Here is a 127376-nt window from a genome sequence, read left to right on the forward strand (position 1 = left end):
GTGTTGCCAGCACCAGCCTCCCTATAGGGAAGAACCCATTCCTTGCCTCTCCCAACTTCTGCTAGCTGCCAAGATTCCTTGGTTTGTGGAGGCGTCATTCCAATGTCTGCCTCCCCTGTCACATTGTGTTTCCTTCTGTCTATGTCAAATTTCCCTCTGGACAAACATAACAGATCTAATTGCTGAGCCTGTTGTCCTTATTATTAAGACTAAGCAACCTATGGGGAAATAAGACTTGCATTGATAAATGTTGGGATGCCTTTCCCTGGCCCACCAAGTTGGATTGTGGGCTTTTACTATTTTTAAGGGTAAAATGCATAATATTAAAAACATGTGGTCAAATGGGGACAGAAAACAAAAAAACAGAAGTTAAGTGGTGAGAGGGTAGGGAGAAGGCACAATGCACTTGAAGCATTTTTGAGCTGAGTTGATTATGACTTTTTTCTTAAAGAATCATCCCAGAGTTAGTGTGTGGCCTTGAAAGACTGATTGAGGAGACAGGGTACTTGCTGGACTCAAGCACCAATGTCATGACCTTCTTAGGCTTCAAGGTCTCTCCTACCATATCTCTTGGTTCCTACATGAGGAGGCTGCCCCACAACATCCCAGGATACAAATTAGGTTCAGAGAACCACTGACCAGAGCTTTCCAGCAAGTGTCATATAGGGTTAATAGGTATACCTCAAACATGGATCTTCTCAGTTCTGGAAAAGGCTGGGGGAGGTTCGGGGCTGCTGAGCAGGATTTTTGTTATCCCAATGGTACTGAGTATTGCCACAGTGAGCAACACAAGGGTCAGCAGCACTATACCCAGTCTGCTCAGCCCAGTCAAGAGCTGGCCAGTTGATGCCACTTGAACATCATATTCTGCAGTCTGCATAGAACACTGATGCTCATGTTGGACAAGTCTAACCTTCCAAAAAATCTTAGGGGCTTATAAATTTTCATGTCATATGATTTCTCAGGATTATAACCTTCACAGTTACAAAGGGAGAATTATACCATGCCTGATTTTCCCAGACTCTATAGGCCTTATAAACACATGAAGTCCCAATTGCTACTCACTGGTCAGGCTCACCCCAGATCTCCAATACGATGAAAATACCAGAAATCATAAGAAAATTACAATAATGGCATAACTGGTATTTACTGAATGTTTACCACCTGAATATCAGGTGGTATATTGAGTTCTTAACATTTATTAACATCCAATTACTAGCACACCTATTTCAGCTGGTAGTATAAATATACTGTTTTACAGATCAGAAAACTGAGGCATAGAATTGTTAAGTTCCTTGGCCAAGCTTACTCAATTGTAAGAACTAAGATTTATACCAAAGCAAACTTATACTCTTAACCACATGCTGTACTTTCTTGGGATCCTCCAGTTAAATTAAAAATAGGGCTCAGGGGGAAGGGCTTCTCCATATTTAGGCCTCAGAGCAGGTTTTAAATCCATTGAGGGGACTACCATTATTGCCACATCTAAAATATCCAATTCTGCCCCATGCCTCTCTTTCCCTGTCACATCCACCAGTTGAGCTCCTTCATTGTAGACATCAGTGCATGAAAATCTCTAATTTATCAGACCCCTTTCCCTCTCACAAAGATATAAGTTCTTTGAAGACAAGAATTACATTTGCTTGGTTTAGCTTTGTAACCAACAAGCTTAGAACAGAGGCAAGCACAGATTTTTTTGAAAGGAAGATGGAAGGATGGGTGAACAAAAGGACCTATGGCATTAGAGTACAGCAACTGAATTTGATCTTTTTTCCATTACTTACTAGTTTCACTTTGGAAAGTAGTTTGGGCTCTATGAGTACATCACTTGGTAGATTTGAGAAACAAAAAAGATACATAATTTTTTAAAGCATGTCTCAAACAGTGTTTTTCTCAAGACTAGTGTTTCTTACAACATCAGATGAAGGTAGAATAAATAAGTAAGAAACGCTAGGTTAACTGAAATTCAATATGGATCTTTATTGAACTATTTCCCTGAGACTCTTCTATAGATCAAATGTTTATTTCCTCCCTAAATTCAAAAGTTGAAAACTAACCCAGCAGACAGCCACTGCAGGGCTATCCTGCTGAACTGTGGGGGTGACACTGCCACCCCAGTGGGCCTGGAAGACAGAAGATTCAGCCCAAGTGATTAGTCTTGAGCATTCAGGTTTAACAGAATTTGCCCCATTAGGTTTCAGATTTACTGGAGACCTATCACTCTTTCCTTTTCTTTTCTAGGTCTTCCCTTGGAATGGGAATGCTACCTTATGCCTCTTCTATAATAGTATTTTGGAAACACATAACATATTTGGTTTCCTGGGTTCACAGCTGGAGAGGACTTTGCTTTGGGATGAATCACACTTTGAGTCTCACACATATCTGATTTAGATGATACGTAGATGAGACTGGACTTTAAAGATGATACTAAAAATGAATTAAGACTTCGGAAGCTATTGGGGTGGAATGAATGTATTTTGCATGTGGGAAGGACATGAATTTGGTGGATTATCAGTTGAATATTATAGACTGAGTATTTGTGTCCCCCCCCCCCAGATTCATATGCTTAATCCCCAAAGTGATGGGATTAGCAAGCAGGTCCTTTGGGAGGCAATTAGGTCCTGAAGACAGAGTCCTCATGAGTGGAATTAGCACCATTATAAAAGACATCCCAGAGAGCCCCTTACCCTGTCTGCCGTGTGGGGACACAGCATGAAGACTGCCCTCTCTAAAATAGGAAACAGGTCCTCACCAGACACTGAACCCTCCACTGTCCAGAATTGTGAGAAATAAATTTGTGTTGTTTAAAAGCCACAGGGTCAATGGTATTCTCTTATAGCCTTTCATTTGCTAACTAGGCACAATGTAACTGTAACACTGTAAAAGTCTCTCAAACATTTTTTAGATAAAATCCTTTTTTATTTCCCCTCTGATCACCCTGTGATATATTAGATCCCCACAAGAAATGTTTTGAAACACACTGAATCTTAAAATTGTGAGGCACTTTTATTATTGTTCTACAGTTACATCAATGGGTCATTAAGTTGGCAGTACCTGAAGCAGAACAAATGAAGCCAGGTTAGATCCCCAAATCATACTGAATATCATTGTTGGCTTAGATTAATGTGTAAAGTTTTTTCTCTAACCTGGATAAATTTTAATAAATGTCCTATGTAGAATCCCATGATCACCAAGGAATACACTGCAACCTTTTGATAACCAGACGATTCATCATGATAAAAAATGCTTGCAGAGGAAACTCCCATTTCACTATCACTTACACAGGATGATAAATTAGCATTGCACACTATAATAAGGTGCCCAATAAAATTCTAACTCACAAAAAACTTCAGGGTGTAAAGAAGATGAGCAGCACAACTAGTTTTATATTCGTAAAGTGTTTTGAATGGGATATAAAATTGTCCGTTAAGGTAGTGAATACTTCCTAAACTTTAACTATTTGGTGTCCTATCTGTGTCTCCCATCTAACTTAATAGTGGGTTCCTTGGGGAGTCACATAGTTCAATGGCAGCAACTGTTGCAATGGTGACAGACCCACCACTACGTACATATGTCCAGGATCACAGAGTTCTGTTTGCTTTGACCTGCCTCTGAACAGAGCTCCTCTGTTTAAGGGGCAAAATCAGGCTGCAGAAGAATATCATAAAATACTGTGACATTCACATATTTATAATTTTGTATCAAGAAATATATTTTACTGAGGAAATTAAATATGAGGCCAAGAGTCTTGTGATGTTTGTTCTCATCTACATAAATGTCTGGATCTTTATTTTTTCTTCACCAAATATTGTGCATTATGTGGCCAAAGCCTGTAGAGAAATCCTTAGGAATCTGGACTCTGAAAATTTTGACTTTGATCCAATAGTCAACTAAATGAATGATAACTGTAAGAAATAAGCATGCAATTCTTGGTGTAAAGCAAGCCAGTGTTAATCAACAACTGAGTAAAGATTATATTTCATGAGATCATGTTTTTTAATTCTTTCAGAGGTTAGTGTCTATTCATATTTTATATGTGTGATGACTAACTTTTAATAGGTTTTCTAATTAATATTTATGTTCTCTTCTATGACTCAGTACTAATTCAATTTTTCAGTCAACCTCACTGAGGTATAATGAACATATAAAATCCTAATATTTTACTTTAAAGGTACAGTTCAATGAGTTTTGACAAATGTACATGTCCATTCAGCCATCAACCTAACCAATACATAGGCTTCTATCCCTCCAGAAAATTCCCTTCTGCCCCTTTCTAGTTAGTTTTCCCCTACCTCCTGCCCCAGTCAATCACAGACCTGATTTTAACTCTAGGTTAGTTTTGCTTATTTAAGCAGTTCACATAAAAGGAATTATCTTATAAATTTATCTTGTTTCAAATCCCACCTCTGTGGTTAGAATAAGTATTTTTCATGATATGGAAGTTTTTCAATATAAACATATTTGATAATCCTTACATTTGAGTTTGTTTCCTAAGAGTCTAGTCCATTCACTGCAAATGGTCCACCAAATTTAGCCTGTTGCCAGAAGTCATTTATAGGTTGTAAATCATCTAAAAATTTTATCTCTGCCTTCCTTTCTAAAATTTGATCAAAATTTTTCACTTCTCCACCAGAAGAGTTATTTACAGAAAGCATTTGCAATCTGTCTAAATATGTAATCATGCTGTTTTTTTATTATAATTTTAATAGGTTTTTTTGTCTGACTTATCCTCAGAGCTCATGAAAACAGTCATACCATTCCTCTATCTTCATACTTATAATAATTCCTTACGTAAACCTTGAAAAAATTTTCCCCTTTGACTCATCTTATTTGTCTATTTTTCTCATTTGGTAGTTTTTTTTTTTCAGTTACAGTGGTGGAAACTTATTAATGTGTTTCCCTTATGATAGAAAATTCTGAAACACACTCATCAACATCAAATCTGATAAATACTTCAGGGACTTGCCTACACATATGAATAAGGAGGAAGTTGTGTTTGAAGAGCAAAGAAAAGAGAGAGAGACATACAGGAAAGAAGGAAAGAAGGAAAGAGGGAGAGAAGAAAGGAAGGGAGGAGGCCTTTTGTATTGTAGACAGAATCCCCCAGGCTTCCATTATTTTAGAACTAGGGGGAGAAAAGACACAAACAGCAATGTAAACAGAACTGTCAAAAGTACCATCCCAAATCGGTCCCATATGGCCAATGTGTGTCAACAAAGCAATATCTGTTTAAGCAACACAATGTAAAATTGCAGAGAGATGCTGCCAAAACCTTGCAGAATGCAATCGGCCTCCACACTTCAGGAAACAGGAGACTCCCTGAACATGTGAGAGGAAGGAGGGGAGCTCTGCCCTTGGTGATCTGCCTCGGAGCCAGATCAAACCTGAGGCAGAAACATGAAACTAATGTGTGACAAAGTATGTTTCAGAGTTGCGCCTCAGTCGGGAGGCAGGGACAAAAGTGTCGGAAAAAGCAAGTGACAATAGTTATTACAGTAATAAGGACCATATATGAGAATATATTTATCATATCCTAGGCACTATATAAGCAGCGATTCAAACACATAGGTAGTATTCTAAACTAACGGATCAGCAAACTAAAGCTCATAAAAATTAACAAATTTGCCCATGATCACTTGGCTAGTAGATAGCCAAGTTGGGATTCAAGTCATACCATCCCTTCTTTCAAACCAGTTACCATTTGTGAATGCTTATTATTTACCAACATGGTATGAGGCACTTTATATATATTAAACCACTTGCTGCTCACAGTAGTAGATGTTACTCTCGCTGTTTTCCATAGGAGAAAGTGGAAACTTGAAGAAGTGAAATACCTTTTGGCAAAGGGCAGAACAAGGATTTAAGCCCAGGTCTACCAGGCAACGAAACCCAGGTTCTTTCAGAAAGGTATGTTGAATGCCATATGGCTGACAGTGCTCTTCACCTGAAGAAACTGGGAATTTGTTATCATGTAGAAAGTGTGTCCAGCTTTAAAATGGAGGATGAATGATTATCTTCCAGTCCTCACCTGCATCACACTATAAATCTTGAGATGAATTTACTCTGCAGATTTGTGACTGTGGAATTTATGTTCTACAAAGAAAGCAAAATGATAGGCAGTTGCTGAGAAAGTTCTCTAACCTAGACTACAAACACCTGTTACTATGTACAAAAAAGGGAAGTAAATGTAATAACAATATTTCTCTAAGGAATTGTTCTTACACAGCAGAAGGTGCTCTCCAATTATGAACATATTTAAGAAAATAAAATTTAGCTTTTTCTAAATAAAGGCTTTGAATTCAAAATCTTTAATTGTAACTTTCATAGGAAAAACAGAAGAAGGTGATTCTCATTAGTGAACATGGTAATTATTCTTAAATACATGAATACAGAGCATTTTGCTAATGTACAATTTGTATAAAATAATAACCACATTATGGAAGGCTGAGCTGGATTCAGAAAATATTGTAATTATATGTAGAATTTCAGAAGTCCTTAACTAATAAGAAAGGTAACTCAGGAAGTAGAATTTGAGCCTCATACTATAAATCTAAGTCCCAATTATGACATTGCTTTCACCAAAACACAATGTTCAATATAGTACATACAATTTCCTTAATAATATATGCTCTGAAGTGAACTGTAGAAAGAAAGCAATTGGCTGTGCTGAGAATTTGCAGTTGAGCTGCATTTGTCTGCATATATTCCAAATCACAGTCCTGAGCAGAGTCCATGCTCCCGTGTGATTTTCTGCAAGCCACCTTAGCTCAAGTTATCAGAAACAGATGACAAATAGCTAAAAATATTTCTAAATAATGCTAAACTAGCAACAGCCAAGCAGAAGACCAGCTGACTCATCAGTTTGGTAAATCCTGCCGAGAAATGCTAAAATAATCTAACCCTTGAATCAACCGTCTTCTAGTGCTGCTTCATCAGAAGCAAATTGTCCAAATAAGAGGATAGAAAGATAACTCTTAGTATTGGAGGAGCTCAAGGACACCATGTTTATATGGACAGACCTCAGTTCCTATTCTGTCTTACAGACACTGAAAAAGATGAAATAAGATGGTGAAGTAACCATCTATGCAAAAATAATGCATTTTCACTTCAGAATCTTAGTTTTCTTACATTGTTTCTAGCTAAATTATTCTCACATATTTTCATGAGAACTAAAGAAGAGAAAAGAAAGGTCACAGATTCATGTACAGGTCTTCTGAAATTTTGGCCTTGTGAAAAGGATTATCCCTATAATGAGCTCATTCCATCACTGCAGAGAATAGTGCTCTAGTAGATCAAAGCATGTTTTTGTATCGCTGCTGATCAGGTACACAGGAGATGATAGAGCTGATCACAGGCAGACAACAAAACTGACTGCAAGATGTCAGACCAAAATCATGGCTGAATTAACTTACTAGGTCAAACAAAAAGACTGCGCCCAAATAAGCAAAGCGAGGTGACAACTCCACTGAAAATCGAGGGAAGGGAAAGGGACAGAAGGCACCACCACCCCTTCATAATTTTTTCCAGTTGACAAGCAGGATTCCATGCTATGTGCCAGCATTTTCTACAAAGACCCCCCCGCTTGCCACTACTGATATTGATACCTGGAAGAAAGAAGCACAGAATCTTCCACCTTATCAAACCACAAATCTGAAACTGTCATAAAAAGTGCTGATCTAATAATATTTATTCTGGGTATTTCCAACAGTACTTGCTTGTGAATGTAGTTACAACTTTACAAGAAAAAAAAACCCTGCATGTATTAAAATTTTAAACCATATGCCAATACTTGATTTTTAAAATAACTTTTTAAACTTGTCTAAACAAATCTTTGACTCTCCTGAGATTTACACATTATTAATTTAGTTTGAGTCATGTCTAATATTTCCTGAGAGATTTTCTTTCTGACCTTATGCAAAGTCTTATGCAAAGGACAATATGGCTATTTTATATTCTCCCAATTTTTAATGATTAAATAATTCATTTTTATGTTGATTTCAATGTTGATACTGTTATATCCTTTGTAAAAACTTGTCAGACTTGACTTTGTCCCATACAATTGCTGCCAAATTTAACTATTTCTTTCCATACAGCAACTAAAATATTCCATTTGAATTAAGTTAGGTCTTGTGGATTCTCTTCATGTAGACTAAATCTCCCTTAGAATTAAGTGTTCCTCTATCAAATCTGACCTAAAAGATTCTTCTCATTTCCACATCACTCTTGGGTTCTACTGAGGCTTAAGCAATGAATTCCCTCTTGGGGGTGTCCAAACTTTTGGTGTCTCTGGGCCTCACTGGAAGAAGAGTTATCTTGGGCCACACATTAGATACATTGTGACACATAATCACAAAAAAGTCTCACAATGTTTTAAGTGAATTTACAGTTGTGTGTTGGGCTGTATTCATAGCCATCCTGGGCTGCCTGTGGCCCGTGGGCCACAGGTTGAATACCCCTCTTTTAGATGACAAAACGAAACTCATTTTTCTTTAAAAATAAAGATCCTTAAATTAAGATATGGCAATTAGTCTTGATTCTATCTTGTGTTGTAATATACACTAAAATATAGACTATAGGCTGGAACTTTTGGCATATTTGTCAATAAAAATATCCTCCTGCTTAGAATGAGTTAGTACTTGGGAAGCAAAATCTCATATTTACCCATTACATTTCAGATTCCGTAGATACTTGAAAGTAAATAGAAACTAATTTTTCAAACTATAGTTGCTTGGAGCATCCCCCTGCAAACTGAAAGTTTGAAGGTTCAATTTCACTCAGGGCACGTGCCTAGGTTGTATGCTAGGTTCAGTTGAGGTGTATACGGGAGGCCACCTATCAATGTTTCTCCCACATTGATAGATGTCTCTCTCTGTGTGTCTCTCTCTTCTCTCTCATCAATAAATATAGCCTTGGGTGACTGTGGGGGACAGGGGAGAGCAATGGGGGGGGGCAGGCAATTGGGACAACTGTCATTGAAAAACAATAAAAATAAAAATGATAATAAACTGGAAGTAGTTAAACTTTATGAGTTTATTATGAGGGACACGGTAAGTATCTGGTAAATTTTCTTCCTCCTTCCTTCCACAAGAGCCTAATGTATTCACCATGAGCTGGAATGGAGTGAACAGAACATCATCACCACGGACTGAAAACTTCACCTTCTGCCACTCACACTTCTCCTCCCTCTACTCTAGTCACCTTGCTCCTTCCTGGCTTCAAGCTGGCTCTTCCTCTTCCAGGAATGTTCCCCCCAAACATACCAACATAGCACCTATTACAGGCCTTGGCTTACATGTCATCATCATCTCAGTAATGTAAAATTGTGTAACACTGCACCCCATACTCTAATCTTCCCCATCACACAATGGTTTTTAACCCTCACCTGAGGACATTTTTTGCTGCTTATTTTTTTAGAGAGAGAGAGAGGAAAGGAGAGAGAGAAACATCAATATGATAGAGAAGCATCAATTTTTTGCCTTCCCTTTGTACCCTGACCGGAGATAGTCCACTTCCAGACCAGAACCGAACCCTGCAACCTAGGCATGTGCCCTGACCAGGAATCGAATTTGCAACCTGCAACCATTGATACACACTGGCCAGGGCCCACTATACACTCCTTTTCATTCTGTTTTGTTTTGTTTTGTTTTTGCATATCACTTACCATGTTCTAACTTCTTATTCTTACTCTTTATTGTCTGAAGACAACGTGGATGTTAATATAAGTGCTACAAGGGTAGGGATACTTGTCTGTTTTATTTATTGATGTATCCTAAGTGCCTAAGACAGCACATTGTAGGTGTTCAATAAATACTTTTTCTTATTTTGCACTTTATAAGGTTACATAAAGCTATTATAAAAAAAAGTTAAAACTAGATATCTCACTTTAACTGCTCTATCTGTGGGTAATTTTAATATTTTCTTCAACTTTTTAAAGTTTCTGAAATAATTTTAGATTCACAAAAAGTTACAAAAAATAATACAGAGAGTTCCCGTATACCCTTTACCTGGCTTCCCCTAATAATAGTATCTTAAATAACCATGGTATATGTGCCAAAACCAAGAAATAATGTTTCTATCAATAATTTTTTAAACAAATGATTTGTTACGAAGTACCAACAATCTATGAAGTTCATGATCTTGTGTTCACATTATTAACCCAGAATAGACAGTGATGAGAACAGAATGTCCTAAAATTATTTCACTTCCTCTCTGTTTTCTTTCATATTTTGTCATCTTGGAAATGTTTTCTGTGTGAATAACATGTATATTTAAGGGCTTGGGTTAGTAGATTTGCAAAATACTTTACCACCAGAGATACCTAAAAGACCCCTGAAAATTTCTGGCAGGAAAGCCTTTAAAACTCTAGTAAAAAATATCCCATTACTGTCTACTAAACCAACAGCTGGAAAGAAAAGCTCCCTCATTTCTAAATAACAGGATAAAGCATGCAAAGAACATATAGCATTATTCTTAATGAGAAGCTTGTTTGTCTCTAACATGTAAATGTTTACTCAGTGCCCTGGGAAATGGTTCTAGAATGCCAAGGTGTTGACAAATTGCTAAGGGCTATACTAAACATCCTCATTAGCTTAAGCTTATACAAAATAACTCCCAAAGCACAACCCCCCTACCCCATGTTTCACAGTTTGTCAGCAGGGGATCTGTGTACAGAAGCCATTGCTTTTCCCAGTCCCTTAAAAAGCAGCTGAGAAGAAGCAAATGCATGATGGCACTTGATCTGTGACTAAATTAAGGTTGATGGTACAGCTGGGGCTTTTGCAATTTCAAGACATTCAGCATTTGTGGTGGCTGAGACTTCTCCTCAGTGAAGCCCTAAGAGTGGTTCTAATCATGCTTGGTTCTGGTCTACCTTACTGCTGTCTCTCTTCTTGATCTCCATCTTATCTTGCACAGCTTCTAATCTTGTTTCAGGCTAACTCATTTTATTCACTAATTCAACAAATATTTAGACATCATTTACCAAAGACACTTACACATTATTTCACTTAATTCTCACCACTACCCTACGACACTTTACTACTTACTGAATAAATAAGAAAACTGAAATTCAAACACTGTAAGATAGTTGCCCACATAAATAACTGTCAACAAGTGGCACAGTCAATAATTAAACTCATGTAATTCCGAAATAGTCACCCTTTCTTTCTATCATGCTTCCCTGCATTTCAAGAAAAGTAAAGGTTATAAAGGAGTTTATTTCTTTTGAAATGATTTCATGAAATAAAACAAATTTAATAAATTGATGTTTAGTGGGCAAGAGTATCTTATGACTGAGGTTATGCCAAATTAATGGATTCTTGAATTCATTGTCATTATGCCATAGAGGATGAGGAGGCGAGAAGAGGAAGAGCAAAAAAGAGACATTGGTATGTTCTCCAGTGGGAGATGGATAAAATGGCATGAGTAAATGCTTCCCGAATATTAATTTCTATCTCACAAAGATGCTCTCTGAACCCCAGCTGAATAGGAAATCTCCTGCTCCAAACCCACTCTGGGCTCTCCCATCTCCAAAGTCTTTGTTCCTGCCTTCGCATCCTCCCCACGTCTCAGGCGTCAATCTGTGCTTCTCTGCTCTATCAGACTGTGTTCTTCCATGATGACATCTGCCATTAGACCTGCATTCACAACAAATTTTTAATTAAAAGAACAAGCTTCCCAAATGAATGTCCTAGGAACACTTTACAAACACAGTGGTTCCCATTTGTGAGCTATGTAAATGGCTAACCACTAATACTTGACACTAACATAAATATCAACCATAATTGAAAAATAAAAATCAAAAAAGAAAATAGCAGTTCCCATTAGATAAAGCAGTGATAGTCAAAATGGGGTTGGAGAGGACAGGTTGAGAGAGAAGGCAATGCTGTTTGAAAACAAAGAAACATCTTCCTGCTTTCTTGAATTAATTATGGCAAGTATTTACTCTGAATTTCAAATATTATGAGAAGAAGTAAGAAATTTATATTTTCTTTATCAAACTGAGTAAGATCATCTGTTAACACAAGTAGGACATTATCTGGCCCATACTAATCACTCAAAAGGAGTAGTTCTCATTATTAATATTGTTATTATTGCTACTTCATAAATTTTTACTATCTTGAGCATATTTCCAGGTAAGTAATAAACATAACCTTTAATATGCCTTCCAGATATTACATTTTAATTTTTTAAGCCTTTGAAATATTTATATATTTCAAATTAACCCAGCATTATATAGGCCCCTAATCTCAGGCCCATAATATTTTCTTCCAATACAGATTGTATATTTACATGAGAATTTTGTGTATATTTCTATGTGTGCATGGTGCATAATAAAAAAAGTTTGAGTTAACTAAAACTTACTTTTACAAATACTAAGCAACAATCCAATCCTTTGGAGTATTTAAAATTATTTTTGTATGGTTTTAAACTGACAGTGCATTAAGTTTGAGAGAAATTAAAGTTGTTTCAGAAAAATTGAAGATGTTTTTTCACCAATATTTATTACCTTCCTGAGATATTTTGAAGTCCTAACTTGTTATGATTCTTTAAAGCAAACACTAAATTTAACCTGAAATTCAATATGTTGATATGAAAAAGTAATTTTTATATACCATCACTTTTCTCTTATTCTTAAAATAAGATATTTTCAGCTTATCTATTTTCAAATAGTTCCAAAATAATAGTTTGTTTTGGATGATTGACTATAGAAATTTTACTCATACAATACCTCCAAAGCATGACATTTTAAATCACATACTTCTTTCACTTGTAATGTTTAAAGTGAATTTCACATCGTTACACAATTTATCATTTGAAGATGGAACAAGATATTTACAGAAATTCCATCTATACCTCCACAACTGAAAAAGTATGGCCATGTCTTATTAAAACCATGCATATTGGGTTATTGCAGCTGAGTAACAATAGGGAGAAATGGACTTAAATGTACATATTCAAGGGCAAATGCATGGAAATCAGGACCCAGGAACACAGGGCAACATACAGAGCACTGATCTTCCTTCCATAGAGCTCTTCAGAGATCTCAGTGAGAATGCACACTATAGACTCCACTGCAATACGGCACCACTCTCTCCTGCTTCTGCCCCTTGTCCACCTGCCCTCTCAGTCACCTTTACTGGACCCAGCTTCCCTAGAAATCTTTCAGTGATCCCCAAGATCCAGTCCTTGTCCCCTTTGTAATTCTAAATATTCTCTGGGCCCTCTCAACTGTGCTCCTGGCTTCTACTGCCAATACTATAGTACTGGACTGCAAAATAGTACCTGTTGTCTACACATCTCTCATGAGCTTCAGATCTGTACAGCCATTGGCCTACAAGATGTCTCAATTTAGGTGGCCCACAAGCAAGCCAAGCTCCACCTGTCCAGAGCAAGCTCTAAGTCTTTCCCTCAAAGTCTCATATATGCTTCCTGCCCTACCTAGTCCACACCACAGCCACACTGGCCTTCTAGCAGTTTCTCAGCACACCATACTCTTCTCTATCAGAGATTTTTGCACATGCTTTAGTATCTTCCAGAAGCACTACTTCCATTCCTTTCTTCATCATTGTAACCACACCTCCTTTGCTAGATAGAAGCTCAATCATTACTTCCTTAAGTGATCTTTTGCTGATCTCCTAGACAAAGTCAAATATACTAATATTCATTTACCATAGCTTTGATTTTACATATGTATTATGATTATTAATATCTAGGGCCCTTATTACAGGCTACAGGGTGTTTGTTGTAGATATATCCTGGGTACCTGAAATTCAAAAATTTAATAAATAGAAATAAATATTAATAATGCCCCCAAATAACTGTATAAATATTAAAGAAAAATCTCCCTCCAAGAGGGTTACCATGCCAGGGTGATTTTAAAATGTACTATACCTAAGAGTAACCCAAAATTATTAACCACAAAATATTTCAGAGAATAAAAGGATGGAAAAGAAGTAAAAAGAATTTTGTGAATCCCATCCAGCAATGTATCAAAATATAAGATACTGCAACAAAGTAGCATGTATCCCAGGAATTCAAAAATAGTTTAACATCTGGTAACTTCTATTAATTGCCACTTTACCAGATTAAAAATGAAAAAAATACCCAAAAATCTCACTCAATAAAACTTAATATCCATTCATGATAAAAAAAAAAAACTTTTAGGAAACAAGCTTTAGAAGGGAACCTCAAAAGCCTAGGATTAACCTTACACCTAGCATCACTAGCTTAATAGTAAAATTATAGAAGCCAAAACATCAAAGTCAGACATAAGACCAGGATACCCCTAGTATTTCTAATATTCAACATTATTCCACAGGTACCAGCCATTTTGATAGGAAAAGTTAAAATAAAGAGGTAGAGAAATTGAAAGAAAAAAAAAGCCAAACTGCCATTATTTGCATACAATATTTTTGCACAAAACCCCAAAAGAATCAACAGGGAACTCTTCAGACTAGTTTAGGAGTCCAGTAAAATTGCTAAACACAAGTTAATGCACAAAATTAATAATATTTTATATGCCAACAATATTTAAATAAAAATATGACAAAATATCTTATTTGAAATAGCAATAAAATCTATAGAGTGCCAAGGAAGCCAGAGATTGCCTTGCATAGTGATTAAAATTGATGGTGTCAGATCAATTCGGTTTCAATTCAGCTCTTTCAATTAGCATCCTCGTGTCATTGGTCAAATTACTCAGTGGGTCTAGATTTTTATTTTCTTATTTGAAAATTTGGATAACAACTTCTACTTTTATCCAAGGGTTAGTGAGAAGATTAAATGAAATAATACATGCAAATTACCTATAATTAGAGCCAGCTCAACTTGTATAACAGTAGTAAAATTTGTAATACACATACAGGCAAAACCTACATGGGGAAAATTGTAAAATTTTATTCATGGACAAAAAAGAATTGACTAAACAGAGAAATATTTGGTTAGATGTGGCCATTATTTTGAGAATGTTGAATTTTCCCATTTTAGTCTATCAATTCAATTCATGCCCAATCAAAATGCCAATAAGATTTTATGAAACTTGAAATACTAAATCTAAAATTTGTAAGAAAGAAAAAAAGACATAAAAATAATACATTAATAATTTTAAAATATAGCAAGAAAATATTAGGAATTAAAATATAGTATATAACTATATTATTAACACACAAAGAACTAGTTAAGAGAATGAACTATAAAGATCAAATGTATATGTAAACTTGGAATGTGATAGCGTTAAATAAGTGGGGATTTATTTCTTCAGTAAATGGTACAACTGATTTTCTTATGAAACATTACAAAGATAGATTTTTATTTCACACCAATCACATTTAAAACCTCAAGAACAACTTAAAGATGAAAACATTCAAATTACAATGAAATTATTTCTATTATCATATAAAGATTAAAATATTTTTTATGAATTGTCTATTGAAAAATATTTATGAAATTTATGGAGATTTTTGAAACAGACAAAAATCAATAACTACTTTCTTTTTTATGTATTTGTATATAAATATATTATATTTATATTAATGTAAAAAACCATCTAAACTAGAAAAATTTTTTATGAGTTTATTTGAGCCCAACTAAAAATAATTGCCAGGAAACAGAACTTCAATGGATTGAGAAAATGCCCCAGAGAATGGCAATTTTGCACCTTATTTTATACATTACATTCAAAGGAGGAGGAGTAAGGAAGTTACAGGAAATTCACTGGTGACAGGTTACAGAGGTGGAAGAAAGCAGTGTGGGAAATCTCTGGGACTGGATAGAAAGTAAGATGGACACATAACTTCTTTTACATAGGTGGGTAGGATAGTTAACAGTTAATGATCACCATGATAACAGGAACAATGAAGAGATTTGTGGTCTTTGTTCTGGTGCAGTGGTTGAGGTTTGAGGGGTGAGACAAAAGAAAATTATTCTGACACTCCAAAGGTATGTTATCATAGGCACAAAAAATATTAGAGGGCTCAGTTAAGGTAAGATTGACTCTTGTCAGGGAAGATTCGAGCCTGGGGCATGACTGCCCCCCATAACCTGCTTTTAGTCAGAAAATTTTAATTTCAGACAATCCTATGCAGTTACTTTGGTCTCTTTGAGTTTGTGAGGCTGCCAGGTAGGCCTCCCTGAGCTTGTCAGTTTTAGTATGTGGCCCTTTTTACCCACAGTATCAAACTCATAATCATGGTTTCCAAAGAAAAGATAGAGAGATACCAGTTAAAGGAAAATTTAGTTTTACCTTTAATGTCATTTTAAGTAATACCATCAGGAAAAAAAATGATAATCAAAATGTTTTTAAATGTTCACCAAATTCAACAACAGAATTTCCAGTAGTTACAATTTGCCAGCCAAACCTCAGATGGAAAAGGGCAGATGGATCACTCAGCCCAGCTCTGTATTTTTCTTCTGAAGTTCACTTCAACTGTTGCAGCAGGGATCTGGCCAAATGGCTGGGCAGAAGAAAAACGGGATCCCTGCCTTCCCGGGAGAAGAGGGGAGGAGCCGTAGGAGGACGCTGCTGGAGACAGCAGTACACGAGCTAGAGTAGCCCAGCATACATGGCCCCAGCAACCAGGCGGCAGCTAGTGACACAACAGAAGGAACGCTGCACTTCCTGAAGTGAGGGAGTGGTTGCAGAAAACCCTAAGGCAGTAGACTGAAGCCACCACCAGAGTGTGACAGATCTCCTTACCCCCAGGTGATGGTAAACAGCTAGTGCAGCATGACACAGCAGGAGGAAACATGCACAGAGTACACACCAGGCTAGTGAAGTGTTTGGACAGAGGAAAAAATGCTTCTACTTGCTTTTGCAGCACGTAGGGTTTGGGGGAAGAATACTTAAATGGAGGGCCACGGACTTGCACTCTTTCCTCCCCTTCAGTAGCCCTGTTTGGGGCCCAGGGCCTGAGTACTCTGGGACCGGCATGCCCTAGAGACAGAGTGGCCAGATGACAGGCCCTGTGACCCTCCCCACCCAAGAAGCAGTGGTAGTGCTGGCAACGGTGCTGCACTACATGGCCCTGCTATGTCAGTTACACAGATGCACCAACGAGCCACGGCCGAGGAATGGGATGCAGGCACTAGGCCAGTGGGCAGCAGTGAGAGTAGGAGGCCAGCGTGCACAGGCTCCAGAAGATGCATGGAGCTGAACTGTGACCAAGAGCCAGCTAAGTCACCTCTGTTTCTCAAAGGATGGCATTTTTAAATGGGAGAAGGAATTCCAGGCACAGCCTCGAACTGACCTGGCAAAAGGTGGAGGAATTATTTGCCTTTGGGTGTCTTAAAGGGAATGGGCTTTGAGGTAGAAACCTGTTATTCTCCCAAAATTATTTAGCCTTTAAATTGAAAAAAAAAATATTCCTTTCCTTTTTCACCAAACCTCTGCCTCTGGAATGTGTGAGTGGCAGACAGCCGAATCCCATGTAGCTGTACGATAACACAACCACCACCCTCTAGACCCAGCGGAGAAGGGTCCTTTACACCAGTGTCAAACAAGTAAAAATGGTGTTATTTTCTTGGATCTGCAGCATGACTAATTATTTTTAAATATCAGAGAAAACTTCATCCTGGGAGATAACAAAGACAAAATAAGCCCAGTACTAGGACTCAGCAATTTCCCTCAGGTCTCAGATGCTCTCACATTCTTATCAACCAATCTGCCTGCTCACTCTTCCTGCCTTCCCTCTGGTACACTAGGACAGTGTCACTGCCACCAAACAACCCATCCACCTATGTTTAAATCCTCACTCCTCCCTCACTCCCAAGGACCTTCACTACAGAAGAGTTAACTTTACTATATGGTTTGCTGTGGGGAGGTGAGGGAGTGGACTGTTCTGTCCTTGGTAAGAAGACGACACATTAACTCCTTCAACATGCCCCACATATACACAAGTAAATCTGGGGACGAAGACCAGGACCAGATTTTCACTAAAAAAAATGGAGTGAAATCATGTTTGTTTGTTTTTTAACTGACATGATGAAAATTATTTTTCAAATCACCCCCTTTAGCAGGGTCATTGTAGAAAGTATAGTTATTCCAAACTGATCTGTGAATGCTGCGAACATAAACAAAACCACTTGTCAGTATTAACTGCAGCCCCTTCACTTGTGGGCCAGATGCTACAAATAAAACAGTATGGACAAGCTGTACGCCCATCCTGTCTTAATAAAGCTCATGGCCTTCTTCAATCAACAATTTACTTTAGCTCAAAAACCTTTAAAGAAAGCTCCTTCTCTTTTCTCCTGAAAGAATAAACTAGTAGCATTTCTTCCAGTTAATTATCCTCTCTTTAATTGCAAAGAGGATTTCAAATGACTCATAACAAAAATTTGACCTCAGTAAAAACAGAAAGCTTGGGCAATTGTTAAATAGTACAGTTTTTTTCAACAGTTAATACTATTTTCATCCTCACAAAATTTCAATTCTGTCAAACAAGGAAGGTGGCATAGGCCAAGAAATACATATCTTACCACTTTTACTTTTATGATTTTAGAAACCATTAAGTAACTAAAAAAAAATTGAAATGCAGCCAAGTAAGAGAGAAAATGGAACTCTGTGTCTTTAAGCTAGGGAGAAAAATAAAACCCAATCATTCCAAATGCATTGCTTTAGTCATCTGGTTTCATTCTATTAATGACCTTTAACATCTGCAAAAATATTGTGAAAAGCTAATTTTGTTTGTACTGAGGTGGTGCAGAACAGTTTCTGGCTGTCACTCTAGGATGTGCTATAAAATAAAATTGTCTTTCTGGGAGTCTGACAAAAACCTACTGTACAGATCCAGTTTATTTACAACATCTAGGAATGAAAAGAAAACAGAATTTTATAACATGCCAACATGCGAGAAATGAATAGTATTTAAACATTTGTGTGTTTTAGCAATACTACATACAGATATCTCCCAAGATTAAAGATTTTTTAATAATATTTTATGGCATTCAACAAAAACTCTCACCAGCAAAACTATTTCTCAATAAATGTTATGCTGCTAAAATATGAGAAAGTGTTATTCAAAGTAGTATGTTTTGATTTACTGCAGGAGCTTTTTAGAAAGGTGAAATGGCCTTATTTCCTCATTTTGACAAGCCTTATGTTACTATTAATTAAACAGGAATCTTTGGAAAACAGGGAGTGTCATCAGAGTTAATTGTATTGACTTTTCATCCTTAGAGGCCAAGGTTAAAAATATACCAAATAGCCATCAAAAAAGAATAACTCTAGTCATACTGCCCTTGTCCTTATATTCACTCATTCTCAACTGCAATGTCCGATTTTGTAAATGATTGGTGGACCCTGCCATAGAAGCATCCAAGCCCAAAGAATGCAGGTGTTTCATGGTTAAGGAGTTTGCTGAGCACTGTAGGCCCAGCTCAGAGATTATTTATGGAATAAATAGTAGGTATCAAAGCTGAAAGAGGCATTGCAGCCATATAGCCAAGGATCCCTTCTGATATCTATGTCCTCCTGACAACATACTTGCCATGAGGCCAAACACTGATGCTTGATAACTTTTAATGAAAGAGAATTCACTATCATCTAAGGCAGCATGTGATTTTTGAGAAAGCTTGGCTTCCGGAGAGTTTTCAGAATATTGAGCTGAGATGTTTCTTCTGAAAGATTCCCCTTTGGGCCTCAGAGAACTCCCTTCTGTGTCATCATCCTTCATATATTTGAAAACAGGGAAACTGGTCTAGTGCCATTAACACATGTCTTGTGGAATGACTTAAGATCTACTTATTATCAGGGGTTTTCAGTTATTTATATATGGACAACAAAGATGAGGATGGACACATAGATAGATGATGTCTAGATAGATAGGTATGATTCTGCAAACGTCATGAGATATGACCACTGAAACACAAAAGGTAGTGTTTCTCTGGATTGCATAGCAAGATTTTGGTAATAGTATAATTCGGCAGATACATGACAATGCTTACCCACACTGAGCTCATCAGCTCAGCCAAAATTGCTAAGGCTCTCACAATAGTTCCTCCTAAACTTATTTCCTGAATCTTAAGTGAAGGTTTTAAGGACCTAACTCAGCACTTTACATCATGGGCTTGAAGTATGATATTCAATTTGAAAAATAACTCCAATATGTTATACCTTGGTTAGATCTACAAGGAAAAATACCCAGCCTTTCTAGTCATTCAGTCATCTACATCATCCAGCACATTGTCAAAACCACCCAAAAGAGGGTAAGAGAACCAAAACTTCCCATTTGTACTTACATAAGAGTTTTACCCTCCTGTCTTTAGCTAGTTTTATTTTGGTCTCCTAGCTGTAATGGTAATGGAAGAAATTTCAAACTTGCACTAAATGGTGCCAAATAAATGCTTAACAGGATACAATCCTCTATATGGGTAAGGAAAGACAAAAATCTATAAGCAGTCTTCAAGTCAGCTGACGTGGTTTCAAGATGGATAAAGTTTTATTTTAACCTTTCCTTTCTGGTTGCCTATTCTCACCCTACTCAGTTATCATATTCCAACTCTTTTACAAGAGCACAATGGATGGACTGGAGAATGATGAATTTTCTTTTCATCTCCTAATATGTACAGTTTCATAATGGGCCATCTGTCATTTTGCGATTCCATGTAGACAACAATGCCCTAAAATTTTGTTGTCATAGCAACCACACCAAAGTCTCCAAAGCAAATTCTGTAGTCATTCCTACTCTAAGATTCAATCCAACATGAGCTGGGGTGGAGGCTACAATTTCAGAAAATTCCAGTTCCCAATAGTTGTTACCTGTTCACAATTAATTCCTAGCCTAGTACACCTCAAGTTCCAATGGACTAGATTATAATTATGATATTATTTTTTTAAAAGAGCAAAAAGTGTCTTCTGCAAGCTGTGTTTTACTTTAGGTGAGTTTGTTATAAGGAAGTTAAGTCTTGGTTTGAATTCTGGAGAGATACTCTAATGTAGCAATCAAATCTTCCTTTTCACTCTGCTGCAGACCAATTTCAGAAAAGGCAAGAAAAAAAAAATCAGCTCATTGTTCATAGTCTTACCTCCTATCTCAAAGTATTCCAGAGCATCATGCCACATTATAGCAGAATAAAGGAACCAAAAGTGTGTTCTGTGGAAGGAGGGCAGGGGGTGGGTGGGGGGAATATAGTTTTATATCTTGATTGACTTTATTTCTTTTCTTCAGAAACTGTTTTTTTTTTACTTATCTTTAACTTCTCTCCTGTTCTATAGGCATAGAAATGATTCATTTTCTCTCCCTTTTATCTGCAGCATTTAACAGCTTTCACAGAAAGTATGTACACATGGTCTCAGAAATATTGCTTCCCAAGAAGCAAGTCAAATCTCTTTGCTGTTCCTTCTAATGCCTACTGTCTTTCAAGCACTTTACAACAGTTTCATATTTTTATTTTCTAAGTTTGAGAAAATTAGATTCAGTTAGTTTCAGTTATTCAGGAAACAATGATGGCTGTCTGAGTAGCACAAGGCACCACTGCAAAAAATCCTGGCAAGGAGCAGAAAGTAGGGGCAGTAGGAATGAAGAGAGATATTGTTTGCAGAAAATATCTTAGGATATTCATTCATTCATTCAATGATATGGTGGGCATGGTCCAGTTGGCAGAGAAGGAGAAATGCAAAAATGAGTAAAATATAATCCCCAACCCTGAGGGTGTGGGAAATGGGCTCTCTTACATGTGGTTGTCAAGAAGAAAATAGATACAACTAGCAGTATATATTTCTGAAGTATCAATAACTTCATTTAGTGTTATTGTATTTTATAATTTGTGCTTATTATTTTCAATATTAAAAAAATAAATAAATGGTATCTACCAGCTTTTCTACTTTTGAGTTATTTTCTTAAAATATAACCAAATAAGATTAATGTTTCTAGAATATAAAAACTGTATCAAAATCAGAGGTACCAACTGGCTTTTCAAACAAGCTCTCTATGAGACTTGAGCATTCTTTGTTTTTGTTGTCCTGTGGCTAATGTGTGATTTACTGAGTATTAGAACCATGTGCCCAACTAAATTCTTCTGGGATCTTCTGGGGTCTGCACTTTCTTACACCATTTGTCACTAGTCATATACCCCTTAATTTGTTTCTTTCCTAAAAATTTTCTCAATCAGCTCACTGAAAGAATAAAATACTTCTAGTATTTCATCTCCTAGAGACTTTATACATTCTGTGAAAGTTCCTTCAAGCTTTAGCTGAATGGGGTGACTTTTCTGGTGAACTGATGGAGATCTAGTATGGTAGGTACTGCATTAGTTTAGGCCATTTTAATCCTCATAATTTCAACCTTCATCCCCAGTCCATTTGCCATGATGGTGAACTATAACAATTAGGTCTTTTAATAAACATGTATCCTCTGCAGTGAACCTGTACTTAATAAAATAAAAATGATGTTATGGACTGAATATATCCTCCCCACCTCCATATGTTGAAGTGCTAACTCCAGCATAACTGTATTTGGCTATAGGGTCTTTAAAATGGTAATTCAGGTTACATGAGGTCTCAGAGGGGCCCTAATCCAATAGGACTGGTGTTCTTACAAGAAGAGGAAGACACAGCAGGTGTGCACAGGTATGGAGAGAAGGCCTCATTAAGACACATGAGAAGGCAAACCAGGAATCCTATCTGAACACCAGGTCCCCCTTTAGTGCTTATAGCAAAATGCAAGAAGAAAAAGAGGTATTAAAGAAATTGTTAAACAAAAGGGAACCAAAACTTGAAGATTTGGTAACTTTTCAGCCTATCTAGATTGCAAAAAATGAGAAAGTGCATTCCAGAGAAAACACCAAGGGTGTGGCTGTACAATCACTCCATAAAGTGATTACCCATTACCCATGGGTTTAATCAGCCATCACAGCACAAACTAGGAATAGAGATGGAATTTTACCAGCAGAGAGACTGTCAGTTTGGACTAAATGTAACGGGAAGGCTTTTAGATTTTGGGGGATTCCATAGGATGTAACAATAGAGCTATACAGCTACGAATGTGACTTATCCTTCAAAAGAGGGACTAATGACACAGAGGGTAATTTGCTGATCCACAGGGCTAGCCACTGCCACCATAAGCCCAGAGTATATAGGTCTAAAGGGACAACACCATCTCCTCCTCAGTTTCAGAGGGTGAGGCCACCTCCTCAGTTTCTGTGAACAAGGTTACTCCTACTCAAAGCCTCATGAGAACAGATGCCATCCATAGCCCAAGGGACAAAGCCACCACCCCAGTGCATCTGAAACACAGACCACCACCTTGGTTGGTCTGCCTTAAGATCTAATGAAATTTGCCTTGCTCAATTTTGGGCTTCCTTGAGACCCTTCATCTCTTTCTTCTTTCCAGTTTCTGCCTTTTGGAATGGAAATGTCTATTCTACACCAGTCATACCATTGCATATTAGAAGTACATAACTGGTTTGGTTTCATAGGTTCACAGCTGAAGAGAAATTTTGTCTCAGGATGACTGTGACTCAAGTCTCACTCATACTTAATTTAGAGAACTTTGAATGTTAAAGTTAATGTTGGAATGTGTTAAGACTTTGGGGGTTGTTGGGATGGGGTGAGTGCATTATTCATGTAAGTGAGACCTGAATTTTGGGAAATCAGAGGACAGAATGGATGGACTAAATTGTTATCTGCCAAATGTGTGTGTGTGTCTGTGTGTGTGTGTGTGTGTGTGTGTAAGACCTAACCCCAATGTAACTGTATTTGGAGATATGGCCTTTAAGGAGGTAATTAAGGTTAAACAGTTAAACAAGGTTGCAAGGGTGTAGGTCTAATCCACTAGGACTGGTGTCCTTACAAGAAGAGAAAACAGTAGGAGTGCACATGCACAGAGCAAAGGCAATGTGAGGACACAGTGAGAAGGTGGTCAACAGCAGACCAAGAAGAAAGGCCTCACCAGAAACCCAACTCTGCTAGCGCCATGATCTTGGACTTCCAGCCTCCAGAACTATGAGAAAACAAATTTGTTTTATAGTCATCTAGCCTATAGTATTCTCTTATGGCAGGCTGGAGCAGACTAACACAGGTGGGTAAGGCTTGGCCCTTGAGGAGTTTACACCTAGTGGTAAGGAAAATATTTAATCTACTTTACATCAACCCTCATAAACTCAGACCATACAATAGCATCACAGTAACAGTCCTTTTCCAGATGAGCATTCTCCTGCAGAATCTGGCAATCCTACCCTACCTTAAACTCATCCACCTAATTAAGGAAATCCTCGGGTTCTTCTATGGTTTCAAAAATGTACTGGAAAATCTAGTTCTTCTGGATACCACATGGTATGCTTCTCATTAGTGCCCTATTGTGGCCATGTGAGTTTCGTTCAATTCTCTAAGGCACAGGAGGCAAACATAAGGCCCACGGGCCGAACCCGGCCCTCCACCTTGTTTTATCCAGCCTGGCACCTTGTTTCTACTCTGCAGCAGTGCCAAGCTCCTTGCCCCTAGTTAAGGAGTAGTTACATTTATACAGTCCTAAAGTTACATTCAGCCCTTTGAAGGAACTGTGAAGCTGATGTGGCCCCCAGTGAAAATGAGTTTGACTCCCCTGCTCTAATGCTTGCTGCTTGCACAGCAAAGGAAGTGAGGTTCAGCAGTCCCAGAGATGACTGTGGCCTTCCCCTCTTCTTGCAGCTGACTACATGTCTTGGAACTATGTGTCACTCTCTGCTCTACTTATGCCATGAATGCTTCAATAGTCACTTCACTAATATGGATGGAAAAAATATTCTCAGTACAGCAGCATCACAGTCTGCAGCTTCAGATTAAAAAAATCATGTTGACATTTGTTTCAATATATTTCAGAGATTTTCTTGACACACCCCTATTATTTTTATAACCTATTTATGAAATCCTTCAGTCTTAGGACTTAGACAAAAACCTTGGGGATATGGACTGAAGAGAGGATCATTTGAAAAAAGGCATAGATAAAAATGCCTCTTTGGCCAAGTTTGCCTCCTTGACTTTCACTTCTAGGTACATTCCTTCCTTTGAATCTCCTAAAATCCTCATGAAAATAGGTGCTGAGAACGTTAGGTTTTGTAAACAAGAACTTGAAAAAATAATATTATAATGATCTTTCATGAAGGGATCTTTCTCCAAAAGTTAGAAACGACAAAGCTTTTAAACTAACACCTTACAGATTTCAAGTTTTCATGATGATGAAATACAATGATGAAGTAATAGAATGTTTCACCATTGAAGACTACTATGTTCTCTTCAAAGGTCTAAGGCGAACAGGCATTTTCTAATCCCCATGGGACCTGGGAGAGTTCCTCAGGGTGGGGTTATTCAAGCCCATTTTTGTGAATGAAGTGTAAGTCTCCTTCTGTCCATATAGATCATGCTTTCTCTTTAGAGGTGGACACATAAAGCAGGAGAGTCTATTCTAAAAGAGTCTGCTTGAAGTTTCATGCACCTGAAGCCTTGAGTAATATAAATGGTGTCTGTCAGTGTGTACATAAGTGTGCCTATGTTTCATACTTGCATATATGTGTTTATGCCTATGGGTGTACAATTGAAAAATCACAAATTACACTAGCATGGTTTCAAGATGATAAAAACTTGGTAAGAATTAGTCATTGGAAAGAGTATCTCTTTCCTTGGAAATCTATGACTGAGGTAAAGAATAATGAGCAGTATAAGATACTAGTTAACCTTTATACCTAACTCCACATTCTAAAAGAGAAAAATAAAGGCTACACACATTCATCTACTGCCTCAATTACTTGAAGTGGATAATCAGCCCAATATTCTAAGAATGATGGTGAATACATGCTGATTTTTCTTTAGTACAGATTGCTGTGCTTTGACGCACTGTTCTCGTTATTCTGCACCAAGGGACCACCTGGCATCATTGTCTACCCTAATTACTCACACATCAGGTGATCCTCCTTTTTGCGGTTTGTCTTCATTGCATATAGTTGCCAATGCATGAGCCTAGAACTTAAGACATGGATTTTTAGTTTAAGTAACATAGTTTGTATTTTAAAATACTGTTTGATGAAAACTACCAGTTTTAGACAAAAATCTTCCCTGAAATTCAATGGCAGATTTTTCTAGGGCACATTTTCCTCAAGCTTCTCTCAAGAAAGGTGTTTCTTCTCATTTTAGGTAACCCGTCAGTTCCTTAATAGGTAAAGGTCCAAATGTAAGTTGTAGGCACACCGAGGCAGGCACACGTTCTTTGCATAAATGCCCTTGTGTAAACAACAAATATATGTGCTTATGTTTATCGAATAACAATTATAGTAACAATTATTATTGTCAGCTTTCACAGAGAAGCATATGCTTAAACAGAGCACTACTTCGGCCTCTCTACCTGTCTACCTGGCAGCAGGCGGGCAGCACCCGGTCCCCACGGCCTCTATGAAACCAGCAAAGCTCCTTCCTTGCATTTAGGGCACCTGAAGTCGAGGCATGCTTTTTGTTGCTCTACCACCTAAATTGCCTATGAGGACAGCTCTCTACAAACTTTCTAGTTGTTCTGGTGAGCAGCACCCATCAAGTGAAAATCCTGTCACAAATATGTCCAAACCAATCCCCTCCCTTTACGATGTAAGTTTAGGAGCACACCAGCCTCCTTTGTTTCCACAGTTCACATTTCATAAAAGGATCGATTGTGTTGACTGTCCATAACCTATTAGTCTAAAAAAGTCCATCACTCCAACCCCGCCCATGGTCCTGAAGCTTATAAGGTATTTTTCAGACCTCAAATCATTAAGAACCAAGTCCCTCAGTGTCTTGAAAGCCCTCACTAAGTGTGAGGGTCTGGAGTTAGTCTGTGCCCTTCCCGTGCTATCCAAGTGACACTCTGCTTCAAAACTGAGCTTCTGAAGACCACCATGAGCACACAGACCTTCTGTCTCCCTCCCAGCCTATCTACATACAAGTTCAAGACTCCCCTCATTGTTCATAATTTTCCTTGTTGCCCCATCCTAGCTTAATGCTGAGACCCTGCCATGCCTGCTGTGACAAATCACTCATCCAATTAGCTAATGAAGGGTCCCCAACTCATCCAAGAGCATCAGTTCTTCAGCTTATGGCAGATGCTCTTACATGGACATGAGTCTTTAGAAATTCCTCAACCAGTGAATGTGGCAATTTGCCTCTTCATTGAGAAATGAGAGCCTGCCCTCTGTAGAGATATGAACTTTACTTCAGGGCTGAAGGAATACCCAATTTAAAAATAGACTCTGCAGAGATGAGTTGCAGCTTGGGAATAATGCTATGCCTTAGGAAAAATATACTAGTTGCTGATATATTTGATCTAAAATGGAGATATTTAAGAAAGAAATCTCACTGATGGGTATAAAGTAAGTGTAATAATGCTTACTATATTATGGTCTCTTCCACCAGGAGGGGTCCTGATGGCTACTCTAAAAGGATAAGTTTCCATGCTAAGTGAAAAGGTAATTTTAAAGAAAAAAATCACACTATTTATCCCCTACTCCAAAACATGCAAGCACAATTATTTCAGTGCTCTCGGGAATTGGCCGGGACAAATTTTAAGTAAACTAATCCTTACTGCATTGTTTTATGTTTAAGACCAGTACAGTCAATGAGTTGACTAATTTTTACATCTATATACAATAATTGTTGGTACCTTGAGTGTTTGTAGACATTTATCATTTATCTTCTCTTAGAGAACACAGAAATTGATTTTTTAGTATTCAGATCTCTTATTTTCTCCTACATAACTCATAGACTTCCAAGAAATTCAGAACTACTAGGCAAGCAATGAGGAGGGTGAATTTTCATAGAAGGCCCCATCTTGAGCAACAGAACCAAGAGGCACTCTGAATTGTTGATGTCCACATGGTATTGCAGTGAACCAAGAGCTAGAAACTTGGGTTGCAAGCTGCATTGCAAGAAAAAGTACAGAATAGAAGGCAATGAAGTGCATGTTGCAGTGCACTTTCTCTCCTTTGCCTTTTAACCTCAGAGTGTATCATCTTTTTCTCTTTTACAGAAGTAGGTCTTTGGGTTTCCCTGTAGCTCTGACCTAGATTCTGTCTGGCCCTTTTCCATCAAATTACCAAGGTGCCAAAGCAGAGATGCCCTGTGGTCAGCACTTGGCTTTTGCCCACAGTGGGCAGTGTGTTATCATATCAGTGCCATTAGCTGCAGAGTAGGTGCCAGGGATACAGGAAGCCAGACCTTGGTATTTCTTTCTCCTAGAACCTACCATCAGATATCAAGTCACTTATTAGCTAGCTAGTTTGTATTGTTCATATTGCTATAAACAAAAGCATCTTCAGGTCTTATCATTGTGATCTTTTCCACCAGCCCTGCTTCCAACCTCTAATCAGTGTCAACGTACAGTTAAAACCCACCCAGGCCCAAAGAAAAGCCTTCTTACACTTGGCCTTGTAGCATTGATTTCGTTCCCCTTTTTCTCCCCACCTCCACATTTTTCTCAAATAGATTCATAGGCAAGTTAGTATTCTGGTTATGTCTCATATTAGATGTGTGAACTTGTACAAATCACTTATTCTCTCTGAGTTACAGTTTTCACTTGAGAAAAATGAAGGAAATGGTGTTTGCTTCACAGAGGTGTTATGGGAATCAAATAAGAGATTTCTATGTTAAGGTACTTCAATGAAGAATATAAGAATATAGCATGTGTACACACCTCCCACAATTGGGGCTCCTTCCTCACATGTGTAAGCATTCTCTTTTCTGTCTCATATCAAAATACTCCTAATAAATCACTTCTTTAATAGAATCCATAGCACATATATTTGTTCCCCAACAAATGAGCTGCCTATTAGTATGCATAATGGGGGCCAAGTAGCAATTTTCCTATGTTTATATTTTGAAAAACTACCTACTTATTTTTATAAAGCAAGCCTCTCTCCCAGAGTCAAAATGAACATATTCAAAAGCAGCCATTATGCTTTACACTCCGCTCCTGCAGCAGTTGAAGATCTGGGCTCCATCCTCACCATCATCAGCCTTCACTTGGATCAGGAACAGTTCAGTCAGAAGAGGCAAAAAATCAGAACCCAGGAACTTAAAGAGGAATACTGTTCTTGTGTTTTTGAAGATGAAAAAATGCATTTTGGAGAGTAAAAAGTCAAACACTTCCCCTGCCTGAGCTATCACGCCAGTCCATCGCTCCCCCTTGCTGCTATTAGAGTGTCATAATGTAAAACATTTCTTCATTTCCAGCAGATAATACTTTCACTGAAAAGGTAATTTTTGAAGTCTATTACTTGCATTCTTAGTGAGGAGCACAATGTAGCATTTTGTTCTAATATGCCATTGAAATTGTTTGAGTAGGTACACCATGGAATCAAATGCAAAATGTCAAAATGGTTTCCATTAACTATGCACATTTGCACTGCTTCCGTTAATGGCCATGTTTTTGTTCTCTTCCTTCATCTTTGCATCTATAAGATGAAATGGTTCAGCTGATGTAACTGGAGAGTACATTGAAAAGGTAGGAGAACAAATCACAAAAGCATCAAGCCACAATTCCACCCACATGCTTTATTTTATAATGAAGTTTAATAATGATAGAAACTGTCGCTAGATTTAAACATCCTTCATTTCAGCAATTGTAGTTAATGTGAATATCTCATACCGAGTAATGTTTTATAAAAACATGGCAGGGACTGTGTATTATATCGAACTGAAATGTCATATTGAAATCTTAACTAGATGCTATTATTGTAATATATATTATATTAAGAGAAATTTGCTTCAACTTCAAAAGCTAAAATAAGGACTGTGGTTTTTCTCACATGATAAGTTCAGATAAAATCATTTTACTTGGAAGAAAGTTTTTTTCTTTCTTCTAGACATAGCACAGGCAGAAATTAACACCCACCTCCTATTATAATAGGTGTTGTATTATTGATGTATCTTGGTAAATACACAACAAAAATATAAGTATTTTTCTTTGATAAAAATTAATTCTAGAAAGAAATTTATGGTTCCACACAGTAAACATTTACTAGTCCCAAAAGCATTTGTGTTACCACTACAATTGATCATGGAAAGCACAAGATATTTCCAATGGCAAAACCCTAGACCCAAACCTAAACAAACTCAGTTACAAGAGGCAGAGCCCCTGGCTGCATGAGAAAGCCGGGCCAGGTGGCCATGCTTGCTGAGTCATTCAGCAGCCTCTTTGCTTGGCTTCCTGATAGTATGGTTCCTGCTGACAGCAGCAGAGAGGCATGGTGATATCAAATGCAATCAGCACCTGACAAATCCCTCATTTTCCACTGCCTACCCACTTTCCACCCCACTCACAGCAGTCTCTGCCCACATCAAAAGGGGTTAGCAAACTTCTCTTGATTGTGCTGAGGAACATTTCACAACTTCACATTCACATGATGCAGGAAGAAATGTGAAGTCAATTTTCATATCTCAGTATCATTTCCTTTCTTCAACATTGTAGTAGAAAGGTAGTAGAAAGGATGAGAAGAAAGGCAGTTGGCTTTCCATAGCACCATATTTCCCTAAAGTCCACAGACATTCGCAATGATCAGAAGGTCTAGAGCAACTAGCCACAGAAGTCTTGTTCTGTGCATGCATTCATCACTGTCACCTCACAAAATATTTTTCCTTGTTAGTTTTGAATCCTTGGAGTTCTCTGCACTTACATGTGCTTTTCATATTTTCACACTTTCCCAAATACTACTGCAGAAACTCACCAGATTCCATGAGATGCCCAGAACAGTTATTCTTTGCCACCAGATGGCAGCGTAATACCATTCATGTGTGCAACAAGAAAAAAAAATGGGCTTATGTGACTTTGGATAAGTACTACTCACTAAGCTAGCCCCCAAAATTAGATGTAATTTCCTTTAAATATTCAATACTGATACTTGAAGATAAGCAACCTATAACTATGGAACAGAACCCTGTTTCATTTTTGTACTGCTGTGCAACAAACCCCCCAACAAAACTTACTGGTGTAAAGGGATAATGATTTATTATTTATCACAATCCTGTGAGTTGAATACACTCAGCTGGGCCATTCTTCTGGGTTTACCTTCTGTTTCACAGGATGGAGCTGAGGACTCTCATACAGTCACTTTCAGCTGGGACCTCGGCTGGGGCTGGAAATTCCAAGATGGCCTCACATCTCCCGGGCCTCTCCCTCACTGATTTATCACTGTTTAAATCTAGCCAAAACTTCCCTAGAGCATGTCAATCAGCTTCCAAACAATAGCTTTCCAAGAGGACACAACCCTTCACTTCAGGGTCTATAAAGCCTCTGCTCATATCACACTTGCTAATATTCTATCAGTCAAAACAAGACAAGTGGCCAAGCTCATGGTCAGCGTGACAGGGATGACACAGAAGCATAAATACAAGAAGATAGTCTACCACAGATCCCTAAAAGGGTCCAGAACGCAGCAAGCACAGAGAATCAGAAAACTCAAGTTCTGATTTACATTAGAAATGTCATAAATTGCTACCTTCTTTTTCAGTAAATCTTAGGTAAGACAAAGGGTGCTGATAAACTTTTAAAATGTCAGAAAGATAGACCATCTGGCTGCTCCCACCAGCACTTCACTCTGCAGAAGAACAAAATTCCAGGCTATGGCCTTAAGATGGCAGATCCAAAAACTCAGCTTTTTTAAAAACACCTATTGTTCATCAAGCTAAAAGAAAAAACTCGGCTTAGAAACAATTTCAGCAACCAGATGTGAATTGGATAATTTACAAAGACAGACCTACCTGGCTTATCAATGGAGTCTATTTACAAACCCAATCCTGGCAGACAAATCCCTCCAGGAAAACAAATTATAAAAATGAAGGTTGCTTTATGAACACAAATTTGGAACAAGGGAGATGGTTATTCTCAAGGGTTATTTTCATCAAAGCTAATACACTGTCCTTTTCCATTCTATAAACATCTCTGTTTTAAAAACTGACTCAGTTCCATTGAATTACAGCAACATTGCCTCTTAACAAGATTAGAAAAATACTGATAAAACATTTTTTAACTAGGAAAGATTATTTATAGGATAAGGAATGAAAGTCAAAATTCTTTCTCAATGTTACATATTGCATTAAGCCAGTATTTTTTTAATCCAAGATAATATTCATACTTATTATACATGACCTAGAAAACATTGTTGATACATAATGTTGATTCAGTAATGAGTGCACTTCCATTTTTAATCTGATAATCCCCATGGTTAACAGGTTGCCATAGCTAAATGATATTTTTGTAGTTCATTTAACATCTGCCAGTGATTGAACCTGAGGACACTATCCATCAACAGTTCCAAGCTTGCTTTCCAGCATCAAGATTAACTGAACAGCAAGGACTTGCGTCCTTTAAGACAGTCATTAAATTCACTCACATCTAAAAGGCATGCACTCTGAAATTGTAATTGTAACTGATATGTGTTTTTGTTGTTCCTGTCCTTTCAGTGAATCAGAAGCAAAGTGGGGGATGGTGCATTTACTGAGACTCTTCAGTAAGAGTTTGTATTTTTTTTGTTTGGGTATTAAGATAACAAATACATAGTCTGATAAGTGGAATATCTGAATTATACAGACAGCATTTCTTCATATGAATCCTGTAGGCCAAACTCTCAAAATGCAATTTTCCTATGATGATTGCTCTTCCTCCCAGGGCAAAATATTCTTCACTATATCACAGCCTGGGATTAAGTTATTCATTAGTGAGGGCAGAAAAATATTCAATTTATTAACCATATCATTTGTGAAAAGGCTTTGTCTCTTTAAGTATTACATATCCCATGTGTGAATACCAAAATGTCGATTTTAAAAAACATTGCTTCAGAAGGGTCTCTTAAGAAATGTATGTATTTGACCACTTACTGAACGTTACATTCAATACACAGAGAACCAGTAAGTGGCTCTCCATTTGGAATCACATTAACTATTTTAGGAACACAGTTCTTGAATTTACAACTCATGATAAAACAGTTCAAATTTGAATAGCCTGCCATCACCTAAAACTCATCACATTGATCCGTGCTCTTCATGATGAGTTCCAAGGAATGCCAGGGGGCGGGGTGGCTTCACAGTGAACCATGGAGCCGCAGAGTCAGAGGGAACCATGTAGAAGTTGAAACTCTGTCAGCTCCATTCTGGATGAGAAATTCTTCCTTCACTTGTTTATATAATTATCCACCCCCCCCCTTAAGACATTATCAATTTTGATAAAATATAGTAAATTTTGAGCACATGGTAAGTGCTTGGTAAACATTTATTCTTCATTCCTTTTTCTCCTCACCCCACCCCAGAATCTGGCACAACTTGCCAAACTCTCCTATTTCCATCAATATTAATATATTTTTCCTTAGTTTACAGTCTGGAGACCCAGAATTCCTCCTAAGGTCTTCTCTTTCTCACACTCCCAACTGTCCATTTTTACTACGTCCCATAAATGACTTTTCATATCTCTCAAATTCATCTCTATCTTCCCATTCCCTCTCATACCACATGTTAATATTATTGTGCTTGAAGTCCAGTGACAGCTTTAGATCTGAATTGCCTGCCCTGATGTCTTATTTTCATCGGGACAATGCTGCTACTTTCTGCAGCTCTCCAGCCCTGAAGCACTTCCAGCGTTGTCTAGAGTCTGTGCTTATTAAGCTGCTTAGATGCACTCTTATGTAAAAATTTTTAAGTAAAGTCATGCCTACTTCAATGCTGTTGCAAAACTAACCTTTACAGGGGACCTACTGGGGGTGAAATAGGTGAGGTGGCAGACCAGAGTTCTGGTTGATACTACATTTTCAAATAGTCCATTCATACCTTAATAGAGCAGCTCCTAAAGAATTTTCTAAGCTACTTCTCTTTAAGAAGAAGAGAGATGTAGAGAGAGAAACCTTCACTTGTCAAGTCTGAGAACCCACATGTCACGTTATGCTCTTGAGTATAAAAATGAATTATATGCTCTAACAAGGACTGTGGTTAAGAAACCTGCTTCACATATTTAACCTACTATCCTAAAAAGTCATTAAAGATTAAATCTCTTCCCTTTTGTTTTCATTTGTACTTTCAGCAAAATTATTAAAATCCTGCAGAATTTGTTGTAAGAAAAGTTTGGTAAATATTGTGATGAACAAATACTCAGTATAGTAAAGAATAATTTTTACTATATTAGTACTATTCGTAAGTGTCTGGTAGAATGAATCCAAGGTACTTACCCTATAATTCCTGATCTTTTACTATTTACTGCTATCATATCCACCCTCTCCCCATTTTATATGGGTGGCAGTGAAAGCTACTGGTTAAGCTCTGAAGTTCAAATGGTAGGTCTGCCACTTACTAGTAATGGAGCCCTAAGCAAACTGCTTACTCTCTCTATCTCAGTTTCCTCACTTATAAAACATGAGTAATAACAGTGCCTATATTTCTTGGGTGGATAGATTTCTGGACTCTACACACCCACTGAATCGAATACTCTGGGAAAACTACCTGCATTTTAATCTCCTCTGATGAATTTCACTTAAGTAAAGTTAGAGAGAAGCACTGATCTAGAGGAATTCAGGGAAATTTAGTGCATAAAAGATGAACATCACTGCTAGCACTGGTAGGGTCAGTATGCAAAATAAGCAGATACCTATTTTGTCTGCACCCAAAAGACAGAACTAGGATCACAGTGAAAGTGAGAAGTGGCAAGTTTTAGCTCAGTAGAAACAAGTAGGGGAGGGCTGGGTGGGCAGGTTGGGATGGGAGTAAAAGATAGAAAACTGTACTGCAACAACAATTAAAATAAAAAATATTAAAAGAAAAGAAAGAAAGGACTTTGCAAAAGTGGCTATGCAGAGCAAAGATTGTGTAAGCTTCTGTGCGAAACAGATGTCTGCCTCCTTGTGCCTAGATTATTTATTTACTTAAAGACACTTCCAGAATATTTTAGAGGGCATTTGGGCATCTTGAGGTTCTTAGACTCCAAGAATCCTAAGTTTACCTTCCAACTTCAGGCGTTACAATTGTGGACATAATATCATACATGGGAGCAGACATTGACTAAGCAACATTCATGCCCAAATATACTTGGTTCTTCCTCACCTTCCCTCTTAATACTTTGTTCAACCAAGAGTCTTTTTCAAAGATGTTGGTATTTGGAGTGTTCTTTGGATATTCTTTAAATATTCTCAGCTCAAAACACTAAATCAGGTGTACTAAAAAGTCTCTAAGAGCATTGGTACATGTCTTGGAAAATCACAGGGGACAGAACCTACTAGGATTCCACGGAATAAAACTCAGGAGCTCCCACTGGGGGTCCAGGTCCACTAGCAACCAATCATTGAACAGCTAGACCAAGCTCACAGAGCTCTCTTGTAATTAATCTTTGAATCCTGAAGGAACCATTAAGCTCCTTCTCACAGCTGCTGCTATGAGTCACATAAAACATCACCTTGGTTATGAGACCAGAACTTTAATCATATATTAGGACTGAAAACACAGCCTAAAAAGGCATAAAATCCAAATTGTTTCCATGTCACTGTAGCAAGTATTAAAAAAAATACCTACACACTTTTATAATATAGATTTGTGAAATGATGAAAATGCTGCTATCATTTATAGTTTCCTTTCAGAATGGACACTTACTTATAAATGAATGGTTTTGTAATAACCCAATGGCACCTTCATAAATCTCTCCAATGTATGGTACTCTGTAACACATCTGATGAGAAATGTGTTTACTCTTTCAGGATTAAAAATAGAAAAACACAATAGAACAAGTTCATTGGCAGGTTCAGGTGGCCACTTAGTTTATAATAGAATCAGGAAATGAAAGTGCCCTGTGGTGCAGTAAAAAAACCTCCACTAGAACCCATTTTTAGCTAAAACAAGCAAAGCATTTTGTGAGTTTACTCAGTTGTCAGCATTAAAAAAAATTAACTGTATACCTCCTTTCATTCAGCTAAATATTTATTCAAATCTTCAGCCTGTTATTTCTTCATTAACAAGGTTTCCCTGGCTGCTTAGCAGCATATGGGAGAGACTTTACAAATGTCAGAAGCCCTCGAGATGAATCAACCAAGGGAAGTGAGGAAAAAGCTTGTAATCGAGTGGAACTATGATAGTGGCACATTTCAAGCTGGGAAATAATAGATGAGAACACAAGCCCCTTTCCCATGGGATAATACTGCTATTTGTTCTTATTTTCTGATTTGTTTTTACTCATCAAATCACAAGCACAATGCATTTCTGTGCTAACCTTCAATTTGTAAATGATCACTTGTATTCTAATCCTCAGAGCACTGCAACCGAAAAAGAAGATGCAATTTCGAAAGAAAAGCTGAGTCTTGTGAACAAAGGAGAGCAAAGTAAAATAAGCAAAGCATTTTGGGGGAAGAATTAGTGCTTTAGGAGCTCCTGGCTAGTGTGTAAATATCTCTTTCTAATAGGTAAATCAAGCCTAACGATGCAGAGTTTATGAAGTACAGACGACCGTAACAAAGGTCCTCATTAAAAAAAAAAAAAGTTTAAAGCTTCACTTAATCCAGTATTAGGAAATTCTACCATGTTAATTTTCTTGTTTTGAAAATTTTTTATTATTATGAAGTTGCTCATGTTTTACATTTAATTTTGTGGCTTGGTAAGGATCTCGGTGTGTGGATGTTCTCCTGCTGTAATTGGTTTAATATGAAAACTCATCAGGTAATTTTTTATATAATTCCATGTTATTTTCAGCACTGTTGTCAAATTACAAAACACCTCCTAGACAACTTATCTTTAAACCAGTTTCCTTCTGTCATTTTAGACGTATATTATAATTTAAGCACTCCCAATTATAAAACACTTGGTTCATAAACTTAAACGATAGATTTAAACCATAGATATATTTATGAAGATTGCTGTTTCTTCATAAAAGATAGTGATATGATATCAAAACAGACCTTCAAAATGTTTCCAAAATCACAATGAAGAAGAAATTTCAATGCCTAGGTAAATAAATGAACCCACAAAATTTCACAGTGATAGTGCACATCTTCCTTAGTTATGAAAACTCTATACATATATTTTTCTCTTTCCAAGTATAAACAAACTTTTCAACACTAGAAGGATATCATTTTAAAAATAAGTATGTGGCCTAGCATAAAAAGGAACAAATGGCTGGCCACCCGAGCGCTCTCCCATTGCAAACCAATGGCAGTGATTATTACATGAGAACTTTTAACAACCTACTAATGGATCCCCAGGCTAATGTGAGAGCTGAAGCATGGAAACGCTCAGCAGTGAAGTGTCTGGAAAACCCAAAACTCGCCACATCAGTGTTTCAGCGGGTTTGTCAAGTCTGTAAGTATGGGAAGGAGGAAGAGGGCACAGGTGCAGGTTATTTTTCAATTCCCAGTGCTCATGTCCATTCACAGCTACCACAGAAGTTACCACACTGGTATACTTACCTTGCTTCTCTGGGAGGGGTTAGCATTCCCCAGAAGGACAAACTTTGTAAAACTGGATGCAAAATGAAAGCAAGATTTATTCCTCCTACTGTGCTGCCATCTGAAGAACCTGCCTGCAGGGCTGGACACCATCTTCCCATGGTAAAGTGAGAATTGATGAGATCGTAATACAGATTGGGGGCTCAGTGAAGAAGGGAGGAAGGGCTTATTTAATGAAAGTGAAAAGGGTAGTTCAAGGAGCAGAGTTTGGTTACTCCTCCAGAGTATAGGGATTGATTTTAAGTAATAAATAAATGAAATGTTAACACCACTTATGAACAAAATGACTGCAAAGTCATCTTAGGACAAGGTCTGTACATGAGCAACTCAAGGGCCATAGGGAAAAGCAGGTAATGCTTAGTTTACCCTCATTCTTTCCTTTGTATTCAAGCTTTGCTCAGGACATTCCATAGGAAGGATTGTGGGGTGCACAGTCATTGCCCAATGTTTCCTAAGGAAAGCAAAGGTGCTCTACTGGACTCCGACACCCAGGGACATGAGCCTTCACTGGAGGCCCTGACTGGCTTTGTAGTGGTTTCTTTTGTCAAATGAGTTCTCTTTCAAGCTGGCTGAGGGTTTATTTTTTCCTTTGTATGAAAATTCTACAGAGAGCGTAATAGCACAGAATGAAATCCAGAAATCATTTGTAATACACTACTGCAACATGGATTTTATTTTATGCCTCCTTCTAAATCAGTCTTTTCTAAATATATTTTTGAGGACTGACGGCACATAAAAGGGAGCTATTAAGGAGAACCACAGGGTGTCCGTGATGGGAAGGGCTGATTGTCCCTGACAGCCTCCAACTTTTGGATTCATGGAAAGGCAAACCACAGATATTTCAAAGAGACTAGCGTGCAGATAAATTTTATGCCACATTGCCCTTTTCTCCTCTTTTTTATTCTTCCTTGCCTTCCCGGTTTCTTCTAAAATGGTATGTCTGTTACAAAGTATTCTGGGAAGCTTTCTTATGCCATATGAATCAACACACTCTCAGACACATCAGCATCTTTTTACAAGGAAGCTCACTTGGTCCTACGGCAGCTTCCTAATTAGGACACACTGGATTCACGCACTCCTTTGCATTACATTATGAAGTACTACTCTGCAGGAGGATACTCTGGGAAAAGCTCTGTGCTTTCTAAGCACTGAATCTCAGGGAGGTCCTCAGCAAAACCTTGAAACAAATTTGAATTTTATCCTTCGTTCAGGTTTCAGTCTGTGACCTTGCACCTAGATTCCATGAATAGAACATTGTCCTCTCAGGGCAGAGGCTCAATAACTGGACATTTTCTGGGTCCCTGAATTTGTACAATAAGATATCAACTCCAATCTGCGAGCACAATGCTCCAGTGACTGTCGGGAATGGCTGCAATATTGATGCCTTTCAATGTAGATCACATCATTCACCCAACAGAGCTCAATAAAATGATACTGTAGTTAACAAGTTTTATAACACAAAGTTACTTTAAAACATGGAACTAATCAGAGGGAAGCCTGTTTATGCATGTCACCACCACATTTAATTGTCAATAAATAAACAAAGAATTGCTTCACCTATTGTTATGTATATCAAGTCATTAATCTAAACTAATGAAGCTTAAGATATATGACAGACAGTTTTTATGGAGCTCCTTCATAATGATATGTTTGCTTTTCATTTCAATGCCAAGAACTCATTATCAAGAAAGCAGCACATTATGGTCCAAATGCATTGAAATCTACAGCACTACTCTTTGTTCCGAGTTCACAATAAGCAGCGCTTGCACTTACATATTCATGTACTCTCCGAGATGAAAAGCACTAGTTAGACATGAATAAAGGGAGAAGGACAATGCATCTAATGCTCCTGTTCTGTTGGGGGTTCCCCTCTTCAGACTGTTAAGCTCACCTGGAAAGAAAAAGGAAACTAAATCCAACCCAATTCATACACATGTCCATTTTGAAAAATGCGAGTGAATCTATGTCTCACAAGCACAATGAGCCTAATCACCAAAGAACACCCTGAATTTCCCAAGAACACAAACCCAGGATGCCAAGCTGCAAACAAATAGCTAGTGGATAATAAAAGCAAGCATTCTACAATTATTTCAATGTTCACATTAGTTCTAAAGCTTTGATGGTTTTCAAAGATGAAGTAATTATTTATCATTCTGCTTCTATTTTAGAGGAGAACAATGTGGACAAATTAACATCCGTCAAGCCATAATGATTCCTATACCTGGTGACATCACAAATTCAAAATCATTGACCTTTGGGTCAATACTACCCAAGAGACTGTCACAGGCTCCAAAAACCAAATGAAAGATTCAGGCATGTCACTGTTTACTTTACTAAAATCTAGAGAAATGCATTATAAATGGGAGGAGATAATACAAGGACACAGTAGGCCTGTGTTAGGGGAAGGACAAAGGACTGTTACTATGTGTGACCCCGGAGCTTGACTACCTCACTACTCACTGCACACTCCACAGTCCCCGGCTAATGGCATATACTTGTTTGATTTTTGCTACGTCCATGAAAGTAACTGTGATTGAATGAACAGAAGGATTTTTTTAACACTTTCCTGGAAATACCTTCTTCTCTCCCAACCCATGCTACTACTTGCTATAGTACAAACGGGAGGGCTTCCATTGCCAGGTGCTGCTTTTTCTTCTCTGTCTTCAGGGTCATGCAAAAGGCCCTTTATGAAGTCATAAGTCTATCTCTTCCTGAACTTTTTACTCGCTGAAACTAAAGCAAAATTCAATTCATTCCTTCAAGAAATATTCATGGAGCGTACCACAAACCAGACTGGTAAGTGGACCCTCATGGAACCCAGAGACAAACACCTACAGAGTTCTAAAAGCTTGGAAAACAGCATTTTGAACATGTAAACAAAGTCCTAAGTGTCACAGAAGCAAGGAGGAAGTGGACTGTGAGGGGTTACGAGATGGCTTCCCAGGACACATGTCACATGAACAAGGCCCTGGAGGGCAACTTAGTTTGTCAGGGGCACACGAGTGGATGCTCCATGAGGAAAGGTAGAGTGAGCAAATGAAGGGAGTGTGATAAAGCACTCAGTGTTTGGGGATTAGTGAGTGCCCAGTGTCCTAAACACAGGGGATCAAGAAATGAGATGAAAAAAGGTTATTTGGGACAGATTCTGATTAATGATCATGATCATAACCATTGTTAATATTTCTTTAGCATTTATTATTCCAGATAGACAAGCATTTACTTTTCACTGTAAACCCCATGTTCTGAGTGAAGGAACCGAGGCTTCCAGGGATAACTGACTGGCCCAAGGTAACATGGTTGTATGTACACACCGGGACTCAAACCCACATCTGAGTTGAAAGCCCACGTGTCTTTTTTTCTTTCTTTTATGGTGATGTTTATTTTTTTCTCTCTTTTTTTTCCACATTTTTTATTATTGTTCAAGTACAATTGTCTCTGAGGAACATGTATAAAGGACCCATGGACAAAACCAGGTGTCTTAATCATAATTTTTCCTCCACAGATGCCTGGAGAGAGTCACCTGAGTGATTGCAAGCTCTACAGTCTTTTAATAAAACTTTTATATGATTCTAAAGAACTTCTGAGGCCTGTGTGCAGAAAAAGAAGGGAATACTGAGAAGGAAGATAAGAACTGAGGAAGAGTTCATTTCTACACTCATTCTCAGTTTAAAATAGAAGGTGACCAAGTTGTCTATTTATGGACAAGCTTGGTTTTAGGAACTACTATTTTCACATTGTTTCCAGGACAAGCGTGTCTCCAAGGGTGTACAATGCCACATCAGGTGCTCTGCGAGAAACTGGAGTCCTGAGGCTGGAAGTAATAACACAAAGCAAAGATTAAAAAGCCTGACAACCCTTTGCCCCTCTAGCTGGGACTATGTCATAGTTATCCTGGACAGAAAGAAGCTTCCTCATTCTGTAGAGTTCTAGAAAAAGTGTCCTATTTGCTCTCTTAATCATTTTTTCAAGGACTTCTCAAACTTTGTGATCAAGAAGATATTCCTAATGTATAAACCTCAATGACTTATCTTAAATTTATTTTCCAACAAGTTGAAGAAAGGGGTTTCTGGTTGATAAAGCATTGTGTTTGGTAAACCGTCTAAGTTTAAAGAAAAGTTTTTGTAATTACCCCCAAAATTATAATATATTTAAATACTCTAAACCAGGCTTCTTCAACCTACATTTCCTCAGTGAGCCATCTGATGACAGCCTCCATTCATGTTTCTATTTCTAAAATAGGTATTAGTAAATCTTTGGATTATCTATTATTGTTGAAATGGTCCAGAGTTTGTAACATTCATAGCTCAAACATTAACTGTGATTCAAGAAAATATGTTAATTTACAGGACATAAGTTGAGCCCAATATCAGGAGTGCTTATAGGCAGGTAGGTACTGTGTCCCCTGGGAACCCTTCCCCATGATTTTTTTCCCCTCAAAGAGAAGCCACTCAACCACTTAGATGTTCTAAACACCCTGCTGTTCCCATGCCTCGAAACCTATTCTGGGTAATTAACTTCTTCGATTAAGTTTCTCCCAAGAGAGCATGGTCCTGTAACTAAACGCTTCTCCTTGTACCTTGCAGAACTGGAAGCAAAAGAGAATGTCCCTCCCATAGAACCAATCAGAGCAGGGATGTGCCAGGGTCTTTCCCTCCCCAGGAGGACCAAGGTCACCAACACTGAAAAGATCTCTCTTGGTTTTGAAATCTGAGCTACCTTTCACAGTCATCTAAACATTTCTTCTGGAGGTCTCTACCTCCCCTCACTCACTTTGGGCACTGCCCTCTACCAAGACCTCCAAGCTTACAGCTGATGGGATATAGGAGGCTGGAGAAAAATCCCAGCTACCAGGTCCTCTCTGCACCTACCCTTTCAGGACTTCTCCCATCACAGCTACACTCAGGGGCTCATCCTGTGAGCACCTTCTAGTTCTTTATCTTTCGTGATCAAAAAGAAAGTTAAACCCTTAGCTGCTTTTATTATTTTACACTAATATTTTATATGTATTACTCCATGCCAGACACACTAAGTACTTTCTGCACTTTAGCTCATTAAATACAACAATATTACATATGTTTTATTCTTTTTGTCAGTTTAAAGAGAATGAAACCAGGTCTACAATTTTTAACTACTTGATTACACAGCTAGTAAGTGTCAGAGCTGGAAATCAGACCCAGACCAACTGGGCCCAGAGTCCAAAATCATGACCAGTTACCCTTCTTTATGTTCTAGATTTCTCAGGAGGGATATCAATACAAAAGGCTTTCCATCCCCCTCACAAGGAAGTGCATTATAAACTCTCTCCACAAGCCTGAAGGAGACAGAACATCATTACCATAGGCTCACATCTGAGTCCCACAGAGTTGGAGAGGGGCACACCTCAAAGGCTTCATGCTTCCTACCCCTGTCTGCTTCATAGTGGTCAGAGCTGGGGTCTTGAACCTTACTCAGGTTGCCTCCATGCGTTCGACCAGTGTGCATTAACCCTAAGGCATGAAATTACAAACTTTTTCCCTGAAAAGGTAATACAGTTATACTTTGGGGGCCTACATTATTAAATATATCTTTGCCTCTTTATTTTTCAGGGGGGGAAAAAAGCACAGCCTCTCTGCACTGCAGGTCATGCTAATTTCAGCCCTGAAAGGATTATGATATGTACCTGCTGAGCTCCAGCCCTGCAGCTCAAGTGTCTCAGTTACTACCTTCTCCACTGAGTATGCCTTATTCCCCAGGGATGATCTGTCTCTCCAGAGAATTCTGCATCACACGTGTTTTTTCCTAAGTCCCAGCCCCAAGTTAGCCTTTGTCTGGCTGTTGGACATATTTGGCTGATTTTTAAATATGGGTTTCCACAGGACAGGCTGTACATCTTGCTCAGCTCTGGAACGGAAATAGTAGCTGACATTTATAAAGTGGCTCCAGCGTGATGGACCTTCTCCTACTCAGTGCTTTAGACAGCTTATCTTACTTGATCTTCATCATAAACCTATGAAGTTGCTTTCATCATTTTCTTAATTTTCTAAATGGATAACAGAAGTTTAGAAGAGCTTAGAACTTCACCCCAAGGACCCTTTGCTGGTGGCAGTGAATTCTGAGCACAGAGCTGCCCTCCTGCCCGCTGTGCAATCCCACCTCTTTCTGGTGCCTGATGCATGTAAACAAGGCTGACTTCACAGCAGTGTCTGAGGTCCTCGAAGGCAGAAAGGGCATGACAATGACTCTATCACTTAGCAGAGTGACACTAAAGCAACCCCTAGATTTGAATCAGCCTCTACTTTTTACTGTGTAACCCTAGGTGGGTCACAGAATGTCTCCATGCCTCAAGGGTTTCAGTTTGTGTAAAACTGGTATTATTATTACATATTAGTATTACATAATGGCCTCTAACAGCATTAGAGTGAGAATTAAATGAGTTAGAGCATGCAAAGTGCCCACAGCATGAACCAATATGGAGTAGTAAAGATGAACTATTTTTCTTTTTTTTTTTAGGTTCACTTTTTTTTTAAATATATATGGTTAATTTATTGTTATATATGATTCTATTAGCTATACATTTCTATTAATCAATGTTTCTTTCTTTGTACTACTTGATTCTTTCTTTCTTTCTTTCTTTATTTATTTTTCATTTTTTTTATTTTAATCATTGTTCAAATACGGTTTTCTCCTTTTTACTCCCAATCCAGTCCCCCCTCCCACCCTCTCCACTTCCCTCCCATTACCACCCTCCCCTTAGTTTATGACCATGTGTCCTTTAAGTTTGCTCCTGTGAACCCTTCCCACTGTCCCCTTAAATTCCCTCTTCTCTCCCCTCCGGTCACTGTCAGCCTGTCCTCTATTTCAGTGTCTTTGGTTATATTTTGCTTGTTTCTTTGTTTTGTTATTTAGGTTCCTGTTAAAGGTGAGATCATATGGTATTTGTCTTTCACTGACTGGCTTGTTTCACTAAGCACAATGTTTTCCAGCTCCATCCACGCTGTTGCAAAGGGTAGGAGCTCCTTCTTTCTTTCTGCTGCATAGAATTCCATTGTGTAAATGTACCATAGTTTTTTGATCCATTCATTTACTGATGGGCATCTTGGTTGCTTCCAGCATCTAGCTATTGTAAATTGTGCTGCTATGAACATTGGCATGCATAGGTTCTTTTGAATTGGTGTTTTAGTGTTCTTAGGATAGAGTCCCAGCAGTGCAATTGCAGGGTCAAAAGACAGATGCATTTTTAGTTTTCTGAGGAAGTTCCATACTGCTTTCCATAGTGGTTGTACCATTCTGCAGTCCCACCAACAATGCACTAGGGTCCCCTTTTCTCCACAACCTCTCCAACACTTGTTGCTTGTTGCTTTGTTTATGATGGCCATTCTGTCTGGTGTGAAGTGGTATCTCATTGTGGTTTTAATTTGCATCTCTCTGATAGCTAGCGATATTGAACATCATTTCATGTGTCTTTGGATCCTCTGTGTGTCCTCCTTAGAGAATTGTCTGTTCAAATCGTTTGCCCACTTTTTAATTGGATTCCTTGTCTTCTTAGAGTGCCGTCTTGTAAGTTCTTTATATATTTTGGAGATTAAACCCTTGTCTGAGGTATCATTGGCAAACATGTTTTCCCATACAGTTGGTTCTCTTTTAATTTTGATACTGTTTTCTTTAACTGTGCAGAAGCTTTTAATTTTGATGAGGTCCCATTTGTTTATTCTTTCCTTTATGTCCCTTGCTCTAGGGGACACGTCAGTAAAAAAGTTTCTTCATGAAATATCTGAGATTTTCCTACCTACGTTCTCTTCTAGGACTTTAATGGTGTCACGTTTTATATTTTAGTATTTTATCCACCTTGAATTTATTTTTGTATGTGGTGTAAGTTGGTGCTCAAGTTTCATTTTTTTGCACGTGGCTGTCCAGTTCTCCCAACACCATTTGTTGAAGAGGCTATTTTTATTCCATTTTATGTTGCTGCCTCCTTTGTCAAATATTAATTGACCATAGAGACTTGGGTTTATTTCTGGGCTCTCTGTTCTGTTCCATTGGTCTATGTGCCTGTTTTTATGCCAGTACCAGGCTGTTTTGATTACAGTGGCCTTGTAGTATAGTTTAGTGTCGGGTATTGTGATCCCTCCTACTTTACTCTTCTTTCTCAAAAATTGCAGCAGCTATTCGGGGTCGTTTATAATTCCATATAAATTTTTGAAGTGCTTGTTCTATGTCTGTGAAATATGCCATTGGTACTTTAATAGGAATTGCATTGAATGTGTAAATTGCTTTGGGTAGTATGGACATTTTGATGATATTAATTCTTCCAATCCATGAACACGGTATATGTTTCCATTTGTTTGTGTCTTCCTTGATTTCTTTCTTCAGTGTTGTGTAGTTTTCTGAATACAGGTCTTTTACCTCTTTGGTTAGGTTTATTCCTAGATATTTTATGTTTCTTTTTGCTATTTCAATGGGATTTTTTTTCTTGATCTCTGTTTCTGCTGTTTCATTGTTGGTGTACAGAAATGCCTTTGATTTCTGGATATTGACTTTGTATCCCGCTGTTTTGCCAAATTCATTTATTAGGTCAAGCAGTTTTTTGGTAGAGTTTATAGGATTTTCTATGTATACTATCATGTCATCTGCAAACATTAACAGTTTTGTTTCCTCCTTTCTGATTTGAATGCCTTTTATTTCTTTTTCTTGTCTGATTACTGTGGCTAAAACTTCCAGTACTATATTGAATAGAAGTGGTGAAAGTGGACAGCCTTGTCTTGTTCCTGATCTTAGTGGAAAAGATTTTAATTTTTGGCCATTGAGTATGATGTTGGCTGAAGGTCTCTCATATATGGCCTTTATTATGTTGAGGAATGCTCCCTCTATTCCCACTTTGCCGAGTGTTTTTATCATGAATGGGTGCTGTACCTTATCAAATGCTTTTTCTGCATCTATTGATATGATCATGTGGTTTTTGTCTTTGCTTTTGTTTATGTGATGTATTACATTTACTAACTATTTTTCTTTAACTCTTATTCAATTCCCCAATTATTACTCAAGTTGTCTAAATTTCTATGCATCAGATATGTATTTGTCTGTGTGTATGAAATTAGATAATTAAAGTGCTTTTGGTGGCATAGAAGAACATACAAAATCATCCACAAATGATTCAATGAGAATTATTACACCAAGTTTTTATAGTTAATTTTATGGTTTCAAATTAAATTCTAGTTAAGATAATATGCATTTTCAGAAGTCAGGTTAGACCAAGCTGCTTGCACTTCCTGAAGGGCAAGAGCTCCCGTGACTTCCGTTTGTCCTCAGGATTATAAGAAAGTGGGTGGATTGAAAAAATGGCGACATCCTCTTTTAGTCCCTTTCTACTCTTCAGTTTTGCCTCCTTTTACTCTTTCCACTTATTGGTGACTTCCCCTCCCCACTGCATGAAATCAATGTTTTCTCTCTGGTGTTTTTTCCCTTATTCACTGTCCAACTTCTGGCCCCAAGAATGCCTCCCTCAATCAAATTAGAAAGCTTTGGGAGGCTGTCAGTTACACTTCATTGATTTAATCATTCACTTCCAATGTGTAAGCTCATACAAACTTTCAATATCAACTAGTAAAATAAAGGCTCTTTTTCTTGTGAAGAGAAATTCAAAAACAAAAAAATCACACCAGTGATAGAGAAAGCACAATTAGAATTTTTTCCCAGAAAAAATAAGGTCATCAAAGGACTCCTCCCTCCCTCTCCAAGAAGTGCCAGGCCACAATGGTTGAATGGAATTCTACCAATTCTTCAAAGACCACATGACTCCAATGCTTATTAAATTGTCCAAGGCTTAGACAATAAAGGAAATTTTCTAAATCCTGTCTATGAAACAAGTATAACATATGCACCTATACCTGATAAAGATAGTATGTATACACACACAAATCTACAGAACAACTTCCCTTATAAATATCACTGAAAAACTGTTCAATAATACATTAGCAAACAGAAACCAGAAAAACATTTTGAAAATTATGATAAATCAATCATGACCAAATAAAATGTTTCCAGAAATATAGGAAATCATATTGATGTAATTCATGTTGTAACTTCCAGTAAAAATGAATCATATAATTATCTCCACAAATGCTAAAAGATCTTTAACAAAATGCAATACTCATTTTAAAAATGTGTGTGTGTGTGTGTGTGTGTGTGTGTGTGTGTATAGTGAGAACACTGCAGATTTGCTGGACGTCCCCCCACTGAGTCCTGAAGAAGGCGAGCGTGCCCTGCTCTACTACAGATCTGCAGCTGCAGGGTAGCTGTGAGCCATGGCTGTCTGAAAAGCAAAAACAATGAAAAGCATAAAAATAGCAGGGGAGTAAAACTGTCTCTATTTTGTAGATGTCATGGTAGTGACCCTAAAAACCTAGGCAATCAATGATAAAAACTAACACAAACATTAAAGGAATTTAAATAATCTTAGCAGGATATCAAATTAGCACACAAATGGGCCTTGTTGTGCTGGCCAGGCTGGCTCACTTGGTTGGAGCATTGCTTGGTAACCAAAGGGATGTGGGTTTGATTACTAGTCAGGGTGCATACCTAGGTTGCAGGTTCAATCCCCGATCTAGGTGCATACAATCCCCAATGCTTCCCTCACACACCAATGCTTCTCTCTCTCCCTTCCTCTCTCTGAGAGCAATGAAAAAAATATGCTTAGGTGAGAAAAAGAAAGAGCCTTCATAAATGTAAAATAATACGAGTTAGAAAATATACTGAAAAATAAAAACCTGCAAGTAGTAGAAAAACACTTAAAAATAAACTTTAAAGAACAAACTTTAAAGAAGACTTTAAAAATCTTCTCAAGCTGAGAGAGACAGATGAGAGACAGACAGACAGAGAGCAAATAGAAAGGCATGACCTCTCCGTGGACACAGCAATATAGCATGGTAAACATACGTCAGTTCTCCCCAGTTCAGTACTCTAATTTGGTGCAATCCTAAGAAAGTTACCAAGTTTTTTTGGGGGGAGCTACATAAGTGAATCCCAAAGTGCATAGGAAAAAATCCAAAAGGGTCTAGAAATTTTTGAAGTACAATAATAATAATAGAGGATTACAATGACCAGATTTTAAAATTCTAAAGATCAAGTGATTCAAAATGGTGGCAGAGTAGTTGGAAGCTATACTCATCTCCCAGAACTGTCTTGGAATTACAACTCAATTATAGAACAATCAGCCTGAATAGCCGAATAGCCAACTGAAGACTAGCTGAAGAGAAGCCTTATAACCAAGGACTGGTTTACAGAAGAAGCCATATAGAAAATGGTAGGAAGGGCAGAGACGTGAAAAGGGTCAGCCCACTCCCACAGGCTGCGGCTAAGTTTCCCAAGGGATTTCTCAGCTATGGCAGGTTCTGCCTGAGAAGAATGGGATCTACACCCCAAGCAGCACTCCCCAGCCCAGAGCACCAGAGCCAGAAAGAGGAACCCACATAACAGCTGGCTGTGAAAAGCACCCTGGTCTCTATAAGCCAGACAGAGATGGTAAGAGACAGAGGCACCCTTTTCAAGGGCCATATGATTTCACTCATGTGTGGAATCCAATGAACAAAATAAACTAACAAGCAAAATAGAGACAGACTCATACATAGGGAGCAAGCTGAAAGCTGTGGGAGGTGTTAGTGTGGGGGGGAGGGGGAATATTGAGCAAAAAATTTAAAAAGATGGAATTCATGAACATGGACAACAGTATGATAATTGAGGGGTGTAGCAGGGGAAGGTATAAGAATATAAATGGTGAGGGACATAGACTTGACTTGGGGTGTTGAATAGAATACAGTGTACAGATGATGTAGTGTAGAATTGTGCACCTGAAACATAAAATTTTGTTAACCACTGTCACCCCAATAAATTCAATAAAAAAGAAAAAAGAAAAAATAATAAATTTAAAATAAAATAATAAAATATAGAAATAAAAATAAAACTATAAAGATTAATAACTAAAACAGCATGGTTCAGCTACCTACATAGATAAACCAACGAAAAAGGAAATTTACAAATTTAAACTGGAACATCTTCAACATAAAACAAGAAATAACTAAAAAAAATAAATAGTAGATCTGAACAACACAGAAGTCAGATTGCAAGGGCTCCCATGGGCTGTTTTTACTAATGATTTGAGCATAATAAAGAATAATGATTTTACTGTATGACTCTATAAGGATGCTAAAAGGACAAAGAGGAGCTTAAGAAGAGGTCTTTACATCAGAATTCCAACTGATGAACTCAGAAGAAATGACAGAAAAAGAAAGCTTTTTTTTTCTACTCAAATATAGTAATTTATTTAAGCAAGACTCCTGAGTGGGTGCTAAAGCCGTTATGTAAAATACAATGAAGGAACATAATATCCACATGTTCTCAATGTATTATCTCACATTCTAACCATTACATAGGAAAAAAGTACTTTCACATTGCAGATCTCTGATAAATGCCACTTGAGCCAAATGATCAAACTTAGAGTCACCAGCAACTAGGTGACCATTTCCCAGTTTACCTGAGACATGCTCAGCGTTCACTTGATATCTTAGAATACTTAGTAGTGATACCACTTTTCCCTCTCAAAAGTGTTCTCATTTAAATTATAAATTACATGGTCACCCTTCTGTTAATATGCCTCCTCATATGATGCAATCAGGATTATACAAGATCACTCACACAGTATTCATGCCAAAAAATTTTAACCCTTATTTAAGAGAAAACAACCAGAAAAACACAAATATGGGAAATTTTACAAGACAACTGTTTGAATTCTTTTAAAAAGTCAGTGTTATCAAAACATATCTTTGTGTGTGGTTATTATGGGTAGACAGGAGAATATTCTTATTTCTTAGAAGATAAATGCTGATATACTTAGACAGCATATCATTGGTCTTGCTTTTATCCAGTCTACCAATCTCTATCTCTAAATTGGAGTATTTGGATAATTTATATTTAATGTAACTATCAACATTCATCATCTCGCTGTGTGCTTTCTATTTGCTGTCACTATTCTTTGTTCTGTTATTCTTCTTTCCCTCCTGGGGTTTTGAATAACTGAGTTTTTTTCGTGTTCCATTTTATCCTCTATCTTTAAAATTTCTATGACTTTGTTTACTTGTTTTACTGGCTGCTTTAGGGCTTATAATATGTGTATGTAACTTATCTCGAGCTACCTTCAAATATTACATCTCTTAGCATACAGTGTAAACTTCCATCTCTCCTCTTCCATGGTTTGTCTTATTGTAATTTATCTCACAATGCATTATTATTGTTGCTTCAAACAGTAAAGGACATTTTAAAGAGACTGACCAAAAAAGGATGAAAAGTCTTTTATATTACTACATTATACTATTTTCGGTGTTCTTCCTTCTTTTTTAAAAATGTTACCACTTGGTATCATTTTCTTCAGTCTAGAAAACTTTAACGCTCCCTGTTATGCAATCTGTTAACAATGAATTCTCTCAGATTTAGTTTTATTGAAATAAAAATGTTTTTTGAAGGATATTTTTGAGGAATACAGAATTCCACTTTGTTTTTTTTCCTTTTACCATTTTAATAATGTTGTACCACTGTCTTCTGGTTTGAAATTTTCTGATAAGTATGCAGTTAATTCTATTTTTGTTTTTATACACTGTGGCTCTTGGGCAACTGTCCCTTCAAGGGACCTTTGTCAATGTCAACAAGCAAAATTTTGATTGTCGCTTGGAGGTGTTGTGACTGCCATCTAGTGGGTAGAGGTGAAGGATGCTGCTACACATCCTTCAGTGAACAGGGCAGTTCCCACAGCAAAGGATTTTCCAGCCCAGGTGTTCAGTTGTGCTGGGGTTGAGAAACCATGCTCTGTGTAAAGTGTGTCTATATTAATCAGGCTTATTTTAATATTATTCTTTACTATTGATTATCAGCTATTCCATCATAATGGGTTTTGGTGTGTTTCTGTGAATGCGTGGGTACATGAGTATATGTGTATATGTTCTGCTGGGATTTTTTTGAGCTTTTTGAATTTGAGTTTAGGATTTTCATAAAATTTTGAAAAAAATTGGCCATTAAACCTTCAAATATTTTTTCTGCCCCTCTTCTTTTTTCTGTTCTGGGACTCCATTTGCACATATGTTAGACCACAACATTATTCCACAGGCACCTGAAAATCCACTTATTTTTTCCAGTCACTTTTTTATATGCTTCCTTTTAGATTCAGTTCTTTTTTTTAACTTTATTTATTTTTAGAGAGAAGGGAAGGGAGGAAGAAAGAGATGGAGAGAAATATCAATGTGTGGTTGCCTCTCATGTGGCCCCCACTGGTGACCTGGCCTGCAACCCAGGCATGTGCCCTGACTGGGAATCGAACCAGCAACCCTTTGGTTTGCAGCCCTCACTCAATCCACTGAGCTACACCAGCTGGGGCTAGATTATGTTCTTACATCTTCAAATTCACTCATCTCCTCTTCTTTGGCACAAAATCTGTTTTGATATCATTCACTGAAATATTTATTTTAAAAATTATAATTTTAGTATCTGGAAGTTCCATGTCACTCTGTTTTATATCTCCTATTTCATATTTTGTTATACATGTCTTTTCCCTTAAATAGTTATAGGTTGTTATAATAGCCATTTTCAGGTTCCTTTTTTCTTTTTAGTTTTATTTTATGTGCATTTATTTTTTAAAATATATTTTATTGATTATACTTTTACAGTTGTCCCATTACCCCCTTCATTCCCCTCCACCCTGCACACCCTCTCCCACCCACATGCCCCCCCTTTAGTTCATGTCCATGTGTCATAAGTTCTTTAGCTTCTACATTTCCCATACTATTCGTGCCCTCCCCCTGTCTATTTTCTACCTACCATCTATGCTCCTTATTCTCTGTAATTTTTTCCCCTCTCTCCTCCTCCCACTCCCCTGTTGCTAACCCTCCATGTGATCTCCATTTCTATGGTTCTGTTCCTGTTCTAATTGTTTGCTTAGTTTGTTTTTCTATTTGTTTTAGGTGTGGTTGTTTAGAATTATGAGTTTGCTGTCATTTTACTTTACATGTTTTTTATCTTCTTTTTCTTAGATAAGTCCCTTTAACATTTCATAAAATAAGGGCTTGGTGGTGATGAACTCCTTTAACTTGACCTTATCTGAGAAGCACTTTATCTGCCCTTCCATTCTAAATGAAAGCTTTGCTGGATAGAGCAACCTTGGGTGTAGGTCTTGCCTTTCAGGACTTGGAACACTTCTTTCCAACCCCTTCTTGCCTGTAAGGTCTCTTTTAAGAAATCAGCTGACAGTCTAATGAGAACTCCTTTGTAGGTAACTGTTTCCTTATCTCTTGCTGCTTCCAGGATTCTCTCCTTCATTTTTACCTTGGCTAATGTAATTATGATGTGCCTTGGTGTGTTCCTCCTTGGATCCAACTTCTTTGGGACTCTTTGAGCTTTCTGGACTTCCTCGAAGTCTATTTCCTTTGCCAGAATGGGGAAGTTCTCCTTTATTATTTGTTCAAATAAGTTTTCCACTTGTTGCTCTTCCTCTTCCCCTTCTGGCACCCCTATAATTCAGATATTGGAATGTTTAAAGATGTCCTGGAGGTTCCTAAGCCTCTCCTCATTTTTTTGAATTCTTGTCGCTTCGTTCTTTTCTGTTTGGCTGTTTCTTTCTTCCTTCTAGTCTGCCCCATTGACATGAGTCCCAGTTTTCTTCCCATTGCTATTGCTTGCCTATACATTTTCCTTCATTTCATTTATCATAGCCTGAATTTTTTCATCTAATTTGTGACCAAATTCAACCAATTCTGTGAGCATCCTGATCACCAGTGTTTTGAACTATATCTGATAGGTTGGCTATGTCTTGGTCACTTAGTTGTATTTGCTGTTGAGTTTTGATCTGTTCTTCAGTTTTGGCCATTTTCTTTTTTTTTGTCTTGTTGCACCTGTTATGTGTGAGAGGCAGAGCCTTAGGTGTTCACCAGGGCAGGGCAACCCAGTTGCTGGGTAGTGACATTGTAGATGGGGGCGGGGTCTGAGAGGGAACAATGGCACTTGCTCCCCTCTCTGTCAGATTTCAGTCCCTTCCGCCACTTCCCCCAAGCAAACTGGGCCTTTCTGGTGCTAAGTCCCAAGTGGGTGGGCTTGTGTACGTTCTAGGATCCCATGGGTCTCTCCAACTCACTCTCCTGTGAGGCTGGGAGTCTCTCCGGCACCTCAATTCCCACAGGTGTTCTCAATCAGTGTCCCGAGGCTCTATTTCCTGGTGCTGGGACCCTGGGTGGTGCAGTCTGTCTCACTGCCCAATTTCGCTTCATGTATCTGCACTCGAATGTGACCTGGACAGCCAGGCACCTTGTGTGCAGTGCCTTGCTTCACAATTGCCGCCTGCCTGGGTCTGCCAGTTGCCACCCCACACCCAGGGTCTGCCAGCCACCACCTGTGCACCCAGGGTCTGCCGGCTACAGTTTTGTGCACCCGGGATGCCTTACACACCTGGTCCCAGCGCTCCTTATGCCACAACCCCTCTCCGTCCAGCTGCCCGACTCTGCCCCTCCTACTGGTCTGGATGAACGTGTCTATTTTAACTCTTTGGTTGTCCAACTTCCATACAGTTCAATTTTCTGTCAGATCTGGTTGTTATTCTATTTCTAAATTGTTGTTATCCCTATTTTGGTTGTGTGAGGAGACACAGTGTCTACCTACGCCTCCATCTTGTCTGGAAGTCCATTTTCAGGTTCTTATTTGTTAGTTCAATCATTATACTCACTTCTGGATCTGTTTCTACTGACTGATTTTTCTCCTGGTTACAGGCCATGTTTTTCTATTTCTTGACATCCCTAGTAATTTTATTGGATTCTGGACATTGTCAATGTTATGTTGTAGAGTCTCTGAATTTTGTTGTATCCCTTAATTTTAGTCGCTCTGTATATAGAAAGCATCTGAGACTTAACTGTTATTTCCCTTGTGAAATAACACCACCAGCCTGCCATGAACAATATGAGAAGATATCCTACACCTACTTTGTACATAGGAAGGGAGAATGGAGGGGTGTGTAAGATAGAGTACTCATTATGCTCCTTCTCACCATTTGTCTTCGATGATATCTATGGACTTGTCTGAAATGGAGAAACAGAAAAGTGAGATGTTAGCTAGCAGTGGAGAAAAGTGGGGTGAATGGGTTATTTTTAACAGTGAAAGTGGTCCAGGAGAACAGAAAAATTGATGATGCAAGGGAAAGAGGGAAGAATTACTGGAGCAACGTCCCTGAATAGGAAAAAGGGCTAGAATCATGTCTCCAATTGGGAGGACTAGGATTAGATAAAACATGGATATTTCACCTCTAGCACCAGCGCATCAGTCTGGAAGGAATTCACTAGGTAGCTGTGCTGCTGGGATTATCATAAACAATGTATAGTATACTCATGGTTAATTTTTCTTAAAATATTTTATTTATTTATTTTTAGAGAGGGCAGGGAGGGAGACAGAGAGAGAGAGAGAAACATCAATATGCGGTTGCTGGGGGTTATGGCCTGCAACCCAGGAATGTACCCTGGCTGGGAATCGAACCTGGGACTTTGGTTCCCAGCCCGCGCTCAATCCACTGAGCTACACCAGCCAGGGCTCATGGTTAATTTTTTTATAAATCATATACCAGGAATCCTTTTATCATTTTTTACCCTAATCCTAAATTTTGGAGACTCATCTGCATTGACTCAATATAGAACAGGTTTGTGCAAATTCTACTCACTGTACTGTACTGCTGTGTGCTATACTTAATATGCAAGTCCATGCATTCTCCATGGTGTAAATAGGCTTAATGTATAATATAATATCCAAGTGACAGAACAATTTGCTATATTGTAAATAATGCAGCAATGTGCACTTTTGTTCCACAACACTTTGGCAAGAGTTTCTCTCAGGTCTGTAACTAAAATCACACTGCAAGGCTATAAGATATGCACAGCTCCTACTCTATTAAATATTACCAAACTGCTACTAAAATGTAAAACAGAGCCAGTTTATACAGAAAATAATTGTGCACTGTGCAAGTTTCCTACAATAAAAAATTAAAATTTTATACATTAATAGGAAATGATATCATGTAACAATTATAAATCCTTCTAGATAATACTTAATTAGGAGAGATGTTTATTATATAACTTGATATTTAAAAAGAAGGGAAATATCACTATAATATATGTTGTTAAAAGATTACTTTTTAAATGTGCTTTTTCATAGAAAAATGACTGAATAATAGTAGCCAATTTTTTTTAAGATTTTATTTATTTATTTTTAGAGAGGGAAGGGGGAGAGAGAGAGAGAGAGAGAGAGAGAGAGAGAGAGAGAGAGAGAGAGAAACATCAATGTGCGGTTGCTGGGGGTTATGGCCTGCAACCCAGGAATGTACCCTAGCTGGGAATCAAACCTGGGACACTTTGGTTTCCAGCCGGCACTCAATCCACTGAGCTACGCCAGCCAGGGCAGTAGCCAATTTTTTAATAGTATTATCCTGGATGATGAGATAATGTGTCACAATTCTTTTTCTCATTTTTACTTTTCTATGCAATCTACATTTTCTTCACAAATGTATATTCCTGTAACTAAAATATTTGTATTATTAAAAGAATTTCACAAGAGATATTAAAACCTTTAAAAATAGAAAATATATAAACTAAGGCTAATGGTCACAAAAATTTCAAAGAAAGTTCTTTTGGAAGAGTGTCCTCGGTAGTCACCCATTTGCTTCCACTGCCGTAGCGCCCCCTACTGTGCTGTGTGAGTGCAGCACTGCCTGTCAACCTCAAGCTTTCGCAATATGAGAGAGTATCATCCACATTATACCTAAGATTAAAAATGTAGTTTTCTATATCATTACTTAAGAATTTTAAGCTACACCTTCTAGTGTCTGCTGGAGCTTTCATTATCATGTGCATAGCCTAGAAGCTGTTTTCAACTTGTGCTCCATGGGCCACAGACCATACAGGTAGGTGTCTTCGGGGTTTCTGACGTGGGTGTGAGGGAGGCCAGATGGCTAGTGTTCCAAGTCTTCATCTAAACTCTATAAACACCTGCCTGTGTTTTATTCCAAATACTATTTTTAAAAAATGAGGAATAATTAATGTATAATAAACTCACCAATTTTTGTAAAAAAAAATGAAGTTTTTCTCTTTCAGGATATAAATACCATCTACCTCAACACAGTTCTACTATATTCAGCTACTAATTCTTTCTTCAGTAAGTATCTCCCCACCATGAAAAAATTCAGGTAATAAAAATTAAGTTACCCTGTTTAACACTTCAGCAGTTCATTAGAAAATGGAAACTGTCCAAATATAGCTGGTTCAAGTGGACTTTGTGAAAATCCTGGGTGTTAGTGCCGCCCCATTCAACATTATAGTTGGCTTTTCTTCAAAATCAAAGCTAGGGCTTTCATTCTCTGCTTAACAACAGAATAACAACTAAATAAGAAATGAGACCAGGAATATTTCAGGTATATTTTAGTTGTTTGAATATCTTTCTTCAGAAATATTCTATCTTTTAGTCCCCTATGGAAATGTCATAAAACTTACCATCCACACACACAGACATACAACAAGTGCAAACTACTTGCATCTCAATTCTGTTTTCGATTCATAGAATTTAAACTATTTTTTAAATCATCTTTGGTTTCTTTGGCAATTTTCTCCTTTCACCTTTATTTCCCAACTTCCATAAGATAATAAAAAAAAACCTTTTTATAGAAACATTTACATACAATTTTGAAGTGCACAAGAAAGCCACAAAGTCCATTTCCATTAGTGCAAGAAACGAAGAAGGGCTTTCAACCCAGAAATGTCAGGCACCATTACTTTCTGTATGGTATGAAAATGCTACATCTGTTGATGTCAAAGATAGCAATACGTCTGTCTGCATATGAACCTTGATGATAGTGGTATGCTTCAACAGACTTCTGGCAGGCCACAGACAGGAACTGTTTTCATGAATGGCCGGCATAAAAACCAATGCAAGATGGACTTTTAGCAACAAAAATCATCTAAACTGACTTAAAATTTACAGCTGAGCTTGCATTTATCACTGGAACATTTTTCAAAGAACCAGTGATAAATACAGATTATCTTAATTTTAGTAATGGCAAATTGCATCATTATGGGTTTCATTGCAGGTGTGTGTGATAAAATATACATTTTATGTAGCACGATAAAAATGCCCAGATAGAAGTATAAATCCTTATTGGTTATCATAACAGGAATTCTCTTTATAAAGATAAAACTACATAAATGTGAACCAAAAAAAATACACACTAAAAAATTTAAACGTCATATTTTAAGTTCCCTTTCAAACAGCCTGTTTGTAATTTTAGCTCCTGCCTAAAATGTCTGCTACATATGCAGCATGTTAGTTACATCTCAGTGAAGGACAAACATAAATAAGGTTTTCTTTAAATCCCCACCCAAGGATATGTTTATTGATTTCAGAGAGAGAGAGAGAAATATAGATGTGAGAGAGAAACATCGATTGGTTGCCTCCTGTACTTGACCAGACTGGGGATCAAACCCACAACCTAGATATGTGCCCTAACTGGAAATTGAACCTGCAACCTTTTGGTGTATGGGATGATGCTCCAACCAACTGAGCCACACAGCCAGGGCCATAAATAAGTTTTTTAAAGCACCTTAGTAAACACAAATAAACAATTTAAGTACTGAAAACCTAAGAAGAGAAACTTACTTTTGGGTTTTCCATATTTCTAAATGAGTTGAAAAATATTGCCCAGTCTCTGATGAGAAATAAAATGAAATCTTATCTCAAGGTCCCAGATCTTAGGCCTTGAGCATTCCTAATCTCAGGCAACAAGACAGTGCCAGCTCTGACTACCTGAGAGAATATGGATAGGATTGTGTCTAAAGCACAGCTGGAACCAGGAGGTAGTTCAAGTTCAAGTTCAGGACTTGGACTCTGCTTTTTTTTCTTCTGATAATTCATTATCTCTTATGCGGTCCTACCTGACCCATGGGTACATTGGTTTCATAAGTACTGTTCTATTATTAGATTCAATTTAAAAATGGGGGAATATTCTGATTTGGGCCAGTTTGGGTCATATATGACTATTTTGAAACTGATGCCTGCAGCTGTGAGATTAGGTATCATGGCTGTCCTAGCTTGGAACAGTTGCCCACTCTTCACCCAGTCACTGGTTGGGAAGAAAACATTCTGTGAAAAAGAGGGTGGCATCCACTAAATCCTATAGTAAGGAATTGAGAAGAAGACACTTTCCTGAGAGAGTCAGGGGGTGCTGACAAACCAAACATTTCAATTGACAAACACCTTCCTCCTGCCAACTTCAATTCATCAAAATAAATGTCCATACAATATGCTGAATTATAGCTCCTAATTAATCAAGTTTTTACAAAAGTAATGAAATTTGAAAATATCTAAAATTCATTGAACACAAATTCACCTTGCCTAGGCAACTCACAAGACCGGTTTTCACAGAGCCCAATTTAAACTGAGTCAGATCATAATTATCCAGTCTAGAAAAATATAAATCTCCCATCTTCCCTGCTCCTTCATCTTATTTACTTCAATTTTCTTCTTTATCAATCTATTTCAACAAATCTCATTCCCACAGTTACCTTGAAAATGTAAAAATCGTAGATGCATTAGATACTCTATATGATATTTCATAGACATTACTAACAAATGTGTTTATTTTGAAAAGACTAAAATGCCTATGATTTCAGGGATGTTTACTCCAATTAGTTGCAAACACATTTAGTGAATGTAATTGCCACCATGACCATAAGTCATATCATAAAAAGATTGTTTATATCCATGAAATTCATTCTCTTCACCTGAATTATAGATTCTTCATTTTAAATATACTATACACTGAAAATTCTTGCAAAATACTTGTGACCAAAAAGTCAATAGGTCCTATTATTTTGCAAGAGAGGAAGATGGTGAGAGAAAAATAAGTGTGCTTAGAAAAAAAAAATATGGTATCGATGAACACTGCTAAATGAAAGGGCTAGATTTGGTTTTTGTTTGGGAGCTTGAACTGTGCTCAACCAGCAGGGCTCAGAACCAGCAAGTGTTGTTTAAATACTTTCCTAAAACAAATAAGAGAAAAAACAAGAAAGCCACATTTTACTTCGCAGCTGGTTTTTTGTTTGCTTACTGTAACAAGGGAGTTTTTTAAATTATTGTTTTGAATAGCAAGTGCTCATTTGCTCACATCTCTAATCTTAATTTTCTGATTTTCTCAGAGATGAGTAGAGCTAGTTTGGAACATCTGTGAACACAGAGGGAGTAGTAACCTCACTTGCAACATCATGGACCAACTTTCCTCCCGTTACAATTCTATCTCAGAATCAAGGTCATACAGGAAACCCAGCAGGTGTGACTCTTCCTCAGTGATCACCTCACTTTGTGTTTATATTTTTATGCTCTCCTGAACACTGTATAATTAGCTTCCCTAATGGTTCTAAAACTGCTATGTAAATATATTTAATTAGGTTCTATCCATGGTGATAGAAAGGAAATATGATTACTATCAGATTTTGCTCCTAAGAAATGCACCAATTGGTACATTTACAGGTCATTGGTAAAAATATCAGCCTACTACATTGCAGATTCTAAGCCAGCTTTGACCATTCCCTCCAGTAATGAAGTGGCAGCCAGCTGCAGCAGGCATTCCTGAGAAGTTCAGAGGCATTTTTTTACACTGTGTAAAGACCATGATACAATGTGACCATGGCTCTAACATTTTACGCTACTGATGAAAGTAGAACCAGGTGGGTGAGGTCAAACCAAACCTGTGCTTCACCCAGCAATTATTTATTAACTTCTGTATGATTCAAAGTGAAGGCCAAAGTCCTTGCAGGGACTTAGATGGTACCCCAGGATCTTTTCCTCCACCTAACTGTGCTCTAGCTATAATGATGTCCTTCCTATTTTTCGGACACACCTTGCTTGCTTCCTTGTTAGAATCCTGGCATACAGGGTTCCTTCCACTTGAAAGTATCTCCAGCTAGCCAAATGGCTTCTCATTTTCTTCCTTCCTTTTGATCTTTTCTCAAGTAGAACTTTAGAGAAGTCTTCCCTGGCCACATTTTCAAAGTTGCAGCACTCAAATGCATTTCTTAATTCTTTTCTACACTTTATTTTCTTCTCAACACTCCTCAGTCATTCTCTTACATAGTGTATATTTACCCATTATGGTCTGTCTCTATCATCAGACAATAAGCTTTAGGCCACTGGAGATTTTGGTTTGCTTTGTTCACTGCCAGCTTCAAAGAGAGTGTCTTGCGGATAATAGTCACTCAATAAATATTTTTAGTTAATCAATTAATTAATTACTTTTTTGCAAAACAACTCTATAAGATATTATTTCTTCATACCAATAAATAAAAGAGGCCCAGAGATTAATCTAATGTTCCAGAATATACAAATGTCAAAGTTTCCCACCTCCACCCAGGCTGCTAGTCTGGGAATCCATTCCTCTGTGCCATGGATACCTGAGAAGTATAGTCCACAATCAAGAAGCAGTAGAGTTAAGACAGATATTGGAAATAGATATTGGGAGCAGCACCCATGTCCCAAGGAATAGGTGGCCCCAGGGAGGGGGCAGGTACACATCGTGTGATAAAGTGATAAAATGAACGAGTGAGACTCCTGCACTTAGATTCAGGTCCTGTGCTTATTAGGAAGTAGCTAAAAAATGTTGCAGGTTGCTATCTTACAAATTACAAATATTTTTAAAATTATAAATATGCCATCCTCTAATTTATTAGATATTATCTACATACAGTCTAGGATTACTCTCATGGAAAAGAAAGTGCTTTGCCTTCCATCTATCTTGTGGAGTATGAACTTCACTGTGGTATGAAATGAATGCTCTTTGAGTGACATACTGGTTGGATTAGCATTCTTATGACTGCTGGCACATAACTCCTCTTGGAATTTTATGCCAATTGAATAGTTCCATGTGGAAGGATGAGGGAGAGAGAAATCTGAAGTGAATAAAATATTAATCTCACACATATGGCAAGTTTTGAAATTTAATCTTGTTTTCTACACAACAGATTCATGTAGACACAAATCAGGTTTTAATAACATTCTTGTTGTGTATCTAATGCACTCCACTCAAACAGGTAGACTGAAGTTTTTAGTAATGCAAGCTTACTTGGTTTAACAAAACCAGCTTGCTTTTTCTAGTGCCTAAGTTCTTCCCCCTGGTTTATACTTTACCAGCTTTATGTGTCAAGACTCTTTTACTTGAAAATTGCAAGAAATCCAATCAAAGCAGCTTGAGCAAAAAAGGGACTTATTAGCAGACAAGCAGTAATAAAAAAGACCGAAATATGGCTAGGCCTTAGGGGGCAACTGAAAAGAGAAATGTGCGCTTTCCAAAGCTATCTCCTGTCTGTGCTTCTTTACACCTGAAGACATTCTTCTCTCTGACAAGCTTCTTCCATATATTGAAAATACAGCCACCAGCTGCTTCTATGCCTGATATCTCCCAGCTTTGCCACCATCTGGGGACTCTATCTCTTCCTCACTTTACGTCTGCAAAACTTCCAGGGAAGAATTCTGATTGGGCTGGTTTGGAAGCCCACTCCTGGAACTCAGTCATCTGTGGACAGGCTGGAGCCCATAAGAAAATGGCCCCGTTGTTCAGCCTCCACAACTGAGGGACTGAGGACCGTAAAGGAGCCTTTCCTCGAGGAAGTGGTGGTGCCATTTCCACTGGGAGAAGGAGGGGAGGCACAGGAGCTCACCGGTTGCCAAAACAATTGATGTTGGCCACACAGGCCTGTCTTTCCAACTGTCATCATGTACTGTGTGCTCTCTCCTGTTAAACTATCCCTCCAAATTCCCTACAGTCCACCAGTACGTTTCCATGAAGGTAATAGAAAAATGGTTGTTCAGTGCCCAACACATAGCCCATTGCCATCAATAAACTGAGTTACTGTGAAGATTTTCAAAAACTGGTGTTTAAATATGTCACTTTTACTCAAGCCCATTTAGTCCATTTTGCTGACCCTTAGCACAAGTTAACTATGTAGTACACATATCGGAGCCTACGCTTTTTAATGAAACAAGTCTGTTTCATAGTTATTTCTCTGAAATCTTCATATATGTATACTCATTTGTGCTCTGCACTCCTCTGTATACATTAAAACTGACTCAACAAGTCTCTTAATGTCTCACAGTGCAGGATGCCAGTACCTTTGGGTCGTGCATTCATTCCTCTGGTGGACTTGCCATCGGCTGCCAGTCGCCAGCACTGAGTTTAATAATGATTACACCTCTGGCACATCCTAAACCTGTAAAGACTGGCCCTTGCCTTAGCATCATCTTCCTTTATGACTTATATGGACAGTATTTAACACCAGAAAATGAAAAAGTATGCAAAGTTGTATTTATTTCTTACCCTAAATAAATACTAAAGGAAACTACATGTACACACACACACACACACACACACACACACACACACCTCCTTCTCTGTGCTTCACAATAGCTACATTAAGAAATTTCAGATTATCTTGGAAGAAAATCGCTATTTCTTAACAGAAGCTTTAAGAACTTTTCTCGGATTTAAAAAAAAGTCTGTGAACATTGTCAGCTTCTGATAAAGCTGGTGTTGATTCTATTCAGTAATGTGATTCACTTTATCCCAGTACATATGAGAAAAATCAGAGTCCAACAATAGCCACAGATTTATAGAGGATGGTGTAACGGACCAGCTGAAAAATTGCACTTTCTGTGGTACAAATGACTACTCTTCAAAATACAGTAACTTTCCAAATAATAGCTACAGAACAAAGCAAAGCAAATTCCATCTGTTAATCAATACCCAAAGAATGCATTCCATTTCCATCTCAACCAGAGAAACCCCTCCATTAAAAAAACAGACATGGCCAGAGTCATTGGCGAACCCATCCTTTTTCACCAGCATTCATTATTTGTCATTCATTAACCTCCAGATGTGACACATTCACTACAAATCGTACAAAAGAAAGTCTGACACAATTCCCACACCATAGGCTTATAATCAAAAAGAAATGGTGAGGAGATATTCAGTAAGACAAAAAAAAAAGGTACACATAGGGCACAGGGAGAATAGAAATTCAATAGGGAAATCTAAGCCATAGAGGGAAGGGACATTAAAATTTGAATTCCTTTTTGGGGTTAAATTCACCATCAAATATTAGAAAACATCTCAAATGCCTTGGGACACATAATATTCTAGTGGATCAGAAGGAAAGTGGAAAAAATAAAAGGAACTACATATAAATACATTTAGGTCAAAGGCAATAGTTTATTCCTCTTTTTGTTCTTCACCATCCCTAACAAAAGAGTAGGGATACAAAACACATAGTAGGCTCACAGTAATATTAAATAAAAGAATTAATGAAATCATTTCTTAATGCAGTGTGGCTTAAAGACTTATGAAGCACACTGTGCTAGCTTCATGGTCTACACACAAGGGTTTGGGGTCAAGTTCACCAGTGCTGGGTAATATTACTCTCAAGAGGCAAATAACCTATGGGTAAAACTAAAAGAAAACATAGGAAACAGATTCTTGACATTGGTCTTGTCAATGGTTTCTTGGATAAAACACCAAAATCACAGGCAACAAAAGCTGAAATAAGCAAGTAAGACTACCTCAAACTAAAGAGCTTCTGCACAGCAAAGGAAGGAATCACTAAATTGAAGAAGTAACCTATATAGAATGGGAAAAAATATTTTCAAACCATATGTCAAATGAGTTAATATTCAAAATATATTTTTTAAATTCATACAAATCAATTATTTGCAAAAAATCAAATAATTCCATTTAAATATGAACAAAGGAACTGAATAAACATTTATCAAAGAGAACATAAAAATGGCCAAGAGGTACCTGGAAAGATGCTTAGGATCACTAATCATCAGCAAATAAAAACCACAGTGAGATATTACCTCACATTTGTTAGGATGGCTATTATCAAAAATATAAAATATAATTGCTGGAGAGAATGTGGAGAAAATGGAACCTTTATACAGTATACATGGAAATGTTAATTGGTACAGCCATTATAGTGATTCCTAAATATATTAAAAATTAGGACTGCTGGCCAACATGGAGGCATAGATAGATACACATTGCCTCCTCACACAACTAGAAGAAAGACAATAACATATTTAAAAACAAAAAAACAACCAGAACTGACAGAAAATTGAACTGTATGGAAGTCCAACAACCAAAGAGTTAAAGAAGAAACATTCTTCCAGACCAGCAGGAGGGGTGGAGATGGACAGTCAGGGTGGAGACAACTCCTGGCAAGGTGGTGGCTGGCAGTCCCATATTTGCATGTGGATAAACTGGGAGGAACATCTGGGGAGTAAGACAGGCCCCACAACCCAGAGGTCCAGTGTGAGGAAATAAAGCCTCAAAACCTCTAACTACAAAAAAACCCGTGGGGCTTACATCAGTGGGAGAAACTCCCAGACTCACTCTCCAAAGTCTGTTGTAGAGAACCACATGGTCCTAGAATGTACACAAAACCACCTACCAGGGAACGAGCACCAGGAGGGCCCAATCTGCTTGTTGGTAGTGGAGGAAGTGCCTGAAAATCAGTTGAAAGCTGAGCAAGCAGCATTGTTCCCTCTCAGACCCCTCTGCCACATACAGCACCACAACAAGCAATTTGGGTTGCCAGGCCCTGGTAAATACCTAAGGCTCTGCCCTTTACTATGTAACAGGTGTGCCAAGACAGGAAAACATAGCCCAAATGAAAGAACAGATCAAAGCTCAGAAAAAAAAAATGCAACTAAGTGATGAAGAGATAGCCAACCTATCAGATGCAGAGTTTAAAACACTGATACTTAGGATGCTCACAGAAATAGTTGAGTATAGTGGCAAAATACAGGAAAAAGTGAAGGCTATGAAAAGTTAAATAAAGGAAAATGCACAGGGAACGAACAGTGATGGGAAGGAAACTGGGACTCAAATCAATGGTTTGGAGCAGAAGGAAGAAATAAACATTCTACCAAAACACAATGAAGAAACAAGAATTAAAAAAAAAATTAGAAGAGGCTTAGGAACCTCTGGGACAACTTTAAACATTCTAACATCTGAATCACAGGGGTGTCAAAAGGAGAAGAGGAAGATCAAGAAATGGAAAACTTATTTGAAAAAAACAATAAGGGAGAAATTCTCCAATCTGGCAAAGGAAACAGACTTCCAGAAAGCCCAGGAAGCCCAGAGAGTCCCAAAGAATTTGGACCCAAGGAAGTACACACCAAGGCACATCATAATTACATTACCTGAGATTAAAGATAAGGAGAGAATCTTAAAAGCAGCAAGAGAAAAGGAGACAGTTACCTACAAAGGAGTTTCCATAAGACTGTCAGCTGATTTCTCAAAAGAAACCTTACAGACAAGAAGGTGCTAGAAAGAAGTATTCAAAGTCATAAAAAGCAAGGACCTACATCTAAGATTAGTCTACCCAGCAAAGTTATCATTTAGAACGGAAGGGCAGATACAGTGTTTCCCAGATAAGGTAAAGTTAAAGGAGTTCATCATCATCAAGCCCTTATTATATGAAATGTTAAAGGGACTTACATAAGAAAAAGAAGATCAAAACTATGAACAGTAAAATAATAACAAACTCACAACTATCAATAAAAACAAAAACTGAAGCAAACAACTAGAACAGGAACAGAATCACAGAAATGGAGATCACATGGAGGGCTATCAGTGGGGAAGAGGAAGGGAAAATGGGGGAAAAGGAATGAGGAATAAGAAGCATAATTGGTAGGCACAAAATAGACAATGTGAAGGGGTTAAAACTAGTATAGGAAATTGAGAAGCCAAAGAACTTATATGTACAACCCATGGACACGATCTGCCGGTGGGGGGGCGCGGATAGTGGAATGTGAGAGGGAGGGGGTGCCGGGCAGAGGGGATAAAGGGGAGGAATAAACAAGACAACTATAATAGCAGAGTCAATAAAACATACTTAAAAAAGAAATAAAGAAAATAAAGCTCTAGAACCTTTAGAAAACTAAAAGTTAAGAGAAACTTAGACACAGAGACTCATTGGGTTAACTTTGGTAAAACCCACACATTTTTTCATAGAAATAAAGCTATTAAAGTGGAAGCAAATTTGAATTGAAATAGTGCACCAAGAACCAAATAAACATTGCAGAACTAAGAAGGCAAACATTTCCCTAAAGGAAATGGAGTTGCAAATCACTGCTTTAATGAAACATGAAGAGATGACGTTTGGAAATATGTCAAAGGAGCTTTTTTATTTAAAAAAAAATTAAGACTGTTTAGTAAAATAAAAATATCAATCTACTGGAAAGACATTCCCTGAATAACTAAAATATGTTTTATATAGCAATCAAGTGTTGATTAGACTTAAGGAGGAAGAAATGAACATGTGAAATACCAATCTGAATTAAGTGTTTTAAAAATTAAGTTTCAAGGGATCTGATAGTGTTCACTCACCTCATGCACTGGGCTGTTTAAAAGAAAATATAATCAGTTTCTCCCAGTCTCCAGTTTTTCTGTGCTGGGGTACCACTGCCTCTGCAGTCTATATGAGGAGGAAGAAGAGAAGGAAAAGGAGTAAGACAGGGAGGAGGAGGAGGGAGAGGGGGAGGAGGGAGAGGGGGAATAGGAAGAGCTGCAGGTGCTGCTGGAGGAGGGAATCTGGGTGAGCGGGTGGGCACTGGGCCCTCTTGGACAATTACATGAATCTGGAATAGGTGGCCAATTACTATAAAAACAGCTAGATCCAGTCAGCAAATAAGCAGTGAGCCCTGGAAGGAACCTAAAGCCTATGCCACCCAGTCCTTAGCGAGTGTTACCTATCTGATTTTGGCCTTGGCCAAAAATGTGCTACAGACGCTAGGTATCCAGGCATCCTAGCTACAAAGGATGGAATCATCACCATATGTCACAAACTGTTGATATTCATAAATAGAAAGTTACAGAAGAGAAATTGATATTTTGACTACCAATAAAAACAATTCAAGGACAAATACAATTATTGCTCCTGCTGGCCTTGAATGATGGGTTCGTTATATTAGAAAACCTATTGACTACACAATTCTAGATGATTTTGGACATGGAGTAAACATGAGCACCCAGAATATGAAGATTGGTGGGCTGCTGCACACAACACCTCCAACTCAGAAACCCTCCCATTCCCCCAGGTCAGGGAAAGGGACACTTGGGTGGCACACTCCCTATCACATGCTGAAGCCAGTTCATCCTCCACGGCTACCAAATGGTTAGTACCTAACCCAACAAGTAATATGGCTCCCTCAAAGAGGCCTGTGAGGGCAGCTTCTGTCAATCAGATAAATCCAACTTATGTTACTGTAGACAGAGCACTAGGAAGTCTCCCCCACTGCCCACTTGGTAGCAGGGGGAGGTTCTTACACTGAGCACTGCCAACATTTAGAAATATAAATGGGTAGGGGCCAAATGGGCATAAAAGCTAGAAAAATTAATGGATAGTGCCCCCAGGGTGGCAAAATCTAGAAATATAATTGGATTAGGGAAAAAGCCCTCCCCTCCCTAACCCTATAAATGCAGGCTTGAGCAGTAAGATGAGATGGTGTTTGAGACAGGAGTGCACCATTCTCCCAGGTTGTGAGGCACCTGAACTTTCCTTGTGCATAAGCACCTTCCTCAGGAGATGGCTTTTGAGGCAGCAGGCAGCCGAACCTCTCTTTTTTCACTCAGTTACCCTTACAGCAGTGGAAGTAGTGGAGGAAGCCACCCAAGTAGTCAGAGCAATAGTCAGAAAACAGCGAAGTAGGAGTGTAGGAGTTTCCATTGCTATCCCTCTCCTCCCAGTATCCTTCCAGGTCATCCTTCAGTTCTACCACATGAATAGACCTACCTCTGGCCATACTCACCCAACAGTAGGGGGCACATTGCCCTATAGATGTCCTCCTTCCATAACTTCACAAACAAGCCTTCATAATCAGATGAATGGAGAACATTTTTACGGGCAGAATCCAGTACCTCTTGCTCTTCCTCCTCCCTCCATTCTACAGGTAACTTCTCAGTTACCATGAATAGGATTTGTGGCCAGAGTCCAAGAAAAGATTTCAGATACACCACAACCACCACCACCACCTGTGAAAGACCCAGTCTTTGATGAATCCTCCCTGCCGCATTCTCTCCCCCAGAAGATTTCAAAGAGGAGGAGGCAGCCATGGTTGAGTATAGTGGTCCTTATGCTAAGAGGACCTGCCGTGGTGAAAGTGAAACCCTGTGAGTTGCTTTCTAAGTTATAACATAGAAAAATGAAGTGGACAAGCATAGGATTACTTCCTAGCAAGTTAAATGTACAAATGTCAGGAATAAATGAGGATGGGAATGGAAATATAGTACATAAGTACATGCAATAAAGCCATACCAACAAAAAATACCTTTAGGAAAATCAAATCATCCAGTTATAAAATAGCATTCTACTGTTGAGAAAAAGTTCTCTTCTAAATTGGCAGCAATAAATTCCAAAAGAAGCAAAAGAAAGTCCAACTGGAAGTACCTAAAGCCAGATCTCTGAGAAATGTAGGTAATTTTATTTTCAATTAAAAATATTTAATATTTATTGACTTGTCCTGACTTTAGGCACTCTGGGAGAGATTAACAGGGATACCATTGTGAAGTGCAGGCTGCCAACCTTCACGGGCTCTATCCACATGGAAATACTTAAAATTCTGCATCAGGAGATGGACTTAGCTTTGCTTATATTTCACCTTTATGTTCAATTTATTCTCAGGTTGTTCTTTTCTCCCGTATTGAGAAATGTCTAGGGATAAAAAATGAATGACAATGTTAGCAGGTCAGTATTCCAAAATCTTTGATGGTTTTTATAACACAATAAGGATGTCCTGGCCAACAATACCCAAACCAATATTTTTTATAACAAACTGTAGTGTCGGCCTCCGGGAGCCGCCTTGGTATCGCAGTCATCAGTGTGTGTGTGTGTGTGTGTGTGTGTGTGTGTGTGTGTGTGTGTGTGTTATGACAACAGAGTCAGAACCAAAGCTAATGTGTCTCTCAGTCCACAAAGCCAACCATGCACCTTTGCTGGGGAAATGTCAGCAACTAACACACACGAAGTGGCTTATGTGGCCTGAAATTAAGGTAAATAATGACAATCTTTGTGATTTTACTTATGCTTTGGTACTCATTGGGTTGCAAAACAGAGAAAACTATAAAACTTAAAGGCAAGAACAGCCAAGTCCACACTGTAAAATCATTGGCCAATCACTTGGGTACTTGATGGAAACAGGGTATCAACATAGAGCTCTCTGTATGGCTGCTGTGAAAGCAACAAATTTGAATGAAAAATAAATAAACAGAGAATACTTTCCATTGCTGTTCTTATTCGCCCCCACTAGGGTAAAGGTCAGCTAGGTAAATGGAACACTGTTTCTCTCTGCCTTTGGAAAGAGCCTTCTGGGACCCAAAAGACAAGGAGAGTCCCAGAGAGCAGCTGATAATTTGTACAACTCATAGCAAGTGCCAGCATCTCAGCCCAGACAGTAGTTTCTCCAACTTTATGGATAAATTTCACTGAGCAGGAACCCAATAACAACCAATGAGGGCAACTTCAGGAAATGAGAGGGACCTAGAGCCTGAAACCTTAGCTGTTCACTAAAGGGATGCTGGAGCAACAGCCAATTCAGGTGGGAAGCAATACACCCAACCAAGATGAAAACAAATGAGTAAGCAACACTTGTTAAGATCATTTTTGTCATAGACTGATAAGCACCCATGAGAGAGTTCACTGTTGTGAGAAGCAACAAAGAAATACTTTCCATAAGTGAGTAAGGAATTTTAAGAGATACTACTCACAGCATTAGCAAAAGAAAAATAACATGTGACCAGATCAGGTGCAATAATATTAATATCACCCGAGACTTAGTAGACAATTAGTATATGTTGTTCACTCTCTCCACACCAAGACAAAATGTACACAGCAGTCCTCCCCAGACCTTATCCATGGTGGACACTTTCCAAGACCTCAGTGGATGCCTGAAACCACGGGTAGTACCGAATCCCATACATACTGTTTCTTTGTATACATACATGTGATAACATTTACATAAAAATTAGACATTAAGAGATTAAGAATACTAGTAATAAAATAGAAAAATTATAACAATATACTATAATAAAAGTTACATGAATGTTCTATTTCTCTCCCCACTCAGTGATTTTCATATTTTTCTGTCTGAATTATTCCTATCTATTCCTGAATCTGTGTAACTATCTCTTACTTGCCGTGAACAGCTTGGTGTCTTTCATTTTAGGATGTCCCTTGCTGATGTCCTCTGTAGGCTCAGTGCTTTCTGGTGCAACACGTGCCACCAACTGAAACATGATTTCTGTCCATGTCTTCCCCCACAGATTTAGTGCCTTCTCCACCTTCACTGAGCCCTTATGCCTTACGCTGTGCTGTGGCCTAACTGGCAGTTGGAGGTGCAACAGCAAAACTAGCATGGATTTCATTTTCCTCCTTCACAATGTCATGGATAGATACATTCTTACTGAAGATCTTAGCAACCTCAGCATACAATTTTTTTCTTTCCTTATTAAGTTAAGAAATTTCACTTTTTCACTTAAAGGAAGCACTGTACAGGCTCTCTTGGACATATCTGAGTTGCGGCATCACTGCTCTTAACCTCGGGGGCCATGATTATGTAAAATAAAGGTGACTTGAACACAAGCATTGTGATACCTCCACAGTCCATCTGATCACCAAGAGGGCTCCTACATGACCAACTTGAGGGGTGTTCTATAAGGTGGGGACACAGGGAAAGGCATGATTCATGCCCCGGGCAGCAGGGAGCAAGACACCACGAGATTTCATCATGCTGACATAAGGGCGCACAACTTAAAATTTATGAATTGTTTATTACTGAAATTGTCTCTGTATTATTTTGGACTGTGGTGGACCCCAGGTAACTGAAACTGAGATAAGTAAAACCACAAATAAAGCAAGACTACTATAATTAAAAGTTGGCAGGAACTGAAGGACAGTTTTTCAACCTTTACTCATTTGTTATTACTGTTCATCTGTCTAAAATTTGCTTTTTAAACACAATCCTGGAAGAAATGTATTCTTCCCTCATAACTCCTTCAAATTTTAATTAACATCAGATAAAAAAAATCCATTGTCAAGTATGATGAAGTTCCAGAGAATAAGCCAGTCCTAGGCAGATACTACTGGAGATGACACAAGCCAGTTGAGACTCTGGATTAATGTCGATGTGACGTGACAATGATCGCTCATTTGCTCACTTGCTCATTTACTCAACAGCATACACTTATTGCACTCTCATGGCTGGCTGGTGGAAACAGAGAAGTAGGGACATGAAGATAACATATGTAAAAATCCTTTGTAAAGTATAAAGTGCCATAGACATAAAAAAGATGATGATGATGATAATGATGATGCAGCAATCCCAGCCTATGGGGGAAAAAGGCAACATAGTCTCTTTAAATAAAGGAAAATCGTATCTTCCTATTAAGTATAGAAGAAGGATCATTTATTCTCATTACTTACATAGATTTTCAAATAGCTAATGAAAATGTTCTGTAAAAAGTCAACTTTTCTGGTTCAAATCAGGGAACATGAGATTATAGGGAATGCTTTGCTTGAGTGAAAAGCAGGTAAAAAAAATTAAAAAGACATTTCCTGGTAAAGAGAAGCATTAATTGAAATCATTGTATGTAAGAGTTTTATAGATCACTCAGAAGATTTCAGAGTGAACTTCTCCTGTCTTCAGAGAGCTCTCAACTTCTAGGCAGCTAAATAACAAGCTAGCTGATATCCATTAGATCTGTGAGACTGTGGCATGGAAATTAACAAATCAGTTTAATTAGCAGGAATAAAAAGGGAATGTGTGAGGTGAAAATCATGGAGCAATAGTGTGGAGAGGGGAGCTCAGTGAAAAAAGACAGAAAAGCCCCTGTTGTGACATTGTTGTCACTGCCCCTTTGTACTTGAACTTGGTCAGGGCTGTTCAGATGGTCCTTTCTCCAACTGAATAATGTACATTGTTGTTTTGATGGGTGTTGTCAAGATGCTTTAAAATGTTTTTCTTTTGTCATCAAAGGAAAGGTTATGGTGACTCAAAAAGATAAGGAAAAAAGGAGGGGGGCTGGGTTTGATATTAGTGGAAGAAATATTTCTTGTTGGAGGAGTAACTACAATGTTTTCTTTGAAAAGTAACAGCTAAGTTCATTGTGCAACATAAGATGCTCGCAAGTGGTGGAAGCTGAGATATGTTTTGTTACTGAGCAACATGCAAAAAGCTGACTTATTGTACACCAGGGAATGGTAGTGAGGACAGCAAATATTACACAATCCCTTCAAACGCAAGGAAGAAATTTGAATGCAAAAATAGGCTTAGGAGGCCTAATTTCGCATTCTCCAGGCTTATTAATAAGACATTGATTCCTCCTTTAATTGCCAGCTCTTTTGCTTTCTTGGGAAACTAATGGTATGTCTTATAATCACAGTGTATTAGATTTAATAAATACAGATGGTGAGTGTTTTTGAAGATAGCATGTGAAAACTGTTGCAAATGTGCAGAGAAAAGGCCAAAGAAGGTGGGGTGGAGGCTGCAGGGGATGAACCAGCAAAGGTGGGGTCATATATCTAGCCACGCAGGGCCACATGGAAGTTTTGTTCCAAGAGCAATGAGAAGCCGTGGGATGCTTCTGGTGGGGGTGGGCACTAGGGTAAACAGAGAGGAAATAGACTGACATTTTTGAAGCTCACTCTGGCTGCAGTGTTGGGAATGGTCTTAAGTGGGTCCACAGAGCATGCCTCACACACTGGACACAAGTGAGTTATGGAGCTCCAAGCAAGTGACAGGATAACTACAACATAGGAGGTGACAGTGAGCAGAAAGCAGATGTCATCAGTAGATATTTAAAAGTATTTTAAGAATATTAGCCCATTAAATTCTAAAGGTAAATTTGAATTTAGACAAGTCTCAATCAATCAGAAGAGTAGATAAGGAAAGGAAGGCTAGGAGAAATCTACATGTTGCTCAAATGTTTAGAGACTCAGAATCCAAAATTACTAAAAACTCATTAAGGGGAAAACGCTCTCAGAAAAAGCAATGTCTTTTCCTACCAAATTTTCATATAAGTAGCAGAATTACTTGATCTGATTTCTATTTTATTTTGCCTGTCCATTATGTGGAAGAGATGATAAAGAATTATGAATAATTACATATTAAAAAGTGAGCAGAGAGACAAGGAGGAGGAATAAAAAGCCTGTGTAATATAAAAAGTAGATAATATTTAAATAATTATATTTCACTAGAATAATAGCTTAGCTCCTGTGCATAACAGAACATTGATAAGTGTTTGCTTGAAAAGAACTGAAGAGATTTAGTTGTACAAAGTTATTAAATTGATATTAATTATAGAATAGAAACTTAATATGAAATATATAACTCAAAAACATATTACATTGAAGAAAGTAAGACCTGCTACTTGGACATGTTCTCCTTTGTTAAGAATCCTAGAGTTATATTCACAGTTTAATCCAACTACACATATACATATTCATACATATGCATAATTTTTCACAGATTCATTTGGGTTGTATTTATTCAGCCTGATCATGATGCAAAGTCTGAGTTATTTGATGATTATAAGCCCAAAAAGAACATGTGGAGGGCAAAGCCCATATTTCTAAATCTGTTTGCAATTCTAAGAAATTCTGGTTAGTTTAAGAGAGTTACTCCTGTTGACAGGTTTCCAACTGGGGATTCAGATATTATGACATATACACTCTTAACAGATAAAAGCAGGAAGAAAGACACCAGAGCTAAACAAGAACGTCAGGATGAATCACACACCATTCTTTAGAATAGAATTTGGTCTTGTCTATGGGGAATCATCTCTAATATACAAGGCAAGCAAGAGATAATTTATGATTTCAAAGTTTTTGCACATAGAGAAAATAAAGTTAAACATGAAGTTTCCTCTGCTTTAAAAGGAATTCAAAAAATGGCACAATTAGCCAGATTTCCTTTTATAAATTTTGGTTCCAGTTGGTACCTAGAGCACTTGCACAGGAGGCACTCATGACCTTAGCCACATCTGATCTTAGAGTCCGCTTTTCACTTCAGTATGAAAGTTAAGATTATGCACACTTGTTGGCTGGCATTCTAGGGGTCCATGCACACTCAGCTCGGCCAAGCAGAACATGTATGCCATTAATGATGGCCACCTGGCAAGATCTATTCTCCTAAAGCCATTTAGCTTTGCTTTGTCCTTGCCTCAGACCACAACCACCTATAAAGCCATGCCTTTGGTCACAAGCTAGACTGGCTAAATAATATGCATAACAACCTGACCAAAAACAGCTCAGAGTTTATCCCTAATGATAATAATGGCATCATCTAACAAGAAAAGTCAACATCAGCACTGACTCTTGCCCTCTATCCCCCCACCCCCGGGAAACTGTTCCAAGGTAAATCTGATTAACCTCTGCTTGAACCCACTCACAGATTTCCCTTTGCTCTTTGGATGAGGAACATGAGAAAAAGCACAGTTCTTCTCCCCACACATGCATCCCTGCATCATTCCCCTCACCCTCATTTTCTGCCATTTCTTCCTGATTCCATTTGACCCCACTCTCCTTCCCTTCCTGTTCCTGGTAGTCCCATCTCAGCCATACTGGTCTGTCTATGCTCCTTAAATACACAAAGCCACACTCTGTCTTCAATGGCCCTTCTCTTTCACCCACTTACAAGTTAAAGCTCTGTATGGTTTGGATTTAATATTAGTTTCCCAGGGTAGCTGTAACTCCACGAGAGTAGGGACAATGTCCATATCTGCCTCTGCTAATGTAATACTATAATAATACTCAAAAGAATTATTCATAAAGATAGAATTGTAGTTATCTTGGGAGGTATTAGAGAAAGCTTTCATCTTGAGGGCCTACTGGATTATTTAAGTTAAAGTCTTTATCTCAAGAGCATTCCACACTGACAAGAAAAGGAAGTATGATATAAGGAGTGCAAATGACAGCTTAGGCCCCAGTAATGGGAAAATGAGACTACTTCCCTTGTTTAAAATTGTTCCTATCTTAGATGTTCCCATTATTTCTGTCCCTCCTGCCATTTACTAAACTGGAAAGTAGAAACTTCATAACAAGTCAAAAAAATAAGAAGCAATAATGATGTCTAAATAAATCTAAATAAACAACTAAACTTATTGAGATAATCATTTTACAAGACATACATATATCAAATCTATGTTATAGACCTTAAACCTATACAATGTTATATGTCAATTCTATCTTAATAAAACTGGGGAAAAAATAAACTACTGTTAACAGCAACAAAATGGTTAAAATAGTAAAATAAAAAGTAGACTATAATAAAAAATAGTTCTTAAGAGAATAAAATATTAAATAGTAAAACAAATTTTAAAGTGCCGATAAGTTGAAAATAAAGATTAATTTAAAAATAAGTGATACAAAATAAGCAAATAAGGGGCAGATAATATTAGCTGACTCGGCCAGCATTCTTCTGCCTTTTTTACTCAGTCACAGAGCCCTGATTCTCACTGGGTCCCTTGCCCCCTAGAATACAGACTATACCTACCAGCCAACATTGCAGCCAGATGCAACCTATAAACTGTGTTCTGACCAGTGAGGGTAAGTGCAAGAGCTCTGTGGGACTTCTGGAAGGCTGTTTCAAAGAGTTAATCTGGTTAATCAAAAGGAAGGGGCCATTTTGACCTTCTAATTTTATTCTTTTCCCAGGCTGGTGCTGCAGCAACCAGCTTGGACTAGCTGACCAAGAGCTTGGAAAGTGTACGTTCGGATGCGTGTCAGAAAAACTGGACCCTGGTCCTCAATGCAGTTGGTTACCCAATGAGCCCTAAAATGCTACTTGCACACATCTTTTATGCAAGGGAGTAGAATTCTTTCTGTCATTGTCACTAGAGATTTCCTGTGTGGTGTCCTTGAACATAATCCTAAATCAGATAGAAAGTTCACAGAAACTGTACATAATCAGTAAATTAAAGCTGAAAATGAGTAAAAGTCTAGGCTATTAAATATATGTGTTAATACGATAAAGATTAAGAACCATTAATTTGAAGAAATTAATACAAAGACAAACAAATTACAGTGTATGAATACTGTTGAATGTAAAATAAAATGTTAAAATAAGATAAGACAAAAAATTTTAACAAAAGGCATAGTGTAAGTCAAATGGGCTGAATAAACAGGATTGAAATCAACCCAGCTATCTAACAGATATTGCATTCCTACCTTCAAGTTTCTTTTGTTATTATTGTAGAGAACATACAATATTATATTAGTTTCAAGTGAACCACATAGTGATTCTATATTTATATACCTTACAAAGTGACCACCACAATATGTCTAATAACCATGTGTCGCCATGCAAAGTTATTAAAAATTATTGACTCTATTCCCTGTGCTGTATATTGCATTCCTGTGACTTATTTTATAACTAGAAGTTTGTACCTCTTATCCTACCTCACCTTTTTCACCCAAGATTCTCCTAAGAGGATCTCTGTTAATCAAGGTTGCCACAGATAAGCTCAAAGCAAAAGCTTATTATGTAACTTCCTGCAACTGGTGAGTAAGCATATTTTCATTACCTCCTTGGAGCAAAGTCATTACCTATGAGGTAAGGGGCTGTGATCCTAAACGCAATAGCTCCAACCAATAATACACGTGTATAAGAAACTCACATCTCATTGTGTATATATGCATATAAACATATATACATATACACACATATAAGTATACATATATAAGTATATATGTATATAGATACATATACATGTATACTTTTAATTAAATGGGAAAATAAAAATTTTTAATTGAGAAATGAAAGAAGCATCTCTAACCCACAGCCATGGGGCAAGGACAAGGGAGGACTTTCAGGCACATATTGAAAGTTACTCTCTCATTTTTTGCATGGAGGCTAATGTTAATAACTGTAATGTTTTAATATAATAAATGATGCTTGTTAGCCTAAGAAACTCAAAATTCCATCTATTCTTTAATTGGAAGCAAAATAATACATTTGTTAAGGGTCCCAGTTAGGACAGTTTTTTTTTTCTAGCCTTTGTTTTTCTTCTGCTGCTTCTTCCCCTTCTCCTCCTCCTCCTCCTCTTCCTCCTTCCCCTCCCCCTCCCCCTCACCCTCCTTCTTCTTCTTCTTCTTCTTCTCTTCTTCGCTGTTGTTCAAGTACAGTTGTCTTCATTTGTTTTAAAACTTGGGGTTTAAGAAAGTGTGTAAGTAAGAGGCCGCCTTTTCTATCATGTTTTTTTTTAAATTTTGAAGTCCATAGACTCAGAGATTTTAGACAAAATTGCCTCTTCATGTAATAAATAAACTGATAGACTTGAAACTGAACTCAAGCTGGTAGTGCTCAGAGAGGATGGGTCAGTGTATTCGGTGTACAGGGCTCCCAGTAAAGCAGGTCCAGCCTCCTCCTCCATCCCCATGGCATATGATGGGCAACACTTTCAAAAAAATTCAGCCTTTATTAAATTAAGCAATTTTTCTTTTCTAAGTGTCTCAGAGATATAATATGAAGAACAAATATATCTCTAAATTTGGAAGATTTGCTTACTTCAAATCAAGATGATCATCTATAGAAAAATACATAATAATATATGTACAATGATGCTCTTATTTAATATTATCATAACAATTTTCCCAATAATATATTATTAAATGTGCATATTCATAACATTGGTTGAAAAGAAAATATTTCTTATCCATTCTCCAACCTCTCAATTCAACCTTTAAGTTATACAATATGAATGATGCTGAAGACTTATTATTTCTGAAGAAGGAAAAAAAGTCATAAAATTAAAATACTAGCATTTGTTTAAACTATTCAGAGACAACCCAGTATCTTTGTTCTGGCTCTTACCTGCTTTCTCCACTGCACCTTCTCCCATGCTGGTTCCTCCCACTCTGTCTCACCTGGGCCAGCTCTCCGGTGACTTGCAGGTGTTAGCAGACATCTCATCCCATTGAATCAAGACATTGTGACACAGCATAACAGCCCCTTCCACTAACACATTGGAGAAGACTGCAACTGAGGACCCAGCCAGTTGTCCTTAATATAAGCCTGGGATAGGAAGGGCAAGGTAAAGGGAATGCCATAGCACAAACAGGCAGCAGCAAGAAGTACAGAAAATCACTAGGAACAGTGTGAATTGTAAGTTGAACTAATATAATCCCCAAGATAAACAGAAACATAAATGGGGCTGATTTTGGTGGAACACTCAAGACCCAGCAATTCAATTTCCTTGTGTGATCAGAGGCTGACGAGTGTGTTGTGTATGCACAGGCGTATGCACATGTCTTTTAGAGCGTGATCTCTCCTAAATAAGTACCTTTTCCAAATAACTCAAGTTCCACCTATTTTAGCAGCAAATGTTTTTAACTATTAGCCACTCATGAGTAAACAATTTTATCAATGTATTTCACTTCTTTACCATTTTAAACAAAACACAACCCATCTCTTTTGAGAATGTGGGTCAATCATTATTAATAAAACTATCCTATGATATATACTCTCTCTACAAGACTAATAGAAGTGTGCAGTCACTGAAGTCTGTAACCTGACATGACCCATATGCAAGGGAGCCCAGCCTACCGGCCTCCTCTGTCTACCTGGTCTCCCCTCCACTTGGCTCTGCTCTGATTTGAGCTGCCTCTCAGCTCTCTAATTCCATACTTGTACCTACATCCCCAGTTCTGAAGGTGAATCCTCACCTGATATGGAAGAAAATACAAGGTGATGCTGACCGAGTTTTCTCACTGTTGCTCACCTTTCTCCCTTACTTCTGGGATCTCTGTTGTGCCCCAGAGACTCAGAGCTAATGAAATTCCCAGTGCTCCAGATAAGTCCCTCTGTAAGCTATGGTAGTTCTACTTTACAAAACCACTCATAAATTGGTTTTCATTTAGGTAATAAAAGTAGCTTTTTGTCTAAAAATATGTTTCTGGTAACCTAAAAACCCCATCCTTAGGGACACTCATTTGGGTTAACACCTCATTTCAGATTAGTTCAAAGAACTTCCCACTACCAAGGAACAGAGTTCTGAAAGAGAGAAAACAGAATAGCTGAATTTTTGTGGAAGGGCCAACAATATTGTGGAATAAAGAGAACAGACTGAGAGGGAGAATCTGAATAGGAGTCTTTAGGGGGTCAAAGGTGAAGGGGGCAAGCACTGAGAATCTTGGAGAAAGCACAACAAGGTGACAGGCAAGAAGCCCTGGGGTCACCACTGCCGGTCTCCGCACCTCCACATGGGGCTAGTCCTAGTTAAGGGCAAACACACGAGGGGATGTTAACAGGGAAGCCAGACCACACCTCACACAGAGGCTCCAACATACACAGAGATATTCTGTTGCAAAAAAAGAAATAAACATATCAAGAATGGGTTAAAAATGATCAAGTTGCTTAAGCCTATGCCTGTGTTACCCTTGATGGACCAGCGGCAGGTGCAATAAGAACCTAATAGCTGAAAACATCACTATCTAATAGTTCTCTTTAGGAGGAATTATTATTTAATTTTAACCACAGTCTATCACAAAAAAACCAATTCACTTACAATATATAAAGTCATATTTCTGGCTTTGTAAACAGCTAGACTGGTGAATGCTGGGGGTGCTGACAGCAAGAACCTACCTTCAGCGTTTTGATTAGTTCCACTTGGCTTGTGCAAAATTGCTCACATTAAATAGAGCAATGCCTTCACAGTGACTTAGCAATTATTCTGCCATTATCCTGGGCCCCCAAACCTGCAGATTTTACCAAATAAATGTTTTAAAGAGATTATCATTAGATGTTAACAATTTTATTCCCAATAAAGGTTGTGAATGCACTGCTGTGAATATACCTCCAAAAAGATCACATGGCTAGAATCCATAAGCAACATTATAGATCTCAGGCTCTCTGAGTAGAAATTTTCCCCTAAAGATCACACAGGGGAATACAAGCAGGCATGAAACAAAATCATTCTAGACTCAAAATTGGGGATTTATACATTTGAAAATAAGCACAGATGTGAAAATAAGCCAGTTAGAAGCAGAATAAAATTAAAATCTGGTAGATAGACAGGGAAAATAAAAATAACATTAAGGAGTATGAGAGAAAGCCTGTCGTCATAAAATTCTACACATAGATTCTTATCATTTCATGGTCTCTCAAAGAAGAGTGTGCAAACTCACAATGTTTCAGTTATCAATTGCTATGTAAAAACTACATCAAAATGTAGCAACTTAAAACAATGAATGATGATCGAGCTTGATTCTGTGGGTGGCTTGTGTTTCTTCTGCTCCATGTTATATAGGCTGGCATCAGTCTTGGGCTAGAAGGTCCAAGAAGATGGAGATTGCCTCCACATCGCCTCTCTCCCTTCATCGCCTCTTCAAGTGGCCTCTCCCTCCCGCAGAATAGTCTGAGCTTCCTTTACAGTGTGGCCTCTGGGTTCCTGACAAACAGGAGCAGACACTTTCAGACCTTTAAAGGGCAAGGTCTGGAACCATACATCATTTCTGCCACAACGTGGAACTTCCAGATTAAAATGAAGACTACTTGGAAATTTTTCTTAAAAAAACAAATTTTAAAAAATCTCTTCTTTTTAGTATCTCAGAAAGCATAAAATAGGAAGTAAGAATCACCAATAACACCAAAACCAAGGGCAAACAATGCGCTTCCCTCAGAGCAAAGGAATGGTTCCAGAACATCAATGAAACAAGACAAAACAATGCCACTAGTGGCTGATGAACATTCTACTTCTGAGACAAAAGAATAATAAAAGGAAACGAGAGATACCAAATTTTAATGCCAACCCTAAAATGGGGACAGGAAATCTTCACTAACCTAGAAATAGTAATTACAATAGAAAAGAGTGAGTGAAAGAGAGAAAAAGAGAGAGATCTAGTAAAGTGGCACATTTTTTAAAAATTAAAGACTGCATTTTTGTTTTCTATTGTCTTTCTCTGTGACAAAATTTTATGATTCACTTCTCCCTGAAAATGTATTTTCAAACTCTCTAGTAACAGCTCCCATAAAATGTAAACTGTTCTTGTAGGTTTTTCTTAAAAAGCAAAAAGTTGGGGCAGATGTCTTCCTTTTTTAAAATTTTATTTTAATCATTGTTCAAGTACAGTTTTCTGCCTTTTACTCTCATTCCAGCCCACCCACCCATCCCTCCCCACTACCCTCCCACTACCATCCTCCCCATAGTTTTTGTCCTTGTGTCCTTTAGATTTGTTCCTGTAAACCCTTCCCATTCTCCCCTGAAATTCCCTCTTCTCTCCCCTCTGGTCACTGTCAGCCTGTCCTCTATTTCAGTGCTTTTTACTAAATTTTGCTTGTTTCTTTGTTTTGTTGTTTAGGTTCCTGTTAAAGGTAAAATCATATGGTACTTGTCTTTCACTGCCTGGCTTATTTCGCTTAGCATACTGCTTTCCAGATCCATCCATGCTGTTGCCAAGGGTAGGAGCTCCTTCTTTCTTTCTGCTGCATAGAATTCCATTGTGTAAATGTACCATAGTTTTTTGATCCATTCATTTACTGATGGGCACCTAGGTTGCTCCCAGCACTTAACTATTGTAATTGTGCTACTATGAACATTGGGATGCATAGGTTCTTTTGTATTGGTGTTTCCGGGTTCTTAGGATATAGTCCCAGCAATAGAATTGCTGGGTCAAAAGGCAGATCCATTTTTAGTTTTCTGAGGAAGTTCCATATTGCTTTCCATAGTGGTTGTACCAGTCTGCAGTCCCACCAACAGTGCACTAGGGTCCCCTTTTCTCCACAACCTCTCCAACACTTGTTGTTTGTTGCTTTGTTTATGATGGCCATTCTGTCTGGTGTGAAGTGGTATCTCATTGTGGTTTTAATTTGCACCTCTCTGATAGCTAGCGATATTGAACATCATTTCATGTGTCTTTGAATCCTCTGTGTGTCCTCCTTAGAGAAGTGTCCGTTCAAGTCCTTCGTCCATTTTTTAATTGGGTTGCTTGTCTCCTTAGAGTGGAGTCATGTAAGTTCTTTATATATTTTGGAGATTAAGCCCTTGTCTGAGGTATCATTGGCAAATATGTTTTCCCATACAGTTGGTTCTCTTTTAATTTTGATACTGTTTTCTTTAACTGTGCAGAAGCTTTTTATTTTGATGAAGTCCCATTTGTTTATTCTTTCCTTTATGTCCCTTGCTCTAGGGGACATGTCAGTAAAAAAGTTTCTGTGTGAAATATCTGAGATTTTCCTACCTACGTTCTCCTCTAGGACTTTTATTGTGTCATGGTTTATATTTAAGTCTTTTATCCATCTTGAATTGCACGTAGCTGTCCAGTTCTCCCAACACCATTTGTTGAAGAGGCTATTTTTATTCCATTTTATGTTGCTGCCTCCTTTGTCAAATATTAATTGACCATAGAGACTTGGGTTTATTTCTGGGCTCTCTGTTTTGTTTCACTGGTCCATGTGCCTGTTTTCATGCCAGTAACAGACTGTTGTGATTACAGTGGCCTTATAGTATAGTTTAGTGTCGGGTATTGTGATCCCTCCTACTTTACTCTTCTTTCTCAAAATTGCAGCAGCTATTCAGGGTCATTTATGGTTCCATATAAATTTTTGAAGTGTTTGTTCTATGTCTGTGAAATAAGCCATTGGTACTTTAAAAGGTATTGCATTGAATGTGTAAATTGCTTTGGGTAGTATGGACATTTTGATGATATTAATTCTTCCAATCCATGAACATGGTATATGTTTCCATTTGTTACTGTCTTCCTTGATTTCTTTCATTAATGTTATGTAGTTGTCTGAATACAGGTCTTTTACCTCTTTGGTTAGGTTTATTCCTAGATATTTTATTTTTCTTTTTGCTATTTCAAATGGGATTTCTTTTCTTGATTTCTGCTTCTGCTGTTTCATTGTTGGTGTACAGAAATGCCTTTGATTTCTGGATGTTGACTTTGTATCCCACTGTTTTGCCAAATTCATTTATTAGGTCAATCAGCTTTTTGCCTGAGTCTATAGGATTTTCTGTGTACATTATCATGTCATATGCAAACAGTGACAGTTTTGTTTCCTCCTTTCTGATTTGGATGCCTTTTATTCCTTTTTCTTGTCTAATCACTGTCGCTAATCTTCCAGTACTATATTGAATAGAAGTGGTGAAAGTGGACAGCCTTGTCTTGTTCCTGATCTTAGTGGAAAAGATTTTAATTTTTGCCTATTGAGTATGATGTTGGCTGTAGGTCTCTCATATATGGCCTTTATTACGTTGAGGAATGCTCCCTCTCTTTCCACTTTGCTGAGTGTTTTTATCGTAAATGGGTGCTGTACCTTATCAAATGCTTTTTCTGCATCCATTGATATGATCATGTGGTTTTTGTCTTTGCTTTTGTTTATATGATGTATTACATTTACTGATTTGTGAATATTGAACCATCTTTGCATCCCTGGGATGAATCCCACTTAGTCATAGTGTATGATCTTTTTAATGTATTGTTGGATGCAGTTTGCCAGTATTTTGTTGAGGATTTTAGCATCGATGTTCATCAGTGATATTTGCCTGAAGTTTTCTTTTGTTGTTGTGTCTTTACCTGGTTTTGAGATTAAGGTGTGTTGGCCTCATAAAAAGGGTTTGGGAGTCTTCCATCTTTTTGCATTTTTTGGAATAGTCTGTGAAAGATAGGGGTTAGCTCTTCCTTAAATGTTTTGTAGAATTCTCCTGTGAAACCATGTGGACCAGGGCTTTTGTGTGTTGGGAGTTTTTTGATTACTGCTTCAATTTCATCTGCTGTTATTGGTCTCTTCAGGCTTTCTGCTTCTCCTTCATTGAGTTTTGGAAGATTATATTTTTCTAGAAATTTGTCCATTTCACCTAGGTTTTCAAATTTCTTGGCATATAGTTCTTCATAGTAATTTCTTACAATCCTTTGTATTTCTGTGGTATCAGCTGTAATCTCGCCTCTCTCATTTCTGATTGTGTTTATTTGGGTCTTCTCTCTTTTTTTATTGATGAGTCTGCTTAAAGGCTTGTCGATTTTGTTTGTCTTTTCAAAGAACCAGCTCTTGGATTCATTGATCCTTAAAATTGTGCTTTTAGTCTCTATGTCATTTGATTCTGCTCTGATCTTGGTTATTTCCTTCCTTCTGCTTGCTCTAGGCTGTCTTTGTTGTTGTTCCTCGAGTTCTTGTAGACATAGAGTTAGGTTGTTTGTTTGGAATATTTCTATCTTTTTTAGGTATGCCTGTATCACTATGAACTTCCTTCTCAGGACTGCTTTCACTGTATCCCATAAGTTTTGGGTTGTTGTGAGTTCATTTTCATTTGTTTCCAGAAACTTTTTGATTTCTTCCCTAATTTCATTCTTGACCCATTCATTGTTTAATAGCATGCTATTTAATCTCCATGATTTTGGGTGTTTTGGGTTTTTTTCCTTGGGGTTGGCTTCTAGTTTCAGTCCCTTGTGATCCAAGAAAATGCTTGGTATGATTTCAATTTTCTTGAAATTGTTGAGGCTTGTTTTGTGTCCTATCATGTGGTCAATCTTTGAAAATATTCTGTGTACATTTGAAAAGAATGTGTATTTAGCTTCTTTTGGATGGAGGGCTCTGTATGTATCAGTAAAGTCCATTTCATATAGGGCATTGTTCAATGCCACGATATCTTTGTTGATATTTTGTTTGGAAGATCTGTCCATTTTTGACAGTGGGGTGTTAAAATCCCCCACTATAATTGTGTTGCTGTCCATATCTTTCTTGAAGTCCTCTAAGATTTTCTTTGTGTATTTGGGTGCTCCTGTGTTGGGTACATATATATTTACAATATTTATGTCTTCTTGGTGGATTCTTCCCTTGAGTATTATGAAGTGACCTTCTGGGTCTCTCTTTATGGCCCTTTTTCGGAAGTCTATTTTGTCTGATATGAGTATTGCTACCCCGGCTTTTTTTTCCTGTCCATTTGCTTGCAAAATTTGTTTCCAGCCTTTCACTCTCAGCCTGTGTAGGTCTTTTATCTTGAAGTGGGTCTCTTGTAGGCAGCATATGTGTGGGTCATGTTTTCTAATCCATTCAGCTATTCTATGTCTTTTGATTGGAGCATTTAATCCATTTATGTTTAAGGTTACTATTGATAGGTACGTATTCATTGTCATTTATATACGTGTGTTCCTCTCCCCCCACCCCCCGCTCTCTCTTTTCCTTCCTGTCCTTAAAGCAGTCTCTTTAGCATCTCTTGCAGAGCTGGTTTGGTGGAGGTGTATTCTTTTAGAATTCTTTTGTCTGGGAATCTTCTTATTTGACCTTCTATCTTGATTGAAAGACTTGCTGGGTAAAGTAGCCTTGGTTGCAGACCTCTGGTTCTCATTACTTGGAATATTTCTTGCCATTCTCTTCTGGCTTAGAGTGTTTCCATTGAGAAGTCAACTGTTAGCCTTATTGGGGCTCCCTTGTATGTTACTTCCTGTTTCTCCCTTGCTGCTTTTAAGATTCTCTCTTTGTCTTGGCATTTTGCCATCTTAATTATGAAATGTCCTGAAGTGGGCCTCTTTGGGTTCCTCTTGATTGGGACTCTCTGTGTTTCCTGGATTTGTGTGACTTTTTCTCTCACCAAATTAGGGAAGTTTTCCATCATTACTTTTTCAAATAGGTTTTCTATCCCTTGCTCTTCTTCTTCTCCTTCTGGTATCCCTATTATGCAGATATTATTATGTTTCATATTGTCTTTCATTTTTCTTAATCCCTCTTCATTCTTTCTGAGCCTCTTTTCCTTTTCTTGCTCTTTCTGGGTGTTTTTTTCTACTTTGTCCTCCAATTCACTGATCTGATCTTCTGCTTCACTGAGCCTGCTTTTCATTCCTTCTACTGTGTTCTTCAGTTCAGAAATTGTATTCTTCATTTCCTCTTGGCCCTTGTTGATAGTTTCTATTTCCTTTTTCATGTTGATATAGTTTGCAGTGAGTTCATTGTAGCTTCCCTGTAGTTTCTGGTAGCTCATTGTGAGTTCATTGAGCTTCCTGATAATCATTGTTTTGAACTCAATATCTGATAGTTGAGTTGCTTCTATTTCATTTAGCATTCTTTCTGAGGCTTCCTCCTTTCCCTTCATTTGGGGATTGTTTCTTTGTCTTCTCATTGTTCATGAGACTCTTCTTGTTAGCTTCTGTTTCTTAAATTGATCTGTTCCGGTTCCCTGTGTTTATGGTGTGAACTTCTGTGGTAGAATACCTGTGAGATTCAGTGGTGCAGTCTCCTTTGGGTATCCTGGTGTTCACAGCTTCCCCCTACTCTTTTTTGTGATCAGTTGGAGGACTAAGGCAAAATGGTTTAATACAGCAAGAGAGTATTCTATGATATTTACAGTAGCAGCCAGTAGAGAAGAGATGGGAGATCCTTTGGCTACATATAGTGTTAATCGTGATGTTCCATCCCACTAGCCATGTTTTAGAAAGGATGGAAAGAAGATAAGACTCTTATTGGGGAGGAAAGTATTGTTAGTTGGATCTAGAAAGCTGTGAGGCTGTGGGAGGTCAGATTCTGAGGTAGGGTGGGAATAAAGAATAGTAAATAGGAGTAGTGTGTAAAAGAATAGAGATACCCCTACAATAATAGAGTTCAGGAAATTATGAAGTGGGCTGAGATCTGGGAGGGGTGTTGTGTAGTATTTACAATTGTATGAAATACGTCTTATTTACAGTAATATTAAAACAACAGTCATGAGGTAGAATCTATGAGATCTAGATAACAAGAATAAGGAGTATAGAACCTTGAGAGGTTTACTAATGGAACACAAATGAAGGACAGTAAGTTAGCAACACACTGTGAATGAGATAACAGGGGGAACCTATCATATGACAATATAACCAGCCAAGCAAAGAAGATTATACAGAAAGAAAAAGAATACCAAAATACTATTAAAATTAAAAATGTCAGGAAAATGAGAAAAAGATAATACAAATTTGCAGTAACTTGCAGGCTCAAAAAAAGAAGGAAAAAGAAGGCAGAAGATAGAATGCAGGAAAGATAAATTTGGACTGGAAGGAATAGCACTAGGATGAAAGGAAGAGAATCATAAGGAATTGAGAGATATTAAAATAATAAGAATAATAATAATAAGAGAATTAAAAAATAAAAAGTTCCTTTAAAAAAAAAAACAAGAAAAAATCAAACAAACAACAGCCAAAAAAAAAAAACCCCACAAAAAAACCTTCTTGTTGGTTTCTAACTGGCCAGACCAGTTTTTCTGGTCTTGCTGGCTTCAGCAGGCTGAGGGGCGATTGGAATGCTTTTCACCCTTCCCAATCAGAACTCAGTCAATCTCTCACATACTGTCCCCAGGACTAGCTGCACGCTCTCCCCAAAACCCATCTGATGCTTTGGGTTCATGGTGTAAGCTCCGGGGATCAAGAGGAGTTGCTCCCTTCCCCCAATTTCCGTGCTGCAGGCTCCAGGAACCCGCGAGGCACCCGCATCTTTTCCGGTTTCACAGTGTGAGAGTCAGGAATCCCAAAGGGGCACGTGCTTCCCTGAGTTGACTGCCACAGGTTCCAGAAACCCATGAATTCCCATGCCTTTTCCTTGTTCAGGGCTGTGGAGTCTGGGTCTTCCACAGAACCACACTCTCACCAGATTGGGGGCATGGGTGCACAGCCAGGCCATGCTTGGTCGCACAGGCTGGAGAACTTACTCTTCCCAGGGCTATGTGTGGGTGTTCGCAGCCCCTGTGTGATTGTCTCTCAGTCTCACTCCCCTGTCTGTGCCTTCAAGCAACAAGACTTCCCCCGGTACTGCTCAGTCCTTGTTGTCCGGGGAGGGAGCCATGACTCCACACTCCTGGGTGCCCTGAGGCAGACCCGGGAGCATTGGACCTGGGGGCTGCAACCTCCCTGGGCCCTGCTCTGATCCTTGGGCCCTTATTATTCTGAAGCTGTCTCCTTACCATCTGGTTTTTCAATGTCCACTATAATTTTTGATGTCCTGTTTTCATAAATGTTGCGATATCGTTGACCCCTTGCTCTGTTCCTCCGAAGATTGGCCAGTTTCTCTCCTGTGTATAGGGGAAGGGAATACGCTCCCTCCTACAGTGCCGCCATCTTCCCATCCCCCCACCCATGTCTTCTTTAAAAAAATAATGGCTGAAATTTTTTCTAACTTGGGGAAGGAAACAAACATCCATATCCAGGAAGTCCAGAAATTTTCAAATAACATGAACTCAAAGAGACCCATATCAAGGCACATTATAATTAAAATGTCAAAAGTTAAAGACAAGAAGAGAATATTAAAAGCACCAAGAGAAAAACAGCATATTATTTACAAGGACCCCTATAAGGATATCAGCAGATTTTTCAGCACAAACTTTAGAGGGCTCCAGGAGAGAATGGCATAATATATTCAAAATAATTTTTTTAATTTCCAACTAAGCTATAACTCAGAATTGAAGGAGATAGTTTTCCAGATAAGCAAAACCTAAAGGAGTTCAACCCTTACAAGAAATGTTTGAGGGACTCTGTAAGCTGAAAAGAAAGGATGCTAACCAGTAATAGGAACACATATGAAAAAATAAATTTCACTGGAAAGGTAAATATACAGAAAGGTAGTGGATTAATTATAAAGCTAGTATAACGGTTAAAAAGCAAAAGCAGTCAAAATAACTATGATTACAATAATTAGTTAAGGGATACACATAATAAAAAGGTGTAAAATGTGACATCGAAAACATAAAACATTGAAGGGGGCAGTAAAAATGTTGAGCTTCAGAACAGTATCAAACTAAAGTTATCAAAATAGACTGTTATAAGTAGTTATATGTAAGCTGATTATAAGTGCAAAGCAAAACCTATAGTAAATACACAAAAGATAAAGAAAAAGGAATATAAACATACCACTAAAGAAAGTTCCAACCACAAGAAAGAGAAAAAGAAAGCAACAGAGAGAAACTATAAAAATAGCCAGCAAACAATTAACAAGCATCAATAAGCACTTACCTATCAATAATCACTTTAAGTGTAAATGGACTAAATTCTATAATACGAAAATATAGAATGATTGAATGGATTAAATAAATGGGGCCCATTTATGTGCTGCTTGTAAGAGACACACTTAAGATGTATTGGCACACAGACTGAAAGTGAAAAGGTAGAAAAAGATATCATATGCAAATGGAAACAAAAAAAAAGCTGTGATAGCTATACTTATATGAGACAAAATAAAATTTTAAACAAAAGCTGTAATAATAGACAAGAAAGAGCATTACATAATGATAAAGGGGCCAATCTAAGAGTGGATTTAACATTTGTAAAGATTTGTTCACCCAATGTAGGAGCACCTACATATGTAAAGCAAATATTAAAAAAATTTAAAATGAGAAATAGACAGCAATACAATAATAGTAGGGACTTAACCCACTTTCATCAATGGATATGTCATCCAGACAGAAAATCAGTGAGGAAACATCATCTTTAAGTGCACGATAGACTAGATGGGCTTAACAGATATTTGCAGAACATTTCATCTAAAGCCACAGAACACACATTCCTCTGGAGTGCACATGGAACATTTTCCAAAGTAGGTCATGGATTAGGTGACAACAAAAGTCAATAGATTTGAGAGGACTGAAATTATATCAAGCGTGTTTCAAGGTGTTATATTAAAAATACCTTGAAACAAATAAAAATGGAAATATGTCAAAATTTATAGTATACAGCAAAAGTACTTCTAAGAAGGAAGTTCACATTAATAAATGCCTACCTCCAAGAACAAGAAAAGTCTCAAATAAGCGATCTAAATTTATGCCTTAAAGAAGTATGAAAAGGGAAAGCAATCCCATGCATGAGGGTTTCACCTTCATGACCTAAGCACCATCCAAATACCCCACCTCTTCTTACCATCATATTGGGCTTCTAACACATGAATTGGGGGTGGACACAAACATTCAGACCATAGCACCCACTTAACGTTACTATTAAAAAATAAAAAAATGATGAACCATATCTCTTAGAAGTTAGATTGCAATATGATTAAATTTAAGTGAGGTTTAAAAAGAGAAAATCCTGAGATTTTTTTATTATTGAAGTTCTATTAAGAAAAATTAATAGGATGCATATTGTTGATCAGTTGAATAGATACCAATGTCAATGCATGGAAAATATTTGTATTATTTTTATCCATGTCTTTATCACATTTGGTGCAATTAACTTTTTGAGTTTATACTAAATATTTTAAAACAGCAGAAGGTAATGTTTTTGGCATGTCAAATATAGTTAAAAATAAAAAGGGCAACAAGTTATTTAAGCAAATTACTTTCAGCAAATATCACAGACTCAGAAAAAATATACACATTATATAAATAATTCATACAAAGGCTTGAAGTCTTAGTATGGCTAGAATAGAACAAGTAAATACTTATACCTAACAATCACACCAAAGGAACAATATCAAATATAAGGGAAAATTGTATATAAAAATTAATAAAAATATTATTTATAATACCAAAACTTTTATAAAGACTAAATATTCAACAACCAAGTAATAGTTAAGGAAACAGTTATGTTCATTTAATGGACTATTATCATGATATAGCAAAGGATAAATTAAAAAATAAATGAACACTGGAAAATTCCTATTGAGTCAAAAAAGAGTAGCATAAAAATCCAAAGAATGTTTATAATCTGCAACATAGTGTAGGTGTGGAAAAATACTAAAAAGATGAATATCCAAGTAACAATAACAGTTTTGGAGTTTACTAAAAGAATATAAATAATATTTTATAAAAATTTCCCTATTCTTCAAAGTCATTAAATGAAACTTTCACTTTTAAAGAGTGTTTTATAAATATACATTTAGATTCATATATTTATAGCTTGTTTTCAATGGCTTCAATTTGTATTAAATTTAAGATAGGTCGCAATATGTCAGAAGACTCCTTTCTATCCATAGTATCAGTGATTTGCCAACAAGAATTTTTTGCTACAGATACTCAAGTCTTTCTGATTTTTCCTAAATCCAGCTCTGATTTTTCCTCTTTTCCCCTCACTCACATTGTTTTCCACCCCAAGAATTTCACTTGGCCTCATTTACCTTTGCTTATAAAAGCCAACATGTTGTTGAAGGTTTAACTTGAAAGTCCTCATCATTATAAAGCCTTTCTTGATTCCCTCTTGAGGTTTTAATGGCCTGAGTTTTACCTACTTTTACCTTAGCAGAATTATTTTTGCTGTAATGGTGGTGAGACCCTGGGTAAAGCTGGCCTTGAAGCAAATGGCATTCTTCAATGTCACTGAGTTTCTTGCTGGTTGGTTAAAGATTTATTTTGCAACTTCAATAAGGTTTCTGCCTCAGTCTTAACCTTTCCCAGCTAACAATTTCTTTGTATTAGAAAACATGTTTTCCATAATTTCATCACTTCTTTCACCATTTACTTTTTTAAATCGATCTCCTTTGCTTATAGGTGGACATACACACTATTACTACATTCCATTTCAGAGGTCATCAGAGGTCTGCACCCGCAATTCCCCACATCGGTGCCAGATGTCCCTCCTCAACTCTCCCTGAAATGCTTTCACGATGGAGCAATGATCATAGTGTCCTGTGAGGGCCTATCACTTGTCTGCATCCCTCTAAATATGGGTTATGGAATTTTCTCATTCACTAAAGTATCCCCAGCAGGTACACACAAGATAAATATTTGTTAATTTGAAAAAGGAGTGTATGACCACAATGAAAGCAAAGCTGAGTTCAGATTATTTGAAGCAACTGGTCCTCTGCTTGGTCTCACTCTCAATAACCCAGAGCTGTAAAACCTGTGGGATGCAGGAGGCGCTGCTCTTGCTGTGAAGTGATGCTGTGGGCATGTTACTTACTTCAGAATTGTTTTTAGTTTTTAAAATGACACAGTCCATTTCAATACATTGTTTTAACAAAATATCCCCCAAATATAATTACTGACCCTAAAATTCATGTTTACATATGCTGTATGGTTGTTATAAACTGTACCTGTTTAAATTTAACACAAAGTAACAACATGTTCATGTAGAAAAACTAACTGCTCTGCATTCTCCAGTTACTCTGGGAGGGCATTGGTTCAAATCGGAGGCCAATGGTCTTTTGCAACGCTCACACATGCATGAAAAGCCCTGAGGCACAGTAGAGCTATCTGTATGGTGGGCAAAGCTGCCACTCTGTCTGTCTAACTTAACTCCTTCACCTACTACTCCCCCTCCATGCTCCCTTTTTATGTCTTTCTCATCTCTTCTTATCCAGCACAAGGGCTGTGTATGAGTGTCTAGCATATGGTGCCTACACATAAGAGGTACTCAAATATGTCAAATTGATACCTGGGTATAGGTCACTAGTAAATTCCAACTCTTAGCAAAGCAGAGCTCTTAAAACTAGGGATATACTAAGATAGTGACTAAAATGCCTATGTTGAAATCTTTAGAAAAATAATTTAAAACATGTTATTATTATATATTTGAGACATCAAACAGATCTTTCTGAAGGTGCACAATTCTAAATAAATGTTTTGGTCCAAGAGCTTTGATCAACTTTCTTTTTTGGCATATTCAGTAAAGTGAACAGAATTCTACAGATCATCAAGAAACCCAGGAAAACTGCCCTCTACAAGTTGATCAGATTAAAAGCCCCCAATTTTCTACAGACCCACAGTGCACGATGGTAGATGCTGTGACAAAGTGTCACTTTGAACCCAACTCTCCCAACACACTCAGTCCATCAGCCTAATCCACATGCAGGATTTTCAAAATTGACAGTTTTCAGTTTCTCAGGTATCTAAGTGTCTGTCGTGCACTTGGGCAATGAAATAAAACATATTTTTAATATTTGGCTGAGATTTAAATCCTCAAGAGCCAAGATTCAAAGCAAATATTTCCACATTAATTGAAAAATTTATTGTCAAATATATTTCATGGTTTATTCATGCAGAGTAGTGCTTCTTGTCTTCCACCATTCATTCCAATAATTTCACAGAGAAGCCAAAGGCTATTTTCAAAATTGGGGTGACATTTTAAATCAGGGTGACATTGTTTTCCTCACATGCAAAAATAGTGATTTCTTCCTTTATGCTAAATATCTTCTCCACTGGGTGATTTTGCTGATAATAATCTTTCCTGCCTAATACACAAGTTAGTTACCAGGATCCAAAAAGAGATAAAACATTTGCATTTGCTATATAAACTGTAGAGGATTTTAAATATTGTAGACTACTATTATTATTTATCCAAACTAAGCCTCGGGCATCAAGGACTCAAGAGGATTAGAACCCAGTTGGGGGAATTGATTTTGAAGTGTACACAGAAAGGAGAAAAAGAGAGACAGCCTTCTGATTAGGTTGTTGTTCTGGAGTAATATTGCCCGCGTTCCGTTCTGCCTCCACCCATAACTAGCTATGCAACTTACTTAAATGATCTTAATCTGTGCAAGTTAGTTAACTGATCTAAGACACCTTTTTAATTTGCAAAGTGGGGATAAATAAGTGTATTTCATCAGATTTCTATATTAGTAATTTGACTTATGTGAAGTATCTACTATATATTAAATTCTCATTTGATAACTGCTATTATTTTACTAAAATACAAGCACCATAAAAGCAGGACTACATCTTTCTCACGTGTTCATTTATTAATCCTTTAAACAAATATTTATTACCAGGTTCTGTTCTTGGCACTGAGTACACAGCAGTGAAGACAGACAAGGTCCTTGCCTACAGAAAATAAACAAATAGTTAAAATCATTTCAGGGAGTGATAAATGCTGTAAGGGAGCAAATACAGATTAATCATGTAGAGCTACAACAGCATGAAGCTGGAAGCAGTGCTTTCGATGGCTGTCAAGAAAGCCATCCAAAAGGATCATGCTCAACCTCACCTCTTCTCATCATTCAGCATGTGCCAGTTGTGTGAAGATCTAAGGCAAGAGAATTTGAGCCTGAGGAAACAACATGTGCAACATATCTGGGGCAAAGAGCTAGCTTGCTGTATTCAGAAGTCATAAGGTCACTCAGTCAGTTGAGATGACATGAATGGAAGGAGTTGATGAGCAGAAGGTGGAGAAGCAGAGGAGCCGCATCTCGTGGGACACAGGAGGCCACATTTGAAAGCTGAATTGTGTTTCACTTGGAATCCCATAGCCCTTGCAAGTATTTTTCTTAATAATGTAACTTCTACACAAAATATTTTCTAAATAATTATTCTGAGAAAGCATTTAGGACACTTAGAGACCTTAAGATTCTCAAGATTTGCCTTCTCTTAGGAAAAATCAGAAACAAATATTCTTTCTGTATTTAAAACAGTGGTATCTATATGATTGGCAGTGACTCTTAATGTGACGTCTCTCCTTTGTTTATCACATTCAATAAAAATGGTTCTTTTTACCATACCTCACTAGGCAAAGGTAAGACTTTGCTTTTAACCTGGAGCAAAGATCAACATATTTGATATAATTCAGATGGTTTATATCTGTGATGATATAAATGACCTATGTTTGCACTGTCAAAAAGGTGACTAATGAACCCTGAATAAGTGGCTACTGTGATCAAGGAACTAAATCTTCAGTTTTAACTAATTTTAACTAATTCTAATTTTGAAAGCTTTATGTGGCTTGTGGATACTGTATTGCATATTGCGGTGTATTTTTCTCTGCCTTTGCCATTTACCTTCTTGAAGCAGCTCATCAGCTTCTATATCCCATCCTTCCTGTCACTCCCCACATGTGCTGTAGCCCGTTGGCTAAGCTGTTTTAAACCCTATTCATAACTATGGCTCCTGTGTGAGCTGGTTACATCATTCTGCTCCTTGGACTTGACTCCATCTGAACCCACAGCTATCTCTTGCATCTGTGGTGCAATTATGAGAAGAACCTCATCCAAACACATAGATGCAGAAAGCATTCCCACCTCTGCTGTTCAGCAAGTAACCCTAAGCTAGTGAGTAAGAAGCATTCGCCTTGTTTGCCAAGGGCAGTTTCATACAATTAAGTGAATTGTTCATGCAATAGTTTCTCCAGGTGTAGAAGGCACATCAATTTCAGGTCAAAACAAGATGAGAAATGTTCCAGAATTAGTCTAGACTTAGTTACTCCAAAATTTAAGAAATTCTTATATTCTTTTCAGTTTTTTAAAGCATCCAAATCTGTCATTATCTGTACTAGTGATAATCATTGATAAACTACTAGATAATCATTTTTAAAGAAATAAAACAGCTGTTTGAATTTAATTGGAAATACATTTCATTTTTAAATGTAGCACTCCACTGTATCTGCAGTGGGGAGGCACAACGAAAATGAAGGTTTTTGGTTTCTACTCCAGTTTGCCCCTATGCAAGGAGGGAGTCAGTCACAGAGATGATTTCGGGGAACCTCACGGTGGATGGTCAGAGCAACATTTTTGGCCATTCAGACTGGCTCACTCATGATTTCTTTTGTGTTGAAAACATGATTTCCAAACTTGAATATTTTTTACAAATGTTATTAAGGTTTCTTAGACATCAAAGAACACTTTAAAACATATTTGATGAGTCAGGTGTAAGTAAATCAGAAGCATGCAGGTTCAAGGTCTATGAGGGAAAACTCTGGGAGAAAAGTACTTGAGGAAAAATTCAGCTGAGATCATTTTGAAACCGGACCATTTTTTTTTTAAGTTTAGTTTTCAAACTTCAACTAATATAGGACTTAAAACTGAGAGCTTCTTTAGGTAACTCAGATAACAGATTCTTTTGTCCCCCTGAATCATACATAGTAATCTCAAAGGATTCTCTTGTGGCAAAGTTCTTTCTGATACACAGAAAATCCCCAGTGACTGAGTCAGCAGTAACAGTCTTCGAGGATTTCTGTGGCAGATGAGATTACTTCATTCGACAACACCAACACCATTCTCATCCAGCTAATATCAGTAACAGCATCTCACAGCATCTGTGGTATTGACAGTTCAAGTTTCTTTTAACAAAGTCTTTCTGTAACAGAGTCACAGGTAGGTTAGTGGTTCTCTGACCTAAGAGGATCAGGGAGTTCTTTGCAAGTGTTTTCTTCTAGAGTGATATTTTTTAAATTCAGATAGCTAAGGTCCAGGAATGTGCATCTTTGGATCTCAAAAAGGGCAGGGATATCAGTATAAAAATCTTGGTGTTGTCTCAAGAGTAAATATAGTCACAGACTCTAAAACTACATGACAATGCTCAATTATGTTATCTAAAAGATCCAAAGTCTCTTTACTTTTTTCTTTATATTATGTTTTAAGTATCTTCATAATACAAACACAAAATAAGAAAGGTTTTTAGAGGAACACTGGATCACAGAAAAGAGAACAAGAACACTAGTTTAAGAAACACTACTCCAAAAACTACACATTAGTCAATTACAATGTAGTGAAACTCTGCCTACTATAGGTATACATCTAGAATATAAACTCATCACTGTTGTGTTGTCCTTGGTTACCATAAAGACTGTTAAATAAACAGCAGTTTTGTCTATATAAATTAATAGATTGAGGAGGGAATCAATTCCCAACTACAATTATGAATAAATCCATGGAAGTTCTGTCTACCATTCACCACCTTGCAATGCTACAGTAACCTAATCATCACTTGGCTCTTAGCACTGAACAGGATGCATTCACTGAGTTATCTAATTTATTAATGTGTCCATGATGTCCTTCTGTTGGCTGATAAACAGAAGACAATGTTAATATGTTAGAAGATGTTTTGACCAAGACTAGATATTGTCAGAAATTCCAGGTCTCTGTGCTCCAATCTTATTTCACAATTTTCATCACTGACATTAATACATTGACCCTCAGCTCACCTGGAAAGATGCTGACAGAATGAATAGGCTTGGATATTTGTGTAAACTTGTTTTTCAGCCAATGTTTTAAAGTAAGACAATGAATGCATTCAATAAATATTTGTTGAATGTCTATTATGTGCCAAACACTATAAATAGATACTTGAGGGATATAAATATGTATGCCAAAGCACATATCCACAAGAAACTTATGAAGTAATCATGGATGAATACAATTTTAGGCTAAGAGATGGACAAAATACCTTCAGAACATCTTCTATATGCCCCTTGGCATATTTATGACCTTTGGAATAGGTAACTATGTAATTATAAAGTTAACACTTGATTTGAAGATCTTTCCAGAGAAAAAATAAACAGCATCAAACACAATCTCCAGAAATATTTCTTTCAACAGCATAATTTTCTTTTCTGTTCAGTCCTGCAGTATAAACCCCATATTAAGACAGTTCAAAAGCAACAAGCACCATACTTCATTCTGGGTAATTACTGTCAGTTTTATGCTGTTGAATAATGCTGTTCCATAACTACACACATACTGTGGAACTATTAATATGCTATAGCCTTGTAGAAGCTATTTTATCCAGAAATAACTATTAGCCAACACTTGCACCAATGTACAGTACAATAAAAATGTGTTTATAATTATGTCTGAAGGACCTGGAGATCTCAAAATGCTTTTTTTAATGTCATCTAAAGTACAAAGCAATTAATACAATCTATCATCAAACATGTATTAGTCCTATTATTATAAATAAAGATAACACAAAATGTGTTAAAATGAGGCTTCTGCCTTCAAACAGCTTACAACGAATAAGAAGCTTATCACACACCAAAAAACCTTTAATAAAGATCATGTGAAATGGCAGAAAGGGAAACTTTTGCCGCCATCTCAGTGTCCTCTCCTAACCCTCCCGACCTCAAATGAAGAGATGTTACTATTGACCAAAACACAGGACCATTACTGGGCTTTGTTTTCCCAATAGGAATAGGCAGCACCCTGGTTCAGAGCCAGCCTTCCCCTCCTGCCTCCATGTAGTACACACGTTTCTCAGATCCAGCCATCCTGGATTCAGAAGAGGTTTCAAGCCTGAGCCTGTGTTCTCCTGTGCAGATGTTACCAAAGAGGGCCGAGTTGAAAGATGTTGGGATGATTGTCAGCTACTAATATGTTGGTATTTTGTTAAGAATTGCTATAGATAAATCTCTTTGCATGAAGCCATGAAGGAAAGAAAAGTGAGTAATAAATTCACCAAAAGTCCCATTTTGACACGGTATTTCACCAGAAAGTAAATACTAAGTTTATATTTACTTGTGTTTTCACAGAGTTACTGTTAAAACATAAACTGAAGCTGAAACATACAACATAAATTGAAAACATAGCAAAATTTAAGAATTTATCTCAGCAATAATTGAATAGAATCAGGCAACAGATTGGAAATGGTTAAATGCCCTTCACCAGTAAGAGCTGGGGAAAGTCTTTTGTAGAAAAAGGGAGAAGCAAAGTAAAGAAATTATTGATTGGCTATAGCTCAAAGCCTAGCTAGCTGTGAGTGGCTGCCCTTAGATTTGGATTTTGTAACCTTTGGGAATTTACAGGCATAGATTTTGGTCTGCTTACTTAGGCCAGCACAGGATTAAAGCCACCTCAGTCCACTGGCTTCCTTGTTTAATTAATTTATCATTGCTATATGCATTCAATTTTCTTCAAGCATTATTAAAGTCTAACTGACCTATAACCCTGTGTAAGTTTAAAGTGTACAACATGCTGACTGATATACCTACACATTGCACTACAATTAGCACCATAGCCTTGGTTAACACCTCCATCACATCACATAATTACCATTTTATTGTGGTGAAAACACTTAAGATTTACTCTCCTACCAACTTTCAAATAATAATATGGTATTGTCAACTGTACTCACAATGCTGTATACTTGTCACCCAAAGCTCCTTTATCTTGTAACGGGGTGTGTGCACCCTCTGGCCAACACCTCCCCTGTACGCATTTAACCTCAGTGGAAAATGGGTGTGATTTCCATAAGTTCTTTTTATAAACAATGTTATATGTTCCTTTATATGTGCCTTTCCTTAACTTATCTACATTAAGGGAAAATACTAGAGAAGGAAAAAAGGATTGCATGACACAAGTGTGAATGAATTTTTACGTGACTCAGTTCTCAACTAACCTTGTCTCCCTCATTCAAACTTTTGACTATAGGCACTTGGGAGGCCAATTGTGACACTTTAGAAGTTACTGGTAACTCAGTGGTGACACTTAATAGGGCTTAAAAATTCTTGCTGAATGAATGAATGAATGAATGAATGAATGAATGAATGAAATTCTAACCCATATTTGAAGAAAATTAGTTAATATGCTATCCAATATCCATTCTCTAAGTAATCTGTCTTTCAGGACTTACTGATGAACTAAGAAGGAATCCCTAAGAAGCAATGTCTGGTATACAACGCATCTGTTGTTTCTTTTCATCAATAAGTGGAAGATGATGTCACTGGAATGCAAGCTGTTTCCGACTTAGAGCAGCCCTTGTGTTACAAAGCCCATGCAGTGCATATCTTCCAAACCACCCCTCTCTCCTTCCCACCGCTCCCGCCCTGTGTGTGTATCGAAGTTATCACAATCAAGAAATAGCCCTGGCTGGCATAGCTCAGTGGATTGAGCTTGGGCTGCGAACCAAAGTGTCGCAGGTTCAATTCCCAGCTAGGGTACATGCCTGGGTTGTAGGCCATAATCCCCAGCAACCACACATTGATGTTTCTCTCTCTCTATCTCCCTTCCCTCCCTCTCTAAAAAAAATAAATAAATAAAAAATAAGTAAAATAAATGAAATCTAAAAAAAAAGGAAAAAAAGAAATTCAGAGTTAATATCTCATTTTCAGTCCATGTTCAAATTTTACCAATTTTTCTAATGATATCCTTTCAAAGCTCTTTCTTGTTGACAACAGCACATTGCATTTAGTTGTCCCACCTCTTTTGTCTCCCTTAATTGGAACTAGTTCTCCAGTCTTGCTTTGTGTTTCTTGTATTTGATATTTTTGAAGTGGAAGTATACAGGCAGTTATTTTGTAGCACATCCCTTAATTTGGTATTTTTACAGATCACCAAAATCACACTAACTGAATTGTAGTTCATTATCAAAACTTAGCCTCTAAATCTACCTGATATGCATATCTAAAGTCCATGTCTGCTCTTAAATGAAAGATGGACAGTGGTTCTCCTTTGCCAGCTTCTGAAATGTGTTTATTTCACAACTATTGTGACAAATTTGCTTCAGGGAAAATTTGGAGCATTGGAAATGGGCCCCCAAGGAAGGGTCACTTGCAAGCACACCCAGCCAAATGCGTTGCCAATAGCAATGATTTCATTGACAGGCCATATTCAAATACAAGTATATGGCTATTGATGATATTGCTGATGATTGATGAAGAGAACATTATACTCCTTTTTTATTTTATTTTGACATAATTTTAAACTTACAGAAGGTTTGCTAGTATATATACTACTGTTACCACCAACTCATGTATTGTTTACATTTCACCTCATTTGCTTTATTATTCTCTCTTTCTATTTCTCAGGGGGGGTGGTTTGTAGAGTATGTGTGTAGGCGTGTGTTTTGCGTTTTCTCAGAACCAGTTTAAAGTAAGTTGCAGACATTACAAAGCTTTAAACTCAAATCCTTCAGTGTATATCTTCTAAGAACAAAGATTTTGTCTCTATGACACAGTTATCAAAGTGAAGATTTGTAGAACTGATATAACAAATAGATAGTCCATGTTTAAATTTTATCAATGTTTCCAATAATGTCAATTGCAGCTTTTTTTCCTTATCTGTAGCCACTGTTAAGGAATATTCCTGTTAAGTCCATTATTGATTCAGTGCTTTAAAACCCATTATACCACTCTGCAATTATGTTGGCTACAGAACAGTCTACCCAGCTCCAACAGAGACCCAAACATGGCTTAAACTGAACTTCATTTCTCTTTCACATAACTGTTCAAGATCTGGTTGGGAGCCTCCACCATGTTCAGGCTTCTATCTCTGGTCCAGAACAGTTGTTCTAGGTCTTGCTGTCTCCTAACCAGTGGAAAGAGCCAGACATGTGCACACACATCCTGTTCTAGAGACATGAACTGGAGATATGGTAACATCACTTCTACTTATTCCCTTTTGGGCAGAACTTAGTCATACAGAACACACCAACCTGTGAGAGAGGCTGGGGGATGGGGTCTCTCACAGATAGGCCTGCAGTACCTTCACTGGAGGCAGCAAGAAAAGTGCTGGTGGCCATCTGACAGTCTCTGAGATGGAAGATATCCATACATTAACTCTTCCTGGTTAACAAGCAGAATGTTGCATAAAGACTACGGCATTAAAAGCACAACATATTGGGAAAGGTGGATTTAGTGAAAAGCCCAATTTCTAGAAAGACTGCCTAGGCAATACATCCTCAAATGGAAAAGGGCAAAGGGGATTGTTGAGATGGGAGACCTCTTGAAGATTCATTAGATGCCTGGAAAAGAAGAGTTCATTTGGTCATGCCTCTCAACTTTATTTCTTACCAGTCACTGTCCCTTGTACATAATACTCCAGTGACACAGAATCATTTGTGGTTTTCCTACACATCTTTTGCTTCATGCTTTTTCCAACTTAGGACTTACTGGTTCCTCTATATAGAATGCCCTTCTTGCTGTCACTTCTATCCAAGTGGAAAAACCAACTCATCTTTTAGCGGGCATTCAAATCTCAACTCCTCTGAGGAAACTATCTCAACTCCTGGAATATTATAATGAGTATTCCCAGACAGCTTGAACTTCCAACTCTGAGTGTTCCACTACTGGACTCTGAGCTTCTTGGGGCGCAGACTGTCATTACTAGTTTTGGACCCTGGAGTTCTGTGGTTCTGAAATGTAGACTCATGTTGCACACTTTTCAAGTATGCTAGAGAGTGACCACATGGAGAAAACTAGGAGACATAAGATCAATAGAAGGTATCCTGGGACATTAGGATGACAACCTTGAAAATAATTGGTGACTAAGGGAAGAAACCAATGAAGAGAGACCATAGACATAAAAGTGAGAAGAGAAGCAATAAAAATAAGAACATGGGACTTGTCAAAGCAGAAAATCTAGACTTGGAAATGAGAATGAAGGCAATGGCAATAAAGGAAGTTGCAGAGAAATGCTGAAGTAGGGGCAAATGAAGTTACTTGTATATATACACATAAATCAAGAAGTCTTGCACTAAATTCCTTTCAAATGTATGTTTATGTTAAAAATTAGGTTTAAGTTTGACTCCCTATGAAAATACACTTAAACAAGGTAATGTCTGTCCTTAATTTAAAGCCCAAATTCTTTTTACTGTAGCATTTTTATTGGAAACTTGAACTTCATGTAGAATTCTGGTAAAATCTTTAGTTGCAGTCACTTTTAAGTAACCAACATAATTTTAGGCAATAAATTAAAAAGGGATGCAAAGTTAAAGATTTGATAAATACATTTGTTTCTACGTAGTAACAGGATCAGATATTTTCCTCAGAAGGCTTTAAAAAATGTTTTTAAGAAAACTGAGCTGGTCAGTAATAGTCTAATTGAAGTACCAGACTTCCTCTGGGCAATGGGAAGTGTTTTTCTATTCTTCCTCCCTTCCATTTAACCCTCCCTTCACTCCACTAAGGGCTCTGTAATTTGGCACTTGTTTTCCTGACACCTGCACTGCTTGAAACCAGTACCTCCTAGGTGATCCCAGCACAGGCCTATTTTATCTTGGGCTGCCCTCACTCATTCTAATAACCCATAATTACTGCTGTCAGTGTCATCACTGATAAAAGGATAAGGGATGGTAACATCCCCTTGATAAAAGTCAGCCTAACCCAAATTATCAGAGGGTTAATAATTAAATGACATAGTCTGTGATTTCTGGTGAGGTGTACTCCAGGAAAGGGACCAGAGGGCATCTCATGGAACTTTTCAAATAATTCATATGATTCTTCAAACTTTCTGAAGATGAAAATTTTTGTTTTCCTTCCAAATCCAATGGAGTTTGGCCCTAACTATGGTCTCTTTCGGAAACAATAATGGCTGACAAGAAGTAAAAATAATGAACTAATAATAGTTGATATTTATTTGATGCCTACTATAGGCCAGTCACTGTCTACTCACATTACATTTGTTATACCTTTCATTCTTATAATCATCCTAAGAGCTATTACAGATCTCTGTTGTCTAGACAGCCCATGTTCACATAATAAACAGAATGGATAGGAGGGAACTACTGTGGGGGTGGATCTCTAAAGACTATATTGTTACACTGCCACTCAATATCTCTAGGAAAAAGGTATTTGTACATCCCTTCAAGTACTAGAGAATGCAACTATAATCTTGACTTGTACATGCAGTCTACCTGTCTGCTTCTATCCATGCCTTTAGGAGTCCAGTTCCTAATTCTTACAGCTGTTATTATAAATAGATGCAAATTATTTCCCTGTAAGAATATTATAAAATATAAATCAAAATCATATAGTAATAAATATATTGCAGCTCTATTCACAATAGCCAAAATGTAGAAGTGCCCTTCATTGATGGATGATAAAGAAAACATGGTGTGTGTGTGTGCATGTGTGTATACTATATATATGTGTATATATACACACACACAATGAAATACTATCCCGCCTTAAAAATGGAGGAAATAGATGATGGATCCAAGATGGCAGACAGAGGAGGGAGAAGCTACTCTCTCCTCCTCCCAGGACCAAACAGGAATTAAAACTGAATTACAGAGCTCAACCTGAATAACCAACTGAAGCTGAAAAGAAGTCTTATAACCAAGAGTTTACAGAAGTAGTTACATCGAGGCCAGTAGGAAGGGTTGAGATGCAGGAAGTACTGGCCTTGCTCAGGGCAGCAGTGAAGATCCCATAGGGATATCCTAGATGCAAAGGTTCCCCCTGACAAGGTGGGGTCTCAACCCCAAACAATGTTCCCCAGACCAGAGTACCAGAGCTAAGAAGAGGCACCTACATCGTATCTGCAGAAAATAAGTGGGGGTTCTATCTACCAGGATGAAACGGGGTTGCTAGAGATGCAGGTGCCTGTGTATAGGGCCAATGCACAAAATCTCATTTGCAGCCACTCAGCCAGGGCTTCAGTGAAGGGAGGGTGGAGCAGACTAGAATCCTGTGAGGAAAGACTTGGATTTATAGCTCTGGACAGAGAGCTAAAGGGACAGTCATCAGAATACCTGAGCTGAATTCTTTGCATACACTGCAGACACCATCTTCCTTGAGTAGATCACACCCCTTCATTTGGCATCAGCTTTGGGGAAAGCCATAGCCCCACACTCTGAACTCCCTATTGTCTCACTCTGTGGAACCTGTGCCCTGCTGAGGAATCAGCTGCCTGGGTTGGGATGTAGAAGTCTGGGCAGATTCGGAGGGTGTCAGTGACTGAGTTTTGTGTCTTTGGAATGGGGACCATTCCCCCACTTTCCTATGAATCTGACAGGTATCTACCTCTCACAAAAGATCTGCTATCCCCACTTTCCAGGCAGCTAGTGGCCCCACCCTCCTGATTCCCAGTGGTTCAGCCCTGACAAGGGCTGGGCAGAATCTGTGACAGACTGAGTTGTGAGGCTTGGAGGTGGGAGGCAATTTCCCACCTTCCCCCATGCCTGACGAGTACCTCTCTTTTGTAGAAAAGCCCCAGCTTCCTGACTCCCAGCAGCCTTGTTCAGCTGAGATTGGGCTCTGAGAAGAATCTGGGACAGATGGAGTTGTATGGCTCCAGGAGAGGTGACTTTTTTCCTCTTATGCCAACCAATGCAAAGCCCTACTTTCACATGGGAAATCAATGATTTGGAAGACATGTTAAAATAAAACACCCAATCAGAGCAGAAAAAAAAAGAAGAAGAATCATTTAAAAAATGAGGACAATGTAGGGGACTTTTGAGATAACATGAAGTGTAACAACATCTGCATCATTGGGGCACCAGAAGGAGAAGAGAGAAAGCAAGTGATTGAGAACCAATTTGCAAAAATAATGACCAAAACTTCCCTAACCTGGTGAAGGAAAAAGACACAAGTCCAGGAAGCACAGAGAGTCCCAAACAAGATGGACCCAAGGAGGCCCACCCCAAGACACTTTATAATTAAAATGACAAAGATTAAAGATGAAGAGAGAATCTTAAAAGCCACAAGAGGAAGGCAGTTAGTTACCTACAAGGGATCTCCCATAAAAATGTCAGCTGATTTCTCAACAGAAACATTTCAGGCCAGAAGTGATTGGCATGAAATATTCAAAGTGAACAAAAGCAAGGCTACTTTCCCCAGCAAGGCTACCATTTAAAATTGAAAGAAAAATAAAGAACTTCCCAGACAAGAAAAAGCTAAAGAACTTTGATACCAGCAAACCAGTATTAGATATGTTAAAGGGCCCACAAGAAGAATGAAGAGGAGGAGGAAACAGAGAAGAAAATTAAAAGAATAAAATGTCAATAAATATGTACCTATTAATAATCACTTTAAATATAAAATGCTTAAATATATCAATCAAAAGACGTAGGGTAGCTTAATGGATAAAAAAATAAGACCCACCTCAGCACAAAAGCTAGACAGTGACTAAAAGTAAAGAGATGGAAAGAGATACTTCATGCAAATGGAAATGAAAGAAACTAAGATAGCAACACTTATATTTGACAAAATAGACTTTAAAACAAAGGCTACAGTAAGAGACAAAATAGGACACTACATAATGATCAAAGGAGCAATAAATAAAAGGATATAACCCTTGTAAACATTTATACACCTAACATAGGAGCACCTAAATATGTAAAGCAAGTCTTGATGGACATAAAGGGAGAGATCAACAGTATACAGTTTAGGGGATTTTAACATCCCATTGCCATCACTGGATACATCTTCCAGATAAAAAATCAACAAGGAAACAACAACCTTAAGTGACAATCTAGATTAGATGGTTTACTTGATATCTGTTGGGGGCAGGGATAAGCCTAAAGCAGGCTGATGCAGCCAGAGATGGAAATTGCGCGTACATTACAGGACATCTGTGGTCAGAAGTTTCCTGCACAACAGGATATCTGCGATTAGAAACATTGTAGGTGCCTAGCCTGAGCACACGGGCGGCACACCAATCAGTGCCTTGATCATGCACCTATCATGCGCCCCCTAGCCTATCCCAGTTAAGAGCACGCCCCAAAGCTACCAACCAGAGCTACTTCCCCTATCTGCCTTCCTCTACCCTCCTCTATATAACTCCCTCCATTTTGAAATAAAATTTGCAGCTTGATCAGAATCCTTTGTCTTGCTGTCGTTCTTTCGCGCCTCCTGTCCCATCCCTTTTCATCCGTTGCAGGTATATCGGCGGACCCTGTTGACTGCCTCGCGGGCCGAGGCAAGTGGCGCCCAACGTGGGGCCCCGCTGACTGCTTGTGCGGACCGCTGTCCCCTTCGATCGCAGCGTTTCAACTGCCTTGCAGCGTCTCGCCCGGCTCACCGCGACTACCCGACCGCCCGCCGGCATTCCCAGACGACCCCCGTTCCCCGACAGCGGCATCTCAAAGGTAAGCCTCAACCATGGGACAGGCATGTTCACAACGTGATTTATTCGTTAGTCAGTTAAAAGAGTCTCTCAAGGTGCGCAAGATAAGGGTTCGTAAAAAAGATTTAAATTCCTTTTTCACTTTCATTTTTAAAATCTGCCCATGGTTTCCTCAGGAGGGTAGCATTGACTCCCGCGTCTGGCACCGTGTAGGCGACTGTCTAAATGACTATTATAAAGTTTTTGGTCCCGAGACTGTCCCCGTAACTGCCTTTAATTATTATAACCTCATAACAGACATCCTTAAAAACCATAACAACTCCCCCGATATACAGCGCCTTTGTAAAGAAGGGCAAGAAATTCTCCGCAGTCACTCCCCGGCCCCCTCAAAGGCCCCCTCAGTTCACGGCCTCCCCGGCGCTCATGCTGACTCGCTTTCGCGACCCCCCTCACGAGCGCCTTCAAATTGCCCTTCTGTCTCCATCCAGATAGATACAGACCCTCAAGTCCCTTCTCTGTACCCTCCCCTTCAGGAGTTCTATTCCTCTGCTCCACCCCCCAATTCCCAGGACCCCGGCGACCAGTTAGACCCCTCTGAACAGGCAGAATTAGAGGGACGAGGCCGCTCGCTACAAGAATCCTGACTGGCCACCACTCGTGGTGGCAGTCCTTCCGCCATTCAAACCGCCTCCTTATAGTACCTCTCACGCACCCGCCGCCGCCATTTTGCCTTCAGCGCATGGCGCGTCCGCCATTTCACCGGGGATGGGCGGTGGAAGCGGAGTGAATGTGGTGTCTGCAACATCTCCCCCCGCGTTTATGCCGTTTCCAAGACCTCTCCTTCAGGAAACCCTCACTTTCATCCAAGATGTTAAAACCATTGCCAATGAGCTCTCCGTTCTTACGATCAGTCGCCCTCCCCACGAGATTTTAGCATTCCCTGTTACTAGATCCCAGACTCGCCCAGATAGGACCGAGAACGTAGATAGTTCAGCTGCGGCTGCAGCTACCCCCCTTCCTGATAGCGACAACCCCGAGGACTCTGACAGCTCCCCTTCTGATATAGACGAAACAGAGCCCAGTACAAGAGATACTGCGGCCACCCAAACTTATTCCCACACATACAAGAAACTTAGCCTTAAAATATTAGAAAAGGTCAAATCTGCTGTAACTCACTACAGGCCCACAGCTCCCTTTTCCCTCGCCCTAATTGAAAATCTTAGCGAGCGCTGGCTCACGCCCAATGATTGGTTCTTTCTAGCGAAGGCAGCGCTAAGTGGAGGTGACTTTATTCTTTGGAAAAGGGAATATGAAGACACCGCTAAACAGTTTGTTCAGCGCAATATGCGAAAATCCTCCTCTAAAAATTGGACCATTCTCAAGTTTCTTGGCTCTGCCCCCTATCATAGCAATGAAAAGCAAGCTCAATTTCCCCCTGGACTTCTAACCCAGATCCAGTCCGCGGGTCTTAAAGCATGGAGGCGCCTTCCACAAAAGGGCACCGCAACCACCTCTCTTGCAAAAAATAAGACAGGGCCCAGACAGAGCCATACAGTGATTTCATAAGTCATTTACAAGAATTAGCTGAGAGGCTCTTTGGCGCGGGCGAAAGTGAAAACGCTTTCGTCAAACACCTAGCTTATGAAAATGCCAACCCCGCCTGCCAAAATGCCATCCGCCCCTATCGCCAAGGAGAGCTCTGTGACTATGTTCGCCTCTGCTCCGGCATCGGCTCTGCCCATGTTTTCGGACTTGCCATTGGTGCCGCCTTACAAAATTTTATGCCCCCACAGCCGGCGCGCCCCCCTAATCGCCTTTGTTACAACTGTAACCAACCTGGACATTTTTCCCGAGCCTGCCCCCCAGAAGAGCCAAAATCAGACTCAAATTCAGATCCAAAACCCAACAAGGGCCTAGTACTAATAGTCCAGGAGCCCCTGCCACGAAATGCCCTCGCTGTAAGAAGGGTTTTCACTGGTCCTCCGAATGCAGATCTAAGACAGACATTTATGGACAGCCCATTCCCCCGCAGCAGGGAAACTCCAACAGGGCCCGGCCCCAGGGCCCCCATACCGGGTGTGAACTCCGGGGCTACACAGTTCACTCTCCGATCACTCCACCCACAGATCCCTGCCCTCCCGGTAATTAATCACGCCGCTACGTCACAGACCTGTGGAGGGCCACAACAGGCAGCGCAGGATTGGACCTCTGTGCCGCCACCGACACAGTACTAACTTCAGACAATAGTCCCCTAATAGTCCCTACCGGCATTTTCGGGCCCCTACCGCCTAATACTTTTGGGCTTATCTTCGGCCGAGTCAGTTCCACCCTACAAGGGATACAAGTCCTCCCTGGCATTATAGATAATGATTTTGAAGGACAAATCCAAATTATCCTTTCCACCACTTCAGATTTAATTACCATCCCCAAAGAAACAAGATTAGCCCAAATAATCATTCTCCCCCTTCAACATCTTAATTCCAATTTTCAAAAACCCTTTCGAGGGTCAAGCCCCCCCGGTTCTTCAGACGCATATTGGATACAACAAGTTGCCGAGAGCCGTCCCTTACTCAAACTCCGAATTAATGGCAAAGCCTTTTCAGGTATTGTTGACACTGGTGCCGATGCCACTATTATTTCTGAGTCTCAATGGCCTCGAAATTGGCCCCTAACCATAGCTGCCACACATTTGCGTGGCATAGGACAGTCTACCAATCCACAACAAAGCTCTAAAACCCTTAAATGGGAAGACAATGAAGGAAACCAGGGCTTCGTGACCCCATATGTACTACCTAACTTGCCCGTTAATCTATGGGGGAGAGATATTCTCGCCCAAATGAAAGTAGTCTTATATAGCCCCAATATCGTTGCTATAACTCAAATGCTAAATCAAGGATTCGTACCCGGCCAAGGACTAGGGAAAAACCATCAAGGTATTACTCAACCCATCTCCATCAATCCAAAGTCTGATAAAACAGGTCTGGGATATACCCAAAATTTACCCTAGCGGCCATCGACAGTCCTGCACCCCATGCAGATAAAATAGTATGGAAATCCACTGAACCTGTAGGGGTTGATCAATGGCCCCTTACTCTAGAAAAGACCCTCGCTGCTATTACGTTAGTGCAGGAACAACTTGCAGCGGGGCACATTGAGCCTTCTAATTCCCCTTGGAATACCCCTATTTTTATCATCAAAAAGAAATCTGGAAAATGGCGTCTTCTACAAGATCTTAGAGCCATCAATAAAATAATGGTCCCCATGGGAGCCCTACAGCCTGGTCTCCCGTCACCTGTTGCCATTCCTGCCAATTATTACAAAATTGTCATAGATTTAAAAGACTGCTTTTTTACCATTCCCCTCCACCCTGAAGACAGACCTTACTTCGCCTTCAGTGTCCCTCAAACCAATTTCCAAAGCCCTATGCCTCGTTACCATTGGAAGGTACTACCACAGGGCATGGCCAACAGCCCCACCTTGTGTCAAAAAGTTCGTTGCAGCTGCCATCGCCCCAGTCAGAAAGCAATGGCCCCAGGCCTATATCCTCCATTATATGGACGATATCCTTCTAGCCTGCCCTGACGGAGATACTGCTAAAGCCTGTCACGTCCATATGATCACATGCCTTGCTGACCGGGGACTACAAGTCGCCCCTGACAAGGTACAAACATCTGATCCGTATTCCTATCTAGGGTTTGAATTATGTCATCAACAAGTACTTACCCCCCACATATCCCTCAGAACTGATAATTTAAAAACACTCAATGATTTTCAAAAACTTCTTGGAGACATTCAATGGCTCCGGCCATACTTAAAGCTGCCCACAGAAGCACTCCTCCCACTCAATAACATTCTGAAAGGAGACTCAGATCCTTTGTCTCCGCGAGCCTTAACCCCCGAGGCAGAACATTCCTTAACCATTATCAACAAAGCCATACAACGACAAAGCTCTCGACAGATTTCCTATAATCTGCCTCTAGTATTCATATTACTCCCTACAGCCCATACACCAACTGGAGTTTTCTGGCAGTCAAAGACCACAAATCTTACAAAAAATGGCCATCCCCTTCTTTGGGTCCACCTACCAGCCTCTCCCTCACGAGTATTACTTACTTATCCCTCCCTTCTTGCCACTCTAATTATTAAGGGGCGATCCACCAGCCGCCAACTATTTGGTAAAGACCCTGATTCAATAATTACTCCCTACTCACATGACCAAACAAACTGGCTTCTACAAACTTCTGATGAGTGGGCTATAGCATTATCCTCCTTTACAGGGAATCTTGATAATCACTACCCTAGTGATCCCCTCGTTCAATTTGCTAAAACTCATCAGTTCATCTTTTCTAAACTCACCAAAGCAGCTCCAATTCCTACAGCCACCCATCGGGCACTAAATATTTCCAACCCTACACTAGCCCAAGATTGCTGGCTATGCTTAAGCCAAGGCGCCCCCATGCCTCTAGCTGTCCCCACCAACATATCAGCCCTGAATATCACCGAACAAAATTGCACCCTCAGCATACCCTTTAGAGTTCAGCCTATGCTTTTTTACTCCTCCCCCTGCATCTATAAGAAATTACAAAATAATTCTTTTGATATTTCTGTTGGTTTCGCTAGCTTTACCAATTGTAGCCACACGCTTAATTACAGCACATCCCTCTGCCCTGGTCCAGGATGAGCATTCGTTTGTGGCAATAATCTAGCTTTCACCGCCCTGCCCGCCAATTGGACAGGGCTATGTGCCCTAGCTGCCTTACTACCTGACATAGACATTATCCCAGGGGATGAACCCGTCCCGTTCCTGCTTTTGACCACTTCGCAGGGACGACACAAAAGAGCCTTAGCTATTATTCCCCTGCTTGTTGGTCTAGGAGTTTCTGGAGCGGTAGCTACCGGAACTGCAGGATTAGGAGTTGCAGTTCACTCCTATACAAAACTTTCCAAACAACTTGTCGATGATGTCCAAGCCTTATCCAGTACTATTACTGACATTCAAGACCAACTAGACTCCCCTAGCGGAGGTAGTCCTCCAGAATAGACGAGGCCTAGACTTACTCACAGCAGAGCAGGGAGGCATTTGTTTAGCTTTACAGGAGCGATGCTGCTTTTATGCCAACAAGTCAGGCATCGTCCGGGACAAGATCAAAACCCTTCAAGAAGATCTGGAAAAGACGACGAAAAGCTCTAACTGAAAGCCCTTTCCTTACAGCCTTCAACGGACTACTCCCCTTTCTTCTCCCTCTCCTCGGGCCTTTAATAGCTATCATTCTCTTCCTGACCTTTGCTCCCTGGGTTCTCAGGCGCACCACAAACCTCATCCGAGACCAACTTAACTCCCTTCTTGGCAAATCTATCCAGATACATTATCATCAGCTAGAAATGAATGAACCTGGCACTGACTCGCAGCGTTTTCTCCAAGAATGTCCTCGCGCATAAGCCTTGCACCCCCCCCACCTCTTATGAGAACAGTATAACCCTTGGCATTATACTTTACATGCAAATTGTAATGGACACCGCTAGGTGCAGAGCAAAGCATCGCAAGGAGAAGCTGCCCGAAGGTGGCCCTGCCAAGTCTCCTGAGAGGCACGTCGGCTTGCATAGAGGTCAGTACCCAAATCCTCTCCTCCGCAAAAGGTACCTCGGAGCTCAGGGCGAGCTCAGGAGGAGCCAGACCACTGCCTCCCCTAGCTGGTTAATGTCCACTCCTCGCCTTAAAAATACAAAAAGGGAGGAGATGTTGGGGGCAGGGATAAGCCTAAAGCAGGCTGATGCAGCCAGAGATGGAAATTGCGCGTACATTACAGGACATCTGTGGTCAGAAGTTTCCTGCACAACAGGATATCTGCGATTAGAAACATTGTAGGTGCCTAGCCTGAGCACACGGGCGGCACACCAATCAGTGCCTTGATCATGCACCTATCATGCGCCCCCTAGCCTATCCCAGTTAAGAGCACGCCCCAAAGCTACCAACCAGAGCTACTTCCCCTATCTGCCTTCCTCTACCCTCCTCTATATAACTCCCTCCATTTTGAAATAAAATTTGCAGCTTGATCAGAATCCTTTGTCTTGCTGTCGTTCTTTCGCGCCTCCTGTCCCATCCCTTTTCATCCGTTGCAGGTATATCGGCGGACCCCGTTGACTGCCTCGCGGGCCGAGGCAGATATCTTCAGAGTATTTCACCCCAAAGCAGCAGAATATACATTCTTTTCAAGTGCATAGAGGACATTTTCTAGGATAGACCATATCTTAGTACACAAAACAGCTTTAAATAAATTTAAGAAGATTGAAATCATATCAAGCATCTTCTCTGACTATAATGCTATGAAACTAGAAGTCAATCACAAGAAAAAAACCTGAAAAACACACAAAGACATGGAAGCTAAATAACATGTTACTAAACAATAAATGGATTGATGATAAGATCAAGGAAGAAATCAATAATATATTGAAACAAGTGAAAATGAGAATATAAAACCAAAAATATGTGGGATACAGTGAATGCAGCCCTAAGAGGGAAATTCATAGCATACAGGCCTATCTCAAGAAACAAGAAACATCTCAAATAAACAATCTAACTTTACATTAAAGGAACTTGCAATACAAACAAACAAAACCAAAAGTAAGTAGAAGAAAATAATAAAGATCAGAGCATCAAAAAAAAAAACAGTCTAAAAAAGCAATTTAAAAAACCAGTGAAACCAGGAGCTTCTTCCTTGAAAAAGTAAACAAGATTGATAAACCTTTAATCAGACTCATCAAGAAGAAAAAGAGAGGAACCTCCCCCAAAAAAAGTCAGAAATGAAAGAGGAGAAATGACAACGGACAGCAAGGAAATACAAGGCATTGTAAGAAAATATTGCAAACAACTATATGCCAACAAATTGGACAGTATGGATGAAATGGGTAAATTCCAAGAAACATACAATCTTCCAAAACTGAATCAGGAAGAATCAGAGAATCTGAAAAGACAAATTACAACTAGTGAAATTGAAGCAGTAATCCAAAAATTCCCAAAAAACAAAAGTGTGGGACCGGATGTCTTCACAGGTGACTTTTACCAGACATTCAAGGAGTAATCAACACCTCTCCTTCTTAAACTATTCCAGAAAATTTATGAAGCCAGCATTGTCCTAATTTCAAAACCAGATAAAGAAACTAAAAAGGAAGAAAATTATAGGTCAATATTCCTGATGATTATAGATGCTGAAATCCCCCAACAAGATAGAAGCAAACCTGGTCCAGCACTACATTAAAAAGACCATACACCATGAACAAGTGGGAATTATCCAGGGATTCAAGGTTGGTATAATATCCACTTAGCAATAAATATGATATACCACATATTCAAAATGAAGGATGAAAATCACAAGACCATATCAATAGATGCAGAAGAAGCATTTGATAAAATCCAGCACCCATTTGAGATAAAAACTCTGAGCCAAGTGGAAATTGAGGGAACATACCTCAACCTAATAAAAACCATATTTGAGAAACCCACAGCCAACATCATAATCAATGGGCAAAAACTAAAGTACTTTCCTTAAGATCAGGAACAAGACAGGGATGTCTGTTTTTTTCCACTCCTACTCAACATTGTGCTGCAATCAGACAAGAAGAAGAAAAAAAGCATCCAAACTGGAAAGGAAGAAGTAAAACTATCATTATTTGCAGATGGCATTATAGTGTAATAGAGAACTCTAAAGATTCCACCATAATAGATTCCACCATACTAGAACTGTTAAATGAGTTCAGTAAAGTAGCAGGATAAAAAATAAATTACCAAGAATCAGTTGCATTTTTATACATCAATAAGAAACTATCAAAAAGGGAAACTAAGAAATCAATCTCATTTAAAATGGCATAAAAAATAAAATAAAATAAAATATCTAAGAATAAATTTAACCAAGGAAGTAAAGACCTGTACCCAGAAAATTATAAGATACTAAAGAAAGAAACTGAAGAAGATACAAATAAGTGGAAACACTCACAGTGTTCACAGATTAAATGAATTAACATCATTAAAATATCCATACTACCTAAAGCAATCTATAGACTGAATGCAATTCCTACCAAGGTACCAACAGCATATTTCACAGAACTAGACCAAATATTCCAAAAATTTATATGGAACCACAGAAGACCTCGAATAGCAACCACAATCTTGAGAAAGATCAAATTTGGAGTAATCATGCTACCTGACATCAAACTATACTAGAAGGCCAGAGTAATCAAAACAACATGGTACTGATGTAAAAACAGACACATAGATCAATGGAACAGGACATAGAGTCCAGAAATGAACCCATGCTTTTATGCTCAATTAATATTTGACAAAGGAGGCAAGAACATACAATGGAGTAAAGATAGTCTATTCAATAAATGGTGTTGGGAAAATTGGACAGATACACACAAAAACACACACAAACAACTAGACCTCCTCTTTATACCATGCACAAGAATAAACTCAAGATGGATTAAAGACTTAAATGTTAGACTCAAAATCATAAAAACCCTAGAAGAAAACATAGGCTGCAAAATCCAGACATTTCTCATAGCAATATTTTTTCTAATATATCACCTTGGGCAGGGGAAACAAAAGAAAAAATAAACAAATGAGACCACACCAAACTAAAAAGGTTTTGCACGGTGAAGGAAAGCATCAACCACATAAAAAGACAACCCATTGAATGGAAGTACGTGTTTGCCAATGATACATCTGATAAGGAGTTAGTATCCAAAATTTATAAAGAACTTATGCAACTCTGTGCCAAAGAAACAAATGATCCAATTTAAAAATGGTCAAAGGACTTGAAGAGACACTTCTCCAAAGAGGACATAACAGATGACCAATAAACAAATGAAAAGATGATTAGGTATCACATCACACCTGTCAGAATGGCTATCATCAGTAAATCAACAAACAATAAATGTTGGTGAAGATGTGCAGGAAGGGGAACATACATGCACTGTTTGTGGAAAAGTAAACGGATCCACCACTGTGGAAAACAGTACAGAGTTACCTCAAAAAATAAAAAATGTAACTTATGACCCAGTGATTCCACCTCTGGAAATATATCTGAAGGAACTCAAACACTGATTTGACCCAGTGATAACTTATGACCCAGTGATTCCACCTCTGGAAATATATCTGAAGGAACTCAAAACACTGATTTGAAAGAATATATGCACCCCTATGTTCATTGCAGCATTATCTGCAATAGCCAAGATTTGAAAGCAGCCCTGTGCCTATCAGGAGATGAGTAGATAAAAAAGTCGTGGTACATTTACATAATGGAATATTACTTGGATGTAAGCCAAGTAATCCAAGTAATGCAAGTAATAAAAGGAAGGAAACCTTACCCTTTGAGATAGCATGGATGAACCTAGAGAGTATTATGCTAAGTAAACCAGTCAGAGAAAGACAAGCACCATAAAATTTCACTTGTATGTGGAATCTAACAAACAAAATAAACTAATAAACACAATAGAAACAGACCCATAGAGACAGAGAACAGACTGATTGCTATCAGAGTGGGAGTGGAGTTGGTGAGCTGAGTGAAAAAGACAAACGGGTTAAACAAACAAACAAACAAAAACCCTCATAGACAGAAAAGAAAATGGTATGCCGATTACCAGAGGGAAAGGGGGTTGAGGATTGTAGAAGAAACTAAAGGGGAAATAAATGGTGATAGAAAGAGAAAAAACATTGTTTATAAGGTTAAAAAAAATGGAGGGAATACTGCCTTATGTGAGACAGGTGAACTTTGAGGACATTATGTTAAGTGAATAAGCACAGGACAAATACTGTATGATTCCACTTATTTTTTTTTATTTTTACTCTTGTTCAAGTACAGTTACATTAGATATGTAAAATAGTCAAACTCGCAGAAACAGAGACTAGAAAGGTGGTTGCCAGGATATGAGGAGAGGAGGATATTGAGCTACTAATCAATGGGCATAAATTTTAGTTAGATAAACTTTAAAGATTGTACAATATTGTGCCTATACATAACAATCCTGTACTGTGCACTTAAAAATCTATTAAAAGGATAGCTCTCCCATTAACTTATCACAAAAATAAATAAATAAATTTAAATTACATTTTTATTAAATCAGAGAATACCCTTTTAAATACATATTACAAAAATATATCTAACATGTGAATAAAAGATTCCACTTGAAACTCTAAAAGCAATATATGTATTATATTGAAGCACATGCCCTTATATGTAACCAAAGAAAATGAAAACAGGATATCAAAGAGATATATGCACCCCCATGTTTATTGTGGCATTATTCACAATAGCCAAGATATAGAAACAATCTAAATGTCATCAGCAGATGACTGGATAAGAAGATGACTCTATATATACACAATGAAATAGTCAGCCCTGAGAAAGATGGAAATCTTGCCATTTGCCACAACATGGATGGACATTAAGGGCATAATGTTAACTAAGATAAGTCAGACAGAGAAAGACAAATGCTGTATGATATCACTTATATGTGGAACCTAAAAACATCAAACACATAAAAACAGAGTAGCATGGAAGGAACCAGGGGCTGGAAAGTGGGGGAATTGGAGAGGTGTTGTTTGCAAGGGTACAAATTTGCAAAGAGTAGAAAAATGAGTCCCAGAGATCTAGTGCACAATACAGTGACATAGACAATAATTCTACATCACATACTTGAATGTTCCTAAAATACTAGGGCTTACATGTTCCCACCACAAGAAAGAAATGATAGTTACATGACACCAGAGCAGTGCTGGCTAATACTAATATGGCAATCATACTGCCACACTTAAATGTATCAAATCTACATCTTAATTTACACAATATTGTATGTCAATTATACTTCAATTTGAAAATCCATAAATCTAAAAAAAAATTGTGCTTTTCATTGTACGTATGTACACATGCACACAAATTATATACCTTTAACAACATATTACATTTACTCATTTTAATAAGTGTTACATTTTTCAAGTGCTCTTGCACCATGCAGAAAGGATATAATCTATGTAATGAGGTAAACTGATGGAAACTGGTTGCTTTTTAGTTTAACTAAACACCCTTGTGTGCTGACACAAGATTCGACCTCTAAGTAGTGTCTGACATTTGACAGCATACCTTGATATAAGATAACAGTTTTTAAAGTCTTATCTACAACAGGCACTTTTAGTATTCTTTTGATAGTATTTTATAGCTTTTTTCAAGTGACTGAAAGGCACATTTTCCTATCCTTCCCCTTCTCTATATAAAGAACACTACACTAAAATTCACTGAAAACATTTCCTTTTTTCTCTTTCCTGTGTCTCTTCCTACTCTAGTCTTGCTACAAGAATTGCAGTCATTTTTAAAAATCTAATAACCAAAATGGCTGCTTTCCCAAAACTCAAAAAAGAATTATAATATGGGTAGCCTAGCTATTTTCTCTGTTTACCATGCAGTCCAGGACTAACTCTGACAGATTTTTCAGAAATAACTTTGCTTGTCATTATCACAGTAATGATTCAAGAACAGTTAGGTTAAATGCCTCAGACTTTCCTAAACACATAGCTAATATCATGTTCTTTTCCATTTTATGAGCTGCTGTTGACATTGAGATTTTCCACATTCTCAGAGCAGACATTCTACCTCCGTTGGAAGGACTGGCTATTTAGTCACTGTGAGCTTCGCTCTGACAGAAAAACGTGCCTAGAACATCCTCTGGTGGTGACAATGAGAATCATCACTTTTGACACAACTAAAGGTTCATTTCCCAGCCCCATTCCTCACCAGCAGCCCTGCCCAGGGAGGGAACACACATATCAATAGAGCAATCTGCTACTTTCAAGACATCTCAACTACCTAGCCCAAGTCAGTCATTCTGCCCTCAAAGTTCTTAATACATGCTGGCATCCTCTCCCCACAGGACTGGCTGTCCACGTTTTTCTACCACAGGTATAAATCTGGAAGTGAAAAGTAGAGACCTTACAAGTCTATTTTTAGAAAGGCAAAGCCTCAAATGACTCCTTTTTGCCAGTTTCCACAAAGATAAACAAATTATTTTTCCAAAAAGATAAAATTTGAAAAATCATTTCATACACACACAAAAAGAGTAACTCATAGTAACAGAGAGTATAAGGGTGGTTGCCAGAGAATGGAGGGAATGGATAGACATTAATCAGAGTACAAACTTTAAGTTACAAGATGAATAAGTTCTTGGGATCTCATATACATCATAGCCACTTAGTTAGTAGTTAGCAGTACTGTACTGACTACTTGAAATTTGCTATTTTTTTTACATCCTCATCACAAAAAAAAGTTAACTACAATGGATGTGTTAATTAACTTCATTGTGGAAATCATTTCACAATATATACATATAAGTCAAAGGATCAGATTGTACACTTTAAATACATACCATTTTGTCAATTATACTCAATAAAGCTGGAAAAAATAAATTTTCAAAAATAAAAATTAAAAAGTATTCTATAAGCAAAAATAAAAATTCATTGTTTGTTTTTCTTATTATTAAAGTTAAAGTTCACTTAAAACTACCCAGTGTGACAGCCCAAGATTCCGAAGCTGCAGAGACATTTCCCCACCTGATGATCGTGGTCTTCAATACTTCAAAACCAAACCCCACAGAAACAGCTTTTGTTTTACCAGCAGTGGATTATAGAAGTCACTAAACAATGACAGTCTTCTGGGAATGGAAGGACATTATGAATTAAGTTATATGGCAAGCAAAGCCTGTGAGTTAGATGAGAAGCAGCATTCACTTAAACTAGTGATGAGAGCAACTGAGAGCTATTCAGGCTGATACAGTTCACATGTTCTTTGCATTTTATTACACATCATAGAATGAATTAAAACTAATGAGGCTGCCTTGTGTCATTAATTTCATTAATGACTTTGATGAATGTAAAGTTTAAAGGATGAGGCACATGACTATATGCTGAATGTCATAGAACTGGCAACATGTTATAGGTCACCTGGCTCCCGGAGATGTCTTCATCCACAGGAATTCCTATTTTGTAAATGTTTCCTTTGTAAATTCTTTAGGACGTAAAGAAAGTAAATATGGACACGTTTTCCTGATTCATGGACTAGAACTTTAAACTTAAGGCAATCATAGGTTGAAAATAATAACACTGTGGTGTTAAAGAGTGGTTTGGACAAAACAGACAGCCAACAGCACTTCCCAGGCAATGCATGGCTCCCCACCACTTCCCCTTGCTGCTGGTTGCGCATTCTTCAATTTCCAGCAACAAAAGCTGAACTCTAGCTATACGAAACATAGGGATATTTATTAGAAAAATCTAGAAAAGCTCCCAAATCTGGAGAGCAGACAGAAAAACGCAGCTCTGAAAAATCAAGAAAAGGCAGCTCCATGGAGTTTCTGTAGTTTGACTTTTGCTGTGTGCAAAGCTGGTGATATCGAGAAGGGGAGGAAGGAGATGCAGAGATTCCTCTGGCTCCCTTCACATAAGGTAAAGCACCGAATTTACCATCCCACCCAGGCTAGGTATACAATGAGGAAAAAGCATTTATCCAAAGAGTAATTGGGCAGACAAGGGGTAATGCATGCTGGGTGAGCAAAAAAAAAAAAAGGCAACTACCTACCACCCAAACCATGGTCACCTGCCTTAGCATGTGCCTTTCCACTCATCAGCTGCCCTTGGACTTGGCTCACTGTGGCTAATGACCTCTGTAACTCCATTTAAAATCCTTTCTCTTTTGTGGGGGAAGGAGGTCCACTTTAAATGTTTTCCCTTTCTCTGTTGTAAATTTTCAAAATTTTTAATCCTAACATGGCACATGTCTGGGGAACAGATGAACAAAATTTTCAAACAAGGCTTGGTTCACAGTTTAGGGTGTCAGGAAAAAGTGGGTAGAACAGAGATGATATCTTTCTTGATTGACAAAAACAGTCAAGTCTACAGCCTCTGTTGACCATGCCCTTGCTTCATCACTGGGATGACATGCAACTCAAGTAAGGAGATGAACCTGTAGAGTGGTAAGGCCGAGGGTCCCAGCCAAGGAGGATGGGGTTCATGAAAAGGCTGTCAGTCCATCAGAGTGCCAAAGCACACACCAGAAAGATGTCTATGGACTGAGCACATGCAGAGATCCTGGGAGAAAGGATGTACATTACATACTGGATACTGAAACCAAAGACAAGACTAAGCTAGAGCAACTCTGCTGGTAAGAATTATATTTAACACACTTCCCAATGGACCTGCCATGGCTATCCAAGACTACACCTGCACAGAATGGGGTTTCCAGACAGCAATTCTCCCATGTTAATAGCTGAAAAGTATTCAAGTTATAAAGTAATAAATCCTGTGTGTGATGACATCTCCAAAGGACAGGTGACCTAGAAAATGGTGTTATTATCTTGCCATTCAGTAGACAGTTGTATGGTCCAGACTGAGGAAGTCAGAAAAAAACACAATCACTGTATTTCTTCAGTCTTGCTCTACGCCGCCCCCCCTTGTCCCCAAACCCAATGAAGAGGAAAAGCAGTTTGAGTTCATTGACAGATATAGGAAAGGAGATATCAAAACTTTCTGACAGCTAAGAGGTAGAACATGAAAACCAGTGCTCACCTGTTATTACTGCTAGAATATTACTGAGTTAGAAACATATCTCTCATATGACTTTCTGTATTACCTTTACCATTATTATCATGTACATAACCATAAATAATGTTTATGAGTACATATACATTTATTTCAGACATTGGTTCCCCTATGACTAATGAACACAACATGTGTCTCAGAAAAATGTCTCTCAAGGCTGGGGAGAAACTGTTGTTTAAATGTAAAGCAAAGTGATAAAAGGCATTTGCCCAAGAATATGCTAGCAAAATGTGAGGAGATAATTAGGAAAACTGATTGTATTAGTCTCTGGTGAGCAGAAACTATACCTATTGTTTTCAGTGTCATTTATCATAATTTATCATTGAACCTGATAACAATACAAATGTTGGGCAATGGTTATACTTTACCTCAGTCTAATTAGTTAATTGTTTTCCTAATTCAGATTGTCAAATATTTCTGTCCTCAACCAATCAGGTACGGTAAGAATATAGAGATAATGTCACATAGCTCTTGCCTTCAAGGAGCTTTCAGCATAGTACTGTAGAGATACATAATAATTACAAGGCCAAGTGTAACACAGTCAAAAACCACAAAACATTAAAGGAACAAAGAGAAAGAGGAAGAAGCTATATGAAGTAGGAGATCTTCAGAAACAAAACACAGCTTGTCACAGATATTTTATTTTATAGGAAAACTTTTCCAATAAGAACATCATGTATTCTTCTTATTGTGCCTCACATATTACAAATAAAACAGTATTCTGCAACTAGTGGACCTCGAACTTCAGTTTGCATAAAGATACTTGAATAGACGGTAAACATGGAGATGCCTCCTCAATTCCTAAGCATTGGATCAATTGAGCTAAATTTTAATAGGTACTCAAGGTGATTTTGACATAGGTCTTTTTTCCATACTTTGAGAAATATTACCTGGACATTGATATTGTGTTTAATATCCTACAGTGTTTTTACTCTTTTAACATCGTGAAGTGAAATGATAGGGGTTTGGCGAAATTTTTAAGATACTTTATAAAAATACTGCCCTTTCCTCTAGATGACACCCATGTGCTTTGGTACAACCATGCTAACTTTGCCTACCCTTTGCTTTAGGTGAGCATGTGGCTACTTTTTACTGAGACTGTAACAGGGTGCAGTCAAGAAGGGGGCCCCAAATAGGGATTTGTAGTTGGGTCCAGAACTCAAGGTGTCCAGGAAATATTAGAAAGATATAAAGGATGTCCTCACCCCTTCCCCCACAGGTGTGCGTTGAGGGAAAGGACGCTTGGAGCAGGACCGTGCAGAGCTGTTTTGTACAGCAATAGCTTTGCAGCTAACCTCTGGCATGGCTATTTAACATATCTATAACTTTTAACTGGTTTCATGGATATGTTAAATAGCTGTGTCCCTGCTTTGACCCAGGGGGATGGAAGTGACTTCCACCCAAGATGTAACTAGGAGGCAGTTCCCCACCCCCACCCTTTAGAGTGCCTGCAAGAAAGCTTGGAAAAGATTGGCTCCATGCCATGGGGCCACACCCACTCAAATTTACAATGACCACCCAGTAAAGCTGGAAGAATACAGGAATGCTAGCAGGTGTAATTGATTGTAGGAGGACTCAGAAATGGGGCTGCAGCGGAAGATTGGTGTGGGAATTGAAATCTAGGCACAGCGGCCATAGGAGGGGAGAACCACGCGGCTTTGGCAGAGTGGGGACCCCGTGGTTTTGGGGTGCTCCCTTTTGCCACGTGGCTTAGGAAGCAGGAGAGATTTTACATGGAAGAAGATGGGTGAAATGACTCTTGCTCGTGGGCCATGAGAAGGTGCCACATGGCTTTGGATTAACGAGATCGTGGCGGCGACACAGCTGATGGTGCTGGGAGCCCGAATCATGGACTTCTACTTCTTTTCCTGAGATAGGTACCCCAGATTAGGGCAGAGGGAGAGGGAAGGACTGTGCATCTGAGGATATTCTAAAGGACTTTAGTATTTTAATGAAGACATTTAGTCACTACTCTAAGTCTGTATAGCTTCTAAATAAATATTTCTTTTCCTTTTGACAAATCTCTGGCATTGAGAGAAGTCTTTCCTCTGACAGGGGGTATAGCAAACCTAGTGGGGGGGTCCTTTCAGTAACAGTAATAGAACCCCCTTCTTGGGTCTATTCTGTAACAGGACTAACGAAGAATTCTAAGAGTAGCTAAGCAAAATTCACACACCATAAGGCCTAGGCATATCATTTGCCCACAAACTATTATCTGGAAAGACATAGAAAGTCTGACATAACAATAGTTAGGAGAGATACACATAGAAATTTTCACTTGTTTACATTGCAAATTTTACATGCTACCTTATCATTGTATCAAAAAAGTTATCAAGTTTGTGGCCCTGGCTGGCATAGCTCAGTGGATTGAGCGCGGGCTGCAAACCAAAGCATCGCAGGTTCAATTCCCAGCCAGGGCACATTCCTGGGTTGCAGGCCACGGCCCCCAGCAACTGCACATTGATGTTTCTCTCTCTCTTTCTCCCTCCCTTCCCTCTCTAAAAATAAATAAATAAATCTTTTAAAAAAAGTTATCAAGTTTGTGTAACATTGATTTGTTCTTAATAAACCCATATGCCTATATCTCAATTTGATTGTAGAATTCTGAATAGACTATCAAAACAAATTTCTAGAGTTAATGACCTAAAAAATTGCCATTAATTGAAGTACAAGCATTTATTTCAATTAAAGAACGTCACAATATTTAGTTTACATCTCAAAGCTACCACCGTAAATCTAATCAATGGCATAATTTATACTGAAGAGCAATTTGAATAACTTAATACACTTTATTTAATGTTGGTCATTAGATGTAATTGCAAATTTATACCATTATAAATGCAATATGTGGTATACTATCCTTTATTCTATTTATTTCCTGTCATATTACTTACTATTAATCAACAAAACATAAAAAACATCTTTATTTTAACCAAATAGCCTCAGAGGAAGTTTAACCAGTGTAATCTCATGGGCAAAATCCATCTTTCATAAATAAATTCATAAAAACAACAGACTTTATAAATATTCAATAAGCCACTACTCAGGATTATTTACTAAACTCAATTATCTATATTTTGATTTCTTGTTTATGCCAATTAGCTCTTATTAAAGCAATATTCAATTTCTATAGAAGAAAAGCAAAAGAAGGCACATGATTACAAGTCTGTGTTCACTGAATGCTTTCTTCCCTAAGAGACCAAGGTGAACACCATCAGGAACGAGTCATGACGGGAGCACGTGCCCTTGAGATGACACAGTGAGATGGCCTTCACCTCTGTGAGCTTCTTCCCCAAACCACAATCCCAGGAAAACCATAAAAACACATCACAAAACCCAAACTGAGGGACATTCTACAATATATATGATGAACACTCCTCAGAACTGTTGAGGTCATTTTTAAAAAAGTATGAGAACGTTTCACAATCAGAGGAAGCTAAAGAGGCTTAACAGCTCACGTAACCTGGTGGTATCCTGGATGGAATCCTGGGACACAAAAAGGGCAGTGGAGAAAATAAGTAACATGCAAATTAGGTGTGACCATTAGTTGATAATAATATGTCAATATTAGTTTACTAGTTGTGACAAATGTATAGTAGTATTATGAAATATTCACATTAGAGAAAACTGAGTGAGGAGTGTAAGAAAACTCCCTATAACTACCTTTTCTACTTTTCTGTAACTTGAACATTATATTAAAAGAAAAAAAGAAAAAGTTATTTAAAGTTAAAAAACAATACCATCCAAAGACAATGTGGGAGAAAATATATGTAATATCATAATAGACAAAGGATTAATATCCATAATGTAGCCTACAAATTGATTTAAAAAAAAATAGACAAGTGAGGAAAGCACCAGGACAGGCAATTCCCTGAAAACACATACAAAATAGCCAATAAACATAAAAGTATGTTAAATTAAAGTAGTGGCCAAGGAAACACAAATTAAAATAACAACTTTTTATTAATTATGTTGGCAAATGTAAATGGACTACTTCTGTGTCAAAATTAGAAAAAATGCATTACTATGCAGTGCTCGTGGAGCTGTGAATTATTACAGTCTCTTGGAAAGCAATTTGATAGTATATGTTAAAATTATAAATGTTCATACTCTTAAACTCAAAAATTCCAACTGTCATTTTTTATCCCAGACACCAGTGGCCATGAAGAGAGTACAAGGACATCTATTGCTGCAATGCTTATACTGCTAAAAGTTTAAAACTGCATATATTCATAAATAGAGCAAATTTACATAAATTAAACAGTATGACAGTATACACAAGGTCTGTCCAGAGAGTATCCAGCCATGTAATATGAAAAATAGCAACATCTATTGAAGAAAATATATGATACAAGAAACACTGTACATAGGACACTGATGTCTTGGTCCCCTTCAAAGTAGGCACCTTGGGACCTCATACAGTTCTTTCAGCAACTCTTCCACTGTTCAAAACACTGAAAAATCCTTTGCTGGAATCACCATCAGTTGCCCCTTTGTATTTTCCTGAATCTTATCAATGGTCTGAAATCTCTTCCCTTTCAAAGGTGATTTTAGTTTTGGGAAAAGCTAGAAGTTGCAGGGTGCCAAATCTGGTTCATTGGTAGTAGTCTGAATCAAGTCATTAACAACTGCAGTACAATGTTGCTTCTGCTCTGGTAGCAGAAGCCATGGAACAAATTTTGCCACAACACATTTAATTGCAAGAGCCTGCATCAAAATCTCAGACACAGTAGATTTTAGAATCCCCAATTCAGCTTCTAATTCTCACACTGTCAGTCACAGATCTTTGTTGATGGCAGGCCATACAAGTTCAACATTCTCAGTTGTTCTGCTTGTTGCAGACCTTCCAGAATGTGGACAACTTTCAACAGATTCTCAACCATCTTTGAAGCATTTGTGCCACACTTTTATTTGCACTGCACTCATTGCATCATCCCCAAATGCCTTCTGAATCATCTGAATAGTTTCTATAGAGGAATGTTCAAGCTTGACACAAAATTTGATGCAGATTCATCACTCTACTTGCTCGGTCATTTTGAATGTAATGGCCATACATTGCATATGCTTGCTCAACCAGTAACTACTGCACCCAATGACTAGTACAGTGAAGTCATCATTGTTCATGTATGTGCATTCCAGTCCACTCTCCTTGGCTGCCAGATTATATGGGTGTTGTTATACCATTATCATTATATTAACAATGGCTGGGCTTTTTCTGAACAGACCTTGTATATATAACCTATATGGTAGACACAGTTTAAAAAATGAAGCAGACCTATATGAGTACACATGGACAGATTAAGATTGTGAGGAAGAGAAAAGCAAGCTACAGAACAGTTAATTTTATTATGATACTTTAAAAAATAAAGAGAAAAGAGTGCTAATAAAATCATATGTTTTATCTGGGAGCCAAAAGTTATATGTAAATACATTGGAAGTAATCTGGAACATACCCACTAATATACTGATAGTGGTGGGTAAATCATGTGAGTGACAGGTACAGCATATGTTAAGAATGCTTTTCCAGGAGAAATCTGGCAGGTGCTGTCCTGATACGGGATTAGCAACCAGCACTCATGGGGCAGTTATTGTCTGATGGTTTCTGGGGAGTACCATTTTTTTCGGACCATAAGACACACCTAGGTTTTAGAGGAGGAAAATAGGAAAAAAATTTTGAAGCAAAAAAATGTGGTAAAATCTTTAATAACATAAATAACATAATATTTATATGTAAACAGAACTCAACAGCAGCATTAACAACCATTATTCCTCCTAAATTTGGGGGAGGGGTGCATCTTATAGTCCAAAAATATGGTAAATACATTCACTGCAGACAATTTCGTGGCTCACAAAATGTTTTAAACTTTAACAACTGTCTCTCTCAAGCCAGTAAAAGCCAGCTCCAGTACATCAC

At 38.2% G+C, this 127376-nt stretch overlaps 1 pseudogene; it reads left to right on the forward strand.

Moving 5' to 3' along the window:
* Positions 1-37059: 37059 nt before the first annotated feature.
* Positions 37060-107471, forward strand: LOC123833238 (annotated as a pseudogene).
* Positions 107472-127376: the final 19905 nt, after the last annotated feature.

The sequence above is a fragment of the Phyllostomus hastatus genome, unplaced genomic scaffold (assembly GCF_019186645.2).
Source record: "Phyllostomus hastatus isolate PE091 unplaced genomic scaffold, TTU_PhHast_1.1 phas_scaffold_21, whole genome shotgun sequence".
NCBI classification, from domain to species: Eukaryota; Metazoa; Chordata; class Mammalia; order Chiroptera; family Phyllostomidae; genus Phyllostomus; species Phyllostomus hastatus.